The sequence below is a fragment of the Trichogramma pretiosum genome, unplaced genomic scaffold (assembly GCF_000599845.2).
Source record: "Trichogramma pretiosum strain Unisexual culture from Peru unplaced genomic scaffold, Tpre_2.0 scaffold51, whole genome shotgun sequence".
Classification (NCBI taxonomy): domain Eukaryota; kingdom Metazoa; phylum Arthropoda; class Insecta; order Hymenoptera; family Trichogrammatidae; genus Trichogramma; species Trichogramma pretiosum.
The window spans coordinates 544,198-684,126 of NW_019641226.1; the positions used below are offsets into that span (position 1 = coordinate 544,198).

At 44.3% G+C, this 139,929-nt stretch overlaps 14 protein-coding genes across 20 annotated transcripts; 5 read left to right on the forward strand and 9 right to left on the reverse strand.

Moving 5' to 3' along the window:
• Positions 1–7,719: 7,719 nt before the first annotated feature.
• On the reverse strand, positions 7,720–12,204 carry LOC106660476 (muscle segmentation homeobox-like). Its single transcript, XM_014383446.2, has 3 exons — positions 10,901–12,204; positions 8,574–8,755; positions 7,720–8,488 (listed from the first exon to the last, which is right to left on the reverse strand). The coding sequence occupies exons 1-3, from the start codon at positions 11,754–11,756 to the stop codon at positions 8,168–8,170; spliced, it is 1,359 nt and encodes a 452-aa protein (XP_014238932.1). The 5' UTR covers positions 11,757–12,204; the 3' UTR covers positions 7,720–8,167.
• A 12,944-nt stretch (positions 12,205–25,148) lies between these two features.
• LOC106660589 (histone H3.3-like) lies at positions 25,149–29,794 on the forward strand. The gene is made up of 2 exons (XM_014383646.2): positions 25,149–25,352; positions 29,279–29,794. Exon 2 carries the CDS (start codon positions 29,281–29,283, stop codon positions 29,734–29,736), a length of 456 nt encoding a protein of 151 aa, XP_014239132.1. The 5' UTR covers positions 25,149–25,352; positions 29,279–29,280; the 3' UTR covers positions 29,737–29,794.
• A 9,669-nt stretch (positions 29,795–39,463) lies between these two features.
• LOC106660274 (homeobox protein MSX-1-like) lies at positions 39,464–46,481 on the forward strand. The gene is made up of 3 exons (XM_014383205.2): positions 39,464–40,139; positions 44,530–44,726; positions 45,404–46,481. The coding sequence occupies exons 1-3, from the start codon at positions 39,464–39,466 to the stop codon at positions 45,680–45,682; spliced, it is 1,152 nt and encodes a 383-aa protein (XP_014238691.1). The 3' UTR covers positions 45,683–46,481.
• Positions 46,482–62,132: 15,651 nt separating this feature from the next.
• On the reverse strand, positions 62,133–64,762 carry LOC106660457 (nucleoplasmin-like protein). Of its 2 annotated transcripts, none has more exons than XM_014383426.2 (5): positions 64,629–64,762; positions 64,202–64,317; positions 63,855–64,068; positions 63,686–63,750; positions 62,133–62,945 (listed from the first exon to the last, which is right to left on the reverse strand). In XM_014383426.2, exons 1-5 carry the CDS (start codon positions 64,648–64,650, stop codon positions 62,847–62,849), a joined length of 516 nt encoding a protein of 171 aa, XP_014238912.1. In that variant the 5' UTR covers positions 64,651–64,762; the 3' UTR covers positions 62,133–62,846. The 2 variants fall into 2 exon arrangements, with proteins under 2 accessions (XP_014238912.1, XP_014238911.1); XM_014383425.2 differs by having other exon boundaries at positions 63,686–63,774; positions 64,629–64,760.
• Positions 64,763–65,005: 243 nt separating this feature from the next.
• LOC106660393 (probable cyclin-dependent serine/threonine-protein kinase DDB_G0292550) lies at positions 65,006–68,869 on the forward strand. 2 transcript variants are annotated; one of them, XM_014383339.1, is made up of 5 exons: positions 65,006–65,092; positions 66,373–66,689; positions 66,763–67,692; positions 67,756–68,065; positions 68,135–68,869. In XM_014383339.1, the coding sequence occupies exons 2-5, from the start codon at positions 66,412–66,414 to the stop codon at positions 68,186–68,188; spliced, it is 1,572 nt and encodes a 523-aa protein (XP_014238825.1). In that variant the 5' UTR covers positions 65,006–65,092; positions 66,373–66,411; the 3' UTR covers positions 68,189–68,869. The 2 variants fall into 2 exon arrangements, with proteins under 2 accessions (XP_014238825.1, XP_014238824.1); XM_014383338.2 differs by lacking the exon at positions 65,006–65,092 and adding an exon at positions 65,471–65,706.
• On the reverse strand, positions 68,638–70,832 carry LOC106660394 (polycomb group RING finger protein 3). Its single transcript, XM_014383342.2, has 4 exons — positions 69,964–70,832; positions 69,751–69,896; positions 69,530–69,673; positions 68,638–69,457 (listed from the first exon to the last, which is right to left on the reverse strand). Exons 1-4 carry the CDS (start codon positions 70,220–70,222, stop codon positions 69,332–69,334), a joined length of 675 nt encoding a protein of 224 aa, XP_014238828.1. The 5' UTR covers positions 70,223–70,832; the 3' UTR covers positions 68,638–69,331.
• A 201-nt stretch (positions 70,833–71,033) lies between these two features.
• On the reverse strand, positions 71,034–80,278 carry LOC106660396 (fibroblast growth factor receptor homolog 1-like). Its single transcript, XM_014383344.2, has 7 exons — positions 79,959–80,278; positions 77,275–77,492; positions 74,460–74,846; positions 74,033–74,377; positions 73,621–73,947; positions 72,535–73,537; positions 71,034–72,452 (listed from the first exon to the last, which is right to left on the reverse strand). Exons 2-7 carry the CDS (start codon positions 77,396–77,398, stop codon positions 72,047–72,049), a joined length of 2,592 nt encoding a protein of 863 aa, XP_014238830.1. The 5' UTR covers positions 77,399–77,492; positions 79,959–80,278; the 3' UTR covers positions 71,034–72,046.
• Positions 80,279–90,476: 10,198 nt separating this feature from the next.
• LOC106660273 (E3 ubiquitin-protein ligase MARCH3-like) lies at positions 90,477–93,773 on the reverse strand. The gene is made up of 7 exons (XM_014383204.1): positions 93,722–93,773; positions 91,670–91,807; positions 91,499–91,588; positions 91,225–91,426; positions 90,984–91,158; positions 90,698–90,888; positions 90,477–90,615 (listed from the first exon to the last, which is right to left on the reverse strand). Exons 1-7 carry the CDS (start codon positions 93,771–93,773, stop codon positions 90,477–90,479), a joined length of 987 nt encoding a protein of 328 aa, XP_014238690.1.
• On the reverse strand, positions 92,941–102,408 carry LOC106660580 (homeobox protein 5-like). Of its 5 annotated transcripts, none has more exons than XM_014383621.2 (17): positions 102,310–102,408; positions 101,660–102,213; positions 101,383–101,571; positions 101,138–101,277; positions 100,873–101,060; positions 100,663–100,793; positions 100,469–100,591; positions 100,309–100,385; positions 100,061–100,224; positions 99,670–99,787; positions 99,366–99,587; positions 99,065–99,229; positions 98,669–98,808; positions 97,849–98,331; positions 95,593–97,785; positions 95,080–95,509; positions 92,941–94,346 (listed from the first exon to the last, which is right to left on the reverse strand). In XM_014383621.2, exons 2-17 carry the CDS (start codon positions 102,037–102,039, stop codon positions 94,147–94,149), a joined length of 5,343 nt encoding a protein of 1,780 aa, XP_014239107.2. In that variant the 5' UTR covers positions 102,040–102,213; positions 102,310–102,408; the 3' UTR covers positions 92,941–94,146. The 5 variants fall into 5 exon arrangements, with proteins under 5 accessions (XP_014239107.2, XP_014239106.2, XP_023314067.1 ...); XM_014383620.2 differs by having other exon boundaries at positions 100,061–100,227; XM_023458299.1 differs by having other exon boundaries at positions 95,080–95,506; positions 100,061–100,385.
• Positions 102,409–104,784: 2,376 nt separating this feature from the next.
• Positions 104,785–105,758, forward strand: LOC106660579 (prefoldin subunit 4). The gene is made up of 4 exons (XM_014383618.2): positions 104,785–104,989; positions 105,068–105,172; positions 105,325–105,441; positions 105,518–105,758. The coding sequence occupies exons 1-4, from the start codon at positions 104,963–104,965 to the stop codon at positions 105,671–105,673; spliced, it is 405 nt and encodes a 134-aa protein (XP_014239104.1). The 5' UTR covers positions 104,785–104,962; the 3' UTR covers positions 105,674–105,758.
• A 955-nt stretch (positions 105,759–106,713) lies between these two features.
• LOC106660578 (gamma-tubulin complex component 3) lies at positions 106,714–110,360 on the reverse strand. The gene is made up of 10 exons (XM_014383617.2): positions 110,204–110,360; positions 109,853–110,105; positions 109,545–109,711; positions 109,339–109,471; positions 108,338–109,261; positions 108,076–108,268; positions 107,729–107,933; positions 107,437–107,658; positions 107,239–107,370; positions 106,714–107,171 (listed from the first exon to the last, which is right to left on the reverse strand). Exons 2-10 carry the CDS (start codon positions 109,929–109,931, stop codon positions 106,734–106,736), a joined length of 2,493 nt encoding a protein of 830 aa, XP_014239103.1. The 5' UTR covers positions 109,932–110,105; positions 110,204–110,360; the 3' UTR covers positions 106,714–106,733.
• A 633-nt stretch (positions 110,361–110,993) lies between these two features.
• LOC106660272 lies at positions 110,994–122,728 on the reverse strand. Its single transcript, XM_023458279.1, has 10 exons — positions 122,642–122,728; positions 116,554–116,783; positions 116,243–116,461; positions 114,902–116,140; positions 114,505–114,827; positions 112,886–113,531; positions 112,545–112,811; positions 112,320–112,442; positions 112,139–112,240; positions 110,994–112,063 (listed from the first exon to the last, which is right to left on the reverse strand). Exons 2-10 carry the CDS (start codon positions 116,755–116,757, stop codon positions 111,935–111,937), a joined length of 3,252 nt encoding a protein of 1,083 aa, XP_023314047.1. The 5' UTR covers positions 116,758–116,783; positions 122,642–122,728; the 3' UTR covers positions 110,994–111,934.
• LOC111693521 (ras-interacting protein RIP3-like) lies at positions 122,559–132,224 on the reverse strand. The gene is made up of 6 exons (XM_023458242.1): positions 132,108–132,224; positions 125,446–125,908; positions 124,311–124,351; positions 124,106–124,243; positions 123,438–124,015; positions 122,559–123,165 (listed from the first exon to the last, which is right to left on the reverse strand). The coding sequence occupies exons 1-6, from the start codon at positions 132,222–132,224 to the stop codon at positions 122,559–122,561; spliced, it is 1,944 nt and encodes a 647-aa protein (XP_023314010.1).
• Positions 132,225–134,234: 2,010 nt separating this feature from the next.
• Positions 134,235–135,459, forward strand: LOC111693522. Its single transcript, XM_023458243.1, has 3 exons — positions 134,235–134,292; positions 134,367–134,871; positions 135,267–135,459. The coding sequence occupies exons 1-3, from the start codon at positions 134,235–134,237 to the stop codon at positions 135,457–135,459; spliced, it is 756 nt and encodes a 251-aa protein (XP_023314011.1).
• The last annotated feature ends 4,470 nt before the right edge of the window (positions 135,460–139,929 follow it).

Here is a 139,929-nt window from a genome sequence, read left to right on the forward strand (position 1 = left end):
GGAGAAGGTGTTAAGTAGCGACGCCGAGTAGCCAGCTACTGTTGCAGCTAAATCCTTGTTATTATTATTGCACACACGCATTCACGTATATAGTATAGCTGGCCATATATAAAGGGACGCGCGCATATAGCTCGTTAGGATTTTTCCGCAAGTGCTAAACATCGGCTGCCGAGGGTGCAGCGCGCGGCGATTCAGTGTCGAGCTCGCTGCTGCCGCTGCAACTACCGCTGGAAGGGACAATGCTGTCCTCTGTGTGCGCGCATAAGCTTTTTCGCTAACGAGACGACCGAGTACGAGCAGCAGCACTCGGAGCCTCCGAGTCCGAGGCAAGCTGCGCGCGAGAGAGAGAGAGAGAGAGAGAGGACCCGTCAATTGTTTCTACAAACACGAAACAATGGACAGTAGCCCACTCGCACTACCACTCGGACGACGCTCCTTTACTAATGGCCGCTTTATACATATACGCACACGTACGGCTCGCACACTTGAATTTCGTCGTTGTCTTATTTTTCACTCGGATGCAGAATGAAGCTTCGTTCTTTCTACGCTGCTACTGCTCGAGCTCCGTGACTTTTTGTACCTCTTGCTTTTCGACCCGAGCAGCTCTTTGCACTGCTCTCGTACGAGTATAGACGACAGATTTTTTGCGTTTGTTTGATCTGCCTTTCGCGCAGAGCGAGTCGCGAGCACTCATAATGTTTTATCATCCAAAAGATTCTCTCTCGACAAAGAGGTACTAATGGCCTGCACCTCCGCACGCAGGCCAGCGCGCACGACTTTTTTTCCAGAATTTCGTGAAATTATCGACTAACCGTTAAGCACACACACACACATATGATCGCAGCTCGTTCGCAGCTCTCAAAGCTCATGTACATTATATGTGTCATTACTTAACACTTGGGCTTGCCGATCGCCAATTACGCTAAAAAATACCCGTGATTCAGCCGACGCGAAACGAGACAGCACAAATCTTCAACGATGATTTAGCGAAACGCCTGAAAATATAGCTTCGCCTCTCTTTCTCACCTAGGCCAGCTATTTGCACGTTAATTAGAGAATATATTTATCTATTATTATTGGACTTTGAGCGCTTGGTTGGTTGGGGCTATTTTGCAAGGGCCGGCTAAGAAGCCGAGCAAAGTAAAGCCGAGCAGGGAATTGGAAGGGATAAAAATATATATCGTCGCGCGTGACAAAAACGATGCTTATCGCTCGGAGCCGATCTTCCTCTCTCTCTCTTTCTCTCTCGGAGCTTCGCGCGAGTGCACGATATTATCGATATTTCTGTATGGTTTTCAGAAAGTTTTGCGTATCCCGAGCCAAGGCTTTGTCCTGCAGATAAAGGCGCAATGGCGCGCGGCCGCAAGGATCGTTGGACACAAAGGTGCTACGGCTATACGTAGGGTTGCACAGCTCTCTCTCTCTCTCTCTCTCTCTATATATACAGCACACACACACACGTATATGAGATATTTATGCGCTGTATTGTTTCTCTCTCTCGGTCGCTCGGGCGCTCTTGAACAGCACCGCCGCCGCCGACGACGCCAGACAACGACAACTTCATCCGCGAACTACTCTTCATATGAGAGTTATGAACAGCATGTGCGAGAGAGAGAGAGAGAGAGAGTAAAAGAGAGGCTGCAATGTTGTCGCCTTCTTATAATATCTTGCTCAGGCCGCGAGCACGAATATGTGTTCTTCGAACTTGTTTACTCGCCTACATGCAACGTATAAATATACTTTACTCTCCGCAGCTCGAGCTCCTAATTTTCCGATCCAAGGCGCCTCTGATTTTTTTTTATTCTCAGCCTTATCGCGCATTGTTTACACGACTAGTTTCTCATGAGAAAAATCTATCGGGAGATCGATCAGATTATCGTGCTGCTGAGACGCGTAAATATTTTCGTCTTAACCTACTTTTTTTCTAGTGTCGTATCGATTGCTAGACGATCGACGCCTAATCACTCGCTTCAAAAATCCAAATTGGAAAAGTGTCGACGAAATATCGGCTCGCGATTTCCATGGGCTCGAAAGGTTGAGCAATTTACCACGAGATAATATTCGGGCAAACACGATTTGACAGATTACGAGCAAGGTAGTTACGGGATCGATAAAAGCGTAAGCGTACGGTAATTCTCGCGCAAGGTAGGTCTTTGAGCGAGTATACGAGCGCGCATCGTCCGTATCTCCTTCCTGTATTTGTCCAAATGAAACATATTCTTCGCGGTCTTTCTCCGATAAGCTCGAGCCTCTAGATAATCATCTTCTTCTTCTTCGTCACGATCGCTTGTCATTATTACTGTTATTCTCTCGGTTATAATCTCGGCCGACTCGAGTGCGTTTCGCTAATACAATAACTAGACAGCTCTCGCGCTTAAGGCAAATAATATCGCGCGTTTCTGCGGATAGCGTGCAGCAGAAATTTTATTATCGCAATTCGCCAAATAGCCTATAATTAATTCTTAAACTAATTCTTTTATCTTGCCAATCGACAGCAAACATACACGGCCACGGCGATTCTCATGATTTATTATCGCGAGTCGCGCGAACGATCGCGTCACTCGAGTACGATATTATGTACAACGACGACAAAAAAAAATTGACAATAATAATTGTTCGTTATAACAGATCAATTAGCCTTATCAATTTGCTTTACGATCTGACGCATACGTAAGCGTATATAAATTTATCGATGAATCAAAGATCGATTCCCCGAGCTTTGCATTTTATTAATAATAATTGCGACGAATCAGTGCGGAAAAGTTCAAATTGTCTCATAAATGGAGCTCCGATAGTAGTTTTCTCGAAGACGCTAGCTGCGAACGGGCTATTGCAATTGAAATAAGAAAAAGCTAATATCGTGACAAAGGAGTCAGTGAGACTCGCAGCTTCTTAAATCGCCAGTCTCTTAATAAAAAGGAACGGTCGTGTACGTCGAGCGAGCGAGCTAGGCGCAGCCGAGGGAAACAGCTGACAATATCTTTTGATACTGCACTTCATAACACTCGAGTTGGCTTTTTATAAGCTCGGCTCTCGTGAACGCGCGTGAACGGGCGCTCAATGCAATATTAGCCGGCAACTGCGGTCTGGCCGCGCGCACACAACAGACTGACACACACGCACAATGGACTGCCCTTTAGCTTTATTTTCCTCTTTTTCGGCGGCTCACCCGCGCACACACACACCTTAATTTATAGCTCGTGGAAATGATTAGATGACTCGTTCTCACGATCGTCAGCTCGGTGTAATAAAAATAATAAAAAATAATAAAATCGATCGATTGGAAGAAAGCGGAATTTCGACTCGAGCTTTCGGCGAGGGTGTATAATTATTGAAGCAAGCCGAATGCAGTTGGCCGATGCATCGTGCCTTGGGCCGCGCTTGTTTATCCAAGCTCGATATATCAATTCTCAATATCGGCCCTAGCTGTTATCTCGCTCGTTGCGTTTTGACGAGCTAACGGCTTATTTCCGCCGAATCGTCCAAGTTTTCTTATCGCTCATTGAGAGAGCATTTACCCAAGCGCTTGTTTTTTTTTCACAGATTATGAGCGAGCACGACTACAATAGCCGCGTTGCGACGTCGCACGACTTATGGAGCAAAAAAATGATGCCGTACAAAGTCGTGGTGTCCTTGGTGTCTCATTATAGCCAATTCGTCGACGAGTGTGAAAAATTCGCGCCTCGCCGGTAGTAGTAGCAAGCTTAGAAAGCAGAGGGAAAAAACAAAGAAAGCCGAAATAGCAGCGGAGCGAGAGCAGAAGCGGCAGAAGCTTCGCCGGCGGCGAAAGCGAGTCGCGACTCGCGCTCTTACATGTGTAAGACCACCTAGCAGGATGGCAAGTTAACACGGTCTGGCACTTTGCGCACTTAGCGCTTTATTATTACTATAGGCGCGCATACAATTCGCCGTGGGACTCGCTTCATAAGCCGGGGCTGGCCTACGCTCGTTGCAATCGCCAAATACAGACGTCGCGGTGCGACTCGTGCGCGAGCCGAGCTAAAATCTGAATCGATAATTACATGGGCGCGCTCGACGATGTAATTAGCAATTAGCGCCTCGGTCGCGAGCAGCTGAAAAATCCGGCAGCTCCGGACAGCGGCAGTCGGACGCGATAATAATTGTTTACGCGAGATAAGAGCTAGTCGTCGTCGACAACGATCGAAAATCAGCTCGGCGCGCTTATATACTCTTAGCGACGATTTTCCTTCGGCTGATGGAGCTCGCTGCTCGCTGCGGGCAATTGCAGCCGTTGGCGATCTGTTTATGCGATACATATCGAAAGTACATAACAGCGCGGCATGCAACGCGAGTGACGCCACTGCCACATGCCTTTTCATTTACTCAATCGACGCGGCGCGACTTTCGAGCGTTTCGCACTTGTCTCGCGCTTGCCTATAATACACTGTACACATAGTACAGATCTGCGCACGCAATGTTCAATAAGCGCGGTTTGATATATCAACAGCGTGTGATCAATTAATTAAATTAAACGCCATGTAGCTGCGCGGCATTTTTGCGATCCGGCTGCAGCTTGGCTCGATCGCGCCTAGCTTGCGAGTCGCCGCGCGTATAAGCAGCTCTCCCGACTTTAATGAGTCAATTTTCAATGGAGGAGCGTTGAAAATGAATGAAAATTGCGTGATTTATGCCGCGCGAGCTAGCCGGGCTTGCGATAGGAGGTGCTACGTGCGCGACTGTAGTCTGACGTTAATAGCGTCTGTCCCATTTCGCGCTCTGGACGCTCCAGTATAACGAGGGAAAGCCTAACCTGCGCAGCAGCACGTCTGGATATTGCAATAGGTGCATGAATTCAATGCGACATTGTCGGCCGCTGCGATGATCGCCCGGAGCAGCTCGACGGTATACGCAACGGAGTCGTTGAACTTTGTCTGAAATTCAACCTCGATGATCTTTTGTGACGATCGTGCTGGCGGCTCGAACTGCGTATCAGGTCGCACGCGCGGATCGTCTCGCTCCTCGGCATAATTAATTCACTCCACGAGTTCGGTCCGATGCGTTGCGTAAGTTTATAATCGCGCCGGTCAGAAGTGACTCGGGCTCGCGCACGTGCACGCTCTAATATACTTCAAATGCCGTATCGATTAGCCGCTAATGAAACGGCAGCGAGCTGCGAATTAATTAGCCTACACGCGCGGCGCAGATAAGACCATTTATCAGCGTCGGGAAACAGGGGCAACAAAAACGGACGCGCGGCCGTAATATACCCTACGCGGACGCGATCATCTAAATACTAATAGAGCCAGCCGAACGAGCATTCGTAATTGACGGCCAAGCAGCTATAAGGACGTAAAAAAACGTCGCGAGCATATAGTTGTATAGATAGCAGTCGTATAAGGCATTAGCGCGGGAAGAAACGAGTTTGCGAGCCACCGTCGCACGCGCGAGACGCTCATATAGCCCGCCCCACCGACGATCCGCGACCAGCGAGAGCTCCGCATGGGACAAGCTGAGAAATGAGCCGTAATTGAGGCGCGAGCTAAATGGAAAATTTGCTTTCGAAATTCCAGAGCCCCCCGACAATCGTAGCTGCTGGTCGCGGGAAAAATAGCCGCAGCCAGCCAGATTCAAAAGGAAATTCGAGCCGAAGCCGCGCGCGAGGAGTCTTACAAGGTGCAGCTCGCGGACGTAGTATGCTATAGCTGCGCTCATGGCCGTGGTAGTATAAGTTGGCTCGAGCGAGATCGCGTGCGATGACTGATAAAATAAGCGTGACTAATGCGCTAATTACGGCAATTGGTATGGTTCCAACAAATAAATTCGCAATTGCAGCAGCAGCAGCGAGTGTAGTCGAGCAGAGCGAGCGAGCAAGAGCAATTCGAGCCAATCGGGCCCGTCGATCGGATGGAAATGCACTTTTTGCTGCGGTATATAGCTACGCACGGAAGAAGCGCCGAGTCGAGTCGACTTTTGCAATTTCAGGGAATCGCAGCTCGAAATATAGCGTCCCGCACGGCGAGAACGTAGCACGCGCGCAATGTTTGAATCAAGATAGGCTTGTCCAATGCCGCGCATTAAAACCAAAACGAGTATATCCTATGTATAAATGCCTCTCTTCTTCTGTGTAAATGTGTATAAGTGTGTGCTGTGCGCGCACACAGTCAGACATTTGTCAGAGATCGGCTACTGTTTGCGAGCATCGCAATTCTATAAGCGTATTTAGCTTGGCGCGTATACGTATATATGAGCCAGCAAAAGACGAGATGATAATCTAGGCGTAATTAGCCTTTACTGTTGATTTTGCCAAGTTTCGCTCGCTTATACCGACTCGCTCGTCGACTCGAAAGTGCTTGGCTAATCGCCACCAGCAGCTTCAGAGAATCGCTCCCGATTGCATAACGCCCAATTACATTTCTCGCATTGTACACGGCCGTCCTTACGATATATATCGTTTAGCGATCGATGAAACAAGCCGAGATTCCGCCGTGCAAGCAAATAATACATATATCGAAAATATGCAGAGGTTTTCTCCTATTTACATGCATGATTACTCGAATAATTATCCTTTAATTCTTATACGAATTTCGCAGCTACGCCTGGCTTGGATTTGCTTTACAAACAAATGTGCATGTTATTTTCAATCAGGGAAAAGCAACTCTCGCAACGACTCTATCCTGCGTAATTGTCAATGGGCGCAACGACGAAAGTATAACTGCCTCATCGTCGAATCGGAGGCTGGAAAAATCGAACCTTGGCTCTGCGTCAAAGTGCGCAAATGTGCGCGAATGTGGCACGAACTCGAGCTGAGCTATCTCGCACTGGGCATCGCTAATTAGCTTGTCGTGGGGGCCTTTCCTTTCGGCAACGCACTCGGCACACACGGCTCACGGCTACCGTCTTTTGCTGCTGCTGCTTCTTCTTCTTCTTCGTCTTCTTCTTTATTTCCTCTTTTTGAACGAGTTGCTGCTGCTTTGGCTGGCTTGGCTCGATGCTGCTGCACTAGCTGCAATCAAGATGGTGGCGCCAAGTGGCCGAAGCGGCCGATAGCGCAACTAATTGCCTCTTGGCTAATTTATCCAGCAAAAGTGCAGTAACCAAAGCAGCATCAGCTTCTCTTGCTTCGGACTCGCTCGTGGCCAATCGTCGCGTGGAATCTCGGCTAGCCCGAAAATTGCGCGATCTCTTTTTTTTTGCTGTACTTGGGTTGTGCAGCTCGAGCTGTACTTGGAAATTGCGCGCGCCTCTCCTTCTCGGAAGGGACCACGGACGCTGCGGCTCGATCGACTGCAGATTTCGATCCGTGAATCGTCGCGAGCAATCGTCGACGCTGCGATCCGATGGGCTTTTCTCATTTTTATGACCCGCTGCCGCGCACTCCCCAAATTCGCTGCCTCTCCCTGATTCCTGTACCGGGCTCCACAGGCCGAAACTTGATTTGGTCGAGCGAATTATCACTGGCACACGAGTTAATTAGTCGAAATTCGTCGCGATCCTTATCCGGCGAGTCCGAGCCGAGCTTGACTCGAAGGCGTCTTTGAGAGCTGCATCAGCCTCGCGGTAATTTTTGCTTATTTTGCTGGCTCGCATGTCGCGCGATAAGAATTGCGCTGGCAGTTTTTTTTTCGTCAATGCCCGTTTCCCTCGCTACGTGTGTATTATAGAATGATGATAAGACAACAACGCACAACTTGTAAATTTTGATACGACTTTTTTATTGTTATTATAACTATTATTATTATAATTAATAATATTCTGATGACTATGACTATTGTTATTATTAATATTATAATATACTATTATCAATCCTACTGGCTAATCGCTGTTTACATTTATACAAAAGAGACATGAATGAATGAGGTGACCTCGAGAGCCTCCAGCTCAGTCTTTATCTCACTCAGTGAGTGTGTGCTCGTGCGCTTGTGTGTCTGTGTATGCGTATGACTATGTAGACGACTATTTACAACAATGATAAATAAATAAATTTATTCGTAATATACACGTTACACGTAATATAATAGGATTTTCGGGAGGATTTTTCGAGAAGCTCCCTCGAGGCCAATGTACACGAGTATATAGGGTGAATAAAGCTTTAGCGACTGGACATGGTTCGTATTTACAAATCGTGAATTATTTACAAGTGATCACTCGGCGCCGATACGCGGGCCGCTCGGAGCTCGAAGCTTCGTCGAGTAGTCTCGCTGCTGCTTCAGGCCTCTCGCTGAGGCTGCTGCGACTGTTGCGAAGACTGCTGCTGCTGCTGCTGTGACTGTTGCGAGGGTTGCTGCTGCTGCTGTTGCTGCGGTGGTGGTGGCTGAGCGGCCGGCGGAGGTGGCGGTGGCGGGGCCAGCACCGGATGGGGCCCTAACATGCTCACCGGGTAGAGGGCCGCTGCCGAGGCCAGTAGGCCGGGATGCGATCCGTAAAGCGCTACGTGGTGCTGTCGGGCCACGTTCATCCGGACCTTCTCGATTTCGGCCTCCTGCAGCCGCTTGGACTTGGCTCGTCGATTTTGGAACCAGATTTTCACCTGCGAATCGAAATTCGTCGTCGTTTTTAATGCGAGTTCACTCGAGACGAAGACTATCGAGCGAGAAGAGGAAAAAGAAGCTCACCTGAGTCTCGGTGAGATGCAGCGACGAGGAGAACTCGGCTCGTTCGGCCACGCTCAGGTACTGCCTCTCGCGGAACTTTTTCTCCAGAGCCATGAGCTGTGACGTGGTGAAGGGCGTTCTGGGCTTCCTGTTTGGCTTGTGTTTGCGCAGATTGCATTTGATTTTTGCCGGCTCGCCGTTTTCTGTATAACAAAAAGAGAGAGACAAGGAGTTATAGAGCGAGTTAGGTGAGTGTGCAGGTGTGCGATAATGATCGCGCCGTTTAAAAAAGTATAATAACCGCAGAAGAGCGTCTCGGGGTCGCGTTCAATTTTTCTTAAAAAGCCGCAAAATTGGCTCGATTATCCGCGTGACCGCAAGTACGGCTTCTGCCGCTGTCAGCATCTCTCATTGATAAATACACTATCTGTCAGCTCTCTCTCGTGTTTTTTCTTCTGCACGCGCGCGCGCGTCTATATACATTATATATAATATGTTTACGCGGCTGGCTCAACGCTCGAGAGAACTTTAAATAGATAATTACAGCGATAAGTGTGTCAGTTTTGATTGCGCAGACTAAGCTCGATAGAGAGAAAGAGTCAAAGAGTGAAAATAATGTAAACGACTCGTGTGTATGCTTACGTGCGCCCGTGTATTATGTCAGATTATGTAAAGTATCGAGATGAGCAGGAGGACAACACGCGCTGCTGAGCGTGTAGCTGCTCGTGCACACCGTCGGACCGCTCGACCGATCAATTACGCAAGCCTAATCCCGTCGCGATGCAAATTGCGATCGAGTACATAAAGCGTCGATTGTGCCGCGCGATTCGACGCCAATAGTCTGCATTTCTCGCTGTGCAGCTCTCTCTCTCTCGGTACCTTTTGCGCATTTCGTCATCGGCTCGTCGGGGACCGGTGCGACTTTGCCTACAACGCGAGCTGTCCTTTGTTTACGATATTGCCTCGTCGCTTCGCCAAAAGGGCCCAATTAGTCGTCGCTTTTCGACGGAAAGCTCCCAGGTCAAACGGACCGGGTCCGCTCGCGCAGCTCACGCATGCACTTCTCTCTCTTTCTCTCTCCCTCTCTGCGCGGCGGCTAATCCAAGCTTCGATCGCCAATGCATTCGAAATAATTAGCTGATCCCGCCGAGATAATGCGAGCGATTCCGCAGCCTTTTTCTGCGAATAAAGCGCGCTCAAGAGAGAGAGAAAGAGAAAGAGCAAAAGACAGAGCGAAAGAGCGCTCTTTTGTCGTTGCGTAATGGTCAGTAGGCAGCACTGCTACTGCGCGCCTTTATCTCGTCAGAATCGAGGAAACACTTGCCTTTTTTTATTTATATATCGGCTCTTTTTTCTCTCCGTTTTCAAAATATTTGTGCACCTCCGATTGATTTAGCCTCGAGCTCCGACACAAAACGCGCGCAATTTACTATATTATCGGCTTATTTTATCGCAGCAATATTTACTCGGCTTTTAAGCTAAATAATGCCTCGCAGGCCAATTGATCGCGCACTCGCACGTATCGCGCATAAATACCAATAAAACGACTCGTTGGGAGCGCGGCAACTTTTGAGCTACCTATCCCTATGTGCTAGGGATCCCCTCTTGACTCGACTCGCGCATGTGGGCCGTTTATCTTTTTAAGGGCTCCTACTTGGCTGCCGAATAAAACTACCTAGCGAGTCTTCCCGGGCAATTCACGCCAAGCTAAAAAAGTTGATACATTATGCATTAAGTTGCGGCCGACGGCTGCGAAATTTATCAGTCGTCGCACTCGACCGGCTTACGTAAGCTCGCTGCAACTGAGCATCCGCTCGTCGTTACAATCTATTGTTGCCCAGCTCGCAGAAAAAAAGTAACATAAAAATAAAAGGGAATCGAACGACGACAATTGCGATGCCAGAGCACACGACGACTTGCGCAAGCTCAAAGAAGCCGAAAAGAAGAAACGATCGCGGCCGTAATTTCCCAACGAGATGATGCTCGAGCTAGCACGTAACGCTCTATTAAGATTCGCTGACCACTCGATAATTTTGCGCGTATAATATCATAGGCAGCTTATATTGGCACGATATCGCCGGCCGATACACTGACACGCCGTACATTGACAAATTAACCGGCTTGACATTATTCGTTTTTTATTCGTTTGTTCATCGTATTCTTTTTGATAAGCGCAGACGTGACTAAGAGAGGCGCACTCGACGAAACAAAGCCGATGCCACTCGATCGATCGTGTCATTCTGCCGGCCCGATATCTCCATCGATCTCACGAATGACGCGATCCCCGCGCAATATATATTATGACGCATTATTTGTCGCGAATTTCTAGAGACGATGTGTGCACGTACCGTTGAGCGGAGCATGATGGCCGAAGTGCGCCGGGAAGAAGTTGGCCTGGTGCGCCGCAGCCGCCGCCGCAGCCACCGCCGAGTTCTGATGACTAGTCCAGAGCGCCGGATGCAGCACACCCCCGAGGTTGCCGAGGCCCGAGAAGCCGCCGATGTAGGCCGGCGTGGGCCTCACCGGGCCGGGCGCGTGCTGTGTCGTCGTCGTCGTGGCCTGCGTCGTCGTCGACATGGTCTGCGAGCCGCTGCTACAGCCCAGCAGAGGCGCCGAGCTGCTGCCCTCGCTGCTGTCGTGCATGTCGACGACGTCGATGAGGCTGGCCCCGTCGTCCGTCTCGGAGTTGGCCTCCTCCTGGCTCGAGCTCATCGGGGACTTGGGGTAGGCCAGGTGCAGCTCCCGTGGCGGCGACTCGGAGTAGCGCAGCTGATGCAGCTGATTCAGCTGGTTCTGGCGGGCCGAGCGAGCCGCGGCCAGTCGGCTCTCTTTCGAGCTGAGATCCGTCGGACTGAGGCTGGTCGTGCGCAAATCCGTCGGACCGTCGCTCGCCGCGACGTGATTCCTTATGGCGTAGCTGGGCAGGTATAGGGAGGGCGGCGGCGAGGGCGACGCGATCTGTCCCCGGCGCTGCTGGTTGTGCTGTTGGTGCTGATGGTGCTGGTGGTGCTGGTGCTGTTGCTGGTCCCTCTTGTCGTCGGCCAGCAGGGCAGCCACCGAGAAGCTGAGCCTCTGGGCCGCGGGCCTGGCCGAGGAGACGGCCAGACTCGGACTCACCTGCTGCTGGCTGCCGATGGGTTCCGACGAGCGGGGACTGCTCGACGCTGCCGGTGTCAAGGGCGACGTCATTCTTAAAACGGTCATGACTGCTGCTATTTTTTCCTCCTCGCTGAATGCGTTGCGACGCCCAACTCGATCCAGTATGTCGCACAATTTTTCGCGTCTGTCGTGCAGCCTGTTGTATTATATCGACGATCGGACGACACCGTCTGTCCTTTGCTCTCCGGTGCTTTTCTACGAGTGTGAGTGTGTTTTGTATGCATGCATATAGATGTGTGTGGGTGTGCGTGTGTTATTATTGCTTCGTTGCATCAACTATTGTATCCATTGCACCACACACGAGTCTTGTAAAACTTTAACAGTCATAGTCCAATCACTGATCGATTCGCGCACTAATTCGCATCGACTCGAGTCACTATATATACGTCTTGTCACGAGCCTATATATATCTGTCTGTCAACACAGGCTCGACGAAAAGGAAGGGAACTAGAGAACGCGCGACGACACTTTTTGGCGTGGACGACTGCGTTGCTCGCTCGCTACGATCGGACTGAGAAAGCCAAGGCAAGCCAGCCAGCGAGACTCGGCGGCGGCTCCTCCGCTCGGCCGCGTGGAGGGAGCGGCGTCGAGGCGGTGCCTGAGCTCGGGGCGGGGCTTGAGACTTGAGACGACTGCACGCAAGCCTGGATCGGATGGCTTTTTTGCGCGCTGCTAGCAGCTAGGTCGCCGCCTCCCACCTCCGTTCGCCACCCAGCGGCGGCGGCGGCGGCTCGCTCGAGCCCTCGACATCCTCGACATGCAAATGAGCCAAGTACACCTATGCCACTGCTATTACCTATACACGTACACGCGGTGTATACACGTAGACGCGATAGATGTATAGATGGAGGAGGGGCAGTCACGATATGCAGCAAGGGGTTGTACCGAGCTCGAGCTGCAACTCGTATCGACACTCATCGGGGCCAATTTAATCGCACTAGCGCCCAAAGCTCCGACTCTATTTCCCTCCCCTCGTCACCTACGCTATACCATATCGCGCGTCTGTGTGTATATGCGTTGGTGTATATATCTGCTGCTATACCTGCCAGAAAGAGAGAGAGAGAGACGGTAATGAGTGTAATTGACCAATTAGGCGCATCAGCTCGCGAGACTCGCCGCTTTGCCAACTCTTTCTCTCTCTCTCTCTCTCTCTCTCTCTCTCTCTCTTTTACTTTGAATGGAAAAAGTACATAGCTATGAGAAATACACTTTGTCTGATATGTGGAGCTTTATAAACATCAAATTAGACGTCGCAAAGAGGAGAGTCGAGGATGGGAAGGAAGAGCGAGAGAGAAGGAGGGACGGAGGGAGGGAGGTTTTTTGTCGATGTTTTGCAAAGGCAAGGCGATATCGCTAATTAGCTGGGCATTAAAATAGTTTTGCTCGCGAGCTGCGCTATACAGTAGCTATACTACTCGGCGCACTGCAGCAGTCGAGACCGTTGCCTCGAGTCGTCGTTGCGGGAGAAACGGAGAAAGCCAAAAAGTCGAAAAGCTCGAAGCTGCGAGAGAGTACGTAAGGATAGGATAGGTATACTATACGTGCGAGTAAGCGCAATTAATCCCCGCGTGCGCTTCGCTTCGTTGGCCATTTTCCTAGGCGCTACAATCGAGCCGTTTAATTTAAACAAACCGTGCGCGAGCGAATAATTGCCATACACCACGACTTCTCGTGCAGTAGCGCAGTGCAATACGTGTGCCTCGAGTGTGGGGCCGCCTCTAATTTGGATGCTTACCAAGCCAAACGATACGTTAAATAGATAGCAACACGACTTGCAACACACTGCAACACAGACGAGCTATATGTGTATTTCTCTCTCTCTTTCTGTCTCTGCACTTATATTATAGCTACTCGGCTCGCACTGCGCACGTGTGGATCGCCAACATATTACGTGCCTAGAGACTATATATATACAAGTGCACTCGTATGAACGTATACGAGCGTAATGAGGACCACCCCGAGCCCGAGTCGCTTCTGATTTGCTGCTATATTTTTAATCTAGCTTGCCGCATGCATCTACAATTTACATACTGCGGTACTCGATGCATACACGACTCGACTGGAAAATACTCTCAAAAACTCAAAACGACGTCTGGGCTTATGATTTTTCAATTAGCCAAGAGCTGCGAAATTAAAAATACCGCTCGCGAGCTCTTTTCGTTTGGGGCATTAGCGAGACTCGTCGTCTCTCTTGCGTACTCTGCTGCTTATGACCGAGTAGTGCAAATGACGCCTCGTCTCCGGCGTGTATATTTATTTGCAGTGTGTGTTGGGCCGCACGCGACTCGAGCTCGAGCTGACTGGCAGTTGACACGAGCTGACTAAGCCTCTTGGATCTGTGTATAGAAGATCATTACTCAGCGTTCGTGTTGACTTTTGGCCAAAGAGCTGCATATCTCGAGTTAGTCGAGCTGGCTTTAGAGGGGATAGGTCGCGCAATTAGCTGCCATATTCCAGCCTTTGAGCGAAAATATATATACATGCAAATAGCTTGACGATTCGAGAGCTTTTTGTCCAAAATTCGAGCTTATTTTTCTCGCTCGCCTCTCTCTTCTCGTGGCTCTTGAACGTCGAATCAGTCGAATGCTCGATCTCGTTTCGTGCCTTTTTCCCGCACTTTGTGCCATGCACATTTTAATGTCTTTTGCTCTAGCGCGAGAGAGCCTGCGCCATAGCACCAAATTAGACATTCTATTCTCAGACTTTGTGCGCAAATCGTCGCGCACTTACATATGCGACACGAGCTCGAGCTCGCCGAGAGAGTAGCTGCGAGGCTGAAACTCGGCAGCATTAAGCGGGCGCGAGACGAGACTGTAAAAAATTCCTCTCGAGCCTTCCTATACCTCGTCCTTCCTTTGCTCCTATATACGGCTTCGCTTCTCGCTCCCTCCGAGCGATGCGCATGCCAAAGATCGCAATTGCCTTTTTTTCCTCCGTCGTTGTAGCTTTTACTTGGCCACTGCACTTAGCGGCCATTAGGTGCTGCTGCACGAGAGGCGTCTACTAATTGCGACGCTTCTCAATTTATTCATATCGAGCGCGAAAAAGTCGTCGTCGACGTTGTTGGCTCGTTTAGCGGCCGCCGAGCAATCGACGCTACGTTGCCGTGCGCCGTTGAATAGACTCGACTGCGTGGAATCGGAAAGTCGCGGCCGGCCTCTGCCAGAGCGAATTTAATTAAACACGCTGAAATTATTCGCCGCAAACTTGAGCTGCTGCTGCTGCTGCTGCCGCTACGTCGAGGCAGAGGGAGAGCTGCGCAGGGAGAGAGACACGAAGGGAGAGACCAAGTGTATAGCGCGACACAAAGGGATGCTGCGATCCTACTGTCTGCAGCCAACTATCCGGGCACACCCCAGCGCCCCGACACAGCCGCTATTTCGTTCAGATTACCATCTTCATATTCAGCCCTCCCTGCGCATGAGTCTGTATACGCGTTGGCTTTGTGTATTATTTCGCTCTATGTGTGTGTGTGTATTACGTCGACAGTCGCGATCGCAGTCGAGGCAGTCGACTGTTGCTCGTTCGCCCGCACCCCTGCACCAGCTCTCTTCCAATTATTTTCCACGATTAAATTGCCATGCGCGATTACAGCTCGAATGTCTGTTTTTTGCGCTCGCACAGAGAGAGAGAGAGAAAGAGCGTATTACGTTGATTTTGCATTAATTTTTAATAATCCGAATTACAAGAAGGCAGTCAATGACAAGTATGTAAGAGCGAATGATGTAAGTAAGTCGACGTTTTAGAAATACAAAATTGGAGCGGCACATAAATCTTTGTTAAAAATACGAGCTGAAATTACGCGTGCCTCGAGTGAATATCGTAGGTATAGGCAGCTCGAGTTTATATAGAAAATGGCCTCATCAGCATAATTGAATATCATACAGAAAGCTGCTGCAGCAGTGGCGGTGGCGCAGCTATATAGCGACTGCCAACACGTTAATAATAGGATTGTATAAAATTCCCTCTTGGAATGGCTCGACGAGCGATCCTACCTATCTATATAGTCCTATGTAGTAGTATATATAGTCGTCTATAGACGACGAGGCGCACGAGCGGTAGTTGGAGTAAGTTGGCGTAGTACAGCGCGACAAAGAACGGCCTTTCTCTCTCACGCATTGGAGAAACAAATAAAACGCCACTCGTTGTCATTCTCTATTTTCTCATTTCCTCTTTGGGGAATATCATATTTGTTCGTTCAGTGTCACTGGCTTGTTTCTATATAGAATAGCTTATACGTAGAGCTAACGCACGGTAGAAAGAGCGAGTCGATATTCAATTATTGAGCGGATGCAAAAAGTCGCGCTCGCTCCTGTGTGTACGACTCGTCGACGAGAGCTGTATATATACAGAAGAGAGACTGCTGCTACTGGCGCGAGTGGCCCCGAGAGCCATTGATGGCGAGGAACGCGCAGTCGCCTATACCCCAACATGCAAATAGCCTCTTTCTGCGCGCGCTCCCGTTGGAATCCGAAACAAACGAGCTCAATAACGCGTGCGTATGTATACCTGTATAGCTGTAGTGTAGCCCCAGTGTATAGCAGTGTGTGCGCTTACGTGCGTTGCACAGCGACTGTTGGGAGACATCTTATTTTGCAGTTCTCTCGGCAGTGCACCTTGGCGTATATATAAAGATCTTATCGTGCGCTCCATCGATACATACGCGTATGCCTCTCTTACCTCTGCTGCTGCTGCTGCTGCTGCTGCATCTACCTTGCCTATACCTTCATTAAATTTCATCTGCATATATACGCGCTTGCCAAAGGCTTGCTTGGCTCCTCTCGATTTGTTTTTAAAGCTGCTGCTGCTATCCACTTGTTTCCCTGTTCTTCAAAGTCAATGAGCATAAAAGACCGCCGCGATTTAACCGTATTATGCTAAACGCGCTTTATTTTACAAAGCTCCTCTGCCCTCCGCACCATTCCCAGCTTATGCATTATTTATTATGCATCAAAGTGTCCTGTACCTCCTACTCCGGCGAAAAATCAATGATCCATTAACCATTCTCGATCCTTTTCTCTCTCTCTTTTATACCTGCATTAACTTTTCTCCACTATATTTCACTTGTTACATTTTTATTCCTTCTTTTGCCGTTTGCCCGACCCCAACCCTTTTCTCCATCCCAACTACTACCTTGACATCTAATATATCTATAACAACTTACGTAGACGTTTCTATACTTGGCTCATCGATGAATTGCAAAAATTGTCTCATTCTTTCGTGATTTCGAGTTTCACTTATTAGCAGAAGTAACGGTCGCTTCGAGCCAGATCGCGAAATAAAACCAAGGCAATTTTCGAACAATTCAATTACCATAACTTTATTGGTGTTGATTTTACGTTTTATTTGTTTCGCGAGAAATAAAAACTATTAGCTGCAAAATATCATTAGCGTCACATGAATTAATTTAAACACACATCGACTGGCCTGAATTCGTGAAAGAATACAGATTTCACCCGCGAGCAATATCGCGTCACCGTTTAAAAACTCTATTCAGAAAAAGAATTAAAATACCTAGCAGACAAGTAATAAAAGTTAATAATTTACTCAATTTAAGAGAATTTAAGCGTAACGATCGTAATTACCTAATTCCATTCATACCAAGTAATAACATCTGTTGAAAGCCTATAAATGACGCATATTCAAAATGATCAAGAAATTGCTAAAAAAATCAAAAACAGTTATATACAACTTATAGCTAGTGTTTCTGAAGATACGTATCATAGTAAAGCATTGAAATTCAAGGGATAACAAGTTTTTTTACGCGCTACTGTACTAAAAATGTAATTTTGATGCTCAAAACAGCTACATTGTAAAAAACTCGTACAAAACAAACATGCTTTTCGACCCAACGCGTCACAACTCAAGCAAAAGGTGAGTCAAGCTGCATTCCCCTGATTCTAAGTGAAAGCATAGCCACACCTATTGCATAATGTACGACTAAGTATTATCATCTTTTATTATAAAATTACTTGAACAGTTTAAGAATTTTTTAAAAAAAAGTTTAATAAAAAAAACGTACATTTTGCTAAGTGTAATTTTACATGAGTTTTGCAGAGGAAAATAATTGAAATTTTATATCGAGTCTCTACATAAAAATTGCTTTTAAAAATATTTAGTTACTTTAACGTATGTAATTTACTCTTTAAAACATTTTTAAATTATGTTACATGAGTTACCAATAAAGATATAAATTTAGAATACGAGACATTTAATTCGTGGAAAAATATGATTCATCAGGAATTGTGACATCAAATAAATATTGAAAAATATTTTCAAATAAAATGGTGTGCATATTGTTATATGTAAAAGTGCATCAAAATATATTCGAAATATTTTGTTTATTGATTGCTTTCATATTTTTATTTCCGACGAAAAATGAAAAAAAATGTATTTAGTGAAACATTTTTTTTATTTACTAAATGCAATATATAAGAAAATTTTCAAAAATGAATGTTACTTTTTTATTTCAAATAAAAAGCCCAGATTTATTTTGATGATGATGACATAGAATTTTGTTTATCGATGTGGTATTTTTAAAGTATTTTAAACTAATTTTGCTTAACGACTGAAATAATTTTCTAATTGAAATGAAATTTTCTTTCAACATCAAAAGATATAAATAAATGTCAAATTAATTGTATGAAATTGTCTATCGTGTCTCTCTTTCTCTTTCTTATGTATAAGAAAACATTAGGAATAATCAAATTTAGAAAAGTTTTGATATAAATATTTTCTATTCCAACTTTTTATATGAAGTAGATAGAAACTCATATCATATTTGTGTTGATGCAATGATTTTTATTTAAATTTGACCTACAAGTTGACATAAATTATATTGTAAACACCAAATTGTATTTTTATTTCTATTTCTTATCATAAAAATTACGGACTTTCAAAAATTGTGAAACAAACTTTCAAATTGCATGACTAAATTCCGTTCATCTTATTGTTTGATAAATATTATTTTTCTATAGGGTAGTTAGCAACACGACAAAAGTGTATCTGAGACAATGTAGTTGTGACAGTTGGCAAGTTGCGTAGGTAAAATCAGGGTTGGATGAAAGGATCGAGGATCGGCGGCGATAGTCACTGCAGCCAAAGGCTCGCTGCAGTTGGAAAAGTACGATCGGCTCGAGACGACACCTCTCTCTCTAGTCGAGAGCAAGAGTCGGGAGTCGGCCGGCCGGGGGACACGTGCAAGCCATGCGTCGTTAGTTAGGCTTACAAGCGCCATCCTTTGGGCCGCGTGTGCAGTGGCGTCTGTGCACATAAGCGATTCTCTCGGTGCGTGACGCTCGTCCCGAGATTCTGCTCCTAAAGCCTTTTTTAATCGTATCCGGTGCAGCGAGTGTACCGAGGCATTTTATAGCTCTTGGAAGTATCGTTGTAAATTTGCGCGATATATTTTTGAATATGACTCGAATATGCGCGCGTACGAATACGTGGGAAAAATGCGAGCAAGAAAAAGAAAAACACTTGCATCGAGTGGGCGTTAATTACGGCCAGATACTCAATGATCGCTGCGCCGAGTCAAGTACTTCCGATGAGTTTTCTACCAAAATATGTGCTCGCTCGGGCTCGCTGCAAAGCAAGCGTAACGCTTGGCGCCTCGCTCCGTGTAAGCGAGAGCGAATCATCACACCCCCACAGCGAGAAAAAGAAAAAAACGTATGTATACAAGAGGCAAGCACAAGTGTCGCTTGTCGCCAGTCTCCTCAAATTTCGTCTTCTTTTTTTTCTCACTCGAGGACGAAAAGCGAGATTTATCGTCTATTAAAAGCGACGAATTACGCGATTGATACACGCAGACGTGCGCGTACATCGCCGGGCCACGACAATGAGCAAATTCTGGCCGATTCGCGCGTCCGATGATTGTTATTGTCGTGCGCGCATTGAAAATCGACTTTTTATTATTATGGACCTCACGCCAAGGAATAATGCCTCGAGCATTGTTGCAAGCCGACTTCTCGGTATTAAAATACACAATGTATTATGTGTATAATATCGAGCACTATGCCATGCTAATGCGTCTCTCTCTCTCTCACTCGGCTCGGGCTGTAAAGAGAGCAAAATAAAGAGAAGAAAGACGCGAGCGCTACATCCCTCGAAACACGTGTAGTTTTCTTCTTTTTTTTTTCTTCTTGACTTTTGCAACGCTACGAGTCTGTAATACTTCCGTCGTTAAAAAACACAGAGGGAATTTTTAGCGATCGCGAGCTGCTTTAGTCGGAATTAGTTTCCATTTATTTATCTCGATGGCGAGGCACAATGGCGTTGATAAATGAATCGCATTGTCACTGGGAATAAAATTTATTGTTGGCGCACTTTGTGACTTTGGCTCTTGGAATTTTTAATATCGGCAAAAAGCAGCAGCAGCAACAGTGCTTGGCCACTGCCTCGAGCCGCTCATTAATTAATAGCGCGCAATTAGTCAGTCGGGCACGGAGCTGTACGTCTTTTTCCCGGGCCTTTTGAATCCCTAATAGAAAGATGACGATCGTCTCACAATTCGTATACCTATAGGTTCGACACAAGCGACTTCGGGGAAGAAATTCGTCCCTCGATCGCGCCGAGATCCTTCCCCGAAAGTCGAAACATTAAGATTCTTTTGGAGCTTTTCTGCAGCGGCGTCAAGCGCCATGCAGGCATGCGCGCATGCAGCAGCAGCAGCAAATCGAGCAGCCTGTATACGAGCAAAAGGGAAAAAAAGCCAATTGCGACGCTTTAACAAACCAGACTCATTAGCTCAAGCGGGCTTATATGTGGCGCTTTTTACACGCTTGCACACGCGCACGAAACATTTGTAAGCAATCGCAGACTTCCAAAAACAAACTTTACGATTTGCGCGGAACACACGCGGCTTCTTGCATACATATATACGTATCCAGAAATTGTGCCCTACGAGCGGCTAACACGTGTTTCACGTGTAAAAAGTCACTCATGAATGCGGCATAGAAGAAGCTGTTCGCGCTGCGAGCAAAAAGAGAGCCGCAAACGAAATTTATACAATGAGGCCAATTGAGATTTCTGGAAAAATTTTGCATGAAATTTGGCCGATCAGCGACGGGCCCCGAGTACATCAATCTCTTTATTGCAGCGATCGTGACACACGCGTATACACCGGATACGAGGCCGTGTGTCGCTGCTACCGGGAGGAAAAAAAAGGCCAGTCACGAAAGTCGACGAGCTCGGCTCGGGGGAGGCAAGGGAAGAAGATGCAAGCGAGCTGGTGCGAGGGGCAGGGAAACATATTTCAGAGCTTTAAAATGCAGCAGCCGAAATTCTTAGGCCGACGCAGGAATAGGCGCTCGATGGCGCGGTAATAGGCGCGCTTTGGGTTTAATTAAGAAATCTTTGCGAGACATTGACAAAACGTCAAGCGGCGACGCGTGTCAAGGAGCTGCCAAGCTACTCGATCATTTTCGAGCGGCTTCGAGTCGCGCGCGCAATAAAAAAAGGAGAGCCGCGCGCTCGGCATCGAGTATATTATAGCGGGAGGAAGGAAGAAACGACTCGGCGATCGCGATTCGCTCTTTAGTCGGGACTCGCGTAACTGCCTGCAAGCTGACGCATATATAATAAGCTGTGCGCGCGCGTACGAGAATAAAACGAGAAAAGCTGCACGAGTGTGTACTGCCTACGCCACCTAGTCAATTAAGTAAGACAGTCAGGCCTATTAGGACTGCGCACGGGAGTTTGAAAAATCGCGCTAAACGCCCGCCACGTCTCTCGCTCGCGTCTCGAAATACGGCCCCCTGACTCCTCATGTATAACTGCCTCTCGCTCTCCGTCGCGAGTTCTATTTCGAGCGACCCTTCTCGCTCCCAACGACGACGACTACTTATACTTTATATCATGCTCCCAGCTATGGTAGCGCTGGCATATTTACGCGATTGCGCGTTCTGCGGCTCACCTCGAGCGAGCAATGAAAAGAGTAACATAATGTGGCTGGGCTTATTAATAAGCGATCGATCAAATCGAGCCTCCAATTAATGCTACTCCCTTGTCGGAAGTAGTCGCGAGCGATGATTCGGCCGCTTTGCCTCATTTAGCTCATTTAACTCTATATGTAAGTCTCTATGTGAGATGGTTATTCAGCTCTTCGTTACGTGTGCGTATTTTTCGCTCGGAGCAGTCACGGCTCTTGGGTTAAATAATTAATTTTGCCAGTTGCTCGAGGGCCACGAGTCGAGGTGCCACCCCGATGCCAAGCTCGCAGCCGCGTGTGAGGCCTTGCACTGTACTTATTATACGCGCACCTATATAATAGCCAAGGAGCGAAAAAATCCTGGCGTGGAAAGTGTTGCCCCGGCCGATGACTCATTACAATTCCGAGAGAAAAAGACGAAACTTTCTATTCGGAGCTCGAGTCGGCAAAATGTGTACGCCAGAATTGTACGCTAGAATATAGGAGGCGAATATGCCATTGAGCAAATCGGATGAAAGGGACGAGAACGACGATCGAGGATTCTCTATAATGCGTGCAAACATTAGATGAGCTCGGAATGCTGCGTGCATATACAGAGCCGCTTACACGGAGCACGTGGATTTTCGAGGATCCGACGATTGTCCTTGGAACAGGCCTCGCACAGCCTGACTTTATAAAGTGACTCGCGCACTTTACGATCATCCAGCTCTCTGCATATACTGCCGCAGCTCGACTATATAGTTTGCGTATTATGTCATTTTCACGCTGAGCACATGCCAGGAATATACGAGCGACGCGACTGAATAGCTCAGCCGGGCTCGGGAGGTCTCCTCGCGCCTACCTTATACATGTGCTATATGCTATGTACGCGCCTACGCACTCACGCCCTTTGTCCTCTTCTACCGATATTATATACCCACTCTAAGCTTGTATCCATTGCTGTATAATGGCCATCGACGGCTATTCAACTGCGCTCTATACAACACACGAGGCGCACCCGCATATAATTGCGCCTCTCTTCTGCTTCTTCTTTTTATTTGCTCCTTTTTTTCTTCATCTGAAGATGCAGCGGCAGCTGCTGCTGCTGCCGGCCTGTCTGTATACCACCAAACTCCAGGTAAACAAACGCATGCCAGCAGCAGCAGCAGCCACATAAGTGCGACGCGCCACAAAGTATGTATTGGTCAATCTTCACCGACCAGCCGCCAAAGAGACATATTCTCCGCGCGACGCTTATGTACTATACGAGTGTCATTAATAGCCGAGCAAGCTCCCGAGGAATTTCGTTCGAAGCCTAATTTTTCATTCCACTGCAGAAGTCTGCTGCAGCCTCAAAAGCTCCACTCGACTTTTCCTCCTACAAACCAGCTAACTTTACCTACTCTCGCTAGAGCGCTCAATTTTCGAGATATTTTGTCTGTTCCAACTCGAGCCACTGACACTGATCGATCATAAATTTGACGCTAAAATCTCAATTCGATATTTTGCCTCGAATTGATGCGTTCCCCGATTGAGACTTTGCGCGTGGACGTTTTGTCGTCTACTTTTTGCGTCTCTTAATTCATATTCCTCGTGCGATGCGAGTCGAGGCTTGGCTTACGACACGATTTCTGTAATCTGCTTAATTAATTGACGACGAGGACGAGCCGAGTCGGGTCAATAGAACCATTGGCATTATGTAGTGGAGATTCGACGGCTGAGTTACGGGCACATTGGGCTTGATTAGAAGCACGCGCGAGCAGCCCCGAACACGTGTAATTACGAAATTTATCGGCCGATACATATTTACAATTGGCCAAATATAATGGAAAAGGTGACGATACACCGCTGATAAATACCTATACGACTGGGGATATTTACGAGTACTACGAAAAAAAATTGATCATCCTTTATGATTGTAATGAGCCTCGTGCCTCTTTACTAGTGTACAATAATAGCTCATGTAAATAAATACGCGGTTTTCTCTTTACCATAATCCAAATGGTTTTCGAGAACGAAATTAAATGACAAACAAATTCTCTAATTGTTCGCCTGACAACTTGAGTGACGCAAGCTAGGCGCGCACGCGCGAGGCGGAAGCAGCCACGCTAAATGTCTCCATGTACCAGCTCCAAAAAGACCGTTTTTTCTTTCCTTCTTTTTATTTCTTTCCTTCTTCTTTTTTTTCATACATAATAGTACGTATAAGTATCGTAGTTTTATTGGCTTTGAATCGAATATTAATTTGTACGTTCAGAAAAAAAGAGAGTAATGGTCGCGCATGAATAAAGGCAGTGAAACTCGTAACGAGCAGGATTATGCGAAATCGATTGATCGGGCCGGACGAAAAATGGAAAAATTAAGGCGAAAAATCATAATGGTCCGAGTTATATAGAGGAGGCTCAGGGGCCAGAGTCACTATTTGTTTTTAACGAGTAGTCATTTTTCTCGACTGAATAGCAGCATAGGATAGGCAGGCAGTGGACTAGCGAGGCTCGCGCAGAGGCGTCAATGTATCCATAGCTATACACAAGTGACATTCTTGGCGCGCGCATTGAGCTCGAACAAAGAGGCATTTATATGGCTCGCGCCTCGCTACAAGAGTAAGCTACGGGGCTCTGCCATAGGTAGGTATATATTGCTGGAAAAGCGCCGAACAAGAACATTTCTGTGGCGCACGAGAGCAGCGCAGAGCAACTGCAGGCGTGAGTGGATCGCCACTCGCCGCGTGAGTCGCCTCGAGACTATTCTTCTCTCGGGCTTTTTTCCTCGTTCTCGGACCACCGTGATCATTGTTGTCTCGGGGCATTTAAATCCTTGTTCGAATGTCGTCCAGCACTCACTCGCTCGCCACACCGATGATACACTAGTGCTCGAGTGCTCGAGTGGACGAAAAGTCGAATTTATACAGGATCAAATGGCCAAATAGAAGAGAGCAATTTTCCTCTCGAATAATGCACTACAGGCACACATGTGGAGAGCTCGACGAGCTCGACGAGCCGTTGCGCAGCGTCAGGCTGGTCCTCGAGGCACGATCGCTACAATAGGCCCGCGTCCAAGCTAAGATGCGCGACACGAAACGACAATCGATCTTGAATCCTATAATAATATGCTATAATAGGAGAGTCGCTCGGCAGCCGTCGGTATACTTGCTTATTATAATTGCCAGGATCGGCTATACAATACACGCATACTCTTATATCGGCTATAAAGTCGCCGATAAAGTAGTAGATGATACAAAGGCGTAAAAAGGCTGTCCGCGACACGTGGCGGCTTCTAGTGGCTGCTCGTTACGCGCGACTAAATTTCAAGGCATAGCAGTTCAAGCGGTCCGCGCGCGAGAAAGAGCGGCGAATTATATCGACAACATTGGAAGCTGTGCACCTTGTATACACAGTCAACACTGACACGCGTTCGGACGTGTTTGAGACTGTTGGGCGACCAACTCGTCAAGTAGCGCGCGCGAGCGATTGATACGGCGGGCTCGCCAGGCGGCGCTCCGCGAGACCTGCCAGCAACAACAACACACACATTGCGAATTTCTCGCTCGCATCTGTGTCGTAACTCGACAATTAACGGCCGATTGATTTCACTTAGTCCTCGAGAGTTGAGCCATGAACGAGAGCCGGCTGGCTGGTCGATGATAGGGTTACACGCACAAGCAAAGCTGCCAACACGTGCCAAGGAGAACTTGCCATTCGACTACTGCACCGAGTCCTAAAAACAATAAAGTAAGTCAAGCCATTGCATTGCTATGAAATTATAACCACATTCTGTGAATATTGTCTTTTGACGCGCGCCACGACCCTACACTATCCGAGCGAGCCGTATAAATCTCGAATCGTTTCTCTCTTTCTTGAGCTCTTTCTCTCGAGCTCTTTGCTCGAAACATGTAAATCATTCGTTCGGTGAGGGCAGCCAAGGGTATTGTTAGGCTGCTGTGCTATCTGCCGTGTGTCGCGAAGCTAAGCGTAGCCTCCACCGCCGGAATATGGAAGGGCTCGAGCGCGCGTAACAACAACGAAAAAAGTTTGTTTCCGATTCTCTTTGTCGTATCGTGCTTGAAAAAAACCGTCGTCTCCTCTCGCGTATCATTGTATGTATCGCGCCTGCCTCGGTCCAAAAAGCAGAAAAGATGCAACGCCAGCAGCAGCAGCAGCATCAGCAACGCTCAGTAGAGAGAGAGAGGTTGGAATTTATACTCTTAATGAACGGGGCGGAGCGAATCAAATTATGATGACCACAGGGCACACACATTACACCTGGCCTGAAGTGGCATCGGCTCGCTTACACCTCATAGTAGCAACTCTCGAGAGCCGAGGGCAGTTTCGCCTTCATTCATGCACCCGTGCAGCGTGCCTAGTGCGAGAGCCTGACACTGCTTTGCACTTTCAAGTGCATATGTGGATGTACACACACACTCATATACGTAAACATAACGCGAATGATATAGTGTTTTGTAATGGTAGGATATAATGCCAAAACGCAAAAGCGACACCTGGATCGTGTATATTATATGGCCATTGTGCTCTCGACGCGTCGCTCTTATACAGGCGCGCGACTCATTGTCAGACCCTCTCGAACAAATCTCGGGTGTATTATAATAATATTCTTTCAATGAACTCGCTTTTTGCTCTTCTCTCTCTCTCTCTATCTCTCTCTCTCCTGTCCCAAAGGACAAATCAAAAAATCTTTGAGAGAAAAACACCACAATGATTCCTCAAGTGACTTTAAAATACTTCCAAAGTATATTGCAGCGTGCATCTATATACTCTGTAATGCCTTCTGCTTCTCTCTCTCTCTCTTTTCTCCTCGTTCTTGTATTGTATAAGTGTGATTCCCCCCTTCTCGAGCAAGCCACTGAATGATCTTCGCGCGCATTTACGATATGTCATATTACTCTTGTATCTCGCTCTTTCTCTTCTCCTGCTCATTCAATCTTCCTGATGGATTTCCTCCGATTTTTATATATTTTCGTGTTCGTTATAATAACGCATAATAGACTTTATGATACGATATGATTCGGCCTTAGATCCGTGTGACTTGGATTTATTGCACGTGCCAAAGCCTCCTTCGGAGACTCTAATGAAAGCATAATTCTGAAATTTCAGTATTATTATCTGCGGCTCGTAGAGACATTGTCCGGTCTTGGGTCGATCAGCGAGAAAAGTCGAGAAAATTATTCTTTTTAAGCGTCGTTTGCAGCTCAAGACTCGAGGCTGCTCCGCTCGAAATATCTTGAATTTTCGTACGTTTTGCTCGAAATTCTTGCGAATTGACTCGTGCTTATTTGGGGTGCGCGCGGATCGATGCGGTGACTCGATAAGTCAGCGTGAGCATAAGTAGCAGCCGTAGCATTCCAACGACAATAGCAGAGTTGCGAGTAGCAGCTCTTGGGCGCGAATCGTCGAGCGCGTAGGTGGCAAACGGCGGTTGCAGCCTCTCCCATTTTTGAATGGCTCGCTGATTGGGGCCAGCTGTAAATGCACGCGTGCATACACGCGAGAGTCGCGTCTGGTCGCACACGGCGATCCGGGCTCGGGCCGGCCCGCGTCATTATACAATATATTTTATACATTACGGAGATGCTGCGAGCTGCGTTTGATCGTCGGCGTGATGCAATTGAATTCCTTCGGCAAAAGGAGCATCATCATCGTCATCGCCGATATCCTTGGCTCGTCTCCTTTGCATCGGTGTCTTGGCTTCGTCTCTCGAGCTCTCGCAGTCACACAGCACACGACGCCGTGACTCGCTGATTTTCTCGCTCGGGCTGCGCGCGTGTGAATAATCTCCTTTCGCGCTACAAAGCCAACCTTTTCACGCGCATTGATTAATTACGTCGTTAAGTTGAAAACGATCCAATTGACAGGGAGGGGGAGATGGAGGCGTTGTAAAGAGCGTGAAAAAGCCAAGCAACAATCGGACTGATAAGCGCGGCACAGGCTCGGATCCAAGAGCGAGTCGCGAGCGATTCACGAGCTATGAGCATAATTTTCGCAGGCTCATTGTCAGAGACATGATAATCGCCGGCGATGAGGATCTCACGCGAGCGAATCAATAGCCGATCGCGGGCATTAATCAAGTCTCGGCATGTATCGCTCAACGCATTCTTGGCCCAGCTCTTGCGGATGTCAATGGGCCGTGCCAACCATGCAAAGTATCGTTTCGAGCTGAACGCATAAAAGCCGAGTGCCGAGCGCGATCCCGAGCTGTGCTGGCTATCGAAAAAAAAGGATGCCAAAGGCTCTCGAAGCCTTCGGGCAGCCGAGCTCTCTCGCTCGCTAGTTAGCATCGCCTTCTTCTCTCTCTTTTTCTCTCGGTCCGTGCGGGGAGCTCCCGGTCCTACAATGCCACTTTGTACTTAAATCAAATTCAATTTGGAGCCCATTGAAAATTACGCCTAATAAATTATTTCGCTAATTCATGAATCGAGCGAGGCGACCTTTTGCACGCCCACGCTGACTTTGGCATATTTTTCGACGTATTTCTCGGCTTTCATGGGCCGCTCGCTCGCAGCTACAAATTTGCTATCGCGGTCCAATTGTTGTGATTAATGACAGCTTCGCGTATAACTTGACTTTTTATGATCTCTAATTGTGCCTTGATATCGATTCGCGTCGTCGTTGTCGATGCTCTGCAGCATTCGTCATCTTTAGCGCGAGCATATTAAAATACCGCCAACGCATACGTATAATCGGGCACTCGGAACAAATCAGAGGTAATATTAGCAGAGACGCGCTCGATCGCTCACGTCGGATTTCTTAATTGAAAAGTGCCCGCATCGCAGCTTGGACAAACAGCAGTAGCAGCACTCGAGCATTGGCTTCTAATATTTCCGAAGCGATCGGCGTGTAATTTTAATAACAGATGTGCCCAAGGGTTGCTCGCCTTTACAGATGTATACGCTGTACTCGCAATCAGCATTGCCATTCGGCTAATCTTTTCTCTATCGATCATATTTTCCTGGAATTGAATTTAATGCAGCCCGTTGTGTTGTTGGCCGTTGTGCAACATTTACACAGATAATAGCAATAACGAAGACTCGCGTGTGCGCAGCGATGCGCATTAACGACGCTTCCCGATATACAACGATAATACGAGCGTTTATGATTCGATATTTAGTCGGATGCGCCTGGAATATAATGTTCGATCGTGTCTGCATTGCCAGACGAAATAACTTTTTAAATGGTCTTATTACTTTGGATGTAGGTGCTATGAGAGGGAGAGAGAGAGAGAGAGAACAGCTCGTCATGCAACACCGACCAAGCGGCCTTTTGTACATTATTCGATTATACTCCATTACCCTGAATAGCGGCAGCCGAGGTAGGAGGGAGCGTGGGGTGAGACGCGCCATCGTGCGGCTGTATCATTGATTTCCAATTGAATTCGTCCTGGCGCATAAATATACGCTTTCGCTTTGCTCTCCGTCCTCAAGTATTACCCTCTACAGATTTTCTCTTTCGCACATGTCCCTAATAATACACACTCTAACGCCCTGGAAATTCCGCAACGTGTATCATATCAGCGCAATAGCGCAAACTCGACACAATATTCTCGACGAGACTTTGAAATTTGACTTTAAATATTCATTCTACGAATCGCACTGATTTTTCTTTACGAGTCGCAATTTTTAATTATAAAATTTTTAATTTTACAGAGATGTCACGAGTAAAGCAGTTGACGAAACAAACGGCTCGAAAGTCGACCACCGGCCGCCCGGCACCAGTACTTCGTACTGAAAAAGAAGCAAAAAATGAACCGCCAGAGTTACACAGCTCAGACGACATCGTGACGTCCAAAAAGCCGAATAGAAAAATACGCTTCAAGCCAGGGCTGCTGGCCCTACAAGAAATAAGGTATTACCAAAAAAGCACGGAGCTCCTCATCAGAAAACTGCCTTTTCAAAGACTAGTACGAGAGATTTTTCAAGATTATAAGGACAACGTAAGGATCCAGAGCGGCGCTTTGCTGGCCCTTCAAGAGGCTGCTGAGGCGTATTTGGTCGGACTATTTGAAGACACAAATTTGTGTTCAATACACGGTAAACGTGTGACGATTATGCCACGCGATATGCAGCTGGCGAGGCGTATTCGCGGAGAAAGCAATTTCATCTAGATGATATTTTTTTAGTGAATGTAAACTATATACATTATATTTTTATAAAAGTAGTTGAAGAAAAAATTATTGTTTAGCAATATATTTTGTAAAAATTAATTTTAGCGTAATAATAACGTTTAAATGTATATTAAATTTTTTTTTTTCATGTCTTGCCCTTTGCGCAGCTAAAAATCGTGCATTGATACTACTAAAATATACAAAATAGTTCAGTTGAAATCCTTCTCATTTTCACATATATCACTAATATATAAATTAAGAAACCGTAGCACGATCAGCAGCTTAAAAATGTTCAACAATTTTCCTTTTACGCGTCTACTTTTAAGAATCAACATCAAATCATAAAATTCTATTTTCGCATTTGCATAACTTTATGAGTATGAAAATTCGCACCTAAATATGTGTAATTGCAACATTGTTCTATGTTGAATGTTTGATTTTTGAGACTTTAATATCAGTAAAAGCTGCGAATGCACTTGTACAATTCTTTCGCCATCGAAAGAATGCACTTTCAAAGTATGATGATATTTTAGCAATCTTTTACACGATCTTTTACACAAAATATTTTTTTCTGCCAACACGTTAAACTTGGTGAATTTTTGCGATTATTTTATAAATTCCTAGCTAGACAAAGAGTGACTTTAGAAAAAAAGGCCTACAGAGCTTTTTCCTGGAAATTTTTCAAATATTCAAGTAAAAATACTGCAAAATAATCAGTACTTTAGAAGCTTGCTTTTGAAAAAGAAAACAAAACTCAAAATCAATTTTTGTAATGAGCTTCAAGTTTAAAGTCCAGAAAAAATTATAGGGTTACAAAAATGCGCAAAAAATGTCGAAACAAGTCCAAAAAAGCGAATAATGGCCAAAAAAGTCGTTTGAATTTCAAGACTTTTGTTTTTTTAAATTTTCCACTAAACATAGTTTTCGAGTTAAAAAAGAGTTTCGTTTTTAGTAGTCATTTACGACATTGACTCATTTTATCAAAAAAGACAGGCTCGATATTCATATTTTGTCTTATTGCTGTCCCCCTTTAAAATTTGATGTAGTCCTCAATTATAGAATCCTAGTTAGGTGTCACGCGTGAAATGACGTATTATAAATAAGGAAATTTTCGAAGCAAAGTGCGATCCACAATTGTAGTAAAAAAACAAGCTTTACGTGACGATTACCCATATGAATGTGTTTGGCTTTTACTGTAGTTGCTTTTGATCATTGAATGGTGTTACGAGTTAGCGTGCTCAATCAGTCACGTTACGCAAATGCCCGAGTCAATTTTGCGTATATTGTAGGATGATGAATCGTTAATTTTTTCACCCTTTGATGTCTATCTATCGTATGTGTGTGTGTGTGTAAGCGTTCATTAAGCTTCTGGAGTCGATAATCTACTTTGCTAATTATATTGGTTCATTTTGCATTAATTAATGAGCTTTGCAATCGAAAAGAGAGCTAGAGCAACTCAACTGCAGAGGTTTCTCATATATGCATCTGACAATTCGATCGAGTTCATTTTTTCTCAGTTGCGACGATCTCTCCGATCGCAATTAGTCATAGAGACGCAATAGATGTCGTATTTGCGCGTGGAATTTCACTCTCTTTTTACGATAGCATTTGTATTTACTGACAAACAAGTCGCTGCAGAAGAGGTCTTTGCAAAAAAAAGTGCTCTCTTTTACAGAGCGACTGCAGACGCAGAAACGATTATAAAACAGTGTTCATGTGCGCTATTGAAGCTCGTTTTATTATCACTATCAGCGGTTAAAGATTTTCTACGCGAATTACGAGAAGCGAGAGTCTCGTCTCGTCTTTCAGCTACTATATATAGGGTCAAAATTGATAGCTCGCGAGCATATCCGAGCCACGTATCTACGATTAATAATAAAATACACAAGGGAGAAAAGGAGAGAGAGAGAGAGAAAGCGTGAAAAGTTTCGGTCAAGCATCATGGGTAATTAGTCACTGACAATTAACAGCTGCTCAAATGGAAAACAGAGCGCGAGCATATAGTGCAGTTGCGCGCACATTAATTACTCGCGAGAAATGTGCATGTCTTCTTTTCTTGCGGGCTATACATACACATATAATTCCCTTTCTCTCTCGCTCGGTGCAGCGCGCGTTATGTTATTTCGCCGGAAGCGAGCAACAAACGGAACCCTCTCGCATGGATCTGTTTTTTTTTTCCTCCCGAGTCGCTAGCGCGCTCTCTCGCGCATGCATAATTAAAACATCATATATCCTGCATATATGCGCATGTTTACCGTTGGCCAAAACGATTATTAAACGGCACTGCGTATCGAATTTGTTCTTATCAACGGGCGCGTTGCAATTGACACTCGGCTTCGTCAGCAATAATTATTGCCAACTTACATACACACAATGCCCATATAAAGAGAGAGGAAAAAAGATAGCCGTTTAAAATTGTATAATAATTAATTAGTCTTTAATTAATTCCTTGCGAGCCGGCATATATCGCTTACGTACACAATGCCAGTTTCGAGCGGAATCAAAAAACTCGCACTCGTGTGCGTGTGTGTGTGTGTGTATGTATAATATGATTGTTCGCGCGGCTGTTTGTTGTTTTTTTCGTCGTTCTTACAACCCAATTATAATCGTCTTCCAGGAATTCTCGCGTCCGGAAAAATGAATGAACAATCATAATGATATGCAATGCATTGTATTTGAAGCGAAGGCACAAACACCGAGAGAGAGAGAGAGGCCAAAGGGAGATAGACGCATCGCTCTAATTAGCCGAATATATATGATAATGGAGAGCCGAGCAGATTTCTAATTGCCAAAGACAGAGCAGCTATAGCAGCCAGCAGAGATGCGAGATTTGTCCATTACAAACGAGGGAAAATTAATTATATGCTCGCTCGTTATATTGCAGCCGGGAGAGTTGCGCGAGCTGTTTGCGCGCGGATATGACGATCGCGCGGCAAAGTATTATACAATTTCTTCGGAGCTCGCTCCGCATCCGTATGTATATAAGCAAGTACAAGCCCCTTATCTCGCTTTCAATTAATCTAATTCGAATTGGTATCGAATATCGCGAGGCTGAAAAATGCCCGGCCACATTTTATACCAGCACACATTGTATGCGAGCTCGTTTCTCGCCTTTTCACGTTATTATTAATACACACACGATAGCTGCACAATACGCGACTAAGAGAATGCACAATCTTATCTGGCAGCGGCAGCAGCTACTCGGACGCAACACTTTTTTTTCGGCCGATTATTTTTGCAGCATCGACGCGCGCGTCATCTCTCGTGTGTGTGTGCGCGCCGAGAGAGATACAATTCACATAACTATTTTCTCAAAATAGTCGATAAACACATTGGCGCGCACGAGGCGTCGTTTCAATATTTATAATACGTATGCGCGAGCATATTCTGCAGCGGTGCAGCGAGGCGCGCGAGGAAAAGTCGACCGGCAGCAGCGGCAGCTATATGCTCGCAACGCAACCGCTGCATTACGTCGAATGCAAAGTATGCAAATCGAAAATCGTGTACGGCCTATACGTACACGGACTCGCGCACGAGAGACTCGCTTGCGGAGCAGTGAGTTATATACTCGGGAGCAGCAGCCAACAAGCAACGCCACTGGCAGAACAAGCGAGCGCAATCAAGACTCTCTTATCAAACTGCTGCCTGCACAGCAGCTACTTTATATAGCTCTTTTTCTCGCTCGCGTTTTTTTAATGTCGAGCTTTCACGCGAACCTCTTCGTCTTCTTCGTATTACATGCGCGCTTACTTTCTGCTGCTGCTGCTGCTGGCCCCCGAGCGAACGCCGCATCTGCTCTAGATAATTGTTGCTTCACAAATATCCACAATAGCTAAATAGGCCATTAACTAGCTCGAGCGAGTTAGGTTTTGTCAAAAGCTACTATATGCGACTATATACGCGCGCGGCTTGTTTGTCCTTGTAATAGCTGAGCATACACAGCACGCGACAGGAGCAAATTTAAACTGTACGTAATATTTTCCATACTTTGAAGCTTTGTAATCCGCCAAAGCTATAGGTCATTTGAAAAAACAAAGTCTCCGCTAGCTAGCCGCTCGAACGCGATCAATTTCCGAGTATTATATAACATCTCGTTGGCCGCGTATATAACTAGTGCTGCTATTGCCCACTGCCAATCTGCGCTAAAAGCCATACAATAAATAGAAGGGGGCCAGCTTATTCGCTAATCGATCCTCCTCATCACTATATGGACGAGCCATTAGAGTAATGATTAGCTGTTGGAGCTCCTATAATACGCCGAAAAATACCTTCTCGCTCAATTAAAGCGGCTATTGAGGTGTATTTGGCGCGCATGTCATTATAATGGCCGGCTACCTTCGACGAATTCAATCAGAAACTCGAAATCTGGCCACGCTCGACTTTTCGGAATCGTCATGTCGCTCGGCTCGGCTCGCGAATAATATTACACACGTATACGAATCGAACGAGTAAAAAGAATCCGAGTATATAGTATCCGCGTTGCGGCGCGAGTTGACGACTCGGGAAACGTCGAGCTCTCTGCCTCGGCCTCGCGCGCGACTAGGTATATCTAAAGCGCCGTAAGCGCACCATAGAGCTTCCGTATGTGGGAAGATGCTGCTCCGAGATATAGCTCCGCGAGCGCCCAACACCCACGCGAACTCTCGAGCTGCTGCTCGACCGTCGACGATCCGTCTGCAGCCGAGCGAGCCAACGTGTCATATCGCTGCAACACTTGCTCCGCTCTAATTTCCTGCCCTGAATTTCCAACGAGTCGAAATTTATAAAGGCGCGCTTACGAGCGAGTCGCTTATCGCAAGTCCCATGTAGCAAGACTCGATTGGTTTTTTTCGACGAGCAAAGTCCAAGCGACGAGGAGCGAGAGCACAGCCATGTATTTCAATTCCTATTTGCTCTTGAACTGAACTCGGATATTTCTTCGAGTATTTGGCGATACATAATTTACGCCAAGTCTAATAAATTGCAGATTTTAAGCTTGACTCAATATCAACCAGCTATTTTTCATCAAACTCTTCATTAACGGATTGTAATTTCACAAATGAGCATATCAAGATATGCCAGTGTTGAAATGCTTAAACGAGTCGATTAGATCGTTCGAGTGTAAACAACGATGCAGATTGAAAAAGAAAAAATCACGTCCGCTATTTACTTTTGGATAATATGCTTACAGGAGATGTTGTTTGTACTGCCTGAAAATGTCCGATAGAGTCAATCGAAGATTATAGCTAAGTAGGTAAGAAAAGCTCGCAGCTTACGAGCTATTTGGAGGCAAAATATTTACTCGCGCCTTATTAGGGCACCTTAGCCGTGCAACGCACGTAATAGCAGTAGCCTCCTGACGAATCTTGCGTAAACAAATAGTCTCGATCGTCGCGTCTGACCCATTAACCAATTTTCGACTGTCGCAGCGGCAAAAAAGAAAACAGATAAAGAGCTCGAAGTTGATTTGTGTACAGAGGGACTCGATTGCGGCCAAAGATTGTCGCGTAATCGTTTACACACAAGCAGAGCCGAGGAATTATTAAATAGGCAGTTTGGATAGTTTGCCTAATAAATGAGTCGAGAAAAACTATGCCAGAGAGCGAGAGAGAGAGTAGGAAGGTAGCTGGCTGCGTCGTGCTCGGCGATCGGGACGATAATAAGTTCTCACGAGTTTTTTTTCTCTCTCTCGATGCAGTCTTGAAAAGTCATAAAAAGCAAGGAGAACGCGTGCAGTACAAAAGACGCTGAAAACGAAGCCGAAAAAAAAGTGGACGGGCTATTAGTAAATGGCGTCGCGTCGTTTGAGCTTGTAGCGCGTTGAATCGGCATTGGCCGTTGGGTCGCTGGTGCGCGCGCGTGCACTACACAGAGGGTGCATGCAAGACTCGCTTACAACTATGAACTGTTAAAGTAAAAGAGAGAGCCGGACACTTTGGGCGCATTAAAAGTCAATTGATTAGCGTGCAGCTTATTAGGCGCGAATAATGCGATAAACATAGCATGTATAATGTATATTTGGTACATAGGATGAGCGAAAAGATTTTCCCTCTCTCGCAGCTCGCTCGATCCAGTGCGTACGCTCGTTTCTCTCTGTTATTCAAGAGCTAATTCAACGTTATAAATACACTCTAAATCTCTGTCAGCGCTTTCATGCTTTTCAGCTACTCGACTCCGTGATATATAATACACACTTCATGACTTTTATATACACGAGTCGACGGCGGCGGCGGCGTACTCGGCGTGCGTCCTATCCTATCCTATCCTCGCTACATGTGCGTGTACGTGAGCGTACTTACGGACAGACGCTGCTCCTTTTTGGGGTGAACGGTACGAGTATGCGTGTGTGTGTACATAGCATTATATAGACGCGCAAGGGGAGTAGTTAGAGAGAAGCCAGTCGAGCGTAAAACGCCCAGCTAAACGGCGGCGCACTAGCAGCTAGCTCTAGCTCGTATAAGCGTATAAAAAGAGCATAATGGAGCGAGTACGCGTCGAGGATAGGTGTATATAATGAGGTTAATGCTGCCGACGATCTGCGCGCGCTGCTGCTGCTGCTGCTGCTGCATCTGCCCCGACGATTCAGACTCTCTCTCTCTCTCTCTACCTATATGCGCTCTGTGCGCTCAGTACGCCACACCAGATAGACCATTAATCCTCGGCTAAATGACAGCCATTTTGTACCTAAACTGGATTGCCTGCGAGTCGCGCTACACTACTATATCAGTAGCAGCTAGCCGGAGCTCTTTAATAGACTTGGCAGCAGCAGCAGCAGCAGCAGCTTCTCGCTATTCAAAACCACTTAGCTCGCGCGCCCGCCTGCAAACCTGCCTGCCTGCCTTTCGCACGCTAGCTCCGATCGACTCGAGCTGCAATAATGTACCCTACACCATATACACCAACCCTCCCCAGCTCTCTCTCTCTTTCTCTTTTTTTCCTTCCCTCTCGTTCTTTCTCTCTCTGCAAACATTAGCGCTCATAACGGACTGGTACAAATCAAATGTAATTGCCAAAAATCATTACCATTTGCATGACAAAGGCCCCGGTAGTGTAAACATTTTCCACCAATTCGAGCCACTGCTCGTCCGTTAAAAATTCATTAGCTGCCCTTTTACGATTGCTTGGCTCGTTCGAGCGTCTCTCGAAACATCTCTTGCGACCTCTGCATCGACGTTTCCCAGCCGAGATTTAGGCTTGCCTTACTCGACGACCAAAAAAAAATAGCTATACTTGTCACTTACGCTCCACCAGGCGAGATCAATTCCGTTTGCAGGCCACGGAAGAGGTGATAACGAGCCGCCATACGGGAAGTCGATACTCGGGCAATTAGAGGCGCCTATTTATATTATACTATTAGAGAATTTTCGATTGATCACTTGTACATCATAGACGTGTCTGCGTCTCAAGCATCCAACATCTCTTTCCGCTTTTGATTTTCGACTTTTCAAGTAGATTACATTTATATTAGTCGAAACCGCAAGTCACACACTTTAGCTCCTTGTCACCAATAGGCGCGTGGTTAACCGATCGACCAAAGAAAAACAAGCTTAAATCATTCTCAAATGTGTGAGCATCAATTTTTCTAAAATTAATTCGCAGCCAGCTCCCGTACTCGTAAATATGTGTCGTTTTTTTTTTATCGAGAGCGTCAATATCGCCATCGTGGCCATTTAGCTTTTTTTTATTAAAAGCCTGAAAATCGACGAGGAAAATAAAACGTTTTCGAAATAACTGTCGAGCCGACGCTACGACTAATTTATCGACTCTCGCAATAAACCTGCCCGTATCGTATAGTACGTGACGACGACTCAATGCTCGACGCGATGATCTAGAGATCCTTTCGATTTAATGCGAGCACTAAAAATACAATGAGCGCCGCGCGATTCGACGTCAAATTTTGGCAGCTATAACGCGTCGCCTTTATTATAAAGCGATTGGGCGTAATTACGTACATTCGGGCGGATTCGGTGGCTCACTTGTTTACTCGAGAGATGATATCTGCCTCGGCTTGGCACGAATCGATCATTATTAGAGCAAAGTCGATGAAAGCAGGAGAAAATTCACGCGTCATCGCGTCGGTCGAGCCACGAAGGATGGACGATGTAATAAGTGCGATAAGTCGATCCTTTGGCCTCGGCTCAGCTGGTCAGGCTGGGCGGAAAAAGAGGAGAGTCGAGCTGGAGAGAAGGAGCGGAGTATAGGTTTTTCGCTCGCGTGCCTCGGTCTAATTTCAAGCCTTGGACTTTCGAGGCAGCTCGCACGCGAGGAGCGACGAATATTCGGTTGGGCTGCAGCCTCTGCAGGGGCCGTACACACGTACCTACGTACGTATACACGAGCATGCCAGGAGCATTTGAGCGTTCTCGGCTGTCGGCTGCCAGGCTGACGTTAACGAAGACGTGTTTTTTCCTTCTCCGGCGAACGCATAAATTTAGCCGCTAGGTAAACGCAGCGTGTAAACGGCTGCTAATGCAACACATGTAAGACTCGCGCGAGAGAGAGAGAGAGAGAGAGAGAGTTGCGAGCAAAAAGACGACGGCCATATAGCATATAGACGCAAAACGAGGAGGAATTGCAAATTGCGTGGCATAAAATTATGCTAAACATTGATTTCTGCGCGCGTGTGAATTAGTTGGCTCGAGACACGTCCATCCGAAAGAGTATACGAGTCTATCCGCGCGAAAAGCGTAATTAGCTTGCTTTCATTTAGTTGTGAATGTATATAGGTGCGTCCTTGACTGGAAAGAGCAGCGCATCGTCTTGGCTGCCTGCAGTCAAAGTGTACGTTAATAATCGAATCGAAAATGCGATTTCATGTAGTTTGGACTATATGCACAACGCAGCAACTCTATATATAATAGGTGTGGACGGAGTCGCAGATGGAGCGCGTGCAGCATTGCCAATCAATCGCACTAGCCCGGGAATTAGACAATTAGGAGTCGTCGTACGCTCGAGCCGCTGCTATATAACGTATACACGAACGCTCCCGCAGACGCTACGTGCCGCAGTCAGCAGTCCGTCGACTGTGCCCCTACCTCGTTCGCAGCGGTGTCGTATACATATATAGCGGAGTGGCGGAGAGGCTGGAGCGCGGGGGGGACCGGGCGGCACAAGGGGGAGTCGTTCAGGCGGGTCGGCTGCCCCCCACCTGGCGCAGCTCCGGCGCCGGCCGACTCCCATTGGTCCGGCTCGGGAGTCGGAGGCGCTGTCGGCCTCGGTGAAAGGGTCGCGGGGCGGTCGCTGCCGAGCTCGCGAGCGTCTCGGCTATGGAGCCGGTAATCAGTGCCGTTTCTCCAGCCTGATCGAGTCCGCGTTTGCCGAGTTGCAGCCGCGAGCTGCTCTTTCTTTCTCTCTCTTTCTCTCTTTCTTTATATACATATACGTATATGCTCGATACTCGACGACGACGACTAGCTATATACGCGACGAGGCACTCACGGCACAGTGTGTACTCTTTCTTACTCTCTTTCGCGCTCTCTCTTTCTCGCTCTCTCCCTCGCTCTTTTTCTCTCTCGTGCGGTCTCGTGGTGCAAAGTGGCCGCATGTCTTGCAACTGGGAGCCGCAGCGCCAGCAGCAGCAGACGATAAGGCGCGCTAGCCGGCTCGAGTCCGACTCCAAAGTCATCATTACAACGATACTCGTCGAAGCGAGCGCGGCTTGAGACTGAGTGCGCTGAAGGCGAGACGATGGCTCGGCCATCGCCAACTGCTGCTGGCTACGTCTTGTGATACGGTGACGAGGAATAATATGCAGCAGTCGTCGCGCAGTCAGCTAGTCGAGTCGAGCAGCAGCGAGCAGCAGCAGCAGCAGCAGCAGGACAGCAGCGGCACCTCGTCCCAGTCGCCACCGCCCCCGCCGAGCTCGAGCCTCTCCTGCAAGCCGGCCCTGGTCCCGGCCGTCTCCTCCTCGCGACAGGCCAAGATCAGCTTCAGCGTCGACTCGCTGCTGAGCCGGAGCCGCTCCTCGCCCACGGTCACGGCCATCAGTCGCCAGTTGCTGCAGCAGCACATCGCCAACAGTCAGCGCAACAGCAACAGTGACAGTCGGGGCAACAACGGCGACTCGCCGACCAGACCCGACAGCCAAGCCTCACCGGACGGGGCTCGGGCCAGCGACGACGAGGCCATCACCCCCTGCAGCGATGACGAGAACCTCTGCGTCGACGACGACTCGGACGAGGAGCGGCCCTCGAGCCAGGAGCAGCCGCTCAAGGCCTGCCCGCTCGTGCCCCAGCCGATCCACCCGGCGGTGGCGAGGTCCTTTGCCGCCTCGGGCCCGGCTGCCGCAGCCTCGGCCTGGCCGCAAGCCGGGCCGCCTCCGCCGGGATTCCCGCACGGATTGCCGGGCTTCGCGTGGCTGCCCCACCTACCCAACCTCCACAGCCACATGTACGCGGGCCACGCAGGACACGCCAGTCCCAACGGTAAGCCAGCGACACGCATTTCTATAGTCCTTTTTGTCGAGCTAGTGGCATCTGTGCGCGTCCGTGAATGTGTGGCCAGACAATGGCAATGGCTCGGAGAGCTCGAGACACGCGCGCGCACTCGCAGCAACGGACGGACGCGCGAATAATCGATAAGTGCCCAAACAACACTCGTCGCTATTATACTGTGTCGACTGCAGCGATTAAACAGTAGCAAGACGTATAAATTTTACTCTCCGAAGCGTCAACGAATATTAAAAAGGAAACGATGAAAAATACGATATCGTGCTGGCAAAAATTTACTCGTGTCTGCAGCTAGAATAGGATTGGTCTTGCAGCAATTTCAAGCTATATTTCTCGTATCTATTGAATGAAAATAATCCGTTCTGACTGTTTTTGATAATAATTGAATTCGTGTGGATTAATTATGTCATTGTTATTATTGGAATTGCTAGCTGCGAGTGACTATGATTGCGGACAGACAAAAAACGAAAAGTATATTTTTGGCTATAGCAGGATGAAATTCGCTACGGGTGTGCGCGCGAGTGTAGGTGCGGGAAAGCCGTTGTTATTCGCGGCTTTCTCCGCGCGCGTCGAGTAGTCTATACGCACATGGTCTCTCGGCAAAGTAGTGCAGTCTGCTGCGCACTCGCGCGAGCCGCCAGCACAGCTCGTGAACGGAATGGCAATGTGTCGTCGCGGCTGTATTATAGAGTATACGGCAGCACGTATGCGACTCGGCATGTGCGTTCCAGGTATCCGCGGCAGGCGTCGACGCGCCATATAATGCATCCGCCATCGAGTATATAATGCAATTAGCGGCGATCGCCCTTGAGCTACGCCAAGCTCGTACGTATAACCGCTGCGAGCTTTCGGTGGCTCGCTCAGCTTCTCTTCGGCGTTTCGGCTTTCGATTTGACTGGCCAATTAAAAGCTCGAGGCTGACTGGAGCCGCGCGAATTCTGAAAAGTATACGCTTGTTCTTGAGGTGTACGTTGTGGCTGTTTTGCACGTCGCGCACGCTACAGTTTGGTGCGCGTATACGAACGGATACAGTCGAGCGAGTACCAGTTAGACTCGTTTCGTACGCGAGCTCTAGCTTCGGTAACGAATGCGCGCCTACGTGTCCGAGTCTCGTGTGCAGTTGGCGCGCGAGTATACACCTATACGTACGCAATAACAATTCTCGGTGTGCGCGAGTTGTTGCACCTGCAGCCGTGCTACACTACTCGCGCGGTATATAGCTGCGAGCAGAGAAACAACGAGCGCCGTCGTAATTAATTTTCACTCGAGGATAACGAGGACGATAAGGCAGCGAGCGCACCGCGATGAGGCCGGCCGCGCAATTAATTCGTCGCTACTCTACTATGTATATACTCGGCCGCTGAAAAGTCGACAGCGTCGAGCTCGTGCTCCCATATAGATTATGTATTCGTGGATCGCTGGCCAAAAGCTCGATACGGAGCCGACAGATTGGAAAATAATCGACGCCTTATAATTGCTCTCACACTCGATTCCCGAGGTGCAATTCCGAGCCGTTTGAACTGTAGTCGCGATAGCGTACGGCTACTGCACACACGCAGTTAATGTAGGCGTAGCTGATAATGTTGTAAATTGCGCCGATTGCGAGCGCGACACTATAGGCTCGACATAAATAAAGCAGGCCGAGCCAGAGGCGACTTGGCCAGTAGTCCGAAACATGCATGTAATTAAAGCCTCGCTGTAATGCTGTATGTGTTGGTATGTGCGCCTCACCACTCGTCAGCATGTGTATGGCCTACTCCTCCTCCTCCTGCACTTACAATGCGACGCGACGCGACGCGAGCTTTGTCCAATTAGTTGCATATGTATGCGGCTCGTCGTCGCACTCGAGCAACATCGAGCAGCATCCAAAGAGCCAAGAGCAGCAGCAGCAGCAGCGACCAAGCTGCGACGATTTTGCCGCAAAAAGCAGATAAAAGTCGCGTATCGGCCATCGAGCCAAGTGCGACCCGACTAATGCCGACGACGAGCTGCGATATCGCCTCGTTGCTACAAGCTATCGTAATTCGAGGCTTTAATTGCAGCCGCAGCCGCGACGTGTGAAAATCATCGGCGATTTTTCTCCATACCTACAAGGTGTATAATAAGTGGGCAGGCAGGCGATGAACGCGTTATACGATCCGGTTGCAATTAGCGAGCCGTCACAACACGAGCAGCCGAGAAGAGACGCGCTCGATTCAAATTCGGTACGATATATCGCGCTGGCAGCCCTGCACTCTTGCGACTTTTTCTCTCTCTCCCTCTCACCTAACGACTCGCACTCACACATGCACACACATACACAAACGCCGCTGTTCCGAGAAAGAAATCGTACTTCTCCGGCCTGTGTAGCCATTACGGGATTCTCGATCTTGTATAACCTGCCCCCCTTCCAGCTTCGTGTAGCGCAACGGTTATAGCTCGCGCTCTGTACTGTGCATACGTGCATATATCCCTGCAGAGCTACTGCACATATCCTACCGACGACGATAGAGCCATACATCCATAATGCATAGACGACGCTCGAGTGTAGTAAGGCCGGTATCGCTCGGGCCGACACTTGCCGCTTATGATCCTTCCGAGATATGATTCCCTGTATACTGGCGCATCTTCCTCGACGCGCCGGCAAAATCTTGTACACGAGTTGACGTCGCTTGCTCGAGTGCGCGCGCGCGTAGCCGATTAATTAATTCTTTGGAAATTTAATTTAAAAGCTGCAGGAAATCGATTTTATATATAGGAGCTCGGCCGAGAGCAAGAAACTGCTGCGAAATCATTTTATTAATCGAATCGGGAGAGCGAGCAATGCCGCAAAGCTACCTCGGCGATCGCACGCGCAAAAAGCCCCAAGATCCAACGGACAAACGTGTTTTCACAATTCGTCCTGCCACCTTTTCTTTTTCTCAGCGCGGATCCGAGAGCGAGTACGGCTAAACTTATAATTGATTTATTCGCGAGCGATCCGCGTCCATATCTACATCTATCACAATATTGTCTTTTTGTCGCGATCGCTTATTTTATATCGATTGCACAAAACTCGACTTTATTGAGTTGTACGTGTACGTTGCTGGAGGTGCGTTAAACGCTGCCTTCATTAAGCGCGACGCAATGCATTATGATTTTGCCAGCTCTCCACCGCGTCGCAGTCGAGGCTCTTATTTTCTTCCTCCTCTTCGTCGTCGTCGTCGTCGTCGTCGTCGTCGTCATCGTCGATAAGAGGTCATGAGAACGATTATTCACCGACTGTGTTAACTCTAACGGAAGACGCGACAAAAACTCGGCAAACATATATACGCTTATAAAGCGCGCGCACGAGCACATTGAGCGGAGGAAGCCTCTAGATGCTCATTAATTTGCACTTAATTACTTTGTTCCTTGGCAGCAGCACGCGGGCATTGATCACTTTTTTACCCATTTCTAAGCATACATCAATTAAAAATTATGATATCCTCCCGTAATAGCAATGCGACGACGACGACTACTACTTAACATTGCTCGTATACCGCAGCGACTCGATGTATATCGAGCGACGAAAGCTGCTCGGGCCGTTTTTTTACTACGTTATATTGCAGTACATAGCTCGACGCGATCGCGCTTAATTAGACCTAAAGGATAGCTTTGGATAATTATTTAAACACTCGATCGGAAAAGTTGGCGATTTGTCTCTGGCTCGGAATTGCAGCGACTTTCTGCCAGCTCGATAAATACATCCATAGCATCAATAATTACGAATCACCGCGTGCGCAGTTGCGAGAGTACATAAAATACTTGTTGGTTTTTTTCTTTTCGTTTCCCCTCCTCGCGACTAAAGGCCCAAGATGGATCGCATAATAGCGATTAACCGACAGCTATCCTGCAGGCGGCGGCGAGCCGATGTTTTCTTAGTCGAAAGATAATCGGCCAGCATCATTTATCCTTCAAACGAGCTGCCGCAATATCGACCCTTGGCCCGATCCAACCCTCGCACACGCGTATGCTATTGCTTATTCGCTCAGGCAGCTCGGATCGCCACCCCTAATGTACCAATCGCACGTATTATTTACCCACAGGGATTTTCTGCCTTCGTACATACATCATATACATTCATATACGCGCATACACTCGGCACATGTGACAATCATAACGCTCTATGAAATTTTATCGACTCGTGCGTTAATATTTAATTAAGTACAACGTGATCCCTTTTCGCCGATCTATTGTTTTTCGTGCTCAGCTGCGCAATTATCGGAAATTAAAGCTCGTGGCTCGATTACGCGTGTAATGCGATATAAATAAAGCTCGGTGCACGCGTAATAATCAAGAGTCATGCGAGTGTCAGCTGAAACTGCGAGGATGATTATAAAAGAGGATTATTTTTTGTGGGCCGCAGGTGAGCTGGGACTAGCCGGACCGGGGCCAGGACAAGTGCGCTGCACCCTGAGGAAGCACAAACCAAATAGGAAGCCCAGGACGCCGTTCACGAATCAGCAGCTGCTCTCGCTGGAGAAGAAGTTTCGCGAGAAGCAGTACTTGACGATCGCCGAGAGGGCCGAGTTCTCCTCGTCGCTGCATCTCACCGAGACTCAGGTAATCCTCGAGCGATCGACTTTACAAATAGCTGCTCGACGAGTATAAGGGGGTAGTATATAGCCGCTGGCGTCGAGAGTCGAGCTAGCTGGCGGGGCGCAAACCGCGAGAGCTGCGCACGCCTCTAGTTATTGATTTTCCTCTCTCTCTCGAGTGTCGGCTGCGTGTATAGGTGTAGGTGTGCGCGGCAGCTTATTGCCGTTCGGCCAGTCGTCGCCTCGCCCTCTTTCTCTCGCGTCGGCGTCGGCGTCGGGGGTCGCGCGCGCACACACCCGCAGCCCGATATTCCGCTCTTGCTCGTCCCAACGAGGACAGCTGCCGAAATGTCAAAGCTCGCGAGCTGGATCGAGCGCGCGACGGACAATAAACTTCGGCCATTTTCCTCTCTCTCTCTCGAGCTCGTCGCTCGTCGCTCGTCATCGGCCAAATAAACGTCTCTTATACCAACGCGCCTACTTCCAACGCTCGGGCATACTTTGAAAGCCTCCATCAGTCATCGGGCCGCAGTAAATAACCCGTGGCTTTCTCGCGACGCGGACCAAAATAACTCGCTCACCCTCGGACTCGGCTGCTCGCTAATAGCTTCCACGACTTCTCTCTCTCTCTCTCTATTTGTTACAATTGCCAGCTTACAAGTTGCACTTTTATAGCGCGAGGCCCGCTCGTTGTTGTTGCAGGTGAAGATATGGTTTCAGAATCGCCGGGCCAAGGCGAAGCGGCTCCACGAGGCCGAGATCGAGAAGCACAGGCTGTCGGCCCGACCGCTGCTCTACCCGAGCTTCGGCTCTGCGGCCGGCCTCGTGTTCCCTCCGCCGGGCGCGGCGGCCTCGATGCCCCCGTTCATCGCTGCCGCCATGGCCAGGAACTCGCAGGCGGCCGCTGCCATGGCGAGGAACAGCCAAGCGGCAGCCGCGGCCGCGGCCATGTTCATGCAGCCGCCGTCGCATCGGCCCTAGCACGAGCCAGCAGCAGCATCGGCGCAGCGCCAGCAGCATTGCCTGATCTCAGCGAAAGCTCTCGGACTGTAGCGAGCTCGAATCGCTCCACCGAGAGACTGAATTACGACGTACGAAAGCACGTAACTTTTAACGCGTCTCTCATTGTCGGCTTATACATAGTGTACATATACATACGACCTAGGGATATTTTCGACAAGTTTTCCGTGATACGAAAACAAAGTGATTTCGCGCGCGGCTATACATGTACGCGCAAAAGCTTGTTGTCAAGCAACCAAAGCATTTGCGGACGGAATTTCGTATACTACTCGAGTGGGCACTTTCTGTTTGTTTTTTTTTTTCGTTTTTTTGTCATTAGTATCGAGCATTGAACGAGCTGCCATGCCGATTAGACATGTCGTTTGGTTGAGTAGCTGCAGCTGCGCCACGAAATTTTTGCTTTTTTCCACCGATTTAAAATACAAATGTTGATTTCAACGCGGCACGAGCACGCGTTGTGCCTATATACGAAGCGCACATAATGTGGGCCGACTACGCGATCCTGTAAATATTGTATTTAAGCTAACGAGCCTATAGTGTCCGAGTGTGTGTGCATGACTGAGTACTCGTGTAAAATCCATGACAAATCGATCGCGAGTAAAATTTGTATAAATTGTAACATGACATGGCGACGCGTACGAGCACGATGAATAATTTATTTATACTACGTAAATAGAAATTCGACGTCGCGTGCTAAACAGTGATTGAACAAAAGTGATTATTTCAATTACACATTTATATATGTATATGGATAAAAAAAAGGAGCAAAAAACTAAAAAAAAAACAAAAACAAAGAAGCAACACAAGAGTTTTGCCTTTTTTCTTGCCTTTTTTCCCGACTATTTAGTCCGCAGTTGAATTGAATCTTATCTTGGTGATCGGTCTGCGCGCTCGTTGCTCCGCGGACAAGCTGTGCTCTGCTCTGCGCCTGTGCAGCCAACGATTGAAAAGTCAATTTTCATCGATTAGTCCGCGCTGCTATTGGCTATTATAAATGAAGACGTGCAAGTCCGAGTTGGCGCAATTTTACCGCGTTCGACACATAACTGGTCGAGTTGGAGACAAACAAAGAGCTGCGGACGAGGTAAGCCAAGAGGGATCTCAGCCAGAGGCAAGTCGAGAGAAGAGAAAGAGGAGGTCCAGTTGGACTTTGGGCATTCGCGGGACATATATGCCTTTGCCGCCTGCAAGAGGTCGTCGTCGCGCGCACAAAGAGCAAACACAGCTGATGCGCGCAATTATTATTCGCCGAGCGGTCATCGTTTGACGATGCCAGCGAATAGATATTGGCCTCCTCGCGGCTCGGCTACGTCCAATTTAAATTCAACACCTCGCTCATGACGATCGGGCCGCCGTCCTTTGCTGCTACGACGAGAGCGAGTGTCTTTTTGAGCTCTGCTGGATCATTGTGGTGGCGGCGATATTTGCGCTAGATATGTATAAGCAGCTCGTTTTGGTCGGATCAAAGCTCCGCCGCTCGCGATCTCGACTCTTTGATTGCAGCAGCACGTCGCGGCAACAGCAGTAGCAGCAAGGAAATTTCGCGGCTCTCCGACGGCCAAGATCGCTTCGATCGCTCAAAAACTTTCGCAATGATTGGCTGCGGCGGTACAAGTATTTCACGCGGTCCATCGTCATCTCTCGCTTCCTTCATATCTGACAATTAATTAAAAAATAATCTCGCTTGCCTACGCTTGCCTACGTGCTGCATTGTATATAATATTAATAAAGCCGATGCTATATATCGAGTATGGATGCAGTGCAGTCGAGAGGATGCGGAGGTGAGTTGGAAGGAGCACGGCGAAGGCAGTTGGCGGCCAATTATGCCGAGGTACGCGCTCGGAATACGTAATATGTATCGGCGTCGAACGAACGAGCGGACGAACGAACGAACGGATCCTCGTGCGCGCCTGCAATTCCCTTTATAATGTCATATATAGCTGTATAAGTGCTATTGAACGCGCATCCCTTGCAGTCCGCTCCCTTCCACAACACACCTTATTCCATTCTTTCTTTATGCCTTCTTCACTTCTTCGGCTATACGGCTACGGCTCGCTCGCTCGCGCGCTGCTGCACTTTATGTTTGTGTCGCGGCGCTGCAGCAACGCAGGACGACATCCCAGTATCGGACACGGCCATTATTATACCTACACACACACAAGCTTACATATAGTCAGTGGTATTGCGCGCAGACGCAAACTCCTCGTCGCGTCGACAGACTCGGCAATCGGCCGACCAAGCTCCAACCTACATCATAGCTATATATATAGGCATTTGATCGATTAGAGGAATCCTTTTTATTGTAGGAAATATGTATAATTCATGCTTGCCAAGCTGCATCTACGTATAGGTAGAGCAGAACGCGTTATATAGCGCCCGATAGGGAAAAACGTCATCCTCGCACCTCGTCTCTCGCGCTATGCTCGCGCTCTCCTCGCCGTCTTTTGTCGAGCTAGCTACAACAACGGAGCAGCAAACGTATATACTCGTCGACTGACTGTACCGACACACGACCGCGCACACCGATACACACAAATAGTCGCTGCACGTGTAGAACTTATAATACAGCTATAGAGACGAAAAGGTGTGTATAGATCGCGTGCTCGAGCGAGCGAGCTTTTATTTATGCAAATGCGAGGGTGGCCCCGAACGTCTTATCTCTTTCTCTCTCTATATGCATATATACGTTCGCACTCGCGCACACACACACACATACTGTAGGGTGTCATTTCGACGGTACACATAGAGAAAGAGGGAGAGAAAGAGAGGACTGCCTCATTTCTCGGAATCGAATATTCCAAGCAGCACACGAATGTGTAATGCACACATTGCTTATCTCGTATGGCATTTTTTTTCTTCTCTCTCTTTCTCTCTCTTACTCTTTCATTCTCGCGAAGAGAATCTCGTGGCCCTTTTTCTCACCTCGTGCTTCGTCGCTCATCAGCTGTCGGCTACATTACAATTGACGCCTACTCCACTCGCGCCTCTTTGCTCTCGTAACTATAGACTACATAAAGTTCATCGTGTTGTTGTCGGCTGCGTGCTTGCGAGTATTGGCAAATTTCGTCGCTCTTTTCCGCTAAAATAATCGAGTGGGAAATTAGTGTCTTGCCAGCAACGATCAGCCTTACAACCCAAATAACTTGTATACAGAGCCATGGCAGCAGTCAAAGGGCTGCTCGAGAAGTCGCGAGGTGTTTCCAACGCGCAAGATGATTAATGGCCCTGTTAAGCCAAGCCAGTTGTAAGCCACGAGGAAATCAATAAGCAAATTGCCAGGACCGGAGTTGCCACCGCTGCCACCTTAGTACATAAGTATATACGTATACGTATACGAGTCAAGGATCATTCGTCACTGCAACGAGCTATGCCGAGTCAGTGTATAATAAGGACGATTTGGCAGTGGTAATATTCGGTGAGCTGGCGTCGAAAATACGACTGCTGCGACGACTTGATGAAGGCATAAAGCCAAGCTCGAGTCGTTGCCTATATAGCTTATAGTCGGCAAGGACGTATGTACATATAGGTAGTTGCACGCAAGAAATCAGCCTAATTGAATTTGGCTTCTCTCTCGGGAGCGGCGCAAGGGACGATGCCGCTGAGAGAGAAAGAGAGAGAGAGAGAGAAAAGTTAATTCCACGACGTTGGCTTTTCATTTAAAAACAAATTATCGCTAAGGACATAATTTTAGCGGGCAGCAGAGGAGGCTTAAAAATCGCCACCGCGACACGTAAATACGGTAGCCTGTGTGTATATGTTGCTGGGCATAAAGAGGAAGATTGCGCACACACACAGACACGTACAAAGATATACTTATGCAGAGAGTTCAGGGAAGAAAAAGAAGAGAGAGAGAGACGCGCGCGTCCATTCAGTTTATCCAAATTAATTGGTCGTAAATTAAGCGCGTCTTTCTCTCTCTCTGTTGGCCGATCGGCTGCTACAGAGCGAGCGAGAGAAAGGTGAATATAAGCAGCTCGAGGAGGATATACAGTAGCGCGCATCGACACGCCATTATGTGGCCGACGCCGCTTGGGACTAATTTATACAAGCCAACACAGAGAGCAAGAGAGAGAGAGAGAGAAAGAGAGGAAAGATCGGCGAGCGAGCGAAATATATACACACATACGCGTACGCGCGGCTGAGGCACTGCGCGCTGAAGGATCCAACGCAGCTTTGCCGCCGCGTATTTCGCCTAATTGGAATAGCTCAGCCATCATCGCTTCTCTCTCTCTTCCTCTCTCTCTTTCGAGTATATATACTCATTATATGATTTACTTTATGTGTTTATTAAATGTATAAATGTTGAGCCAAGAAGAAAAATCAGCATGAGCTGCACTGTTGCTGCTGCTGCTGCTGCAGGAAATATTCAAAGAATCGATAAAAATTATGAAACGACTCGAGAGCGGAGCTTGAGCGAATAGGCCGAGTAAAAGGTTCGCGTGGTCAATTAAAGTTTTGCTTCAACCGCACACGGCTGCTTGTTCCTCTGTTGCGATTCGCCAACAACAAGGATGAGCGACCAAAGCAACGACAAAAAATCAAACAAAGCAACAAAAACCTACGTATAAGGTTTTAGGCCCGCTGCTGCTACTGCTGCTGTTGCTGCTGCTGCTGCCGGCGTTGCACGATGACAATCTGCCTTATATTATACTAGGTGTGGTCCTCGTTGATGCTGGATTTCCAGGAACGGGGCCCATTAGACTCTGCGACTCGAGACGTATACGGGCCTGCGCTGCCTTATAAATTGTACATCGTTTAATTAGGACTCGAGTTCGAGAGCTGGGCCACTTTTACCGATTTTCGCGAGCAATATCGCGCGCTCGTCAATTAGTCTTCGCGCCGCCACCGCCGACCACGATCGACCTTTTTTCCCTCGACTCGCGGCTATTATGCACACACACACACGAGTAAGCATATAATATCGGCAAGTACCATCGTGCGACTATCGCGTCGAATAGGCCTTTTATTAATTGCCATTCGCGAGCCAGCTATAGCGAGCCATTTTTCAGCCCTTTTTCCCGGTATTGTTTATCGATGCACGTAGTGCACTCGTTGGCCCTCGACCGTGTATAAGACGGCCGAGTAATTTTACCGAGAAGCGCGAAAATCGACCTGTGCGTTCGTACTCGAGTCTTGGGCTAGTTCAAGCATAAGTAAGTAAGTAGCAGAAGGTGTCTCGCGCCACACTTGCACTCGTACACGCGTTTTTTGCTGCTCGACCATCGTTATTGGCTCGAGGAGGCGCGAGCGAGCGAGCTCGACACTTTTTCGCGCATTTAAATATCGGCTGCTGCTGCTGCAGCGCGACCGACTAATTACCCGAGGCTGCGCGGCGGGAATATTTTGCTCGGCCTCTTTTTTCTCCCTTTCTGCGTATCCAATAATTAATGCTCTTTTTCACGCCGAGAGCCTACCTATATGGCTTTGTGTCACAGTGTTTCTGTCGACGTCTCGTACAATAGAATCGCGGCGAACATGCATAGATTTCGATGTAAAAACTGCCTCATGCCGCGAAAGGACAATTAACAAATTCCAAAACCTATATACGTAGTTGTACGTGTGTGTGTGTGTGAGAGAGAGAGTAAAAGAAAGAGCGGCAGAAGCAGTAGCTCGAGTCGACAGACACGGCACAAAGTCCGTATATGTAAAATACGATTTGTGTAAAAAAAGGGCTGCAATAATTCGAAAAGATCCGTGGCGAGGATAAGCGAGCGAAGACCTTTTGGCTGCGTGCGCAGTGCGACGACGATCGGTGCAGAGCATCTTGGCAGCAAATTCCTCGGCCACTTAGCGCACCTACATATATGTATACAGCAGAGTCGCAGTTGGCCGCAGGAATGACGAGTGCACTTTCTCGGATCCTACTCGAGAGCCTGCCGAAAATATACGACCTGCCTACTGAATTTTAATAGCGCTGCAGTGCTGGCCGGGCCGCCGCTTCAGCGACGTATTATACGCGATCGCGGCAAAGGCCCGACTCGTATTCATAGATGTAAATTTGTCATCGTCGCGATCTCTCTCTGCGTTTGGCTGCGTCGAGGGCTGCGTTGCGATCGTCCCGACTATACCCGAGCTGCAAGCGCAGGGAGGGGCCTATTGTTTTTTGCCTCGCGTCGGATCGATCGCCCCTCCGCGGCCAACGGCCAGCTTACTCGGAGAGCCTGCTATACTACACGCGGCCGATCGCCAGGTGCAACGAGGGCCTAATTAGCCGATTGCAGCCCGAGCGACGACGTCTTTAATTGAGAGCCGCGCCAGTGTTAATTCTACACTTACTTTTGTGCAGATAGAGCAAGTGCAAGAATTGCCTGAGCATAAGTTGTCGCGTCCCCGTAATGAACTATGCGCATCGCACCTATATAACTACTGCAGCTGCTCCTGTACATGCTACGACGATCTCGTATCGACAGGCCCTCGTAGTAATCGACGTTATATCGCAGCTCGTTTGAGCGTAATTTTCGCATTTAGTATTGTTGCATGCGCGATATATAGTAACGAGGACAGTCGCTGAAATTTCGCTGCGCCGCCACCGTAGAGTCGTATATACGTGCAGCCGCGACCGAATGCAAAAAGTAGGGGATAAAACCGGTTCAGAGGGGGGAAAGTGTCCGTGTGCGCAGCGCAATTTACTTAAACAACGCCGGAGAATTCAGCAGCAGCAGCACAGCTCTCGGACTGAGAAGCTGCTGCACACACGCGCGACCACGTATAATACGGTAGCCAAACTTATACTAATTTCGACTTCATCACGCGAGATAAGCCGAGGCCGTTGGCTCGTCGTCGTCGTCCGCATTATGCGTCCGCAGTGGTCGTCTTGCTCGAGTCGCTCCTCCTCGACGCTGCAGTGCTCTCGAGAGAGGCAAGAAACAAACTCGTCCTCGCCGCGTGTGCGTGTCTGCGATCGCGACTTTTTGCCGCGAGATAACGTGTGGCAACTGTGTTACAGCGAGAGACCGATTAAGCCTGGCCTCGGCCCAGCGTAATATAGCCTCTCTCTGATGAGCCTCCGTGAGACCATTATTTCATTGACGTATTGATGATAGTTCGGATGCGCATCGACTTTTTATCAGCTGCTCGATATAACGATATCGCTCAATTACTTGCGCGCACGATCCTCCTTACTTTTCTTAATAACCACTCATCTGACTATATGTACAAAAAAAAACGTCATAATCCATTGCAACGAAACGACAAAGCGACTAATTTATAATACCAAGATGCGTGCCATTTGAATGATCTGCTTGATGGCAATAAAGAAATTAACAATTTGCCCATTACCGTGAGCGCGTCACTGAACCTCGAGCTTTTGTATTTTGCTGTGGCAACTGCTACAACTGACTATTGATTGTTAGTCACAATAAATAAATTTGATGGTGAGAAGAGCTGAATGAAAAATAAAAACATCTTTTTAGTTCAAACATATTCAAGCCATGATATTTGATCAATCGTTCATATCCCTAAAAGATAGAATTGCTGTTTTTTCTCGAATTTGTATTTTGCGAAAACAGGTTTTTTTCTAATATATTTTACAATTTAAAGAAAAGAGTTAAATGCAGAAAAACTACACCCGAAATGTCTCCTGGGGGGCTCGACTGGCACCTGATAAAGTAAGGATATTGGTCGCGATAAAAAATTTTAAAAACTTGTACTTAAAAATTCATACGATTTTCGATATATATTTACAAATGTCAAGAAAAAAATCAACGTTTGTCATTATTTCATTGATAAAATGCAAGCTAATTTCTTAAGAACTATTCTAAACATATAACTGTGATAAGTTCGAGCTCGATCCTTATTGATAATAAACTATTCATAAAAACTTGAAACCTCTCTACCATCATTCATTGCAAGCCACGTGTCGTTTCTCTTGAAAATTGGGATATTCAGAACTTATTATTTTTTAGTTAAAAATGTTCAATAAATTTTATGAGCTGATTTTCAGAGTCAACTCTAATTCGATGGAGAACCAAATTTATTTTGACGAGTATTATCTATGTGACCGTAATGGACTGTTTTTTGGTGTTTGGTCAAACGGCCTCGTTCACCAAATTTCTTTTCACACTTGTCACATGCATGGTCTTTCCGACTTTCGTGAATTCTTTTTTGGTGCTGTTTCAAATATCTCAGATCACCAAATGTCTGTTCGCAATTATCGCATGCGTAATCTTTGCGACCTTCGTGTACTAACTTTTGGTGGAGGAGCATACTCGATTTTTGTCCAAATTTTTTCTCGCACTTGTCACACGCGTAATCTTTGCGACCTTCGTGTACTGTCTTTTGATGTCTTCTTAAATTGTGTTGACTCCCAAATTTCTGCTCGCATTTGTTGCAAACGAAATCTTTGCGACCTTCATGAACTGTCTTTTGATGAAAGTGCCTATGATGTTCATATACAAATTTTTTCTCGCACTTGTCACAAGCGTAATCTTTGTGACCTTCGTGTACTACCTTTTGGTGGATGACCATGTCCGATTTTTGTCCAAAATTTTTCTCGCACTTGTCACACGCGTAATCTTTGCGACCTTCGTGTACTGTCTTTTGATGTCTTCTTAAATTGTGTTGAAACCCAAATTTCTGCTCGCATTTGTCGCATGCAAAATCTTTGCGACCTTCGTGGACTGCCTCTTGGTGATTGATCAAATGCCCTTTTTGTTTAAAATTCTGCTCGCACCTGTCACAAGCGTAATCTTTGCGACCTTCGTGTACCATCTTTTGGTGGATGAGCAAATAACTTTTTTGTCTGAATTTTTTTTCACACTTGTCACACGGGTGGTATACCTTGCGACCTTCGTGGACTGACCTTTGATGGAGGAGCATATTTTGTTTATGACCAAATTTCTTCTCGCACTTGTCGCATGCGTAATCCTTGCGATTTTCATGTGCTAACTTTTGGTGAATAAACAAATTACTTTTTATTTTATATTTTTTATCACATTTGTTACATGCGTAATTTTTGCGACTTTCATGTACTGTATTTTGGTGGGTGAGTAAATTACTTTTGAGTCCAAATTTCTTCTTACATTTGTCACACGCGTAATTTTTGCGACCTTCGTGTACTGTCTTTTGATGTCTTCTCAAATTGCCCTGATCCCCAAATCTTTTCTCGCACCTATCACATGCGTAATCCTTGCGGCCCTCGTGGACTGTCTTATGGTGCTTCAACAGATCTGATTTTTGTCCAAATTTCTTCTCACATTGGATGCATAAGTAATTTTTTAAGTTTTTGATGGCAAAATCTTCGTGACCATAGTGTACTGTCTTTATGTGCAAGAGCAAACTCTGTTTATTTCCAAATCTCTTGGCGCACTTCTCACATAAGTAGTCTTTGAAAACTTTGTGAAATATTTTGTTGTGCTTGAGTAAAGTTAATTTATTTTCAAATTTTCTCTCGCACTTGTTGCATGTGAAATCTTCGTGATCTTTATGTACTAACTTTTGGTGCCTAAGCAAAGTCGATTTTTTCACAAATTTTTTCTCGCACCTATCGCATGCAAAATCTTTGCGGTCTTTGTGTACTAATATTTGGTGTCTACTCAGATGACTTCGGAACTCAAATTTTTGTTCGCACTTGTCACATGCGAAATCTTTTTGTTTATAGTGAATTATGATTTGGTGTTCTATCATAGTTGATTCTAATATAAATGCCTCCTGACAAATATTACAAATGTATTGTTTGTCGTTGAAAACAACAATATCCTGTTCAAATAAATTGTTTTCCAAAACAACGTCTTCGGGTTTCTTTTTACTTTCATCCATTCTGGTGTCTAAATTTAATGATGGATCCTTTTATTTAGTGCCACGGAAATCGAATAAGTAAAATTTATCTTTTGGTATTACGGCTTGTTTGGTCGGAAAAGACAACTTTCAAACTAATCTGTTATTGTATTACAATCAAGATCATATTATGATTATATAGTTTACAATTACGTACCGATTTATCTGTTTATACATTGTTATTAAAATTTTTGAACCAGCTCAAAAGTAGAAAATAGAAAATCTGTCTGAGGAGTCGAAGGATGACACTTGCCTTTGACCTAAAACTTACCATTTTGAAAATAGTAAAGTTCTAGAGAATTTTTTACATGGAATTGAATCAATTTCACAGAAATCGCTGACATGAACAACGTTGATCGTAGCATGAAGAGCTTGTAGGAACCAAGTAGCTAAAAATTGGTAGTCAGAAGCAGAACACCTATTTCCAACATAAATAATTCTTAAGATTATGCAAAAATGATAAATAGGTTGAAAATCAATTTTTTCTATTCAAATTTATGATGAAAACACATCAAAAAAGAAAATCTCAAGCAATGTAACAAAAGATACTTTAAGAAAAAAGTTTTTCATGGGATTTATTGAATACTCGTTCTATACATAATTCAATGGAATTACCATAAATTTTCATTTTTTTCAATTCAAATAAATTTAGTATAACAAAATCAGAGAGACTTTCATGCATGTTTTGGCTACTACTCTGAAAGAAAACGAGTAAAAAACCAATTTTATTTTATTAAAATAAAAGAAAAAATTGTAACTTGAACAAAAAAGACAGTAGATAAATAGTAGGAATAAATTTTTTCTACTTTTTGGGGTTTGGCTATTCAAGGGAAAATTCACATACGAATATTTTTTTCGCAAACTAAACGCCAAATTAACTTAAAATTCATGAACCGATTTTTCCTGTAATTGGAAAAATAATTCATACAAATTAGCCCGCATCAGCAAGACCTACAGTTCACAGGACGCATTTGAAATTCGCGTCCGATAGGAGCGCGTTAAGCCGAGCACGCTACATTGCATCGGTCCCCATTCGATCGAGCATCAACGCAGCTGCATCGTGGACTTGACTGATGCGCTCGCTAGCTTATATTATACTCCCTATACGTATTTTGTACAGTTTATAACTATATGCGCACTTCATAACGATTAGTCTTTAGCGAGAAATAAACGTCTGAAAAGTATACACGTAATGATGATAATGAAAACGATGTTGTAAAAGAGCTGCCTCGCTCCTGCTCCTGTTCGCGCGTAATAAAATAATCTAATGTCCCATAAGTCGCGATAAGAGCGTAGCTTTTGCCAAGCCGATATCAGCTCGTCTCTCTCTCTCTTTTTGCACTTACCCCCCTTCTTTTATAATTTCCTCTCACATTTTACGATCTTGTAAAATTATACCATCTTTCCTGCAGCAGCCGAGTTGGATACGTAGAGAGCTGTATTTATCTATAAATATCGTCCCTTTTAAAGCCAAGCAAACTGCACGCGCAGATTGCCAGTATTCGACGCTTTCGACTCGTAGCCGCAATCTCTCCGCTCGTCCTACAGCTCGAGCACATTGACGACGATGCCTCGAGCGACAAAATAAGCGCGACTAATTCCTCGGCTGACAAAAATACCGAATAGATAAGGATTTTATAGCGCAGCCACACCAGCTCGTTAAAGTCGAGCGCAGCCTGGCATAATTTGTACTTTTCTCGCTGGCGCACTTTTCAAGATCCCCCAGAAAGTCAAGGCTGCCATGATCCTCGAGTAGACTCGAGCTAGAGTCGAAATATTACGCGCTAGCTCGCGTATATGGCGCATTAACACGACTTTTCAATTAGATAATCATCGCGTATATACCATGGCCAGAGCCGTCCAGAGGTTGGCAGCTACGAAAGCGAAGCTTGCGAGCAATTTATAGGTGTGCTGCGTGTGGCTCATAGTACAGTTGGAGTCAGCGTGACATTATTGCAGCAACACAACCGGAGTAGGCGCTTTTGACGGTCTCGAGTCTCAGAGTTCGAAGGGTAGCTGCGAGTTTGCGCACGAGCCTGGACGAGCGCCCCGGTGGGGGCCGAAAATATCGCGCGATCTCGCCTGTATACAACAATGGCCCTCGCAGGGCTGCGGAGTCGAGGGCTGGCGCTGCAGGAAATTACATAACTGTGGAAAATACGCATCGGCCAGTAAGTGAGCAGGTTCTCGGGCACGATCGGGGCGTTTTACGAAAATTTCACGTCGCGAGAAACGATTTCAATTAACGCGAACGTCGAGCATTGGCATCGCGCGTCCCATTGTGTCCCGATCGCTGCAGCGGCCAACAACTTTGCGGCTTTAATTTGCACCAGAGCGCAATTCGCAAAAATTAATTACAACTAGCTGGCTCGATTGGACGAGCGATCCGCGCACAAACTGAAAAGTCAATGCGGCGTCGCGTGTATAGGACTTATTGTACGGCGCATCGCATCTCATTACAATGATCTCGAGCGAGAGAGAGAGAGGAAGTCACCGCGCGTACAGGGAGGATACACCCCGTACAAAAGCCAAGCTTGTGTACATAGCGATGCTCGAGCGCCGAGAGATCGAGAGGGAGAGGCGCTGCCACGAGTCCTTATTGAGAAAAGGGTAGATAAGCTGGGCCGCTCTCTCGCTCTGTCTGTGCGTGTGTCGCGCTGCGGCGGAAATTAAATATGCCAAGCCAACCTCTGCAAGTGTGAGCTCTATTATAGGTACGTGTGCGTGTATACATACGGGGGATAACTGCCAAGGCTGACTTATCTCCTGCCTCGAGCTTTTGCTGCTTCTTTTGTTCGCGGCCTATTCGGCGTTCGGATGATTTTGTAAAGTAGCTGCGCGTCATCGTCTCATGCTCGGAATGGCAATCGCGTTTATTCGGCGATAATTAATCGATGATCGCTACAAACGAGCTTGATCGCCCGAATTCAAAGTGTCAAAGTCGACGCGATCTCGACGCGAGAGGAGAACGTGCGTGGGAAAGTCTCGACTCGGGCTATTTAGCGAGTAAGTTTTTGCAAACAAAAGCCGGCACTCATTGGTCGCCGCTGTTTTTCTTCTTTTCAGCGGTGTAAAAGTGCCGAGTACGTGTGAGAATGGGCTAGCTCAGGAAAAGTCGACATTCGTCGCGGCAGAAATGAGCGTCAATTATATTATGAAGAGAAGAAGAGCAAACGTCATAGTGGCTTTGGTTCTCGATGTTTCCGGCGATTGTCGATCGGCCATCGATTAGATCGACACAGCTCGAGCTACGAAATACATTAACGATCGCTGCCTACATCGTCGTACAACAGCGTCGTCAACAACGACGACGACGACGACGACGACGACGACTATCACGTTAAGTAAATATATAAATGCGTAACTATATAAATGGCAATTATCATAATTGGAATACAATCAATTGAGCGCAGCGAAGGTCAATGCTTGGATCGCGCTTATGCGCAATTGCATTAACATATAATCGACTGGTCGACATCACACGTCGATCGTACAACACGATCCGCATGCGGCTATTATACATAGGAAAAGGGCTCGATGTTATACGCGATCGTCGTCGCTTTGGACTCTCGACGCAGCTCCGCAATATATAATACGAGCTCGGCTGCATCGCGATCGTTGGCCGATACGCACATTATCGTGTAAGTCGAGCTCTCGGGATGCGAAAAGTATTGTGTTACGAAGTATACAACAGCGCGGGGATGTATCGCGATCGATACTATTTTTCGGCGTGCAGATACCGGCGCGCTTATCGTCGCCGCGGCCCGAGGAGGCTAACGCGCGCAGTTAGCTTTTTCATGCGGGGTCAACAAAATAATTAAACCTCGTACACTCGGCTGCGTGTAGCCGGAGCCTAATCCAGCTCTAATAATAAAGTGGGGTGGGTGCACTGCATACGCAGGCAGCCGAGCTAAGTAAAAATGAGCCACGTGCGGGGCTCTCTGTACGTTATATCGCGCCTGTGTATAAAAGGTACGTATAGTAGGTATACACATGCGCCTACGCCGGGCATGATGGATCGTTTGATAAAATCTTTAGCTATTCCATCCCCCTCCGAGTCTCTCGGCTCTGGAGGCGAGATTTACTATTTGCTATATATGTATATAGACTGTGTATCGTGTATAGGCACACAAATCTGGACTCGTGAAATTTCGCTGATCTTTCAATCGGACGCGCGGAGAGATGAAAACGACGCGTTGACTCGATAACGAGGAAATATACAAGCGGGCAAAGCTGCCGAAATTAAGATTAATTTTCGGATAGCGAATACATATGTATGTAGAAGTTATTTTAATAGCTCGGGCTTCGCTGTTGTCGCACGCACGAGCGCGGCCAAATTAATTCGCCAGTCATTATATAGTAAAATTTGGACTTTGTCAGAGCGCGCGGTGCGCTTCAGGCGCATGCATAATTAAGCGAAAGAGACCTTCCGCTGGAATGGCCGAAAAATGATAATTTCGCGACGAGCGATCGACGGCATTATACACATAGGACACACACACACACACTCGTTATCCAATCGCTCGGCTCGATGTTACAATAAATGCACACGGACAACGACGCAGCGTCATTATATAGCACATACATATCGCGTAATCGTTTGCGATTAGTCGCCATCGACAATGGGGAATAATAATCGAGCGGAGGAATCGCGATTTTCGGCCGCTTCGGTAACAAACAAAACAATGAGCCGTGGGACTCGGCAGCGACTCTTTTTTTTTATACTCGCTTTTTTGTCGCTACTGCTGCTGCTCCGGCCCACATGCGTCAGGAAAAAACGACAGAAAAATAAGAAACGCACGCACGCGCTCAGCTCGTGTGTATTAAACATTGTTATTTGATTGTAATGACATGCAAACTGCGCATAATAGCAATAGCCGCGCAGCGACAATCGATACACTCGTTGACCTTTGCTGAACCGCCGCTGCATATTGGGCCAACCGATCAGGCGCGAACAATCAAACACTCGTATACTATAAAAAGCAGCTCGGATTCGAGAAATTATTATTTCTGCTTTAATTTTAAGGCTTCCTTCTCGCTGCGATAACTCCTGCTCGTGTGCAATTAGTCGTCGTGCCGACTAGCTTGCGACGCTCGCTGAAAAGTCGCCTCTTGGAGTGCTGCGGACTTGGGCAAACAATGCGCGCAGGTGGCCGAAAGCGTGAAAATACCTCTCAATGGTCGGCACGAGTCTCTGTGAAATTTAAGCAGCGAGCCTAATGCCATAATGAAAGGCCAATAAGTGCTTTTCTCGCTAAATCGATCGACGAAAAATTAATAAAGTCGAAAAGAAGCTGGAGCTCGCCTCGCTTTCGGACCAGCGCAAAAGAAAAAAGAACGAGGCAAAAGCCAAGAGAGCAAGTAAGCGAAGAAGTAGAGAATGATGGAAGAAAGTTGAGAATAAAGAAAGAGAGTCGAGTGCTGCTGCTGCTGCTGCAGTGAGAGAGAAGACTTGATTTATCGACCAATTAGTCGCGGCCCGCCGCAGTACCCAATGATGCTGCACACTGTATTTCAGATCCGCTGCTCGTCTTTGACTATTTTTCCCCAACTCGAGGCTCCGTATGACGAAATAAAATAAAAGTAAGAAGCTTCCGTGGAGGCAAAAACGCCGACGCCGCTCCACTGTGCACAGGCCAATGTATATGCGCGCTCGCTACCGCAAACGGAAGAGACATTTTCAAGTGCAGTCGATACACTTTGACATCGGATGAAAATGTCTGTACTCGCCTCCGCGCACAGATACACGAGTGCTGCGCTCTCATACATATATACTGCTCTCGGCTCGGCTATGCCGGAAAGTCGAAAAAAAAAAACGTCGGGGGAAAAACTCGAGAGCTGGATGCCTTTCTCTCGTATAGCTGCGCAGCAGCACTAGCAGAGGGAGAGACGTTAATTGGACTCGACTAGATTGCTTATTAGCGGCTAATCGAAATACTCTATACTCGGCGACGTCTTAATTTTCTCTCTCTCTCTCTTAAAGTTTCTCTTATCGCAAATTTTATGTCACGTCGTTAAACGCGTTCGCGTTTACGCCGAGTTTTTTTTTCGTTCGCGCTCTGTGCACTCGCTCCAAGACGGCTAGTTCGCGCTTCGTCGGTAATTATTTTATTGTTCGACCAATGTGTCACGATTTTCAAATGACCTCGATTCCGAGTGTAAAAATCATTTGGAAGCTTTTAACGAATTAACTCGATGAATTCTCTGGACAAAATGAAATCAAGCGACATCTACCAGTGGTGGCAACTCGTTTCATTGTATGTGCAGCATTATGAGCTTGGCTCGAGAATTTTTAGCTATGACATAGCATTCGTCGGTCAGACAATTTCGGTACAGTCGGTAATTCGAAAAACTTATAGCATCAGCCAACACAAAATTATGATCATAACTACTGCTGATCATGCACACGATTAATTAATAAAATACGTAAGCAGTATCTTGATTTTTAATTAAAAATATATCATTGCTAGACACTTACACAGTTCAAACATTTTCTCTTCATCCATTTCTGGTCAATTAATGTGTCTGATAAAAAATTTGTTCATGAAATGAAATTTCGTGCAACGGTCCCACATATGTTAGTAGAAAGTTTATTAGATTTTTACAAATAATGTAGAAAAAAAATGTACACAGTTGCTTCTCACTCATCATATACTATGCTATATTATAAATTGAATCATCATCAAATACAAAGTTGTATTATAGTCACATTCGAGTATATCTGCTCAATTTTTTAGTTATCGGATCAAAAATAAAATTGAAGTAACACCGTAAATATAAAATATTGAATTTCAATCATCATGAAAACACGACGCAAATCAATCATATAATATAATGCTTTTATCTTTATGCATGATTCATTGACTGACTATTACATCACAATAATCAATTCTTACTTTTAGATATTACACAAAAAATGTATCAAAAAATTACCTAACTAATTTGTCTAATAACAAGTAACAGTCCGTTTTCAATTCTAAAGGCAAAAATTTTTATTTGTGACTGATAGTATTTTTCTCAGATTAAAACTTAAAATTCATGGCAAAATCTGCTTTACCAATAGGTAAAAATTATAAAAAAATGTATGATTGATGCATATAGTTTTCTTCATTATTGATAATCAACAATAAATCAGCAAGCAATACAATAAGAAATAGTTACAATATTATTTATTTTTCAGACAGCTTTGTATACCCAAGAAAAATACTTGGAAGTTCATTTGTCACTCGTTCATTTAAAATAATGATCCAGCATCAATCCGTGACAAGACATGATTTTCACAATTAATTTTACTATAAATGCTAGACATGGAGTTCATAAATTTACTTATGTACTAATGGTCTAGAACTTTTTAATTCTTTTTTTGTTTTTTGTTTACTTGATTTTTAGCTGGTTGTTTGGTTTTCCTCTTCTTGGGTTCTTCGATCTCCTCCTCATCTTCATCCTCCTCCTTTCAAGGAAAACAAATTTGGTTTATTTAATGTTAAAAAATTAATAGTAAAATTTTCAGTCAACTATTTGAAAATATAATTATTAGTTTGAAAGTCTCAATGAGTTTGAAAATGATTTATGTGCCCAAATGTAAGAGAAAAGAAAACCATCATCAATCCATTTACACGACAGTTTATTAAATAAAACTACGTAACTTTTTTAAGTACGTATACACAAAATAGACAAGCAAAAACATGGATGTAATAAATAATGACATATGAATACTGATTTTTATAAAATTAGATAAATCGTTGATACGAAAGATAAAAATTCTAAATTATATCAATAAAACACTATCACTTTTCTACACCATCTTCTATCTTAGAGCGTTTGGTGCCATTTTTTTTAATTTCTGAATTGACTTTTCTTTTCTTATTATTCTGTTCCTGAAAGTTTTATGAACATTGATTTCTAAGAAAAACTATTTCTACCATAAACTAATTTAGGAACTTTTCTATTTTTGACAAACAATGAAAAAATGTAAAAAAAAAATTTATTATAAAGTTTATAGAGCCAGGGCAAAACGAAAAACTGTAACTCTAAATTATTTCACCCTAATAATAAAATTTTATTTTTATAGTAATATGTAAACATGAAATGAATTGGAATCTAAATACTAAGAATGCTTGTTTTGCCTCTTCTATAATTTTTTTACAACATTGACAAACAATACAAGTATAAATAGTATAAATATTATACCTTATCGTCCTTTTCATCATCTTCATCGTCGTAGTCGTTAACTTCAACTTCTTCTTCGTCAACATCTTCATATTCATCAAGGTTGTTAGCTGTTAGTTTAGATAATATCAAAAATTTATAAAAAAAATATTTTTTTATAACTAACTTAAAACTTAAAAACTCTACATACCTAATAAATTGTGGCCAACAATGTGCACTGGACCACTACCAGAGATAAGTTCAAAGGTAACTGGCGAGTCTGGAATACTCAAGTCTAAAAGTATTTGTGGGCATTTACCCATTTCCAAAATGGCAATGGGAGTCTTAAATTTGCCTTTTAGACCCATGGCTTCAATTTGAACAATGTTCTGTTCTCCAACTTTAGCATCTTTTCCCAAGATAACCTATTAGAAAAGTACATGTTTTATAGGTACATGAAATAACTTACATGAATATGATTTAAGTTTTACATTGATTGGATAATGAAAAAAATATATTGAGAAACTGCATTATATGATCCATAGAAAAGCTACTCACCATCTTTACGATAAGTTTTTGGTCAACTCCAAAGTTCTGGTCTTCACCATCTTCTTCATTTTGTTCGGGTTGAGGATCCCAATGTTCTTTGGTCTTGTCCTGGTTCAATTCAATAGCTGTAAGATAAAATTATTAATTGATGAATCAACTGATTTATAGGTGTCATTTTTATACGACATAATTTTCCACGTGGCGAGTGGAACGTAAATTTAGAAATCGAAAATTTAATCATGATTGAAAAGCATGTTCGAAATACCATGCTGAGAAATACTATTGATAAAGCACAATGGCTGTACAGCGTGCAAAGTGAAAAGAGCGGTATGCCTGCCGGCGTCTTCGGAATTGTTTAAAAACGTTGAAAGTAAGGTTAATGATTATAAAATGTTCACGCTATGCAATAGTCAAGTAGAATTGGTAATAAACTTACAGAAAAGGTATTCTTCAGCCATGGTGATTAATATGATTTTAATGGATGAAATAAAATGGTAATCGATTAGCTTCGCTCGAGATGCAGAATGGTTGTGAGGTAAAAGCGTGGCTTGAGTTCTTGGGGGATTATTCTTGGGCCTAGCGCACTCTATACGGCTGCGTAAGGTAACACGAGGGCTTTAGCGACATCTACTTTACAGTCGGCGCTTCGACCAATCGTAATTCGTAATTCGTATTTCGTACTATAACTACGGTCTCGATGTGCGCCTGTGTACAACAGAGAACGTCAAAAGTTGCGCGCGCACAAGAAATGCACGTGCTACGTCCGGCTATATGAATTTACGATTTTTATTGAGACGATGATTAAATTTCTTTAGTTATCTCTGGTCCACATGCAGTGGCACAGCATTCCACAACTGCACATCCTCTGGCTGAAATTCCTGCGTCTGCGTCTCATTATTGGTGAGTAAATGATTTTTTTTTCTATAATTTATCAAAAAAATAGCGCTGGTGTGACATGAACGAAGAAGAGAATTTTTAAATATCAGCAATCAATGCATATGAAATCATAGAAAATTACTCTCAATATAGCCTCTGTCAGGTTTTCTATTTTTTTTTGTCTTTTTAATTTGGGAACTGAGTTATTTTCCCTTTATTTAGAAATGTGATTGAAAAATGTATGAAGTTAAGCATGCATGAAACGCGTTAATTCGATATTTAATACTCATAATAAGGCTAATTCGAGTAATTTCTCGATATATCGATATAAACGTCATCTGCTATATACAAGTCAGCAACGAATGTCGTAGGCATGTCTAAATCAAGCTGCGAACATATCGCAAAAGTTAATGTGTACTAATGCATATGCGCACGAGACAGAGACACATGAGAAACGTCGAATCAGCGCATGCCGATAGAGTCCAAAAATATTTCGCGATCTCAATAGTGTACTGTTGTGTTGTCTTTCGACTGTCGTGGACAATTGTATTGTCAGAATCTTTGTTGATCAAACTAAGAAAAATCAGAACTCATTCATTCAATGTCTCTTTGATGCACCGTCGACCTCTTTTTTCGGAGTAAGTATAAGTTCTTTGTCTTTCGAATATGAGATACGACAAATTATATTTCAACCATTGCCTTGTCTTGTTCATCAAGCAGATGAAAAACAATGCATGAAATAGTCGTTCTACATCCGTTTTCTCGCGAAACTTTTCATAATTTTCTTCACGTCAAATGTACCATGCACGTGGCTATTAGCCAATGTGAAAGATGAAATTAAATGATTCATCTTTGACCATCTAAGAGTATGTATGAAAACTTGAGAGCAACAAGTTACATATCTATACCGTATATGGCCGACTTTTCGGCTCTTGAAGAAAATCCACTTGGTACGTTGGATTTGATTCTCATAACTAGTTCAAAAATTAAAACATACATGCGTGAAATCGTGAATGGTAATGCAACTTTCTTTACTACAAATTATCCATTTATTTATAACATGAAAGTGCATGTTCAACAATCAAATTTTGTATTGTTCAAAAAAAGGTATTTTGATTTTTAATCTCTTCAATAGAATTTCAAATTAATTTTGCATTTTATTTGGTACAATACTTTTTTGTATATTAAAAAATTAACTATTTCAGAAAAAGAATTTTTTATAACTCGGTTGTGAATTGTCATAACATTTAATTTAAATTTCTTGTAATATACTGATTCACTCAAGAAGCTTGTTATTTTTCCAGACAACTCTGCAATTAAATTGTTATTGACTAATTTACACAATGGACGAAGAAGAATGTTGGGATCCTGTTGAAAAAACAGATGAAGTACCACAATCAGCACCAACTCAAGTTGGTTCACTTTCATTAAAACGGTCTGAATGTTACAAATACAGTTATGAAGCTAAAAATAGCCCTGCGAATATTGAAGATTGGGCAGAACCACCTACCTTTGGAACCACCAGAAATAATCTTTTTAGTGGTTTTAATTCAAGAAATTCATTCAACCAAGAAGGTGGTAAACCAATCAGAACAAGGGATGAAGATCGGTCTGACAGAAGGTATAATCTTCATTTTAACTGAAATTAATTTTCCTTCCTTAAAATATGACTTAAATTGACAAATATTTTACAGGTTTAATCCAATGAAGTCAAATGGCTTTAAATCATCTAATTCAAATAAATTTTCTGACTGGCCACCTGTTCCTCAAGACTGGGATGCACCTAAAGATACTAATCCAATCACAGAATCTTGGGATGATCCTCCTGTAAATAACTCTAAATCCAATGCTTTAAATACTGAAGAAAGCTGGGACGATGATGCAAGTGCCCCTGCTACTTCAGCGCCAATAATACCAATGTTTGTACCTGGTAGCTCTCTTGACAATTCTGTAAATAGTCAAAAAGGATCAATGCAGTCACCTACTCCAAAGCAGCCTGCAACACCCTCGTTCAATTCTAATCAAACATCTAATAATGAAGAAAATTGGGATGACGAACCAAGTTCCTTCGAAAAACCGGCAGAAATACCTACATTTACCCCAACACCAATCAAAACGAATTTTCAAAATAATAGTAATGATGATAATTGGGATGATGAACCAAGCTCTTTTGATAAACCTGCAGAAATACCAACATTTACCCCTGCACCAATTAAGACAAATTTTCAAAATAATGGTCATGATAATTGGAATGAATCCAACAATAGTTTGAATAAATCAGTCCCTACATTGAATAATTCATCAAAAAATTCAATGGAAGAAAGTTGGGATGATGAAGAACCTTCTCTTAATCAATCGGCTACTTCTGCTGATCTTCCTTTCTTCCAACCTAATGCATCAAGTAATGATTCAGCTAATGCAAAAGACCAAGATGATCTTTTCCCATCTTCAGTAGGCTTTGGAAGTACTAATGGTGAAGATAGTTTTAGCAGTGGAAGATCATTCAATTCTAACAGACAAGGCAATCGAAGTTTTGATTCTGATAGAGGTGGTCGCAGTTACAATTCGGGAAGACATAATCGAGACTTCAAAGATCCTTTTGTTAGAGATTCTCGTGATAATAGGTACGCTAAGTAATAATATTTAATAAATTTTGAATTGTATAAAGCTGATAGTTGTTATTTTAGATTTAAGGCTTATGATAAACAAGATAGAGGTGATTGGCGTGGTGGTAGAGGTGGCAGAGGTGGAAGAGGTGGAAGAGGTGGTCGAGGTGGTAGAGGTGGTTATGGAAGAGACAGAGATAGTTATGGCTCATCTTATAATCCACGAGGCAATGATAGTTGGGGTGGTAAATCATTTGAACAAAGCTCAACTTTTCCTCCCCTTGCCTCTACTTCATTTAATTCTGAAGAAAATTGGGATAATGATTTGAATGAAACCACAAAAACATCTGATTCAAGTGGTGTTTCATCTGGTCCAACTGGATTATCTTTTGTAAGTTTCAAGATTATAGAAATATTTTAAAAAAATCATTAACCAACCTTATAATTATATGAATTTTAGACTCTACCACCAGTACATACTCCAGTACAAGAAAATACTGAATCGTGGGATTAAACTATGATTAGATACTCTGTAAGCGGACATTGAAATTTTGTATGCAAAAATTGATCTTATTACTAGTGACGTTAGTATTTTAAAGATACAAAAATCCTAAGGTTGTCAATTGATATTTCATTTGAAAACAGAGAAAGCGAATGATCTTGAATGCCTGTAACAAAGAAATTTGAGTATCACTTCTTCAAGAGCTTATTCATAATCTTTTCTTGCACCAGATGGTTGAGATTTCTATTTTTATGATATTTAAAAATTGTTACTAAATATCTGACATAAAAATTAGTATGTTAGATATAGAAAAAAATTTAAGAAAAAATGACAAATTATTTAGAATGATTAAGTGCAGATAATCTATGATCTTATCATTTTGAGAATGATATTGAAATAATGTTGAACCTCAAAATGCTAATTTTTTGAGTAGAATCAAGACAACAACAACAGTAAAAAAGTATTTTCTATAAATATTTAATAAAACCATAGTCATATTTACATTTTGTATCGTAACAATATTTTCTATCAACATATAATATTCAATGTACCATACAGAAATGATGTACTAGTTGTATATGTGTCAAATTATAAATATACATATTTTTTCATGATTATGAATTCATTGGTAAATCCATTTAACAAAGAATGTAAGAAAAGAATTAACAAAATAAAATTGTTAAACTACTTAAATTTGTGAATAATTACTATTTTAAATACATTTGTGGTAGAAATTGTCTCACTCTTGCAACACAGTTTATGTACATGTAGAGATTCACATCATCTATCTACAAAATTTCATTCTAATCATTATTTTACACAATTTATTTTGTGCAAAGTTCAATAATTCAATATTTGATACACACAAAATTTATCAATCCAAAATGATTTGCTTCTACTCTAAAATATTTTGTTACACACACTTAGCTTGGAAAAAGAACTCGAGTATTAATTTTAATTTTTTTAAAGTGCTCCAAAATGATTAAATAATCATAAGCATTAAATTACGATCAAAATTAATGTGCTGTAAACATTTTTTAAATAGAGTTTTGAACAAAGATTTAATTTAGAGAAATAGAATTTTAAATTCAAATAAAGCAATGCTGTCAGATATTTGATTCGTATTTGTAATTGAACATTTTTTGATTGCACGTTTTAAAGATCAATTCGTGGTCTATATTGTAATCTTAGTGGTGGGTCATGGAACCTCCATCTTGTAACATAGACAAACTTTAAAGTATGATCTTTTCCTAGTAATTCATTATTACAGAGAATATCAATCTGTAATTTAAAAAGTATAATTTAATTACCTTAGAACGAAATATGTATGAAGTAAATTTAAATAATACATACATCACGATACTTTTCAATGCCACTTAGAACTTTTTTGGCTATGAATTTTTTGAGGTGCGTTATTGTTGCTTGGGCAGAACATCTAATAAATCCTCTCTTCAAAGTTTGCAAACTAGCATTTATACATTCCAAACAAACATTCACCTGAAAAGTATGAGAAAGAAAAAATGAAAACATTCGTTTTTCAAAATGTAAAAAGATTAATCAATTAGAATATGAACCTGTTCATCTGTCCTGTGGTAATCAGATGCTGCATGTGCATCTTCATTAGCTTTCTGGTCTTCGCTTTCTCCAAGATTTGTAAGGGTATCTTTAGGGTAAGGCAAGCCCCTAGACCTATAAAACTCTCTTTCTCTCTTGGTTTCATCTAGGGAAATCATTTAGATATTATAGGTATTAGTTTGTAATACTTATTAGTATTTAATCATACTTACTTTCTTGCAGATCAGGAACTAACTTATAAACAATATCTTGCATCGTCCTATCAAAACTTATATATTGAAGTGGATGAGATTGATGAATGACTATTTGGCATTGCGGACAAGTATTTTTTTCATCTAGATGTTTGACTAGACAGCTTTTGCAGAAAGTGTGCAAACATTCTGTCACGGTCGTAGCATCAATGAGGTAACCTCGACATATTTTGCAAGTTATATGGCTGTTGAGCGTCTTTAGTTTGATTTTTCTCTCCATCGTGATTTGTAATGGTGTATAAGAACTCCGATACTATCACTGAATGATGCGATTCATGAGTGATTTACGACGAACTGCAAAGATCAGTGCGCTAAAAGCGCAACTGATCTTGATTTCTGAAGGTAAATCAACACATTTGACGTTCACAGATATACACTCGATTAATTGTTCCTTATATTATTAAGTCACAGTTGAAGAAGCAGATTTGTTTTCATGAAATGAGCGATCGTCAGCGAGAAAAAAGCTGCATCGTTACACAGACAGGTGCGAAAAGCCGAAGAAAATGTGAGTCTTGAGTTGACGATGATCCTAACCTCAAGGAAAACTGCAGAAAGCACTCGAGCGAACTTGAGAAAACGATAATTGTAAACGCAATAATGAAGTAAACAGGGACTGTTTAATGAAAAAAGCCAAGCTGGATCATTCGATCGGCCCACTTACTCGCGCATTTGACAGGGGTCAGTCAATGAAATGCCCGATAGCATAGTACGCGACTACGGCACATACGATGTGGCAGAACACGTATGACAACAACAGCGAATGCCAATCTCGGAGCACATTACTTTATGATGTGTAGCAGTGCGCCCTCTCTCAGGCTCTCCGCTGCATTTTCGCTTCTATTCCACGCGTATGTTTATATGATACGTTCCCATTGACCTTACTTGCATGTGCTTTCATAGACCAGCAGAAAACGGTTTACGGAAAATGTTGATTTGGCTAAAAGTCAAATTTGTATTATTGTTTTATAGTTTATACATTGCACGAGGACATATCATCTGCATCGTCATGGATAAAAATAAAAGCACGCATCTGCATGAATTACAAAATTATTCGATTTATTTTGTTGTTGTGATTATTGACAAGTCCAATAAGGTTTTTAAATGCTAATTAAAGATTGCTTACGAGCTAAGAAATTACCTCAGCTAATTAGGCTTAACTGTTAATTAATTGCACCGAGGCTCGGTGCGATAATTTATACAATCGTTTAAACGTATTATTTACAAATGTTTTCGATCTCGTAAGAGCATAGACACACGATGTCGTTACAAGATCATTATGTGCGGACGATTTATACAGTAGGACGATTTGAACTTTCTCCGTAGTAAACGTCATAAGACGTAATATTATAATTACAATTTAATAGTACATGTATAATAGCACTTGAAACATTATTTTGGTTTTTATTTCTCGATGACATATTTGAATGCCTCGATTCCGACCACAATTATCATTCATATAATGCTATGCAAACTATATTGTATCATTTCAAAGACTGTCCAAAGGACCATCTTTGATAATTATTCACTGTAATATGCTGCCCTGCCAACAGGACATACAAACTTTTAAAAGATTTTGAATTCAAATCATTGCCAAATTAATTAATCTCCTATCGTGTAATGTACATGTGTGATTCTTAAAAAATATCTTTTTCATTTGGCTGTTACAAGTTTTCGGCAATTTAAATTCAACATTTTACTTTACACTAACTAAATATATCGATAAAATTTTTACATTATTCATAAGATTATACATAATGATGATTGCTTTTTTACATAAATTATAAAGTATATGTATAAAGGCACTTGACGACATGCGCGCGCGTCTGTGATATGTATATAACATGTCGCGTAATCGTTGTTAGTGTTTCACGTGATTGACTAGTTGAAAACACATAGAGCTAAAAGTATTATTGAAAACGAACATAGATAATGATAAAAAAATATACACAAGTGACATTCGAGTCAATCGGCTATCCATTCACGAGCAATGTACAAAATGATTAGGGTGCATGGACGTCTTTCTCTCTTTGGGCATGGGCAAAATTTACACGAGATTCCTGGGGAAGGAGAACTTTTTGGCACCGGTGAGATTGTCGTTCTCGTCCTCGTCGTGCTCGTCGTCGTCGTAGTTGTCCTCGGCCTCGCTCGACTCTTGGCTACTCGGTGGGGTGTCGAGCTGCGGCAGGCCGAGGTCCAGGTACTCCTCGTTGGCCGTCACCGTGAGTATCTTGTCGAGCTCCTCGACGAGCTCGGCGAAGACCGGCCTCTCCTCGGCCTGGTACTTCCAGCAGTCGCGCATCACGCAGTACATCTCGATCGAGCAGCAGGACGGCTTCTCCATGCGGATGCCGGACTTGAGCAGCTGGAAGAGCGTCTCGACCGACGGCACCGACGGGTACGGGGTGCCGCCCAGCGTCATTATCTCCCACAGCAGGACGCCAAAGGACCACCTGTTGATGTTTATGTCAAAATTAATTACGTATTTTATAAGTGGATCGATCGAAACGATAAAATAAGAAAAAGTCAACTCACACGTCCGACTGACTGGTGTAGAGGCGCTTGAACAGAGCCTCCGGAGCCATCCACTTGACGGGCAGCCGGCCATCGGTGGTCTTCCTGTAGTAGTCGTGAGAGTTGATGTCTCGGGCGAGGCCAAAGTCGGCGATCTTGAGTACGTACTCCTCGCTGACGAGGACGTTCCTGGCGGCGAGGTCCCGGTGGATGCAGCGCCTGCTGGCCAGGTACTCCATGCCGCGGGCCACCTGGTAGGCGAAGGAGACGAGGTCCTTCTGGGTGAGGGCCTTCTTGCCGGTGAGCGGGTCGTAGGGGCTGGCGACCCGGTGCTCCCTGAGGAAGTCGCGCAGATTGCCGTGGGGCGCGAACTCGACCACGACGAAGAGCGGCCCGTCCTGGGTGCAGGCGCCGAGCAGGTTGATGATGTTCATGTGCTTGCCGATGACCTTCATCATCTCCATCTCGGAGACGAGGTCCATCATCTCGGCGTCGGTGTGGCCCTCCTTGAGCATCTTGACGGCCACGACGAGGCTCTTGCTGCCGAATTTGCCGGGCCGGGTGGTGGCCTTGACGACCTTGCCGAAGGCCCCCTCGCCGAGGGTCTTGCCGAGAACGAGCTCCTCCCGCGAGAGCTCCCAGTGGCTGTCGAGCGGCAGCTCGTACTCGCTTATGCCCGTGGAGGCCGAGGCCTCGCAGTCGCCGAGCAGCTGCATCTTCTGCTTCTCGATCTTGACGACGGGCAGCGAGAGGCTCTCGGAGCTCTGCTGCTGGTTGAGCTGCTGCGAGGCCAGCTCGTCGGCCCGCTCGATTATCACCTTCTTGGTCCACTGGGTGATGACGGTGGCCCGGGCCGTCTCCTTGGCCAGCATCTTCTTGATCTTTTGCCGCTTGAGCCTCTGGTACGAGTAGACGGCTATCACCATTCCGAAGGCGATCGAGCCCATGAGCACCGCCACGAGGATCGTCGTCGTCATCCCCTGGTTGTGCACCACTATCGGCATTCCCTGCACTTCGTCCATGGCTATAAGAAATAACGAATCGAAACGGTGAGCTCTGGTTCTTTTCGCTCTAGGTAATATTAAGTGGATTCGAGAGTATACTCACAGTCGACGACGCGAAGATAGGCGCTGCTGAAGGCGTAGCCCATGGCGTTGCCGGCGACGCACGTGTACCAGCCCTCGTCGTGATGGGTGAGATTCTGAATCTCGAGAACATTGAGGTCGTTGAGGTCGGCGGTGCCGGGCTTCGTCTCGACTCGGGCGCTGTCGTTGGTCTTGTTGAGCGTGTCGAGCGAGTCGTGGTAGCCGTGGTACCACTCGAGGTGCACGTGCGACTCCGACAGGACGATGCAGGTGAAGTTCATGCTGCCGCCCAGCAGGGCCGTCGTGTTGACCAGTGGGATCGTCAGGATCGGCTCGGCCTGTATGCTCGCTAAAGACCATTGACAAAGGAGACGATTATTAGCTTCGATCGCCTTCGATGTGACACTTTATCGTTATAATTTCTATATACGCACCGACGATGTCGACGTTGACGGTGTGCTCGACACAGCCGGCGGCGTTGCACAGTCTACAGGTGTAGTTGCCCTTGTCGCCGAGGACCGTCGTCTCCTTGCGCAGTCCCCACTTGTTGAACTTGCCGAAGCCCTGGGTGCGGTTCAGCTCCTCCGAGTTCTTGTACCAAGTTATGTTGGCTTGGGGGTGCGTCGAGCTCGGGCACTTGAGCTTCAGCACGCTGCCGGCGGGTATGACCTCGATCTGCGGCAGATCGCCGCTCAGCTGAGGCAACGACGCGTCTTGCTCGGCCGCCAAGGAGCCCTCCAGGCCCGAGTCCATGTGCAGAGCCCGCACCTCCGGCATCTCTGTAATTTCGATCGCGATCCGCGTGAATAAAACTGCTCAGCTCCGTGGAACAAAAAAAAATGGTCCTCCGCGATTACTCACCTCTGAGCTCGGCCTGGAGCGGCTCGTCGGTGTCGGGCGCGGCTCTCATGGCCCCCTGCGCCAAGCCAAGCGAGTCGTTGCTCTCCTCGTTGAATATGTCCCGGTACTCCTGATCGTTGAGCTCGGACTCGACTTGGAGCCCGAGACTGCGTCGCTCGACGACGTCGCCATTCGGCTGCTCGACTTGGCAGACGTACTCGGCCGAGTCGATGGGCTTGGCGGCCCGGAAGCGTATCCGCTGCTTCTGCACCCGGACCCGGCCCGAGCTCGACTGCAGCGCTTGGCCGTTCTTGTACCAGGTGACGGTGGAGTTGGGCCTCTTCAACGGGCAAATCAGGCTGAACTGATCGCCGTTGTACACCGTCGCGTTGCCGTTCGACTCGTTCTCTGCAGAAGCCAAATAGAATTAGGAAAAAAAATGGCAATATAGCAACGAAGCTAGAGTCGCAGCGCGCCCACGCACTTGTGTAGGTAGCAGCTACGTTTAACGTAAATATAATAATATTATGGGTATGGCCGATGTATGTAGAAAAAGCTAATAAGCGCGCCAAGTTGGACGGCTGCCAGTGGCGGTGTCGTCGTAGTCGCTCGCGCGCGTCGGACGTGTACTTCCGCTGCTCGACGAAGCTAGCCGCGAGAAATTAATATATTTATGAAAATACGTTCGTCGAATCGATTATCGCGCGTCGGACCAGCTACGCACGTAGCGATCGGTGTCGCTGCGGCGGCTATATATATACGCATGTGGAAAATTCGCTCCTCGACGATTGGCTTTTGTGATTTTAGTAATGCCAGCCCCCGCGCGCGATAGCCCTGGGAAAAAACGACGTCTCGTACATGTACTTGTTGCTGCTGCGTTGACTCGTTGGATAAATAAAGTCACGAAAATCCACTTGCAGCGGATAGGAGCTACTAATATGGGCCGCGGCGCTCGTTCGCGTATATACGCTCGCAGCTCGTCGCGTCATTCCATTGGAACGTGAAACTTTGCTGTGTACGTTGAGCTATTGGGGATATTGGGAGCGATCGAGCACGTTGCAGCAGCAGCCGCCCGCAAACAAACAAACAAAATAAACGGATGGATGAAAACTAACACGTGCAGCCGCGGACGCTTCGATTTCAACTTCGTCTTAAACTTTGAGCGCTTTTCTCAAAATTTCATCTATCGACCAGCAGCAGCAGCAGCAACAGCAGCAGCACTCATGGTATCGAATGGCATTTCTTGTAGTATAGCCAAGGCAGGTTGCGCAATTTGCTCTAGATTTCCTCTTAATCGTTGGATTAACGAAACTTCCGACATGGGGACGGATAGCGAGCTTATACAGCTATAACATCGACGCAGAGAACGGGCCCGACTTTGCTAATTTAGTCAAATGGATTTAATAATACACAAAAGATTTTATTACGCTCTTTCATTAGTTCCCATGATGAAAATCGGAGGATGTTTATTTAAAACTGCGCGTGATCGTGCCTTTATATTTACTCGCTCTCTCTCTCTCTTACTCGATTATAATGGCTCTCGTATATAGGCAGTACAGACGCAGCAAAGTCACAAGAGCATTCGATGACCCGTTCGACGCAATTGAACAATTGAGCTCAATCATAACAATGATAATAGGCTGCGCGCAACGCATGTACACATTGGAGTCTCTAAAAACCCGCGCTAATCTTTCATTTCTCCGTGTTGTCTTCCTCCTCGAGCCGTTCGCGTAGCCGCCCTTTCCGACTGCTGCGCTGTACTGCTACTGTTTGCTCTCGAGTCAGTTCTTTTTTTTTTATTTCTTTTTTGCACAGGCCGCGCGCGCGCGCGTCTAAAACCAACTATATATAGCTGCGGGGCACGAAGAGCTTCTGGCTCGGATCGCTGTACAGTGTCTCTCTGTCTGTAAACACGCCGGATCATTATACGGTAGCGGAGATGGCTCGAATACACTTATCTGGCGAGATTTACGAGGATCAGTTGGAGATTTGTTGGTCAATGAACCAATGCGAAGAAAACGACTCTTTTTCGATACGAAAACCAGGGACAAAAAGAGAGAAACGCGTGCGGAATTTCGCCGATTTTTCACTTTGTCGAAGCAACGTCGACTCGCGCGACGACGACGACGACGACGACGCAGCCCGAGCTTGCCAAAGCCGAAGCTGCGAAAAGTGTATATAATTCTAAAATTATCTCGGGGAACGCGCGCGCGTGCGTCTGTATATTTTTTTGCTATAAACGATGTAAAAAAAAAAAAAAAACGAGTAAGAGAGTAAAGAAGGAGATGCGGGGAGATGTCGTAAAATGCAGCACGTGTAACGTCGACAGTTTGAAATCTCTGCTCGCCAGATGTGGCCGCTCTTTCTTCCTTCCTCCGCTGGCTCATTTGGACGCGCGTACGCGTACTTTTCGTAGCGTACGTTGTAGGAGCAGGCGCAGGACATTATACAGCACACATGCGAATTCGAAACGACCCTGCACATGACGACGTAGAGAGTGTGTCGCGACCAAGATTACGCTCAACCGCCAGCTTATCTGGTCGTTGGACGAGCCGAGTACCTGCCGACTGCGACGACGATCGCGATTCGCCTTTTCCAACGCGTCTACTATAAGCTACCGAGCTGACTTGCTTATTATTGCTGCACAGCCAATATAACTGTCTAACCGCTTGTTTTTCTCTCGCTCGCTCCCTCGGCTAAGATAAATATATAATATTCGCGTCGGTGTAGGAGGATCGAGACTCCAAGATGAGGAGGAGGAGGGGGAGGGCAGGGAGCGTCTGGAGCGCGTCAGTCGTTTTGGCCGTTTTGTCGCTGCTCGTTACTCGTTACTTACCGAGCTTGACTTGTCGCGCCGCTTGGGCAGGCTCGCCGAGGAGCGTCAGCGCTACCAGCAAGACACCAAAGATCGTCGTCGCCGTCGTCCACGGACTGCAGCAGCTTCTCCTTATCGGCGACATTGCATTCGATCGGTGCTCTATGCGTGATCGTCAGCGAGGTTCGGTAGCTCGTGCGTGTCAGTGCATCTCCTGCGTGATGCGTTCGAAACGCGCTCTGAAACACAACAAGTTCGACAAAGAGATGAGCGAATTTATTCGGCGAAAATCGAGTGCGCGCGAGATGCACGGATTTTTGATATTTTGGCTCGCAGCCAGTATGCAACTGGTGCAAGTATGCAACGCCGAGAGAGAGCCTCGAGGCCGCGAGCGCACTACTTTTAGACATCGCCAGCGCGCACGACTGCAGTTTATAATGCGCTTTTCCTGCACGGAGAGCTCGTGCGCCGAATTTACCCGCCATCGGCTCGAACGCCGATGAATCTTATCGGTGCGTTAAAGCCTCTCTCTCTCTTTTTAGCGAGCGCAATTTCGCCTTTTACACAGCTCCGGCTTATAAAACGCGAGGAGAGGACGGCCGCGAGATGAAGATAAGCATGAATGAACTTTGTGTTACGGGCAGCGTTCTCTTCTGCCATGCTCGTCTCCTCTATGTATGTATATATCGCCTCGATGAAATTGCACAAAGAATAACGAGGCGTAACGAGGGCCGGAAAGAAGCAGCAGCGCGTCGAAAAAACTCAGCTCGGAATTCCTCAAATTTCGGACGCGCATCGGATTGTCCATCTCAAACTCGGACGAATCGACGACGAGCCCTCGACGATCGAGCATGGAAAGAGGCAAGATTTGCGCGCCTATTTTTTCCGAGCGAGAATGCAACCGAGCGCAGCTCGAGTCGAGCCGACTGCGCCACGTATCCGCTATGATCGGCTGTAATGAACAGTTTCCTGACACATCCGCTCTCTCTCTTTCGCTCGCTCGCTCTCACTTACTTGCTCTCTAGAGTTTAGTTTGTTATAATCCCAGAGTTCCTTCTTCATCTTAATATCATCTCTTTTTTTCTTTCTCTCTCTCTCTCATTCTCTTTTATATCAATTTATTGAGCATAAATATACAATTTAATAATGTGCATGGGAACAAGTGCTATATTTGAATATAAGCCCTGGCAAAAACCAAGTTGATTTACGATGAAAGACCGCAGTGAGCAAGAGAGAGAGAGTAAAAGCGAAAGATAAAAGAATAATATGTAAAAGGAATAATTGCTATTAGATTGGGGCAGAGAAGTATATGAGTAGAATAAAGGAGCGACGTGATTTTCAAAAAGGCCCCTATATATGCACTCCATTACAATAGGCATGATTAATGGGGGATGTATTATCATGTGTGTACACATAACTGCTGGACGATTGTTCAGCCAGGCACATTATACGAGAGATAGTTGGGATTTTCGTTGGATTTTTTTACTCGTATCGAGAGCCTACGCAGACCGCAGCTACATCAAGACATTAGCTAAATTGTCTTAACGATGTGCATGTGCTTATAATTTATCCAGGCATGTAACGTGCTATGGCGCTGTAATATAGACAGAAGCAGTGCTTATATAAACGAGCGCGATAACGATCAGAAGAGGTCTGCATTTCATTCGGCGCGAAAAATCAGCGCTTTTTCCGGAAGCAAACGCTCGTTGTACACGGACTTGACATTGTCCATACGCGCGATCGCGAGGCGAAAAAAAGCAGGGCCGCGTCCAATGGATTATCCATTGGGCAGATGCGATCGGTACGTTGCACGTCGAGAGAGATTTTCCCTCCGAATCGACGACGAGATACATGGCATTATTATAATTAAATTGTCTCTCTTTGGTCTGTAGCGCGCTCAAGCAGAGTAGCGAGTCGCTCGAGAGTGGCTCGAAATTTATGTTACGCGCATTTACAACGAGGTCACGTTATTGTATTATAGGATCGCTGCAGAGTCTCTCTCTCTCTCTCTCTCTCTTGCTCGGTGCGTATACTGTCTCTGGCTCCGGCGTAGCGCAAATTGACCCGATAAACGAGGACGAGTGATTGAAGCTGCTCTTCGCAGTCCCCATGAATTTCGCGCGCGTTTTTATTTCTCAGAGAGATCAATTCGACGTAATGATCATCGAGCGACGAGTGAAGGTAGCTACTGCACAACAGATTCGTACGAATGACTCGGTCGAATTAAAAACAAGCCGAGAGAGAGAGAGAGAAAAAGCGCGCAATTTATAACGATCGAGAGTCGTGTGTGTCGATGCACTGGCCGCGTATGCACTGCTAGGAGCTATATCGCTACACACGCACAGGTTCCTCCGACTCGTGATTTACTCCATACGTCACGACTTTCGAGCAGCAGCAGCGTATATTTAATATTTTATTCTCGTCATTCTGCTCACGAGTCGCGCGTACGCAATTATAAAAGCTTTCATTGTGCAGTCTTTTCGCGCTCGCGCCACTCCAAGGCCGATATGCAGCTCGCGCAGCTTTTCATGCGCCTTTATCTCGGCCCGAGGATCGTTGACACTCCACACTACTGTATTTCTATCCAAAGTCTATCTGAGAATCGCTCGCTATCGAGATGCAACTTTTCATGCGTCGATTCGCATACAACCTCTTAATAGGCTACTGACTTCTTAACGTCTACTTTAAATTTCATTGCGACTTACCAATGCGATTGCGGCCAGGCGTAAATTGGATGAATTTTTCTTTTCTCGCTAATTGCAATTGCCTTCGTAAGAGCACTGTTTGTCTTGATCACTACTTGAACGAGCTCGAATGGCAATGAGCGTCCATTCTACGTTAATCACCTCGCGTTAAACACTTTTGAACTTGGACACTGCATAGGGCTTTAATCACTGATAACGGCAAACCCACTTATTGCGTGAAAAGCAACCGCGATCAAAACACAAGTGGCGTGCGTGCGTGTGTGTCAGTTGCACCGCACCGGGTGTCGAGGCGTTGGGCAGCAGCGGGCCTCTGGCCTGTACGAGAGTCGAGCTTCTACTGACGCCACAAGCTGCCTCTTTTAGCGAAGCTCTTTGGACGCGGCTATAACGTAGTGCGCGCGTGTATGTAGCAGCGATCGGCGTGCGCGCCACTCGCTCGAGCCGAGCTTGAAATAGATATACGAGCCAACCCTCGCGCTTCCTGCCCCACTCCGCCAGCGGGCCACGCATCCAACTGCCGCCGTCTGCAGCTCCTACGTACGCTATGTAGCATACGAAATATATCTGCACCTACTCGTACACTTGGATCCTCTTCCCTTTGCGCCTCGCTTTTAACCCGCGAATCTTTGCACTGCCTCAGCAGCCTACTCTATTCGAGCTCGCCAGAGGATACGTAATCCATCGGCTTTTTCACCATGCTCTTTACTTTTATCGAGCATCTGCCTCTCGAGTGCTGCTAGCCTCCACCACAGAGCAGCCAAAACTTTGGGCTGCTTCTTCGATCGACTCTTTCCCGATTCTGCGGATGTTTACGGAAAATATCATTGGCCTTTCAGCAACTATGTGACATAGGCGAAATGCAAAATGTGCCCTCGTACTCGAAAATTGGCCTACAGGCGCGTTATCACGATCGCGGTGCGTGTACGACGAACGATATTTATAGGCGATCGGTGATAGCAACATCCGGCGTCGCAGCTCAATTTTTCGATGACTTAATTCTCTAGCTCCGTCGAGTTTCGTCTATTTGGGTTTGGCGTACGTGCCTAATTAGCCGAGCGACGCGTGCTTTTCTCTCCTTCGGAGCCTACGAGTCAGATAATTCGAGCGAAGCTGCATTAGACCACGCGCGTGGCGCATTTTCCGACGGCAGCCGCGCGTGCTTCTCGCGCTCGGCTATCAATCAGCTGCGCGCATCCACTTGAAAATAGATTAAAAAACTCGTAAAGACAACGCAGCTATTTCGGAGCATATCCGATTATCGTAATGAATGAGCCGTACCGTCTATTCAACTACTATCTTAATGATGCAATCAAAATATCATTAAATCCAAATCGAGCGTCAAATATTTCCGAGGAGAATGAAAATATTTCAAGCAAATTGACACCTGCTTGGCGATCGCTGCTGATCTGCTGCTGGAGCAGCGGCTTCGGGGCCTCCTTCTAGAATCTTTGCATAAATCGACTCTTCTGGTGACTGGCAAACTTTGCCGCCAATACGATCGTCGAGAATAGTTTGCTACTCGATACGCGTAGCCACGGCACGGCGTCCACGTGCATTCGTCCGTGCGTTCATTCAGCTAGGCATTTTGCCTCCAACCGACAAAAAAACAGCTCGACTGCAAAAAATCCTGAAAGATGAACGAACCGAGTCAACGAGTCAAAAAGGAACGAACGAACGAGCTCATTTTTCTTTCTTTACGCGCTACTGTGCATCTCCTACGAGCACTACTTGTTGTTTTTTTTTTTCAACGGGGGACGACTCGGAGAGAAATTTTGCTCGACACGCACACGCACATACACACATACATGGTATGCATGTGGATATGATATACATGGATACGTGCTTGTGTATTTTTTGTCTGCCTATGGAACATATACATTCGAAACACATGTGTACTTCGCTGCCTCGGCTTACGAACGCTTCAGTAACTTTTTTAATATCATTTATAACATATTACGTTTTTGATATATTTTTTCATCTCCGTTATGTTAAGGATATTTTGGTAAAATTCTGCCGCCTTCTGGCCCTGCTCGCGTCTCGTTGTATAACGTTCAAGTCCGCTTGTACGGCGCAGAGATATACGCGTCTCTAAGGACTCGTGCAGCTAATCCAGCTGCGCGGCGTTTCCTCGTCCGACTTTGCCGCCGCTCAAAGTGATTATGGCATTTTGTATTTATACATTGTTTGCTCAGGCATGTATACGTATTGATGCACTTGCAAACGTCCATCATGAGCAGTATCCGGCGTATCACGAGCACATCAAACGAACTTACAATTATTAATGATGCCGCACGTGTCTCTTTCTCCAGGAAATTACTTGGTCACTCGCTTTTCAACAAAAACATCCATGTATTTTGATTGCATGCCGTCGGCTACGCGGCTGAAATAGATCATCGAGTGTGCACGAAGAAACTACAGGCACAAACGGCCATTTTTTATATTTTATACATAAATTATATTATGTAAGATTATACGAGGGCCAGAGAGCGAAAAAACCTAGCTAATTTGGCCAAAGTCGGCTTTCGGCGCGTAACTTGAAACGAGCTGCTGCTGCTGCTGCTGCTGCTGCAGAGGCAAAAAATATATCGTTAATATACAAAGAGCAGTGCTGAAGATTTCTTCAAGGTTAACGCAGAGTTTACGGCTAGCGGAGAGTAAATGTGGTCATATATCCGAGAAAAGGGGGATAGTATAGATAGAGTGGCTCGCGGACGAGGCGGAAAAGCCCTCGAGTGCATTCGAGTGTACATCCTGAAAATGGAGCAAAACGTCGATAAGGGCGAATTTAGCGAGTCCGCGAAATATTCATTACTCGTCCGAATCGCGCGCGAGTTTATAAATGAGCCAAGTGGCAGCAAATAGAAAAGGGAAAAGAGGAAACAAGCGACAAGATCCGGCACGGCGTGGCGAATATCATCAAAGTCTAAAATTATACAGATTTAATACTGGCCAGAGGAGCAATTATAGGATCAAGAAAACTTTCAGAGATAAATTTTCAATAAGAATGGTAAATTAAAAAGGTCAAAGCTCCGCGACAAGAAGGGTGGGCGGTGAATAAGGAAAATTGGGGTAAAGTCAAAGGGTAAACGAGTCGAGAAGAGGGAAAAGAGTCAGGATGAAAAACGAGGGCTGCTGGCGGATAAAGTTGGCCGGCCGTCTCTCATCGCGGAATAAACACTCGGATAAAGTCGGGGGCGCGCGCAAAAGTGCATTAAACATCCGACACGAAAATAAGCCTGGCGCGATAGGAAGTGGCATTTCATTGGGATGCGTATACACAGGCGTCCTGCGATCTCTCGTCGGCTGGTCCATAAGTGTATGCTGTTATGGATGCTGTAGTGTACAGCGAGTCGCGTGGCGCGCGCCCAAGTGCGACACATGCACGTAATAACGCGCACACTTTGCCTATATAAATGTGGACAGTGGGCGCAAGCGTGATTTCCTGTTTCCTGTTCAACTGTATAGAGCGCTTGCCGAGCCGCCGAGAGAGGCAACTGCCGTCGCGCTGATTTTTCCACTATAAGTAGCTGCTCTCGACTTCTCGCTCGCACTTCTCGAGGCCCCAAAGAGATGAATGAAAAGCTAAATCCGGTGCGCGCCCACTGCACTAACATCGCCTCGCTGCTGCTGCTGCTTTCCTTTTTCCTCGGCATTTTTGCACGAGTTGCCTATTTGCTCTCTTTCTCTCTGTTTCTCGCGCTTTCCGGAATCTCTGCTAAATGTCCGCACGGAAGCCGGTAGCTATCGCTTTTAAGGGCCAGCCGTCGATGGATCGATTCGTGCACTGCGCGGCTATAAGGAGAGCTGCGGCGTTTCGGCATTCTCGGACGTTGTTAACGCGTCGCTGTACTAACATACAAGTGACTCGAGTCTCGGCTGGCGCAACTGCGGCTCAGCGAAGCGTGACGAGACGACGACGACGACGACGACGCGTACTTGCGTACACGATCGCGCTCTATTGCCGATTCAGTTCACGGGACAGCTGCTGCTAAACAACTCGCAAACTGCATATAGCGGCCCGAAACAAGTGCACGTCAGCAGCGTCTCGGCCTTTTTTTTCCGCCTTCCTATGTAGACGCGCTCAGTGTCGTTACAACGGGAAGTAGCAACATTACGCTGCTGCTGCTGCTGCTACTACTCGCGCTCATGTACTTTATTAGTTGTAATATAATGTATAATCCAAGTACGCAGCTCTTTGAAGAGAGCCTTTGAAGCCCCTCGCGTACGAGCATGGCTTACGCGTTTTTCCGTCCACGTGAGCCCTTTTAACTTTCACCTCCAATAAAGCATACCGAGAAAAGACTGCGCCGCGAGCCACGGCTTTTAAGCCAATGCAACATCCGATTCCGCGAGCCGCTCATCTTGTAAGCTTCGATGTAAATAATTACGCCGAGCTGCGAATGCAAATGCCCAGCTCTCGGTAGGCTTGTTTGCGCTGGATCGCCCGCTTAATCCACATAATGGCAAAAAGCTTGATCGAGCGCAGCTCGACGAGCCTCGTTGCAGCCGTAATATGCCTTGGCCGCTGCAGTGCTGTCTGCAGTTCGCTGCCCTGCACTGCTGCAAAAGGCTTGAAAAGATGAAACAAGGTTGCGTCGCCGTGTGTAGGCTATTATACGCTCTTTCTCTCTCTCTCTCTCTCTCTCTCTCTTTTCTCTCCCATCTCATAAAAATGCTTACGCGCATCCTACGACATTCGCCTTGGCTATATATTCTTGCTCGCTTGCTCGCTTGCATCTGTATACACTCTATGTACGCGATGTGTATACGCACTTCCGCCGATTGTTGCCGCTCCGCAGTTCGCCGTCGACGCTGTCGTTTTCTTCTTCTTCTTCGCAGTTCGCTTTGTGCGCGTCCTTTTCATTTTACTTTTTACCAATATGTGTTTTCTTGGCGCACGGCTATATAGCTGCAGCTCTTTTTACCCAGACCACTTATAATTGTTGCGCATAAATATTTGCTTTTCAACCTATATATACACTTCTACCGAGTACTTCTCATGATAGTTCCCAACTCCCTTCCTTCCTTCCTTCCTAATTCTTGACAGTCCTGGAAAATCGATCAAGTTGCACTCGCTTACTCCCCGACCACAATAATGTCATTTGTATGAGAAAATTTTACATCGTGTTCTTGCGGCTAAGTAAAAAAAACAAATACTGTCCCGCATTTGGAAAAAACTTTTCGGAAGTCTTTTATGTATGCATCCATTCATGAGTGCGGCTCATAATGAATCGTTAGTACTCTCCATTCAACATTTTTTAAGACATTTAATACGAGTACAGTATGTGGGAAATGCTCACTTGTTTTTATGCTTCTGGGATTTCCTCAAAGCCAAAGAAAACAAACCTGAGTAAGCGATTCCGTGATATTGGGATATGCGTGCGACAATATAAATATTCCATTCAATAGTTTTAAAATAGATTTATATTTAATTTTTAACTGAATTTTCAATTCAATTTTAATGCCAAAATTTTACATTTCTTGATATTGAGGGGACCTCTCACTTCCAAATTAAAAAGAAAAAAATTTTTTTCAAAGATTTATTTGTAATAGAATAAACCAACATATCTTAATGAAACTTTTTATACATACTTTATTGACCTTATACTACATAAAAAAATTTTTATATAATTTTTTACCACCCAGCGTCTTCTGCTAAAATTATTTCAAAAAAACAAGAAAAAATCGCAGCAAAAATGATTAAGAAAAAACCATTAATTTTATCACTATGAAATTTCAACACAATAATCTGCCCATGTTACTGCTCAGAATGAACTAGAATGGAAAAATTCGGAATAATATTTTTTGGAGATATAAACAATTTTCGAAAAAAAGTTCGATTTTCAAAAAAACATCGCCATTTCTTTATTTTTTAACGAATGATTTTCATTCTAGTTCATTCTGAGCAGTAACGTGGGTAGATTATTGTTTTAAAATTTCAGGGTGATAAAATTAATGGTTTTTTCTCAATCGTTCCCGCCGCGGTTTTTTCGTGTTATTTGAAATAATTTTAGTAGACGACACAGAGCAGGTGGCAAAAAATTATAAAAATATTTTTTAATGTAGTATAAGGTCAATAAAGGATGTATAAAAAGTTTCATTAAGATGCGTCATTTTATTATATTAAAAAAAATCATTGAAAAAACATTTTTTTCAATTTGGAGGAGGGAGGACCCCTCAATGTATAAAACAATTATTACAATTGAAAACGAATATTACAAAGAGATACCAGTAGTAAGCGATAGAACCCGTAGTTTGTCTTCGAAAAGCCCTTTGCACGATTGATTATTTATTGTATGTATAAACGGACGCGATTGCTTATCTATAGCACTAAATAAACCTGATCATTACTCTAGAGATGAATATTATGCATATGAATGTCCGAAAAAATCAGCAAAATTTGTGAATGGGTGGTGTAACTCAATTAGTTCTCTTTTTTATAAATATACAATAAGCGCAAAAACATAAAGAAAACTTTTTAAAATACAAAGGAAAGTGAGCAAAAATTTTACCCAAAAACTAAAAACCAAGTTAACCCGTCTGATACCAAGAGACCCTATTTTTGACTTATTTTTCCACGCGTTATTTTTTCATGAAAACGTAGTTAACATGAGTGATGAGTACATATAAAATGATAATGTTAAATAATAAAATTACTCACAATGTTACTAATTAAATTTCCTAACATGATTTTGAAGTTATAGTATGTCCAAATAATTTAAAACAGAAATTAATTTCAACTATTCTGATGTAATGAAGAGAATCTTTCAAAAATCACATGATAAAATATATACGTTTCTCAACGAAAAAATATATCTGATAATTTTACTGAGGAATACACTTGTATTCAATGATGAGCGATCAGTGGTTTCTTACAATAAAATGTTTTTCTTAATAATTTGTGTAATGATCGAATCTAAGTATAAATGGAATAAAATTAAATGCATCTTTATCACGTAGTAGTTGATCTAGTCTAAGTTTTGACTAAAGAATCATATTACTGTGACTGAGTTCGGAGAATTTTGTGGCCCATAGGAACTGTGAAGATCAATTCGTAACACGATTCGTTAGCATTTCATCTACATTTCCGCTCCTCACTTTAAAAAAATTGGTCCGCATTATCTTCTTGAAGGAATTTTTCATTTTTTTAATAAAAAACCTTACGATTCTGTAAGGCAGTAATGAAGCTTGTTTAAAATGCGATCGTTGCCTTGCTATCGAATTTTTGCGAGTCTTGTGAGTCGCCTGGATGAGCCGTGGGTGAGAATGATAATAAAATATGGATCAGTCCACGTATTTTTTAAAATTCGCAAAATTATGCTTTGAAATAAATCGCTAGTCTAGATAAGTGCAATTGCGCGTTCTGAAAGTGTGAGAGAGAAAGGGATAATAAGAAGGAAAGCCGACAGTTTAAGTCGCGTATTTACGATCAAGGCTCGAGTTTTTCATAATTCAAACGTATTAAAGTACGGATACTGATCTGGCATCAATATGACAATGTTATTTGTTGGAAAAAGACTGTCAGTTTTGACTTGAAATGATAATCCAGCGGAAGCGAGTAGTCAAAATTAATCGAGTTTTCTCAGGGAGTAGGAGATCCGAAGATCCGCGACTCGGTAGGTGATTGCAGCGGTCAAAGGCTCAAAGGCTCAAAGGCTCAGGGCAAAAAGACAAAGAGTCAAAAAGGCTCGGCGTCGTATTATTAGCCAGCGTGCAGAGGCGTTCGTCGAGTAGCAGGAGTGCGCGGCAAATGCGTATGGCCGATGTACGTGCGCGCGCGACTTAATTGATAATAACGCAGGCAAGCGAGACCGAGAGAGAAGATGCATTAATCTTGGCCGATTTGGTCTCGAGCACGTTTTCCTGTTCCGAAATCGGCCCAACTGCTTCCTCGGAAGATGCTCATCTACTTCCGCTCGTATAATCGCGGCGCGTGCCGGACCTCAAGCTCATCGGCACATATACACGTCGGCTGCGGCTCGTACAGGCAGTTCGGCTTGCTCAAAGCTCGTGCCACCGATAGCTCACCTAATTGGTAAAGATAAACGAGACAAGAGACATGGTAAACACAGAGGAGCGCGATTTCATGCCATGATCCTTGGTCTTTGTACTTGCAGTGCCCATTGTAATTTCTTCTCTAATCCATCGGAGATTCTTTGCGTGAATCAATTATTCTTCGCTACTGCAGACAATACTTCTCGGAACTGTATGCAAATTATTAAAATGAGCAATGTACAATAGATTTGTGCATTTTTATGTGTACATTTGCAGTTCATTCGTGTGTGTATATAGCTATCGGGAGAAATTTCGATGTACAAGGAAATGATATAATTTGAGTTAACGAAGTAATTGGATATTCTCTGGACTAGAGGGATAAAGTGAAAAATCGAATTTGGATTAATATGTCTTTGGACTTGTAACAAGTTCGCGGCTTGTAATGAAATTCACGATGGTTATAAATGAGCAAAGGACAGCGATGCGCGGCGAGTCCTGTAGCGAACCCATCAAGTACATATCGCGTACAAGTGTCACGAGTCTTTTTTCCGTCTGGCCACGCGCGCAAAGCAAAGGAGAAACTTGTCTCTCTCTCTCTCTTACTCGCTGCGTAGACGCATATAACCGCGCTGCATTCTGAATGCGTAAGCGTCGGTGCAGTGAACGTCTGCGTCAGTGCAAGCGAGGAAGGGGGCCTCGCCGTCCAAAATAATCCCCTCGGTGAGTAGCAGCGAGCTTTTGACGCGAGACCGCAAGGCGACGGCTGCATTTCGCCGAGCGCAAGAGACGCAGCCAACGTTTTCTCTCTCTCCCTCTGACTCTCTTTACTTTTATAGCGTGAAGCGGCAGATGTGCAGCTGCGATTGCACGATCGAAAAGGTAAAGAGCACGCGAGTTCCGCTTTCGATCGATCGATCGGAAGCAAATCTAAAAAAGCGCGAGTAATGAAAATAAATCACGCGTGTATTTAAAATGACTTGCAGAGAGCGCCAAAAGCGGGAGACGCGTATTTATCGAAGGAGAGTCTCGAGAGCAGTAGCAGCAGGCCCCGATGCTCGAGATGAGATAAAACGCATGGTGTGGGTACACGGCCGAGCCGGCCAGACTCGTCCCTTTGTCTAGACGAGTGCGAGAGCTCCGGCTGTGCTCCGTCGAGCCGTCCGTCAAGTCCGTTGGAGGGAGACACGGCTTCGAGGCTTTAATTGAGCAAACAATTAAGGACACATCCCTTAATGAAATGCAATTAAATCGCTCGTTTGTGTCCGCTCGCTCGCGTGCTGCGCTCCGAGCACTCGGCAGACTCGTCGGCACGTCGACAGCATCCGCTGCTTTATTACTCCCGACCGCTTCAACTTCGTATATACTTTATGTGCACGATACAACGTCCAACTTATCCGCAGATTCGAGTAATTTGTTTCCACGTAAAGGCGGAACGATAAGCGCGCGAGCAAAGTCGCCGATCGCGAGATCTCGTTTTGCGCGTTTATACTTGTATTCGTTGCATGGCTTTTTCCGAGCGGCAGCGAGCTTAAAACAACAGCCCGAGGTTTCGGCCTCTTTTTGCGTCCTTTTGCGCCGGTCGGTGGACGCGACCGAGCGATAAAGTACGTGCGCACGACGGGGCCGTGTTTGCTCAGCAAATATCGTGGGCGCGAGCGAAGATTTTTCCCTCGTCCAGAGTAGCCTGCTCGATTACACTTGATGCGTGCCGTTGAAAATTAAACGTTCCCGCCGTCAAAAATAATATACGCGTCTGGCCGCGATGATTTACGTCTCTTTTTCTCTCTCGCTCGACTCGCTATATACGCTACTTACTACGCTGGACTGGTGCGATCGGGCCGATGAGCCGTTCGGCTAATGCGCCTCGAAAAACGATCGATTTCACGCTTTGAAAATTACACGAGACGCGAGCTTTCCGACGTGCAAAAGAGAGCAAAAAGACTCGAAACTTGGAACTGCCGGCAGTAGTAGCAGCAGTAATGTAATGTAATGCGCAGGAATACGTCGACACGAGCTCGCGCGCACACATCATAATGAACAACGCACACATATATTTAGAAGGTCTATTTTGGCCGGTCGTCGTTCCCTCTCTCGAGCGTCGTGCACGCGACACGAGCTCCGAGCTTATGAATCGACGCTCACAATTTCGTCCGTGGCCGCTTATATACCATGCCTATATGTGTGTGTGCGTATTTGTATATAGAGGGTCATTATACCGGCTTATTAAAAATGCCGACGCCATCGCTGGATTGCCGAGAAATTGTTGTACGCTAGTCAAGACGCTATTCATTGGTTCATGGTATTTCCCAAAATCAAGATGACTCCTTTATGATGAGGCCTTTACCCATAGCCGAATTTGTTGCGCTATAAAAAAAGCGAGAAAAAAAGCTAGTAAAAAACTAGAATGCTCGATTGAGTCAAGCTGAATCAGTCGGTTGTAATTTATTTAGCCTGAAACGTATGATTGCCGAAGGAAGATTGGCCCTTCATATAAGAGAGTAATCGTGAGCAAACGCGAGTGGTTTAGAGCACTTCGAAGAGCAGTTGGTCGTTGGCCAGGTCGAACTCGTTGTCCTCGCTGTCGAGCCTCACGGGTATGTCGGTGAGCAATTGCACGACGAAATTACTCTCCCAGTACTGTCGCCAGCGTCTGCCGTGCATCCTGTTGTTCGATCGAAACGTAAAAGGAAGCGAGAAAAGAAGAGGGAGAAAAATTGGGCCAAGCAAGTGCATAAGGGGGATACCTGTGCAGGGTGGTGAGCCAGCCCCAGTAGGCAAAGAGCGTGAGCGAACAAGTCGGCAGCATGGCGATGACGGTCCAAGGCACGTCGCCGATTCGATTCTCCATTATCATTTTGAGGGTGACGATGCAGACGTAGGCGGAGAAGCCGGCCAGCGGAGTCGACACCAGCAGGTAAAGCGAGTCCAGCAGCATCTTGGCATTAGCAACGCGTCAATGGCAATCAGCCGCGAGAGCTTATATATTATCGGTAAAGATAAATCATCGCTAAAAGGAATCGTAGGCAGTACTTGGCGCGTGGCGACGAACGTCTTGAGCCAGCCGATCATGCTCCTGAGCAGGCCGTGCTTGGGCACCCGGACGGTGGCGTAGCGGTAGCCGCAGAGCTCGCAGTGCTGATGCCCGGACTCGGTCAGCCAACGCTCGAGGCATTTCGTGTGTACCAGGCCGACTGTGCCGCGGCATCTAACGCACGAGCTCATTTACTTTAGGACTGGATCGATCGGTCGATTCAGCGACGAGTTTGTCTACCTGCAAGCCGACACCAAGTGGCCCAAGTCGAGGTTCGCGGAGGACGAGGATCTGGCCTCGACGCAGCTCGACAGCATCGACGACGACGACGACGTACTCGTCCCGGGCTGGTGACCCATGTGACAGATTCGACAGATGTCCGCGTTGTTGCTCCCGCTCTTCGACAGTCTCGCTTCCGCCGATTCGCCCGCGCAGCCTTTTCCTATTTGCCATCATTCTCTCCTTTACGACTCCCGCGACATTCCGATATTTTTATACTGACAAGTGTACTGACCATCTTTGCTCCTGATCGTTATTTGGGGGCTCGAGACGCTTTTCTTCGCTTCGCAGTCGGTGATTTTACTCGCCACATCGTTAGCCCGTTCTGTGGAAAATTTCATTTTTTCCATCATCGTCTCGGAGTTGAGTCGAATCGCGAGCCCGGTCGCAGTAGCAGCCTACTAACCTACGAGGGCCCGATCTGCCGTCGTCGAGTTATCGTCGCCGCTACGAACGTTCGCATCCGCCAAGTTTTCCATCAAAGCTTTTAATTCTGATTGTGTTCGTAAGATTGCATTTTCGCCCTCGCATACAAAAGCTTTGGCTACAAAAGAAAATGATTCACGGTCCGTAGGGCTCTATCGATACTTGCGCGAATTTACGTTTTGTATATAACTGGGAATTTTTCGCGTGCGGCTCTCAACGCCGCGCGTCCGAATGCCGATGCGATTCGAGGTTATCGCGCGATATTAGACTCTGTGGATATGTGGAGTCTGAATTGAGCGACGCGGCGTACACACCTCAACAGCTATCGGATAAGACTTGACCGAATCTTTTTTTCTGCTCGCTGCAGCGCTGCATATATAGACATGTGTGCGGCTACGCGCGGCAGCTCGTCCGAAAATAACTCGGCTGCAGCCCTCCTGCGAACCTCTGCACGTTAAACGTGTACCTTCGCTTTTTTGCTGGGGTCGTGCGTGCAGGGGAGCTACTTTTAGGGCAGAATGACATTTATATATATACATATACTCATTTGAAAGCGCACTGCACTCGTTTCAAGGTTGAAAATTCGTCAAACCAACGACGAATGAGTCTGAAAAAGTCTAGGCATTTTTGGGATGAACGAGCGATGTGTTTTCAAAGCGTCGTTTTATAGTCTTGTGCCTCGAACCGAGCTATTAATATACTTGCGCCCGTATACTTACTCGGTATATTTATACCGATATAATGTAGGTGAGAAGAGAGCATTTTATAGCTTTGAAATTAATATTACCACGCAAAAAATAGACGTGTTTGTCGAAGATAGAAGCGACTTTTCTCGACTGACTCTAAACACTGATTAAAATTGCATTTTTATCCTTGCAACGAGAGCGAGAAATGCTCAGAGTTCGTTATCGGTATATGCCTCGGGACAATATGCACGCATTGTTATGACAGGCGACTTATACATCGGCTGCCTACATAACGATGACTAAACCGCGTCTCTCTCTCTACACATGCTGCGGAAGTTTACATCGATCGTTATTTCATTCGTCGCTCTGCGACAAGTCTCGTTTCCTCCTTTTCTTGCAAGCTCGTCTCGCAAGTGCGCGCTCGTGCCTATTTCTATTCGAGCGCAGTCGCTCTTATCCTCGATTAGCATTATTTTTTACATCTTCTAACTTATCATCAATAAGTGAGCAACAAAACTTGTAATAATGAAACTTATGTTTATTTCGTATAGAATGCAAGTATATAGTAACTCATATACCTGCAAGTATATATACATATTCGCCGTGAAAATAAGTCATATTACGAGTAAGCGCCTCGCGCAGTCTATCGAATACATCCGCACTTTTTTTATTTATTATTTATATATAATGAATGTGCTGAGACACACGAAGAAATATACATTCGTTTGGCGAGGGCCACGAAATTTCACTCACTGAGAATGTATTACATTCGAGTCTTTTATATTCTCCAGTCGAGACAAATGTAGATATCAGTAATGAAGTATACATCATTGAATCTCGCAGATGCACCATACATAATTTTACATATTTTATATGAATATACGTATACACCGAGCGATAGTACAAACGCATACCTCGGCTCATGCATCTATTCAATTTCATCGCGCAGCGAAAACTCGACGATTCTTTCGACTATATTCTAAATATAATCAATTAAAAGTAATAATAATATACGGTAGTAAGTGAAAAAAGAAATAGTAAATAGTTTACACTATAAAGTGCGTAAGAATATTCCCAGTGAGACCTTTTTCGTACTCTATCGGTTAATGCATAATCTACATATGTATTTATGAATACATAATAAGGCAAAAGGAATATCTACGGTGAATGTTTTTATACGATTCAAGTGCGTATATGCGTCTGTATGTATGTAAGTTTTGTGAAAAATTTCTCGGCATACTGGAAAGAAACTTACAATTTTTCGTTGAGCATTTTGCATTTTCCATACGCATATACCTCACTCTAACTGTATAATATTCTTGTGTAACTTAATTAATTATAATCACACGTTGTCACGATAGCTTCGTCGTCATCACCAATTGCAAAAATTATCGTCATGTTTGACACGCTTAAAAACATCGTTAGATAAGTGATTTTTTGTAATGTACAAAGTATTGTGTAAGCAAAATACACATTGATGTTTCCATTTCGAGGGGATGAACATCGCAGGTATGCACATTTTTTAATAACAAGTCAATCGAATGAAAACCAAATATGAGAACTGTTTCGACCACGAAAGTGTGTAAATAAACAAAAAAACATGACCATCAAACAAACATACTTTTATACATGTAAACAAAGTAGATAGAATAGCATCTATCTTTACCAATCAAAGTACTCTCTTGTAAAAAAAATTATATGAAAAAAAATGTAGGTGATAGATATGCACGAAAATTTGCAACTTTGTTGCAGTTTTGTGAATTAAAAGAAGTTAAATGGCAGCTACTACAGCTGCCGCTGCGGATGATGATTTTTTTTTCAAAACAATGTCCTTGATATTGAGATTGACTTTTTCCTTGCGGGGTGGTGGCACTGATTGCAAACAAAAACGTTTGAATGCTTCGAGTTCACGCTCAGCATCGTCCATTTCTCCATCTTCCAAGTCTATGTCCTTCGGCGTGAAAACACTCTCTGAAATGCACAAACATTAGCGCTAAATATATATGTATATACAATACGTATATAAAGGCGTCAGGACAAAAAATATTGAAGGACTGGAGAAGAGAAACAGAGGGCATCTGTCGCGCATTTGTCGCACGCCCTTTTAGCTATTTTTGGGACTTTGCTTTCGTTCTCTCGTTCTCTCTCTCTCTCTCTCTCTCTCGCTCTCTCACTCTCAATTTCGCTCACTACTTCGAAGCAGTTTTGCATAGCTGCTTATTCAACCATTTCAAAAATTCAAATTTTTATTTGTGTTGATTTTTGTTGTAACATGCATTTTTTAATTATATAATTAAAACCAGTCAAGCAGATTATTTATAATGTCACAAACGTAAATATACGTAAAATAATTAAAATAAAATTTTCGTTGAAACAGTCGATTTATTTATTAGCATACAATGGTCGTACAAAAAAATTCAAACAGGAAAAAAAAATCCACATGCTTCAATCAGTTCACCTACTTAAAAAAAAAAAATTATAAGAGTAAGAAATCCTTTTTTGTACTTATAAAATCATAAATCTACAAAACTTGAAAGTACAAAACAATAAATTAATCCACAAAAAAGAACTTGATATGCCTACTCGTAATAAAAGGTGCTAAAGCGACAGCCGATTTTGGGATCAAGCGACAAGCATTTGGTGTAAGGAGTTATATTTTATGTGCGAGAGGGTGCGGAGGAGGCTTATCATTGCTGTTTCTCACCAACGAGGTTCCAGTCATCACCGCCGGGTCTCGCACCACTACCACGCTTCTTCTTCTTACTGCTAATTTTGCTACTCGCGCTATTTTGCTGCTGCTGTTGCTGCTGTTGCTGCACCTGGCCACTCGGCCTCTGCAACATCGCTGCAGCTTCTTCTACTTGGGGACTTTTTATTTTTGTCAGCGTCACGCTCGTACCTTTCAGGTGAATTCCGTTTTCAGGTATGTTTGGTGTCTGACCATTTGTAACTTTACTTATTTGAATACTAGGTAAACCACTACTGTAACGGTCGAAATCGCTTGCTGGTTGTTGAGGGCCTAATCGTCTCCGCAATTCAGACATTTCCGCTGGTAAGGGTAAGGTATTAGAACCTCGCATGACACTTAATAAATCACCGCTGTCCATAAAGCTATTATTACTGCTCGTTGGCTGCTACAAGGACAAAATAACGTTATACTTTGATCGTCAAGTGCACATTAACGATTTCAATGAATATAAATAAGAAAAATACTTACTCTGGTGGGTTCTGATTTAGGGGGTGATCCTTTGAATATATAATCAGGCTTAGAAGGTTGAGCTATTCCAGCATTGATTGCTTGTTGTAACGCCGGACTACGAATTGTTACTGTGCCGTTATCTTGTAATTTAATTATAGCAGCCTGTGATTGAGGAGGTGATTCAGTTTTCACTGGCGGTGGCATTGCAAAGGCTGGATTTCTTATAGTCACCATATTCGTGGCAGGATTGTGCTCAATTCGAGCCGATTCAGGATTTCCACTTAAGAAAGACATCGGTCCATTGCTATTACCTACTGAAGCTGAAGCTGAAGCTGAAGCTGCAGCTGCGGCCGCAGCTTTATTCTTCTTTTTCTTTTTTTTCTTCGATTCAGTAGGTTGCGGCTGGTTTGAAGACATTTCTTGCTTCAATTTTCCGGTGTCGACTACAATAACATTGTTGTTTGCTTGAGGGGATCCAAAGTTTGAATGCATACTCATAGGTGAAGCTATGATTGTCTGCTGTTTAGGCAGTTGAGTCACAGGCGCTGGTTTTGGTGTAATGGGAGTTGATTTGGTCGGTGGAAGTTTTGGTATGACATGAATTTTCGTTAAAGTAATGCCCGGTGGAAGTTTGATATTACCGATATTAATAGGTAGGTTATTCGCTGATTCCCTACGCGATGCGGACGAACCTTCCATCGCATCTTTTTTTGCCATTTGAGCAGGGGGACTGAGTTGGTGCTGTTGGGTTTGTTTTTGCTGGTTTGTCGTATTTTGATTAAGCTTTGACGCTTTTTGATTGTTGGCCTGCATAGAAGTTTGTTGATTGTTATTACCCTTTGTGGTTGTAGGTGTTTGATTGTTAACTTGATTCTTTTTTTGGCTTTTGTTTGTTTTAGCATTTTTACCGCTAGCATTTACTTGTTGTTGTTGTTGTTGTTGTTGTTGTTGTTGCTGTTGTTGTTGTTGCTGTTGCTGTTGCTGTTGATGTTGTTGTTGTTGTTGCTGCTGTTGCCCTCCAGTCTTTTTTGATTTCTTATTGGTGTTCATGTCTTGTTTTAGTAATGTTTCATTAACTTGTTTAGTGGCATTTTCTTTATTTTCACTGTTCTTTTTGTCTTTTTTAGATTTTGTACTTTTAACTTCTGTTGTAACTTGTTGTTGCTGTTGATTAGATTTCTGTTCCTCTGAAATTTTATTTTTATTCTTATCTTTAGAAGACTGTTGCGATTGTTGCTGTTGTTGAACTTTTTGTTGTTGCTTTGTGATTTTAGAATCTTGTTTTTGATCTACCTTAGATTTATTCGTATTATTATTAGGATTGTTTTGTGACTTTTGAGATTTATTACTATTAGTTGGCTGATTTTGTTGCTGCTGTGATGTTTGTAGTTGTTCAGTACTATTACCAGTTTTATTTTTCTTTTTTTTGCCACTTGTCTGATTTTTTTCATCTGTAAGTGCTTTAGTCTGTCCATTGACTAAAGTAAAAAGTACCCTATCTTCTGCTGGCGTTTGACCTTTAAGCGTTATCGTGACAGTTGGCTCAGTACTTGTTGATTCTAAGATCCGTTTTATAGTAACAATTTGCATATTGTCACCACCTTGTTGTCCCGAAGCAGAAACTTGATTATTTTCTAGTTGTTCTTTCTTGAGAGCCTCTTGTTTTTCCATTTGTCGCCGGAGTTTTTTTCTTTCTTTTTTTGTCATACTAGCAAGATCAATCTCGTCTGCAGTTGGTATTTCAACAGCTTTCATCTGGCTTACATTACTGCTACTTTTTCCTTTTGATTTATTGTTAGATTGCATTTGGTTATTCTTATCTGCATTAGCCGTCTTCTTTTGTTTTGAATTGTCTACCTTGAATGTGTGTGTTGTGGATGTATCTGTAAAAGTAGTAGTTTGCGTGGTAGTTGTCGACACCAACCCAGACTTATTTTTACTGTTCTTATTGTTAATGTTTACTGCAATTGTTGTTGGTGCATTAGTGGCGATACTATTTTTTTTCTTTGAGTTTAAGTTTTGCTGTTGTTTATTCGCCATTGCAGTAGGTAATGAAACATTAGGTACTTCAGGTAGTTTACGTTGACTTTTCTGTGAGGCTTTAGTCTGAGAATTAACGACGCTTATAGAGATCTCGGATGCTTTTTTCTGGAGTTCGATTAATCTTAGCTTGTCGTCTTCTTCTTTATCCTTTTGCAATTTTTCTTCGAGCTGAAATAATTTTTTGTTAATCAATAAGGCATTCATGGACGTATTATTTACAATTATTTGTACCTTTCGCTGCTTTTGTCGAGCTTTCTTCTCGGCTTTTTTCATATCTTTTTTTCCCGACTGAGTGCCTTCTACAAACTCAATAGCGGCATCGATATTCCAATCGTCTTTTATCTTGACTGGAGCAGTCCCTCGAGTTACATTCGTCGGTTTTACATTACTTGAGTTCAAGGTTTGTGAAACAGACTTTAAATTGGCAGTCAAGGCTATATTGGTTCTCGTAGCTGGATGTGGCAGTGATGACGCATTGCTTTGGACAGCATTTACAGCGCTTCCGTTGACACCGGCACCTCCGCTGCCATTTGTAGCCGTAGAAGAAGTCGACGAAGATGAAGATAAAGAGGACGATGACAGTGAAACTTCGACAGATGTCACAGGAAGAGGAGAATATGTAGCCTTACAGACCTTAGCTTTTTTCTTTGAAAGAAGCTGTCTGAGCCTCTCCCGCATTTCATTGTAGTTACGGCTCACTGGTGCAACCGATGGCTGTAATTTTTAGTTACTGTTATTATAATTGTTTGGCTAAGACAATAAAAAATTATAATGTGTATAAATAAACGTGCTTGTGTAATATAATCATGATAACAACAATCACATGTTTCCTCTTCCCCGTCAGAAATTTCACAGTCCCCATCGCGACAAAAAGCACACCCACAATCGCTCATTTTAACAAATAACTAAACATGCGTGTATACAGTAGCCTTGAACAAATCTATTATGAGTAAGGTATAATATTTTCTGTACTACTTTCTGTTACAGTGAGAAGAGGCTAAAGTTTTGTTTACAGTGAACGTTTACAAATATGTCAACAAAAGTTACTTACAACACCATGACCGAATACTTCACAATAACAGCAATCACAATGTCTATTGGAATCTCTAGGTGTTGGACTGTTTGTTGCCGAGCAAGAATCACCGTGGCTGCTAGCCGAATCGGAACATTCACCATTTTCTCCAGGACTCACTAAAAAATCGCCAAAATATTTATTTTTTTATTTTTGAATTCGAAAACAAAAGTTAAGCAAAAAAAATGGAATTAACTAAAGATTCTGACAATAATTCAAAAAACGTGAAATGGTCTCAGAAATAGTTGTCTTCACATTTCGAATCTTTGATAACCTTAAATCGGTAATTGATAACAATCTTAATTTTGTTTAGAACATCAAAAGATTATATAAATTATATTAAGAAAACTAAAAGATTTATGGAAAAATAATTACAGTCACTGGTTGGCAATCGTTTTATATGTTCAACAATATGCTGCTGTTTATGACAGGATGGTGTTGATGGATGATTGTTATGTCCTACATGGGTTCGATGAGAGCCAGAACCTAATTTAAATACATTGTTGGATGTGTTTCCATGCATATGCGTATGAGAAGGACCTGTGCAAAAAAAAATGAAGGAAATGTTTCCCTATAATACCAAGATGACTAAAAATCATTTGCGAATGCCATTGAAATATAAATGTATGTAATGAAAAAAGCCATGATAAAGAACATAACTAGCTTGAATACTCACATCTGCCTTGATGACGATGTACATGGGTAGTATTATGGCTATTTGTACTTGGAGTTTGTGTAGTTGAGTGTCTAGTTTGAGTTTGCACTGTTTGGGCCATTGAGGTTTTTGATACTTTTTTTACAGGCTCCTTTATTGGTTCAACAGTTTGCGTCAACACCGCTGGTTGTGGTGCACAGGATGGGATAGCAGCAGCTGTCTCCTTGTTATCTCCATGTTTTGCTTATTAAGATAAATACATAATTAAATATTATCAAGTTATTGGACATAAAAATTAATGATATTGTAAGGTTACAATAAATACCTATTAAATTTTTAAATTCAAAATCTAAATTAATTTCAATATTTGGCCGTTCTTTGTCTTTGAGGGTCTCAATATATTTACTGGCTGGCAAAAATTCAACAATATCTCCTTTTTTCCACTAAAAATATAAAATGTAACATATGACGACAATTGAAAGATGATAGTATATTTTGCACCTAGGAAGTGAAAAATTGGAAAGTCTTAGAGCAAGTGTAATTTATCAGCTAAACGTGCTTTGAGATATACTTTTTTTGATTCATAGGTGCAAATACAGTTTTTTGTGAATCTCACGTCCTAAAGTAATATTTTGATTTTGCTCGGCGGAAGCAAAATGTTACTGTAGGTTGGAAATGACAAATATAATGAACATAAATTATGATTTTATTCTCACCTCTTTGGCACCCGGTGGAGAAAATCCCCAGCTAATAAGGCCACCAGATGGATGAACAGAAGTTTCACCACATACATAAGTTTGACGAATATTCTCTTTTACTGTTTTTTCTAAACATGAAGGGTAGCATTTTTTTTCTTTTGATGCTGCTCTCGACTTATCATCTGCTAATGTAGATGAAAAAGTTAGTGCTTCTACTAAATCAGCAAGCCTCTGTTGAGGAGATTTTTTCCAATCATTAAACATACTTTGTATTTCGAATGCATTTGGAAGATTGCACGACTGTAAATCCAGGTTTTTTATTTCATTTTGTACTGCATTAACACTGTAAGGTATTAATATTAAAATAAATATATGCTTTATTTTGAAATTTTTACTACTGGCAAGAAAAAAGTTATAAAAACTAACTCTTCTTCCAATTCTTTATCAGATTCTTTAGTTGCATCGCTACTTGAATGTTTCAGTCTGGTTTTGAATCTTTCAAAGTCTTCCCTTACTTTCTTCATAACAGAACCAGTAACTTGCTCTGCACTGTAATACAATGAATAATTGTAATAACTTTCAATAAAATTTTTGTTTAAATGGCATGGCATAATACTCACTTATATTTATCGATTAACCGTTCAATTTCTGGACATAAAGGTCCAACTTTGGTTATTTCATCATCGAATGCAAGATATCGATGCACAAGATAATAAAATTCTGAACCTTTAAGTGGCACATGTTTCCTTAACTAAGTAATGAAATATATTAAATAAGATTGATAATTTATATGATTTTGAAAAATTTGGTATGTTAAAATGAAATAATACCTGTCCAATGAATGGAGGTAAATTATTTTGTATCAAAGGATCACTATAAACGTAGTGCTGATACAAACTCTTATTTATGTACCCCCATGTCAAATTAACTTTACTTAAAAGAACTGTATGCAATGGTTCCAATAGGTCAGATATATACACTGCAGTTGCTAATACAGCTTCATATCCATCAAGCAATTCTAATTGATAAGCAATGATTAATTTTGAAATGTATAAATTTACTATTAATGATTTTTCTAGCATACAATATACTAACTTGTTAAAAAAACTTCTGGTAAATTATTGATAGAATGATCGTATAAAAGAGTAACCAATTGAACTTTAACACCAATCACAAATTCTTGAGCCTGTCCCACAAGCCATCTGAATAAATGGTAAGGTACTCTTTCACATAGTCTATAAAAAATAAAAAATCAATTATATTAGTTACTTCCATTAGTTCTGAAAATAGCATTCAGCAATTTATCTTGAAAATTTTAATTTAAATCATTGAAAACTAACATCACCACAGATTCACGAAGTTCTACAAAATTTTCAAATGAATCTAAATCTAGGCACGGAGGTTGAATAGAAGGGGAGAATCCAGAAGTGGTCATAAACCAATTGAAAGTGTATCTTATATACTGTCTTAACTCCATACCAAGACACCTCAACTTCATCATTTCTTGTAAATCTTCTGCTGTCAGATCTCTATAAATATAAAAATAAAAAAAAACAAAAATATTACATCGACATGTAAAAGGTAGAAAATAAATCAGAGTAAAATAATTTTTCCTACTGTTTTTTCCATTTACAGTCTTCACAATTGCACGAATCATCATCAGCTGCTTCTTTAGAATGGCACAGCTGTTTGAATTCAAGTACAGCTGCATTTTCTTGAGCTTCATTTGATTTTTCCTCTGCTCCGTCAACAGTATCACTAGTGATATCTGTCATGTGAGGGATATTTTCAATGTTAATACTTGCAGCATTGAGGTCCATTTTCAACTTGCCAATACCGCTTTCAATGGTATTGACAGTATTTTCAAATGTTCCAGCAGCACCATTGAGAAAAGGTTTGACAAAGTTAGTATTAGTAGTAGCATTAGTAGAAGTTGCACTGCATCTGGCACTGTCAGTGGTGGTATCAGTCTTTTTTTTAGCTCCTCTATTATTCATAATACTTGTATCAACTTTATGCTGAGCTGCTTGTTGACGTTCGCTAACCGAAAGCTCGCTAGTAAGCGCGACAAGTTTATCGAACGAATCGTCGTCGTTGTCAGTGCTTTCTCTGTGCGAGACGTTATTGGCAGTGGCTTTATCGCTGTCCAGCAAGTTGCAAGCAGCGAGATCCTAGACAAGACGAGAAAAAAATTAAAAAGTTGTCATTAAATTGGCTAAAGAGCGACTTGTGTCAGAATGGGCAGGTAAGAATAGTAAATTAGTTACCTTAGGTATGAGTATTTTGGCAAGCTCGTCCTCGTCATCCTCATCGTCGACATCGACTCGATCGTCGTCATCGTCGTCATCGTCGTCTTCTTCATCATCGTCATCGTCTTCATCGTCGTCTTCATCATCTTCGTCTTCATCTTCCTCGTCGTTGGCTCGATCGTCATTGTCGTCGTCTTCGTCATTGTCATCTTCGTCGAGCAGATCAGCCGGCGACGTTCTAGGTGTGCAAGGCTCGTCGGTCTCGTCTTTGCTGGAAGACGCCGAAGAGGATGCCGTGGTCGAGTACGTCGCCTGCTGCTCTTTGGTGAGTACGTCGCCCATGTTGCTGCTACTGCTCTCGCTGTCAGTGCGACTGGCCGCGGGCTCGCTCATTCCTGCTGCAGTTCGCCCTCGAGGTAAATAAGCCTTAGGCGGCACTTTGCTGTAAATACGTTGCGTGTATCCGTCGACTCGGTCACTCGTGTCTATGCGCGTACAATTGCGATGGACAGGAGGTAGCGAGGAACGATCAGCAATCGGCGCAACGCTGCAAATGCGTTTTCTCCGCGGAGCAGGTAGGAATCAGCGGGCAGAACTGCGTGCTCCAACTCGTTGTATCGAAGTCGAGGCAAGTTGCGTGAGCCGCGATCGGAGCTTAGGCCAGTGAGTCGTATGCGGCGGCTATATAGTAGCTCTGATCGGCCAATGGCTTATAATTTATTACGCTAAGGCCAGTGAATCGCGAGGAGAGTCCAGCTGCGTCGTTGCGCTGCCGCCTCCTTGTCTCTCGTTGTTTTCTTGCTGCCCGAAGTGGCTTCAGGGCTGCACTATAGGAGCGAGAGTCGCGACCGACGTAGGACGGGTCCGACAAATGCAACTGCACGGGACTTAGGCAATTCACAGGATTCACAGAGTGCACTGGCACACCGATAGCTGCGCCGTCGAGGCTAGTTGCACATGCAGCTCGTAGGCAGCGGGCACAACATTGGCGATGCTTGGCGCATGGTTAAATATTTCGCGAACGAAAAGTGTGCGGCAGCGGCGGCGGCGACGACGACGCCGACTTGGTGCTGCAACGATTGTCTCAGGCGCGGAACGCCGATACAAATTACAAATGCTTATAGCCGCACTCCGCAATAGTATCACACGGTGCAGTTGTATCTGCACTCTGCAGTCCAATGTCCGCACAGTAGTGCATGTATATCGCGCTCTGTGCTTGCTCTCGTGTGCGTAGTACTGCGTGTTTGTGTTTGTATATACGTGTGTGTGTGTGCGTGTACTTCTGTTGCACCGTATGCAGTATATGCACGGCGAGAGACTGGCAGACTGGTATGCTGGTATGCTGGTATGCCGTTGTCGTGCACTTCTCTCCGCACTAGTCTCTGCCTTTACCTTATCATGTACATGTACTATGTATGCGAGCTGTACGCGCCGCAAATTACCTACGGCCAGCTCGCCTATACATGTGTTTGTTGGTCTGCAGCTAGTAGTGGTGCAGTTCTCTATATATACTTAATACACATACAACGATGTATATATAGCTATATCGGCGTGCAATAACACACGCTATATACAGTTCACTCACTGCAGCAGTTGACTCGAGCCGAGTCTCTCTCGGGGCTGTTGCAGCCGTTCACTGCGCGCCGCGGCACGACCCAACAATGCTCCATCTATTCCTATCCTATATATAGCTATATCTTTTGCAATTATTCGAGCTACAACCTATACAACTTATATACGCGCAAGTATGGCTGCTGCTGTCTCCTCTCGCAAAAGTTTTTGCGTTCCACCGCTCGTGCGGTCGAAGCGCTGCTGCATCCGCGCCTCGGTGAATCAGCCAAACTTTTCGCAAAATACAACTACTACGATATAGGCAATGCCAAGCCAATACATATACGAAAGGCTGCGCTGAAAGTTCATGTACTCGCTCGGCTCTCTTGACTGCCTGCATGGACTGTCGAATGCTCAATGTCGATCTGCAGAGTCGCAGCACCAATAGCGATTAGCCAAACCTCATGCTTGCACATCAATGGCAAATCGAGAATCTGTATGCCCTATGCAACCCAGTAGCATATCCAAGGCTACGATTAATGCAAGACAATATTAACGACAATTTATTATCATCGACGATGATTATTATCATTGGGTCATTTGACAGCCAACATTCGTTATACACTTTTACAACAGTTCACAAAAGTGTTTACTGATTCAAATTCTCATTTGATCTCCTCTGTACTTGATAAATATAAAAATATTAAATTTAATCTATTCAATGTCATTATGGGGAGGTTTACAAAGTTTTAGCCCTTCAATAAACATAAATAAAGATTTTTGCTATTGACGGAATTACAACACTAGTTTTATCTTTTTTCGATATCACGTTCATAAGTATCTCATGCATATTAGCAGTCAAAAGCTGTTTTGAACTTCCAAAACGAATCGCGGGACAACTTATTTTTAAGACTTGTGAGTTTGCGACCAACTTCATCAGACATCAACAGAAGTTGTGAACGAGCGTGGGAGTTTGAAATATCAGTGAGCATAGCATAAACTAGTGTACACTGTACACATTACTCCAGAATTGCTGGTTCCGAAAATAATTTCATATCGGTGCTTTTTTATTGTATAAAAATTATCTATATCTTTCAAAGTTCCAATATTTATTTGTAACATGGCAAGCAGAACCGAAATTAAGTCGGTGAGTCTAAGTTTGGAACCATTCTCAGTTTTATTTTTTGTGGAATGAGGTTAGAAAGCATGTCTTATTTATTTTTAGGACTCCGACGTTCACATCTCCTTCGAGGATCAACAAAAAATAAACAGATTTGCCAGACTCAATGCCAAACTTGAAGATTACAAAGATGAATTAAGACTTGCACAGGTGAGAACTATTTTTTTCATTGACTAAGTTTTCATAGTTGTGTGAGCGATTTTCGGTCATGTATTGCCTTATAAAGATATGCTAATATTAGATTATTTATTCAAAATGTGCTAAATTTCAAGACTCTCATAACTTGATTGGAATTTTTTTAGAATGATCTGCAAAATATTAATGATGCAGTTAGTGAGATAGAACTGTTTGATGATGATGTTCAAATTCCTTATCATCTTGGAGAAGTTTTTGTACATGAAAATCTTGATCAAACTCAAGTAAGTAAATGATGGGAACCTTCAACTATTAGCTATATTTTAATAATGTTAATTTTTATATTATATCTATTTGCAGGTGTACTTGGAAGATGCAAAGAAAGAAAAAGAATCTGATATCAAAGACTTGGAAAGCAAATGTAAAGCATTAGAATCTTTGATGTCTGACTTAAAAACACAATTATATGCTAAGTTTGGTAAAGCTAATATCAATTTAGAAAATGAAGAAGAATAAGTACAAATTTCAACATGTACTTGATGTGAATGTATAATAATGTGTATTATTGAATTTAAAATAATAAAATATTTTGCAAGAAGTATATTTTAATAGGACGAGATTAATGCTTGAAAAGCTATTAAATAGTTACATTCAAGATTTTTGTTTTGGTCAATATATTTTAATATTGATATTTGATATCACAATTATCAATGTTAGAAAGCATGATTCAATGAAGGAGGATAATAAAAGTAATAAATTCATGAAAATGTACATACAAAAATAATATAATTATTTTTAGATTAATTACTAACAAAAATTTAGGTGTTTCAAATTGCTAGTGGGAATAACAAATATTCAGTAAATTAACAATTACAACTTACAATTACAGTTATGGCAACAAAAAACAAGATATGTAATTGTTGAAATTCATTTCAAATTATTCAACACAGCAAAATATTATTTTTTTCCTTTTAATTCTTCTAGATGATAAAAAATTTCCTGCTTTTGAAGTGCATGGTTTTTTAAGAACAGTATCAATGCTAGATAGCGAATTAGTAGGAGATGTGATATTATTTGACTGGTTTGCATCACTGTGAGAAGAGGATATGGGAGATGATAATGTAGAATTAGAATTTCCTCCCAAAAGATGTTGTTTTTTAACATGTGGCAATTCTGCTTTTTCTATGGTACAATTTCCAGTAACAAGCAATTGAGCTGTATTACTTGAGTTTTCATCTTGATGCTCGTTTTTGTCTATTTGAAATTCTTGCATTAATGCAGAATCCATTTCTTCTGAAGATAGACCAAATAATTTTTCCCTGAAGCTTGAATTACTAAGATCAATATCCGGAGTTCTTAATGTTTCATCTTCTGAATGGAAAAACTGAACATTTCTCTTAGATTCATGTAAGCTATTAAAATTGGAAAAACTTTCAGGAAGTCCCTTTGCACATGTAACATCTTCTAAATTCAATTTGCTTTCTTCAAGACATTCATTTACATTCGGTGGCACTATGTCAGACAAACGAGAAGTCATGTACTCATCTTTCATTTTTTGGTTTTCAGGTGACGTTTGTCACTTATCTGCGATGAAAGATTGGTCGCTTTGTCGTCTATGCTGATAGGTAAGAGGAGCTACCAAACGGCTATCTTTACTAATATAATACTCATTAAAATCTAAACGAACGCTCAACAACTGTAATGACACATCTTCAGCAGAAGCTAACATGAGTAAAAATTTCTTAACTCTATCCTGATAAGTTCTTGATAATAGTTTGAGTTTCATGGAAGTAGTACTGAGATACTTTAAAAACGCACTTCGACGATCTGCGGCTTCGCTATCTTTATTTTTTGAACGACCCCATTGCTTTTGATTTTCGCTACCTTCTTCAATAAACTTTTCGGATACAGTTCGTGCTTCGTATTCTGCACTAGCGCGGGCGAGAAATGTTTCTTCTAATAATTGTAGCTCTAAAATTGGATTATACACGGTGCGCAAATGATGCATGAGTTCCTAAAATAATAAATTATTATAAATAATGTAATTTTGTTTCCTGGTTCCATTAAAAAAATTATTATACTTGTGATTGTTCGTCAAGTAGTGTGCCTCTTTTAACCGAATTTATAAAGTTGGTATGTGCTGATATAATATCATCCAAAGATGCAGCTTGGCCTAGATGTTTGGTAAAAATATCCCAGGAACATTCAATCACCTAAAGCAAATAATTTTATGAATAATTACAATTCAACAAAATTAAAAGATAATAATATTTGCATACTTCAAATAAAAAATAATACTGCATTTGATGAACTAAATGAACCATACTACTAGTGATCAAGTGAATATATTTTTGAATTGGCAACAGTTCTGGCATTTTTCGAAACATTTTCGCGGATGTAATTTGTTGCTTCCATATGGCTGATAAAATTGACTCCATACGTTTAGCTCGCCAAAGCGAAAAAAACACTGCTTGATAAGTTTGTCGACTTGGTTCTAAAATCTAAAAAATAATAAACATTGTAAAAGATAATGATTTTATTTTAATTCAATTAGTATCTTAAGATTAATACCGTTCCAATGGGACCATCGACATTGTAATCAAGAGCAAAAATATCCCAACCCGTTTCATTTTCTGAGGGCGCTAATAATCTAACATCAAGCCTCTTCTGAACGTCTAAATCGTCCAATTTGGTGCAAGTTGCTCTAACGGCAGACTCCAATATCGACGAGATATTGTGAGGGTACAACGAATTAGCAGGTTTGGCAAGTTCTGGCCTAGAATTTGTGAAAAAATTATTTAACAAAAAATGTGGGTAACATATCAATATAAATTTAAATGTATAAGGCGATTTCCTTTTAAAAACAATTTTATAAATGTTATAAACGTTCTTAGATTATCTACTTTTAGTATACTTACTCCAAAAGGTGCATAAGATGTTGAACAAAGTGCCCTTGACCCAAAAGTAAGTATCCTTTAATACCCTGCAAATGATCCATCAACTGATACTGCTTCAATAATATTTCAACAACTCTTGTTGAAGTTTCTTTATATGCAGCATCCATCATCATTTGTAGTGGTCCATCAGGATCACTATCAAAAAACGCCTCAACTAAAAATTAATTTAAAATAAGTTAAAAAGATCCAATGATTTACAAGTTACATGTTAAATTTTTTTTACCTCCAATTTTTTTAGATGAATCTCGAAATACTTCTGTGTCATGTCCTTGTAAAGGTGCGAAATCTTTACAAACCTCTCTTAAAAAGTTTATGCTTTTTCCAGTACATAATATCTTTTTGGCTTGAGATCTGCTTATGAAAGATGGCACCATAGAATCTCTTACTTGATATTTTTCATGCCACATTCGCTCTCCAGCAACTTCAGCACATGATTCAATAAAAAATTCTTTATATGGATCATCTAACTCTCCGTCTGTTATCCACCTCAATAGCATGTTGTACAGAGGTTCAGATACACTTTCTAGTATTCTTTTTATAAGTTTTTTTACCCTTGGATCACCATGATGACTAAAAGCATAAATTGCTGAAGCAAGAGCACCGCCATTCAAACCTATACAAGCTCTCACTATACTGGCAAGCCATTTAAGGGTTTCAAGAGGATCATATGCCCAAACATGAAGATGTGAAAGAGTTATTCTATCAATCCCTGATGGATCTCTAACTCTATTAACTTCTTCCTGTGCATTGGCTATAAATCTATAATATTCTGATAATTCTTGATGCATTGCAGCAACAAAACTATCAGACACTCGCCCATTACTGCCAGTGGACATTCTACTTAAACCTCGTTGTATCGTATTGTATAAATATCCAAGCTCGCTAAGCCTCAAAACAGCTTGTTTTTGTGGATGAGTGATTTTGATCTTTGGATCTAATTGGAAGCCATAATTGGTATCAAGCTTTAACACTTTTCCTTCGATTCCTTGAAATGAATAAATTAGATCTTGCACAAGAATATTTTCAGAGGTGGTATCTTCATCAAATATTCTACTCGGATTTGAAGAAGGTCCAAGCATAGTTGCTTCTGAAGGAGTGAAAGTAACTACTTGCGCTTGATGAGAGCTGTGTGTTTGTGAACTGTACCCTGAAAAAAATTGAACAACAAAAATTAAAAATCATATTACAAATAAGATTAATATGCTATTGTAACTAAAAGTTTACCACTTGTTGATGCTGCAGCAAGATTTAGACCTAATCTCATTTCAGGAAAGGTAAAATTATCTTCAAGCACTTTGTCCTTATTTTGACTCATTCTAAGCAAAAAACTTAGAGCTCCGAGTCTATTTCTCAAATCCTATAAAAATTTTTTGATGAATTTATTGCTACTTTTCATTGCCAAAATATTTGAGAACTTTAAATTGACGTACCCCATCTTTGAGATTGTTGTGCAATTCATCGAAAAGAGCTCCATCCTGTTCAGATAATTTACTCTTAATTTGATTAGCAACCATAGTTTCATCCTCTCTCAATGGGTCAACTCCTTGTGTCGAGGACAACAAACTCAAGGAAAATCGCATGCACTTCTGTAAGACTTCTGTTCTTGGACAAATAAAGAGAAATAAAAGGAACAAAATTAAAAGTAAATTGTGTACAGACTAAAAAAACATAAAAAGGCTGCTAATATGAGAGAGCCTGTCTAAAAAGTTCCAATAATAATTCATAAATATAACCTCACCTGGCTTTTGATCACCGCAAACTGATGCTACCAGTTTTAGCAGTAGATCACTGACGTTTTCTGGTTCTGTTGCACTCATTTTTTTATATAAAATACGACTATTTGTGAAAATAGTACGATTATCACCCCAGTAACAATCGAAAAGATAACCAGAGCGCAAGAGTCGCCCACAATGTGCGATTGGCAATAGCAAAAACTGCAGTCTGACTTTGCACGCAGTAGCCGACAACAGTACCTATATAGGCATAGCAAACTGCAATCAAGAAAAAGAGAGACAACATGGGTAGGTCAGTTATATTGAGCTAATTCAAATTTGTTTACGTTCTCATGGAGGGGAGACGATTGACACACCTTTATTTTGTTTTTTTTCTAGAGGCTGTAAATGAAGCGTAAAGTAATTATTGAAAAGTTTTTCAAAGTTTAAATCACTTCTATAAGACTACTTGTAACATTAAACCCGCACAACAATATCAAAATACTCTGCTTTTATGAAATTACGTTGCGTAAGTTTTTCCCGCGCAAGGCTTGATTTAATTCTTATTCTATAAGGCGCTGCTTGTTCGACAAGTTTACTATTGTTATTATTATTTTTCACTATATCTGAATTATAAAATGAAGTCGATAAGCCGAAGAATTAGATGTTTCTAAATACCGTATTTTTTTAAAGCTGCTTCTCAGGATATTAAAAATTTAGCCAATTGTTTTAAAACGCAAAGTAAGCTTAAATCTACCAAACTCAAATTGAATCCTTTTATATAGCGCATATGTTTTCAATGTAAATGTTTCTTGAAATATTTTTATCAATAAATTACCTCCTAAAGTTATATACCAACTCATTTACTTTTGATGCGAGTGTCTGTTTTATATTAATTCAGAATTTCGAAAAAGTTGACTATCTTAATGAGTTTTGAAATGTATTAAATTATTTTTTAAATAATTAACTAATTATTTCAAGTTTAAGGGTAGTTTCAATTTGCAAATAAATCAATTGTCCGTGAGACATTATATATTTAATTAAAAGGAATGATTAAATGACAGAAAAAATGAAAACCCAATGCAGTTGAATTTAGATTTTTATTTTACATATACTTTTAAGTTAATCAATTGATTCATTTATTCGATTTGATACGCACAGATCGTCGTGGTGTATGTCGTCGTCAGTAAGATCGATTTACACGAATACAACATGTACACACATTATTAGTTTTATTATATAGTATATTTTATAAATTGTTCATTATTGTATCATACAGTAAAATTGCAAAGTATTTACAAACAAATGGCTGATTACACTATTATGGTACAATGCTCAGCATACAGTCGTTAGTGTGTAAATTAAATAATGATAAAATTAATATATAATTGTAAGGACTAAGCGATGAATAAAAATTTCTTTAATAGTTTCAAATATTACAAAGAGTGAGTCGATGACGTTTATTATCTTGATTTACCCAATACACCTGGGAGAGGTATCACAGCTACTGATAATAATATAAGTACATTTATTAAATGGTACTTGGTGCGATCTTATTAATAAAAACGGGGGACGTCGAAAGAAAAAGAAGTTTCACTTCGAAATGAGGTAAAATACGTTAGTCTCACGTATATGTTAGACACGATGGTACTCATAGATATAAAAAAAATTGCCTTCTTCAATCGATTTTTTTTGTAAATTAATGCTGTCAAGTGGACTTTGATCGTGACAAAAGGTATACACGTGTATGTAATAGGAAATATCAACTCTCGCTCACTAGTGCGGCCGAGAGGTTAATATGCATAATAAGCAAAATACTTAATTTCTAAAATGGTGTAGCGTACGTAAATATGGAGTATAGTGATTAAAAAAGTCATTACAGTTACGTTAGGAAACGTGCCGTTTCTGCCGACGCACTATAAAAAAACACAGACGTATAACGCGCGCAAACTCACGATGCACTGCACTGACAGCTGCAACACACATACTCTTTCTCACACATACACACACACACACACATTGAGACGGAGACAGAGACACAAAAAGCAATAAATTAGTTAAGGTATCGTAATAAACGACTTTGTTGCACAGCTTTCGAGTCGAGCGCGTCAATTGCGCGCCACACCGCAAATCATGATGTTGGGCAAGGCACCGCGACGTTTGCGCCAAGCTCCGAGCGACTGAGCGTGGGCCTGAAGCGTACGGCACCAGCGTTTTGTTCTCGCTCCGTCTTCGGCCTGAAAAACCAATGGCAGAATTCAGCAATGATCCAAAACGAGTACCAGTTCGTTCGATCCTTCACAATTGCCTACCTTGAAAATGAATGTCTCCTTCGAAGATAGCTCTTGAATTTCGAAGTAGTCCTCGAGGTCGGTCTCGCAGCACACGATGCACTTGTCTAGGTACAATGGCTCCTGTGGAAGTATAGTCAATTATAATTAACTCGTCTTGTCGACAGAAACTATAGAATTATTTGAGGGGGAAAAAGCTCACTCTTAGAAGCGAGTAGCGGCCAAGTTTTTCCTTGATAAGCAAAAGGGTTGCCTCTTTGACGTTGATCTGACGCGGGAAGAGCGAGTCGTCGGCCGATGCGTCGAGCATGAAATCATCGTTCGGCTAATGTCGGACAAAAAAGAGACGCAAGAAAATTATTAGATAACAAAATGCAAAGCAGGACGCTAGTACAAGTTGTTACAAGTGATTTGGAAAAAAGTCAACCTGTCCGTTAGCGACGAGCATGGCTATGACGGGGGCGAGCTTGACCGTCCGGCCTCGACGCCAATTGTTGTCGGTAGGTTGGGCCACGAGCAAGCGACCCTCGAGTACGAATCTCGAGTCCTCGTGGGCCCACTCGAGCACTTCCACGGCCATCTTTCGCAATTTGATGTTGACCATGTCCTGCTCGCCGCTCGGCCGTCGGCATCCGTTGCTCTGGATGATGGAGATGCGACGCCAGAGTTTCGTCGAAGTGATGTCCTTGGCCTCCTAGAGAACAAAAAGCCAGCGTCAAAGTTCGATCGGTATTAAGAAAGCTCGAATGTATAGGAATGGATACCGACGGCATTCATGTGTTCGAGATGGAGCTCGATGTTGGTCTGGGCCTGCTTGAGTCGTTTCTTGAGCTCCTGCATGTCGAGGCGGGCCGAAGGCGTGGCCTTGAGCAGACGAGCCAGCAGCAAGGGGTACTTGGTGACCCTCTGGACCGGCACCATGAGGAAGGAGTTGAGGTTCATGCGCCTGAGCACGGTGTTCTCCATCTGCGAGACCTTGAGGAAGATCCTGAGCAGCTCCTTCTCCTTCTCGAGATTCTGGAGGAGGAGGCTGGCGCCGCCCTGCCTCGTGCAGTAGCTCTCGAAGGCGTGCAGCATGCGCTCGCTCTCGAGGAAGATCTTGCCGAGGTCGAGGCTCAGGAGGTCCGCGTCGCCGGACTCGAGGGCCAGCTCGACGGCCCGCTTGAGCTTGTGCGCCAGCACGTGGTTGTGCTCCAGCAGCTCCTCGACGTTCAGGAAGATGGCCGAGAGCTGCTCGGGCGTGAGGAGGCCGGCGCGCAGCATCGGCCGGTGGAACTCCTCGAGGATGATGTGCAGGTCGCGGCCGTACTTTTGCTCCGTCTCCACGATCTCCGTGACGATCTCCTTGCGCTCGACGCGCTTCTTGGCGCACTTGCGGCAGACCGAGCACGAGCTGCCGCTGCCGTTGCCGTTGCTGCTGCGACAAAATAATAAGAAAAGTAAGAAGAAAAATCAGGTTGGGCCGCGAAGGAGCCTCGACAAAAAGGAGCAACATTTCAGCCACTTTCACCGTCCTCTTACATACGCGCGCGCGTATCGATACGCAAAATCAAAATATCCGCGCGAGTAAAAGTATTACGTGATATGGGAGCTGGGCTGCTGCACTGGCGTCGCGGAAACTAATCGAGCAGGATGTATGTGTGCATATTTTATATGTATTATTTCCATACGCGCTCACGCACACATTGTGCGCAAAGCGTGGCCGAGCTCGCGGGCCGTAGGTGAACTTTGAAAAATCGCTCGAACCTATTGCACTGGTATAATATCACTCGGCGAGCATAATTGCGCGACAAGCGGATATGTGTATAGCTATAAGCGCGGATCGTAAATCATCCATCGTCTCGATGCATTAGCATATTTTCTGCGATACCGTGTGTGCAGTTTTTTGCCTTCTATCATCTTGGCGTAAATCATATACACGCGTGAATAGCTCATATCTGCAATATTTGTATGTGCCCGAGCAAATATGGCTAGTTTTATAAGTTTGCGACAAAATTTCACGATCGACTGCCGTAGGGTGTTGCGGTTGCCATTTAGCTGCCTCTTGTTGTCGCCAAAAAAAAACAGCTGAAAAACAATTGTAAAAAGGCCGCTTGACACGAGCTAACAGATCGATACATGATTTGGAAAGTGCATGGAATAAGTTGAGATTCATTAGAGAGGCCCAAGCACCTTTCGATGCAGTAATCTGCAACTGGCTGTACACGCGCGATAGAGCTGCCTGCGACACTCGACGCGTGCATTGGAAAGCGCAAAAAATGTCATAACAGCTTTGACAGATTTTCTAATTTATACGGTAATCTATCGGGGGGGAGCAAGCCTCGGCGCGATCGAGCCCATTAACGTCGATTAATCGCGCGTCAATTTCACTTTTATGAACGACTTACCCGTCGATAAGATGAGGCTCGATACGTTGCTCGCAATCCTCGCAATGCTTCACGTCGAGTTTGTTGTTGTTATTGTTGTTGTTGGTACTGCTGCAGCTGCTGCTGTTGTTGTTATTGGAGGCGTTGGAAGCGTTGACGGGGCTCTTGTTGTTACCGTTATGGGACTGGCTAGCCGGAGCATTGGCCAGGTTACTCTTGTCACCGTTGGCGTGATTCAAATGTCTCCAGCGTCGTCCAACGCAGCCACCGCCTCGACCACTGCTCGCTTGGCTGCTCTCCGATCCGACTCCGCTGTCGGTCCTCTCGATGTCGACGTTGCGGGCCTGTCGAACCAAGGATTCGTTTTATAGTTCGATCGGTGCTTACTCGCTCGACTCTTTGTCACGAAGGAACTTACCTTGCGACTCTCGCTCGAGTTCACCAGGATGATGTTGCACTCCTCGCTGCTGTCGGAAACGTTGGATATTTGCGAGCTCTTGCTGCTGAGGTCGCCCAAGCTCATCTCCTTTTGCTCGTAGAGCGCCTCGAGGTCTCGTTCGGGGTCCTCGTCGTCCTCGTCCTCGTCGTCGTCGATGATGGCATCGTCGTCGTCGTCGTCTTCCTCGTCCTCGTCCTCGTCGAGGGCAACGTCCCCGGCTCGGGTACGCTCCTCCGAGTCGACGATGAAGTTCAGCAGCTCGAATTTACTCGACAGTTTGTCTTGCTGCTTGCTGGAGGAGGACTTGGGATCGGAGGCAACGCCGTTGCCGCCACCGATGGTCTTACCGAGCGAGGCCTTGGCAGCCTTGGCCTTCTCTTCCTTGCTCAGATAGGAGCACTCGAGGTACTGATTGGAACCACCAGCCAGAGGCTTGTAGAAGCGTCCGGTGCTGAGGTCCCTGAAGCCCTCGTGCTCGTACTCGAGATCGCCGAAGAAGATGCGGCTCTTGAGCAGCTCGGCCTCGCTGGGAGGGGGACTGAGCGGCAGCGGGGGCGGCAACGGGCCCGGCTCCTCGGGGATCTCCTCGTAGATGGGCTCCTTGATGATCTCGTAGGCGTCCTCCTCGTCCTCCTCGTCGATGAGGTCCGAGCAGGAGCCCTTGAGCAGGCTCTGCTTGAGGATCTTGAGTATGGCCTCGCCGCTGCTCTCGTCGACGATCTCGCCGTTCTGGCGGGCCTTGCGCAGCGAGTCCTCGAGCAGCTGCGATATCATCTGCTCCTTGCTCGGGGCCTCGGCTATCCTCGACCAGCAGCAGGCCTCGTCAGCGGCGGCTTGAGTCGGTGGACTCGCCGGCGGCTTGATCGGTGGCTCGATCGTCACGCTCGATCGGTGGTAGTTGTCCAGGATGACGAGGGTGCGCTTCTGGTCGGCCGACGTCTGTATCTTGGCTGGCACGAAGTCGTTGTAGGAGGAGTAGTCGTCGGTGCCTATGCTGCTGCCTATGCCGATGCCGTTGCCGTTCTTGGCGTTGCCGCTGTTGACCGAGATGACCGTTGGCGGGTTGCACGGCTCCGCGCAGTTGCCACCGATGCTTATGGTAACTTTGTTGCCGCCACCGGTGCCCTGCATCTTCTTCGTTTCGCTGCTCAAAGCGTCGTGGGACTCACCGTTTATCGTGATCGACGTTGAATTGCTCGTAGTTGGACTGCTACTGACCTGTTGTTCCGACAAATCAACCAACGACAATATTTAACAATTTTTGTAAATAAATGAATTTTTTTTGCACAACTGATCATTCAAAATAGTGGTTTTGCCTACCTGTAGCCTGTGTACGAGCTGAGTAGTCGCGAGCGTCGACGTTGCAGGTTTTAGTGTTATTTTGCAGATATTCGATACTGTGCTCATCGGGTCCTCGCCGGATGTCCTTACTTGCTGCTGCTTTTGATGCTGCTGCTGTTGAGCTAGCGAGTCCACCCGTGATCGACTTTGATCATCTATTCTGACTCTGGCTTGGATGGGCTGCGTCGCGTCAACCCACTGCAAAACCAATTAGAGGTTCGCGTCATGATTAAGAGGATGGGCTTACGTGATAAAAGTCGTAATATTTTGCACGATCCAAATAGACCTACATCTCTCTCGGCAATGCTGATCCGTTTGTCGGCGATCGACTGTTGCTCCTTACTACTACTACTGGTCGAGCCTGTTTTCCTGCACAGGCTCAGTCTCATGGTGTCGACGAAGGTCACCTCCTGACTCGCCACTAGGCCAGGTCGCTCGACGCTTCGGTCGCTCTGGCTGCGGTTCAAGCTCGCCACGCTCGTGCCACCGCTCATGCCGTTGGCTGCATTTTTCCAGCTCGCTGTGCAAAACAAAAAGGCAAAAAGTCGACGTACTGAAAATTGCAATTACCAGCGGCATTCCCCGTACTTTCTATTAGGCGCGCGCGCGCGTTGCCTAGCTAGCCATAGCAGCACTTTTTTCAGCTCGTAATCTCGCGCAACTTTTGAGGTGCGAAAAAATTTCATACGCGCCGTTTATATGCCTTTCTTACGTATTAGCCGTGCAGCTACTGACAGCCGCCTCTATATTCCGGTAGGTATAATAAATTTCTCTGCAGTTACATACGTATGCATATACGCGTATACATATATTGCTTACGGAAACGAGGAAAGTGATATAGACTGTAGTCCGCAACTCCGCAACAGGACACTATTCTTTTCCTTTTCGACCCTCAAACCTCATTTCGAGGCTTATCGGGTGCAGGCCGCTGCCGCGGCGCAGCGAGTGGCGGATTTATTTTTTCGTCGGACGAGCGAGAAAAGCGATAGTCGCTTGGCTGCGCGCGGAGGACTTTTTCGATTTCACCGTTGCAGCATCCGCAGCCTGCACACGGATATAATAATAATAATTACGCTTATGTATATAGTAAGAAGAAGAGACATTGTGAAGCGAGTTAAAAATGACTCTCGTTCCAGGCAAGCGCAAGCGGTGATTAAACATTACACCCACGCGGCGGCGCAGAAACACATGCGCCTCTCGGAATGTCTACGTAGTGTGTGTGTATGTACGTACAGCATAAATATATTTATATACCCATGCACGTTGCAAACATGTACGTGGAAGTTGGCTCTCTCGCGATTTTCACCTGCGCACATATTTAATTGCCAGTGGCTGTATACATATACACACGCGCTTTTGAGCGCGAATAAAGCAACAACAAAAAAAAAAGCGAAAATAAACATAACTGGTTGATTTATTATTAGCAGCGAATGTAAACAGCTGCGCGAGCGTCTCGGGCCCAACTGCAGCACGAGGAAAAAGAGAGAATTAATATAGCGATTTCTATAATAAGGCCCTTGCAGTACGTATTGGAAGCGCGTCTGAGTTGTAGCAGCAGAGAAAGAGAGAGAGAGAGAGAGAGAGAGAGGAAAGTATAATTTTGCCGTTGAAGATGACGAAGAAGAGACACTTTTTCTCGAGATCGTTTCCCATGAAGTCGCAAGAGCGGCAGCCGTGAAATTAGTCTAGGATGAACGACTCGAGCTGCTATACGAACTGCCATAGCAGCGCGAGCAGAGGAAATAACGTGGAATTTAGTTCCTTATTCCCATCGCGCAGCACAAATTCTCCATTACTCTGTACTCTACTAGAATAAACTACACGTGTGAGTGCTGTGCATGCTATGCGTGTAGTGTGCAGTGTATAGCGCTCGAGTAAATATAAAAGGGCTTGAATATAGTCTCGGCTCGTATTCGGCGTGTCTATGTGTAATTTCACTACATGCGTAATTGCAACGATTATTATTATATACAGCAGTGCGCGAGCAGCTCGTGCAGTCTGTGCATGTGATATAGCTCTGACGCGGAAAAGCGCAAAAAAGGACAATACACCGAGCGAATGCGCCGAGAGATAAAGAGCGAGAGAGAGAGAAAGACTTAGACCTGTCCCGTTTAATTGGTTTCTCAAGACTAAGATAAAGTTCGAGAAATCGGTCGTTGCACTTAATCTGTATTTGCAGCAGCAGCAGCTCATTAGATATGTTATATGTAGCTGCAGTTCAAGCTGTTTATGACTGACTAATACATATCCGCGGCTTGTTTTTGTTTCCTCGGCAAAATGTATAGAAACATTTGGAGAAATCACTTTCAAAGCTGCCTCGTACACATCAACCTTTATGATTGATTCCACCAAAATAATTAGGACGTTTGTGAGGCATAAATCTTTGACAAAACACTATTTACTTCATTATACCAACGTTTTGCGAACCATTTCATATTTTTACAATATAAAGCTTGCAAATCCAGTATATGTCCCAAAGTAATATCAAGAGCCTGTAAATCTTATTAATCATTGACTTGATCGAAGCGACTTTCTGGGTCGTGATCTCCAAAGCAGCCGGAGGAGAGTTTCTCGATCGGTTTCATCTATTATTACTATGATTATTCTTATAGAATATTCTTATCGTTATTTTGCTTGTATGTTCTACTGAATTTTTCATTATTACAAATTACCCATAAATTGTCTTCGTAAATGTGATTGATAATTTTATCAATTAGTGATTAGCGATTCTCTGATCTATTTTTATCAAAATAATGTTTGAATTGATTTGGATTATAATTTTTAATTTATTTTATCTTCAAAACGTGTGCTCTCTCTCTGAGCAGCAAGTAGCAGTTACATGCCTAGTATTTTTTTTATTTCGCCGTTTTAGCAATTCTGGGCTCGCACTGAAGATCGATTTCGAGACAACATATTCGAGGGAAATAAGAGCGGGCTCGTGTCGCGAAATATTTTCCCGTAAACACGTGTTTAAGTGGAGACGAGAGAGAAAGTGCTATATAGGCGCAGTGACAAAAGTTGAAGAAAAAAAAAATGTTCTTCGGAATTTTGCAGCTAGACGTTTTCAATGTTCTTCGGTGGAGTTTCGTAGCATAATACGTGCTCATAAGCGTCTCGGCTATAAATCTATCAAGGCATTGCATCTTGGCTCGCGCGCGCGCGCATAGATGGACTAAAAAGTTTCTACTTTCTACAGCTCTGCGCCGTGTGCGTTCCTCGGCGCGCGGTATTTTTTAATCTGATATCGCAGCAGCTCGGATTATTTTCAGCTCGCGATCGCGCCGGAAACTGCGCGCCATGCAAAATTTCATTGCGGCGAAACGAAATAAGCCGTCGATTCGACGAGACAATCACGGCTCGAGTCGCACGATCAAGTTCAAGAGCGACGATCGTGTATGTACGTATATAACATATACCCACGTGTGCCCCCGCAGATTATCGGGCAATTTTCACGCGCAGCTACTCGATAAGCATCTTGTAAACAACAATAATAATCCAATAACGGCAGTTGGTGCAAATAAACCCCACTCCGACTGACGCAGCCATACACATATATAATAAACGTATTGTGTTGGCGGGCTGCTCTCGCTTTTAGCTATTTTTCTCATCGTAGATCTAGCAGAGTCTCGTTTTATAACAATCACTCCTTTTTCCATTAGGCTCATGCATTTTTATATGAGAAACTTATACCGCGGCATTATGATTATTATTATGATCGTTCATATATAAGTACATCGTCGGCTCGGCTGCATATGGCAGTTGTTAAGAGGCGCGGGGCAAAGGAAGAAGCGAACGAAGGAGGAAAAGGAGCTAATAAAAAAGCCGCGCGCGATTTACGCAAGTGGGTGTATCGCGCGCATTATATGGCTTAGCCCGAGCGCGACTTCGCCATAAGTCATTTGCCTGCATTCCGCAGATTCTCGAGCACTATTTGCACTCTCGGTCGCGCCGCGCTCTGTTATGGGATACAAAAAATTAGAGTCGGCTCTTACGCGAGGCGAGCGAGACTTTCGAACGGGCGACTCGACGCTCTGCGCCTTTGCTCTTGTACCTTCTCACTTTTTTCTCTTCTCTCTCTTCATCTTTTCCCCCCTTTGCTTTTCAACTATTACACGAACCGATGATGATTTTGTCGGGGCCCATTGGAAACAATAGATGCCATTGTTGGCGCGCGTCGATTTAGGATGAAAAATTGATAGGAGACGAGTGGGCCGCAGTGGCACGGGCTGAAAAACGCCCATTCAAGACCATGAAAGAGGTGAAAAAATTTTCATTAACTCTCGTCGTCGCTCCTTCGAGAGAGAGAGAGAGAGAAAGAGAGAGATCGGCAACAATGATGATTCTCCGTGTTTGAGAAACGCACTCGTGGTGCTGCGTGTCAATTGATCGCGTGACGCTTGCATTTGAATTGAATTGAAGCTCGAGTTGCGATTAGCGCGCTCATCGTTATTATATATGAGAAAAAATCATATTCATTTCCCAGGCGCTGAAAGTTTTTATTTTTACGCGGCGCTCTATAGTTTGAGCCGAGTGAAATTCTTTTACTCGGAAAAGCGCTATAGCTCGGCTGCAGCCGCACGTCGAGCTACGTTAATAACACGCGTGGACTCAACGAAGCATCCACCCGAGCGATCTTATGTATATAGCAATCCTATAGCGGTGCAGATTTATCGATCCGATGCGATTCCCCGTAACGATTAGCCGATTCGACGATATAATAGCTTCATTTTCACGATTCTTATTCACGAATCTCGAGCAGTTTTTTACTCGGGCATTCTTGCAGCTGCGTGCCTCGCACAATTTACGGCCGCGAGAGCTCGCATCGTCCTTGTTTTCGCGTTCAATGCTAATTTCAGCCGACTGAAAAAGCGCCTGGAAAAGCGTAAAAAAAAAACAAGCGAGGGTTGAAAATAGATTGGAATTTTGAGGTATCGCAGGCGCGAGTTGTCCGTGGACGTCGAGAGACCGGTCGAGGGGAAGAGGCGAAGAGAAATTCGAACGACGTGTTTAAAGGCTCGACGCTATCAATCTCGCTTGCACACATACGCTCTTTGGAGCTTTCTCCCGAGTCCAGTTGGTTTTATTTGCGAGCAGTGCGTGCGCGCAGCATTACAGCTCGAGCCGCGGATCGCTACACGCACGATACACAGACGTTGGTGTGATAAGAATTGCGACTCAACGGAGAAAACTTTGACTAAAACGCAGCATTTCACCTCGAGGATGGATTGATGTACTCCCGAGTCGCTGTATGCATCGAGCAGCTACGCGGCTAGGTCGGCATCTCGTATATATAGCAGCGGTTATAGCGCGACAGTAGCTATAAAATAAATTCCGCCACGTCGATCGGATGGACGATCGAGTTTGGAGGAAACTTTCTATAGCTCGGGTCTTTGGCGTGGATCTCGTGGCGATGCTCGTCGTCGTCGTGCACGTGGCCGCGCGTCAACGACGGCCCAAGACGCGTACTAGCTCTCGGCTTTTGCCGATTTTCCCGATAAGAGGATGGAATTTTCGGTCGCGACCGCGGACGCGTAACGCCGATAGAAAGCGATCGCCTCGGCCGATTCTAACTAGCTCGAGGTACAAGCGCCGCTGCAACAATACCACGCTACGAGCTAGCTCTCGCGCGACTCTTTGGCGTAATTACGCGCGCGACTTACGCAGTGGCCGTCGTGGTACTACTATACGGTGGTGGTGCGGCGGTGTCGCTGGCGCGATAAATTCCACGAGGCCGTGCGTGCGAGCTTACGGACTTTTACCGTCTATATAAGATTCTTTCCCACGCGCGAATCGCGATATACGCGTACCGCCTCGTACACTAGCCTCGTACATAGGCTTGTAAGCGCAACGCATGCACGACCTAAGCGCGATGCCTGCCGCGAGATACGATATTTTCGTTGCTCGACTGGACTCGCAGCCGCCTCGTAATGAACGCTGTGTAAGGTCGGCCAAGTACAAGAGGGAAAGCGCATCAAGAGCTCGAGTCGACGACACGCCTACAGCTTAATTCGCATACAGGGACTTAATAAATATTATATAAAGTTGCGAGTCGCGCGCCAACCGGACGAAAGGGCTAATAATGAGCTCATTGACCCTGACCTTTGCGCACCTTCGACTCTCGAGCATATCTATTCGCGCGTCTCTCTATCTCGGCGTATAAGCTCGCTCGAGAGCGCGTATTATAAGAGACAAGTGTTGCATTTGTTCGACTCTTCCTGGCTCTCAGCGGACCGCCTAATAATAGCTCTCCGAACCGAGAATAAAAAAGTAAAAGTCCTTACATCTGCACGCGCGGCTATCGAGATGACCGCCGATCAGAAGAGATTACACCAACTGCGTAGCTCGATCGTACTTTTTTCATATTATAAATGCACTCACCCGCTCGCTGCGACTCGTCCTTTTCGCAGTTATTCTCGACCTTGCTCGCCACCGTTTTCGTCGTCGTTGTTGGATCGCTCGTCGGCTTGGGCTTTGGCTGCCATGTCGACTCTTCTGCCTTCTCGACGTCCGATGATTTCGCTTCGCTCTCGCACTTTGGCTTTTTATCCAGCTGCTCTTTTGACGCGGCATCTTGGCTCATCTTTGGCTGCTGCTGCTGCTGCTGATCCTGGACTTGTTGCTGTTGTGGCTTCTTCGATGATACGTACTTGTCGATTTTGATCTCAGGAGGACTTTTTACCTTTGCTACGATCTTTGCTTCGTGCTGAAGAGGCTGCTGTCGGGTAGGAAGTTGCTGCTGCTGCTGCTTGAGGCTCTTGATATTTGGAATAGTGATGAAACGTTGAGGACGTTCGATGGTACTTTCTTGGGCTACGATCGGTAGCTCGCTCGTCGTAGCCTCGGATCTGTCGGAACTCGTCTGTAGCGACGACGATTTGCTCGTCTTCCGCTGAGGACAAGTGCTGCAAAAATACAAGAGAAAAAGGCCTCGTACAATGTCAACGCTCATACACGTAACTCGTGCCGGGCTCGGAAGTGTCACGCGACGCGTCAAGTACAGCCGTTTGTTTTTCTTACGATTGTAACAAAGGCCAGCCGCGACGCTCGGCTGCGGCTCGTCACCTTGTGCGCAGCTTACCTTGCACCCTATCAATTTCGCGCGGCCATATCGCATTGCGACAAAAGTCACGCGCGTTTGGAAAAGCTAGGCGACTATTCGATTAAAGTGACTCACCCCTGTTCTCTGGCGTCGCTGGAGTTGACCGGCGAGAAGCTCGAGAAGCTCGAGAACGGCGGTGCAGGCGGCGGAGGAGGTGGTCCGGATGGCTTCTCCGGAGCGAGTATTACATTGTCGACGTTGAACAACACGCTCTTCCTTTTGACGTCGCTCAGCTGATGCTGCTGCTGTTGGTGCTTCTGCTGCGACTGCTGATTGTGACTCTGACGCTGCTTATCGCCGCCGGCCTGCTTCAAGATGCTCTTGAGGACGTTCCTGGCCTCCTTGAGTCTCCGCGGCGGCCGCTTCGGCGAGATCTTGGGGATGGGAATGCGAGTCAGCTGGTGGGACGTGTTGCAGAGCGGCTGATCGTCCTCCTCGCTGTGGCTCGACTCGTCCCGATGCGACGGCTCGTTGAACAGCCTGACCCGCTGGCCGCCGATCGCCGCGACCGAGCAGCTCCTGTTCAGGGCTATTCGCTCGATCGACTTGACCTTGCTCGGGTCGAAGAGGCTGCTGACTCGCGGCTGCTCGAGGGCGTTGTCCGACAACTCGTCGCTCAGCCGGTCCTCCTCCTCCTCCTGCTCGCGTCTCCGCTGCAACTGTTCTCGCTGCTGCTGCTGTTGTTGCTTTTGTTGCTTCTGTTGCTGCTGCAGCTGCTGATGTTGCTTGAGGTCCTGCAAGGCCAACTGACTCGGGCCTTTGAGCAGTAGGTACGGGTTGACGTCGCACTCTAGGATGCTCTTGCGCGAGTCGTTGCCGAGGCTGCTCGGGGGTGGCGGCCCCACATCCTCTTGCCAATCCCTCGCGCGAATCAGATTGGTCTGCGTCCGGAAACGAAGCTCAATGTTATACGATTCGCCAATCTTGTATACAAATATGTTTACGTACCGATTGATTGATGACGCTGTCGAGCCTGTCACCGGGCCCAGCTCCGGAGCTCGAACAATCGAACCACTCGGTCCGAGAGTGAGGCTCGACTTTCAAGCCCGAGGACTTTGGAGGACCGCAACGGACTTGTACGCTTTGGCTTCTTTGCTGCTGCTGCTGCTGCTGCTGTTGTTGATGCTGCTGCTGCTGCTGCTTTTGATGCTGCTGTTGCTGACTCGACGGCGATATGCTGCGGGCTCGCGATCTAGGCTCCAATAGACGACTGCGGCGCATCAAGTCGTAGGGGTCGTCGACCGAGGATTTCAGCATACCTGCAGCAGCGCACAGAGTGAGTGCTGAGTTGTGCATTTCGCGTCTAACCATTTCATAATTCTTATTATACATTGGGATCGACAAATTGTTTTTCGTGACTCTTTGCGCGCTAAACATTGAAATTACACGGCGCGCGACTGTGAAAAGCGTGCCATCGGACTGAACATTCGAAATTCTTCAATTAAAAACTCCTGAAATGTGCATAATCAAAATAATATGTATGTAGGAATAACTAATTCAGAGTCGTGCGTGCATTACTCGCAAAATAGAAAAAGAGCTCGTAAGACGCGCGTATCATGTATTATGCAGCGTCCGAGCGATTATTCAATGCGTGGGTGGCTCGTATTACGTAAAAGGCTCATTTTTATCGTGGCACATTTATACATTATATAGCTCTTCTCATTCTTACCACGACTCGTATCAATCTTGGAATTACGAGACGAGCATGAGCCAATTAATGCTTTTTCCATTTGAAAGATTGAGTCGTGCGCGGTGAAAGTCCTCCAACGCGTATCTCAGTGACTGTCCGTAAATGGAAAAGCTCTCGTATTATTATTGTATTGTCACAATTCAAAGACTTGGGAGAATATTTCATACGCGTCTTTGGATACACAAGCGAATAAAAATAACTTTTGCATATTTATAACCGAACATGTACGTTCATAGAGCAGTTGCAGAATATTATCGAGCACGAACGATCTGCCAATCGATTAAAGACAACCAAGTCAAGAATTTTTCAGATCGTTCAGATAATTTGGCATCGATTGAAATTCATCGACAATGGCATAGTGACGAGCAAATTATAAAGGAAAGCCCGACTTACCTGCCAAGCTCGGTCTAGCTCTGATAGTAGTGGTAGGCATCCTGCAAGTACCCCCGATCGTGAGGCCTGCCAATCGATGCCCACCGCATTTTCTGCAGTTGCTGCCCACGTCTCTGGTGGAGGCACCCCCAAGGAACTCGGGACAGGAGCAGACCAGTAGTAGCTGCTGCTGCTGTTGTTGATGATGATGCAGATGGCTTGGAGGGCCCCGGACGGTGCCGTAGAGCCAGGGCTCGCCGTACATCATCTGCTGGGCCAGGATACTGCCGCCGCTGAGGGTGGCCCAGGTCTGGGGTTGCTGCTGATGTTGCTGCTGCTGCTGCTGCGAGTGATGCTGCCTCTGGGGCGAGTATCCTCGCATCGAGCCCACATCCTGCCGTGAATTGGACGACGATGAGTTGCCTCGAGACAGCCCGAGTCTCACGCTCCAGGACTTTTTGCCTTTGCTCAAGGTCTCGTAGCCCTGCAAGTTAAAAGGATGATATATTTAATAATAATTGTTTTTACAGGTTAGATCGCTCGAAATTGTATAATGCATTAATTATAACAATTAAGAGATACGCAAGACGCATGCCTTCAAAAAAGACATTATTTCTGAATTTTTACCATACTTAAATCAGAACAGGTTTTCAGCTTTAAAATTGCAGTTAGATGCAAGTATATAATCACATAAGTTCATCATATTAATTTTTTTCGTCAAAATAGTCTCATTGATACAATTTAAAAACAGACGCTTAAATTTTCTCTCTATTATTAGAAGAAGAAAATAAGAGATTGTTTGCTAGGCAAACGTATGTTCTTCATTAGGTCAAGAAAGCCTCTAACCAAGCCAACAATAAGTTAATATTTTGTAAAGTAAACTAAATTTTGTAAAAAAAGTGATACAAAAGTTATAAAAAATTGATTATTCATAATTTTTTTTTAACTATAATTTTTTAATGAACATTTTTTTTATTTAATAATTTTTTTATCATTTTTTTTAGTATATACTGTATGGATCTATAACAGATGTATAACTATATAATGGACTTTCACCGGTTGACCGGCCCGAGAGATCGACTCAACGCCGCCAACTATTATCATGGAGGTACTGTGAAGTCAGCGCGCATCGAGCAGCAGATATGGCCAAGTGGAGCTCGCGCTACTTCCTCGATCTCGAGCGAGCGCACAGACGATTTTCGATCTGGTTCGATTTCACGCATAATTAATCATTATTGCCGGCGATCGATATGCCCGTGGCAATTGTTGCCCAGCTACAATGATACATTACGCCAGTTCATACTGCAGTCTCATCGCGCTGCCCACCAGTCGATCGCGCGATAATGTTAATCTGGAGGATTTATCGGCTGTTTACGCGTCGCAACTTGCGATTATAAACAAGCGCAAAGCAGCGTGCAGAACATAAGGAGGAGCGATCGACAAACGGCTGAAGCAATAGCTCGAGGCTCAAAGCGTCGAGTATAATAGGCACGCGTATCGTAAAACAAGAATTTAGAATACGAACTAGTGAAATTTCACGGGCTCGCACGAGGTGGCGAGCGAAAAAAAAGTGGCGTCGAATTGCAGCTTGCCCATATACAACCGCCTTAGCAAATAGCCTTGGTGCACACGGGGTAATTCGGTCGCGTTATTGAGCTGGAGCGCGACTTGACCGCGCGGCGATCCAAGAGCTGGCGAAAAATTTCGAAAGTCGCTCTATCCCGCAGCTACGCGAGTAAATAAATAACGATCGTCCGCAGCGTGTATTCCGTTGCTGTTGGGGGCCCAACCCAAAAGTGCACGAGAATTTTTCATTTTCGAGCGAATAGCTGTGTAGCAAAGTAGTAGAAGCTGCACACATGCGGCTGAGTACGGGCCGAAGCGTGGGTGCTGCTCCAGGGAAATCTGCGAACACGATGCGGTGAAAGTCTCTGATACCAATATATAAACAACACGCGTTACAGCAGCAGCAGCAGCAGCAGCGCAGCGGCTCACAGACAGACACACGGCTATACGCACAATCGGAGCAGTGCAGACGCGGTATATTTTACGCGTGATTTTTTTATTGCTCATTTGTTTCAAAAAAATAAATTTTATTTCTTTTTAGTAATGGGAATAATCAATCGGATACCGTTTTTACATTGAAAAAGTGTAGTTGTCAATCATGAGACAATAATTAATCAAGGATATTGTACAGCTTATGTAAAAAAATACTTAGTACCATATATTAACGACGATATTTAATTAATAGTTGATGATGCTTATTCGTTATTGTATTAAATTATCCTACAAACAGTAATCAAAAATTTTGATCCTGTTTTCCGGGAAAACTATCCGATGAAATCGACTGAAATTTGGTGCAGTAGTTCACAGCAACAATACGGAGGGCTCCACGTAGCGGTTTTTCGAAAATCAGCCTGGAAAGAAAGTTACGAAAATATACATTTTCTATGCTCGGTCGGTAAAAATTGTGGCCGGGGCATCACCTTAAGGTGATGCCGAAGCCCTGATTTTGACCGACCGAGCATTAAAAATGAAAATTAAAATAACTTTTTTATTGGACCGATTTTCGAAAAACCGCTACGTGGAGCCCTCCGTACTGTTGATGTGAACAACTGCACCAAATTTCCGCCAATTTCATTGGGTGGTTTTTTCGGAAAACAAGATCGAAATTTTTGACTACTGCTTGCAGGATAAAAAATTTTGATCCTGTTTTCCGGGAACATTCATTTGAACATACATTCTTTGAAGTCTACGATTTCGAAAATATTGTCGTTAATATGGTACCAAGTATCTTTTTACATAAGCTGTATAAAGTCCTTGATTAATTGTTGTCTCATGATTGACAATTACACTTTTTCAATGTAAAAACGGTATCCGATTGATTATTCCCATTTCTAAAAAGAAATAAAATTTATTTTTTTGAAACAAATGAGCAATAAAAAAATCACGCGTAAAATGTAAATGCAGTGCGCTATGGGCGTCTATTATAAATAATTGCAGTAGGCTGGCGAAAAATCCATGTCCAGCGGCAGCTGCACTACATAAGATCATAATTTCGAGTGGCGATCGTCAACGCGTCCCTATTATAGTGCTAGAATCGAAAGTACGAAATACAAAATGAAATATAGGTATGGGTCCACGGATCGGATGAGCTGCGGGCGAGAAATTACGATTACTCTTTAGTAGTACTGGCAAGCAGCACTGTATACAATGCGTTTGTGCGCGCAATTAACGCGAGAGGCGGATGCAGCAGCGTCGGCCAAGCAGCGCGCGCGGCTATCGCAGGTGCGTATTTGCACGGAAGCGAATGTTGACCTATAGCTGCACATGCGCCGCGCGTCCATGTGTGCGTGAGTTTGTTTGCACGTCGAGTGCGGTGCTGCGTGCGCTAAAAATGGGTCGCGCTTTCACGCGCCCAGACCCCGTACACAACGTATATATCTACCTGCCTATACGCACAGACATAGTTGCAGTCGCGAAACGCGCACTGCACGAGTTTTAAGTATATCGCGATCGAGCAGCGGCTCTTCGTACCGATTATCGGGCATAATTGCCAACAGATTATCGCGTACTTTTTCGCGATCCAAATGAAGCCGCGAACGCGATGAGTTTATACTTTTGCACCAGCTCCGCACTCGACTGCCACTCGGCCTACCTGCATACCTATATATAATACCAAAGAGCCGTTATGCAGTGAGTCCGCGCGCGCTCGGTAGCGCAGACACTTCTTTCCTCGGCTGCAAAAGCAACAAAGCGTTTGGGCTCGAGATCCAACAGTCCTTTTTCTGGCCTTTTTCAGTCCTCGCTCGACGACGACATGATTTTCGGATCTGGGCTTCGAGCCAAGTTTCATCCACTCAGCGTCGGCCACGATGTTCTCTGCGCTAAACACCCGTTATCGTAAAAGCCGCTCGCGAACGAGTCAATCGGATGCATGCAGCCAATAAATGACAATATTATATCGTCGCCTCGCCTGCTGTACTAAGCACACGTATCTTATACTACACACGCAGGCAAGATATAGTAAGATGTATAGCTTATGTATAATACGCATGTAACATGAGGCGGGATCGCGTCGCGTGTGAACTCTATGAACTCTCAAGTACCTGTACTTATATGTATTTGCAGTCGTATCGAGCCAGTACATAAAACGGGATATTCGACACGTGTAACAAACTTGGATGTCGTTGCTTCAACCTCGTGCATGGCTAATAAGGAATTTTTCCGCGCAGCAAAGGCGAAAAAAGTCATTTCTTTTCACCGCTAATTAATCGAAAAATTTTAATTAAAAAAGTAATAAAAGCAAATGCGATAAAAACTAAAGGAATTTAAAAAAACAAATAAAACCAAAATCACCTAAGAGAAAAAAGTCACCTGAAATTTCAATTCTGCTGATTTTGTTATCTAATATCCATAGACATCAAAAGTGAAACTTGTGGTGCCTTATTTTGTTTTGAATTTTTGTCAGGATATTTATTTGTTTTTTTTCTTTTCTTGAATTTCATTTATTTTTTTCTTTAACAATTTTTTCCTAATTTCAAACTGAGTTTATTGCTTAAATTTTAAATATTTTTTAATTATTTTATTGTTCAGTAGATACTTGTTAAGTAAAAAGTTGTTAAAATACAAGTAAATTCACATGAGCGTAATATAAATTTTTATCTTTTTTCAATCTTAGAAATATTTTCCGGTATTAGTATTTTACAGAAGTATTGTGAAATGTGGAAAGTAGTGATCGCTCATGGTTGTAGGGTCCCTTTTTGGTCATGTATGAATTGAAAATTTGAATTTTTAAAAAAAAATTACACGGAAAAAAATTAAATATACTTTTGAAATAATTTTCAGTAAAAGTTGACATAAATGGCTAACATATATCAATTTCAATTAGGTGCCTCGACGTGAAAGTTGCATAGAAAAAACATCATAATTTAAAAAAAAGTTAAAATTGCCGTAACGCATGTAAGACTGCATCACACTTTGTTTGTATGACGTGCGTTATGCACACCAACAAAACTGAGAGCATTTGTTTATTAGCTTGAAAACTACAACCGGAAGAAATTTCATAATCTTAATTCCTTATTATTTCAAAGTTAAAATTTAATTCGTTAAATATGTATCAAACGGAAAGATTACAAGAGTAATTTTCGGTTAAGAATAAACTAACGAATTTGGAAATAATTTTTGTTTTGCAAAAAAATTATTTCTTTGTGTTTAAAGTATTGATTGTTGATGAAAATTTTTTGACCATTTGATGCAAATCTACCCAAAATATTCGGATTTAGGAAGTTAAAGTATGTAAGCATGGAGCGTGACTGTACACCTCCACCAACTACAAAAATGCCCTGGACCACCAGATTATCTCTCTCTCGCGCATATGTTCGCTCGTTTTTCACGGATTCACTGGCCCAGCAAAAGTCCCATGATACATAAGAAGTCTCGTATGAAAATCTTCATTCTTCACTCGCAATGTTCGGAATGTGTCGCAACGATGGTAGTATAAAGGCCCTCACAGTAGTGTAGTACTTTCGGCGCAGCTTCGTCGCCGCGTCGCTGTGTCGGTTACTCTCGTCTCACGATCCTCGCTTGCATTACAATACTCTCATAGGCTAAATAACGTATATGCACGTGCCACGAGGTATATACACCTAAAAGCGACTTGTTTACCTACGGCTGGCTGTACTTGGGCTTTTTACAATATATATAAAGCAACAATCTAGAGAATAGACGCGTAATTTCGCGGAAAATAACGATGCTTTGTCCTGTGCATAAGAAATACTCGTAGTCGTATGCGCGCAGCCTGGCGCAGGTGTTGTAACTCGCTTGTGCAGCTCCTCCCGATATAGCTGCCGCCGCAAGGAACTTTTTTTCTTCTCCTCGCTCGCGTCGTGTCTCGCGCCCCCGCCTCGCGCTACACACGTATACTTTAGTCGCTCGAGAGCGTGCGAATGAGCCGATAGATTTAACGATCGATCGCTGCAGCCCAGTCCCTCGCTCAAAGTCCCACAGCTCGAATCGAGTCGAATTGCAATATGCAATGGCCGCGTCGAGCCCTTGCTCAGCCGAGCTTTGCTCGCCCGAAGTCACCTTTAGCCCGTGTTATTTTCATTTTTCAAACATTTCATGCCAATGTGATCGGTGTGTGCGCGGGGCTGGGGGCTAAGCGGCGAAAACGAGACGCGCCGCGCAGCTACTCGCAACTTTTGCTCGAGCGTATAAAGCATACGTACTTTATACCGCGCGTAGAACTTATTGTCGGATTTCTCCGCTCAAGCTCCCGACGGCCAGCCAGTTGTATCAATAAAAATTACGACCCCGTCTATATAAACAAGGCGCATACAAGTGGCTTATATGCTCTCGAGCCGCGAGCGTTTCGTAAGGTAGCTACGCTGCGTTTAATGCCTCGCTGCATGGCCACTGCGCCAACACATTCCTTATCGTATACGCCCCGACTTTTTTTTTCATTTCTATTTGATATATAAATAAAATATCTCGTGGCTGCGCTCCGTTGAACTTGCAGCAGTCTGACATTGCGCTTTTATTTCCTAATAATCGCGTAATTAGCTTTATATCATACGAGCTCGCGAAAGATTTGACGCGAGGATAAGCGCGCCAACGGCTTCCTGATTAAAAAATCAGAGGAAAGGCAGTTTTCCTGCTTATACGGTATATATTATAGTTACCTTGGACGGGGAGTTGGGCGCGGCGTTGCTCGGCTGGAGGTGATGATAGCTGCGCTTGGGCCCTATCATGTTTGGTGCTGCGAGTGCAGGGCTAACCGGCTGGACGACGCTCGTCATTATTGTCATGTCCGGTGCTTGGCTCTCGGTGACAGCAGCTGACTCGTCTTCGTTTGCTTCGTCTTCGGCCGAGCGGCGGCATCGTCATCGGCTGCGCTCGATCCTCGCCCCGATCTGCAATCAAACTCAGCGAATCGAATCAACTTTCTTCTTCGACGAGACAACGACAACAACAACAAAAAAAGCTCGAAGCGAGAGAGAAAAAAAAGACAAAACGCGTCTCAGTTACGTATCAAGGATTTATATACAGTGCAGCTTAGCGCGGAGTCGAGAGACAACATAGACGGCTATTATTAGTCGGGCGAGAGGTGTCTTAGGTAAGCCTTTCTAATGAAACGACCAAGCAAGCGCGGCATCGTATACCTTTGCACTAGGCTATGTACTCACACACACACACACACATTGAAGTTATATGTAGCGCGCAAGGGAATGTTATACATTTTTCGCGCGCTCGCGAGCGTTAGATGAGCTATCTACTTTCACCTGCCGTTAAGTTGCGCCGCGTCGAGCTCGGCTCTGGCATGCACTTGCGGCACATGTACGAGGAAGTCTCTCCTCTCTCTCTCTCTCTGCTGAGTGAATATTTGCTTATATATGCATAAGCGCGCGATGTGTAGCGATGTATTAGCAGTGCAGGAGGAATAATTAGCCTCTGGTTTCGAAATGTTATTAATAGACCGTGCAGCAGGCACCCGCGCACTCTGTTCGCTGTAGCGAGCTCGGTGCAGCTCCTGTACATGCAGCTAATAGCTCGACATCTGCGCATATGCACATAGCGCATAGTGCGAATTGTGCTATAAAATTCGTTTCAATTATATATCATTATGAGCGCCGTGGCCAATTTATTATACGCGCCGCAGAAATTTATGAAACGTGAGCAATCGCCTTTTTATTTTTCCCATAATCGTTAAATCAATTATTATATATATGTGTGCGCGCACATGTACTTGGGTATCGCATACGCGGCCGTCGTATTATAGCAGATAGTTACGTGTCTCGGCTCTAGTCCGTCACCGACGCCGCCGCAAAAAGAGACGGCCGGCTTGACAGAAAAAAATCTCCTTCCCGGCTCGTTACGAGCTCGCGAAAATTGTCTTCCGATTACGTTCCGCAACCGACTCTCCTCCGTGAGAGCCTCTAAAACCGATAGCGCCTCTATTTACGCTCAGGTGGATTGTATATAGCAGTTACTAGCTGCCGCCATTTCCTCGTTCGGAGCCGAGCGGGAGGAGGAAAAAATCACCGTGAAATTGGATAAACGCGGCTGCAGGCCTATAACAGATCGTTATCGATCCGATAAGGCATCGTCGATGCTCGTCTATATACGACGCGCGCAAGGAGCGCCGAAAATCGCGATGCGATCGCAGCTAACGGCAGCTCGCTCCAACTCGTAAAATATAATACGCAGTAATGTACGTCGACAAAGTGCGCTCGGAGTTACTTTGTGGCTCGCTCGAGAAAGGAAAAAATGCAGCGCAGCTCGAGCCGAGAGAGAGAAGAGAAAAAAAAAGCCGATTCGCCGTGTGCGGTTTTGGCGAGCTACATCGACTTTTCCGTTTTCCACCGGCTCGACGATACGCGCGTATATACACTGAAACGGCGAACGAGTGAGCCGCACACAGCGTCGTGAATACGACACTCAAACTGCCGTGGCGCTGCTAACTAAACGTCATCGTGTGCTAGATACTCGATGGTCGAGTAACCGTCCCGCGCCACACGTGTGATTCTCCCGCTTTAAAGACAAAGCACGACACACACTTTTGCAAGAGTTTTAAAGACTCTGAAGTATCGTGCAAAAACATACGATTGTATCGTGAGTTGCATTTCTGCAAATCTTTATCGCACTGCTGTTATTATTGTTGCTATATACGTGTATATATACGTGTATACATAATCATCGTGTATAATTATTAAGTTTATTCAGTGCCGCGTGCGTTATTTATAAATCTAACCAACAACTTCGATCTGAATTGGTGATTGTTTCAAAATACTCCTGTATTAGTCTCCAGCATGGATTCTTTTGAAAAAGAATATCCAGATTTGGCAGATGTTTGCAAACACTTTTGGGGTAAGTAAGCATAAATATAGGACTAAACTTCTTACATCTATAGCCTTTATTTTTTTCATTTTAATCTTTCTTAGATTGCGGAATAGAGTCAGAGCAATTTTACACAGTTGAAATTTCAAATATTGAGTCACTTTTAAAGCCTTTCTCAATAAGTAAAAAAAATTCATTTATCTCATCTTATTTTTTTGAGAAAAATTTACATTTGGATAGAAATAGTGAATCCTCTTCAAATACTAACAATAATATTATAAATAATAAGAGACCACATTCACCAGAAGATACTATTGTAGCAGAAATTGATAATCCCTGTAAGCGATCAAATTTAGAAACACCAGTGGAAGGTTTTAATTTTTTTTTCCATCTCTATAGATTATTTTTAATTTTTGTTGTTGATCTGATTAAAGTATGTATTACAGAACCATTTACTTTTAAAAAAAATGAAATTTATTATTTAATTGAGGGCAGTGACCAAGGGAATTTTATTTTGAGAAAATATGAAAAATTTGGAAAAGTCGACTTTTCTAAAGTTATTCCCATTGTTATATACAGATACATTAATAAAGACCCTCTGTTTTATATGTAAGTCACTCCAGGCATTATATATTTAAATGTTGTCACTAACGTAAAGAAAATAAACTTATTTTAAAGTTTATATTAAATGTTTAATATTTATTAGCAGTATTTTTCTTAATACTTGACAGGATTTCAAGTCAAGTATGTAAAACCAAGGGATGCTTTGCCAAATCAACAACTTTGAAATTTACTCTTCAACTACTTTATGTTAAAAATAGACCTTTTCTTACTAATTGTAGATTAAGAGTTTCATTTCTATGTGTACTCTCTATTATTTAACTGTGATTTTTATGCTTTAATTCTATGTAAATTATAATGTATGTGTAGAAAACTTTTGTAGTGATTTGAACTTACAAATTTGTTCATGTTTAATAAAATAGTTTTAATGTAATCAATTGCAGAATAACTACTCCTGTTTTCGTGTGGTTGCGTGATCAACTGGCTGAAGTTTTCCCAACCACTGAAAAAGATTTGTGGTACATAGAACACGCCAAAAGCACCAGCACCACCTTGGAAGTATCTGAGGGAGGAAAATTGTATTGGTCCTATAAAGAAGTTAGAAGAAAGTATCGAAAAGTAGGAANCAATCATTGATCGAAGAACATCATGAGCTTTACATTAAATTATTCGGTCCTTTAAAGCCCAAACATCATTTTTTAATACACTATCCTCGATTATTGACACTATTAGGACCATGTGTCAATTACTCGACCATGCGTTTCGAGTCACGTCATCGACCGATCAAATCCGTAGTAACTTCTACAAGCTGCAAAAAAAATCTGTTGTACACAATTGGAGTAAAAGAGCAATTGCGTCTGTGCCAAATCATAAATAATCAGATTTTTATAGAAAATGAATCAGATAGAGAAGATTGCTTCAATATGCTAAAAATTGAGTTAGAAGGCATTAACTATGAAGTAGGAATGTTTTTACCAATTAATATACAACAGCATAATAAATTATTTGGTAAAATCATAAATATCGTAAGAATCAATAAAAAATGTTATTTTACTATGGAAACTTACGAGGAAAAAGATTTTGATTCGCACTACTATGCGTACGTGGTGCGGAGAGTGAACGAAGATCTGTCAATTTTTTCCAAGAAAATATGTTCCGAAACTACCGGAATATTATTTAAAAAATACTGCGGTGAAAAGTATGAAAAATTACTATGTTTCCCATCTGCTATTTAAATTAATTTTTCTATGTATGACTAAATGTAAGATTTCGAAATAAAGATCTAAAATTCTACAGTAAGATTGAAAAAAGGGGTTTGTTTATTTACAACTAAAATTTATGCATAAATACATATTTATGTAATATTAATATTCATAATGTATTAGCCGATGAACTACATATAAATACTTAAACAATATGCGTCTAACATAATAAATTTTAAGTATTTAAAAGAGCAAACTCAAGGCTCTCCGGTAATATCGCATCCTCCTTGTATACACCGTTTGGTACTCGATTCATCGTGTGTACAGCACACGACGCAACGAGGGAACAGTCCCGCCACCAGTCCGAGTGACCTATACTCGAATTATGACGAGACAACACTCGATATCGATGTTCCGAAACTCGAGAGTGCTCGAGTATCTGCGCGCTGATCGTCGCGTGACTAGTGCTCGTTCGCCGTTTCAGTGTAGCCGCTGCGAAATTTGCCTCAGCAGCTGCTGCAGAAGATGGCCTAGCTGCAGATTGATGAAACGTCGTGCGGTCGCAGAACTGCTGCTGCTGCGGTTCCGAGGCTTACTCGCAGCTTATCTGCTACCTATGTGAGTCGTGCGCGTCATTTTTTGCCCTCGAAAAAACAACGTCTAGGAGCTGGTAGGCGCGTAATTCAAAACTCTTCTGGCAGCTCTCGTTCTCTAGCCCGCACTGCAGCCTCGACAAAGAAACGAGTGGCGCGCGTTGGCCAAATCCGTATGCATCTGTGCGCGCTCCCATAAAACGACCCACACGTAATTTAATAAAGAAACGTAAAAGTGGCTGGTCAAAGGGTAAGCTCGGGACGAGCCTAAGTGCAGTCGCTCGGCGCATCCTGCGATCGCTCGGCGAAACGAGGTTATCGCGCCACGCTCGCGAGTATATATAATATAGCCGCATGCACTCGTCAGGCTCTCGCGCTACAGTGTATGCACACTACATTATACAAGGTACTTTCGCTCGCGATATTATTCGCGCGACTTTTTTATTCCTTGGCCTTTTTTCACAATCAGTCCTCTGGCGCGGCAGGCGAATAATCGTACCATAAAAGTAAAAAATCGAAAGTGTGAGCGGCGCGTCTGCATTAAGCATAGGTTTCGAGTATTTGCGTCCGTGCGAGCTCGAAGGTTCGCAAACAATCGTGAAAGTGCCACCGCGCGTACACGTACTCGCACACGCGCGCGCGGGCTCATTCGATTGTCATCTCCATTAAGAGTGAAAGATAGAGAGACAGAGAGAGAGAGAGAGAGAGAGATAGATGTGCGCAAATAAAAGGCACAGAAAGTCACGAAATAACAAGTCGCTTTACGCGCGCATTGTGCAGAGCGCTAATGTCTAGATCTTCATCAGCAAATTGCCTCTATCTCTCGAGTCTCGCGATAGATTTGGATGCGCGAACGAGGCGCGCGCGAGACTCGACGCGACGTTATAAAACAAGAACGAAAGTGTATTAATAATGTATACTGGCGCTTGCGATGTACGTGCTATATACACAGCGACTCGAGCGAAAGAGGTCCTGTACCAACTACTTAATTGATGTTGTATAAAAGTTTATTATACAGCGCGCTGCAATATCCCACACACAATAGAATTGCTCGAATTATCTGCCTTTAATTTAGCCATACGTATGCGCGCGCGAGCGAGTTTATGGCATAGCGCGCGGAGATGCAAGAGAACCGAGAGCCAATGTCGATTGCAAACATCCCATACGTGATGCAATGTCTTTCTCTCTCTCTCTCGCACGAGTGCAGCGGAGGCGCCGAGAGATCGGCCGAGGTCAAAGGGAAAAGTATTTCGAGCGAAAAAATTTCTTTGGCGTTATAATATATATAAAGGACCCGCGTCGAGAATTATACTATTCTTTATAAAAGGCACTGCGGCGTGCTTGCGAGTACGAGCGTTAAAAGGAGGCTACACAGTCGGAGCGTCTGCAGTCTGCACTCGACTCGCAACAATATGTGTGCTACGAGTTGACACACTAATATGCCGTTACAAAGCCTCTGCGCGTTGGCCGAGCTTTGAGGCTATTCCGCGGCTGGATCGCGCGGAGTCGACGTCGTGCGCGGAATATTTGTGCAAAGCGGGCCACTATTCCCCTTCTCTCTCTCGTATACCTACGATATGGGCACAAGTAAGCGACTCGTGCTGCACAGAGAGCTTGACGCGCTGCATCGAACGTGTGCGATACGTGTGACTCGAGCGCACGTTTCGCAGCCGAGCTCTTAAGCTCTTTTTATTTGCTTCGCGTCGCGTATGCATAATATACGTATACGCCGAGCATAATATACGGAGCTCGACTCGAGGCACTTTGGAAAGGGAGATCTGTAAGCCTGCACCTATGCTTGGCCTGTGTATATTTGCTGCTGCGGCCGGCGTCGCCATAATAACGCATACCCTTGACGATCCGAGAAACGAATGCAAACCAAGGCAATATAAATGTAAAGCAAAAAGAGAGTACGAATGCGCGTACATTTACACGCGCGAGAGCTGCAGTTTGCGAGCTGCCAGCTGGGACAAGTATATTTTTAGATGCATTATATCTCGGCGAGTCCGTAAGCAAATGTGCACGCGCGTTTCGCAGCTACGAACTCGAGGACGCGCGGCCCGTCGCTTTTTTTGTCGCTCATTTTTATCCACCGCAGGAATCGCGCGTGGCTATGATTCAACTCGAGCTCGCCCGAAATTTCCTACTGACCGGATTAGCGTTTACTCGAGGCTCGTATACGATCGATCGAAATGCTCGATCAATAATTCTTTGCCAAGCTTTTGCGCGGTACACTCGACGTGTGGGAATACAGCCGCCGATCGTCCCGATGCGTTACGGCGCGGCTATGAGCCAGCGCGCGAGGAAAAGACAACTAAACCAGTCATCGCGAGCTGGTCGCGCAAAAAATGCCAGTCGAACGACTCGCTCGCCACGACGACGTAAACATTCGCTACCATGCACTTCCCATAGCTATACAGTCCTGCGGACGGTTGGATCTATCGTTGCTTGTATCGACTCGCGCTCCGATAGCAGCTTTAGGCAGGGCTAGCCGGATCGAATTCGAAAAGAGACAATTATTCGTGTCTGACTCAGTTGTGCAGCGAGAAGCTATCTAGAAATCTCGCTACGACCTAATCTCGCGCTTCCACGTGAAAAATATCCATGTCGATCGTTGGAGATTTTTCGATCCATAAAGATCCATACGCGCATGGGAAAGTCAAGGCTTAGGAACGAGTAGTAGTAGCGGAGCCGTTGCGCAGCCGTATAAATGACATGTCCGAGTGACGAGTGCGTTTATCGAGCACATACACATGCATTACGTTACGTACTCTATACAGAGTAAAGCAAAGTCTAGGCGCGCAGTGAGTGGCTATTATTTTCTCGTGCGCGGCTCTAATGGTCGAGCAAACGTATATACGGCTGCTGCTCCCACGTGTGCGAGATATCCCGTGTATACGCGAGCGAGCGCCTTCATTAGCCGAGTCCTCGGCCGCCGTCCCAAGTATATACGTCCCGAGTCGCACTTTTACACGCTCTGTACGGCGAGTGGACGATTCGAGCCGTGCGACACTGAGTACCGGAGCTCGGCTAATGCAGCCGATCTCGCTGCACGCAAAATATTATAATCCTGCCAACGACGGCCGGACACGAGAATATAACTAAATCAATCCCCAATCGATTCGAAAAACCATCGGTTCGTCGCGTATCGGCTCTTACTCTTCTAATCTCTTACTCTTACTATGCGAAATTCTAATGCGAGTCATTTATTGTGCATCGTCGAGTTCCGGCAGCTTTTCCCAGCTGACCCTCCGAATACCTCCGGATTCCGTTAATAGAGTCTCGAACGGTCAGTTCCGCCAACTCCAGCG

Bases quoted from the DNA above. Each gene is read 5' to 3' on its own strand.
- LOC106660476 (XM_014383446.2), bottom strand. From the start codon at position 11,756: ATGACCGTTTTAAGAATGACGTCGCCCTTGACACCGGCAGCGTCGAGC. The intron at 8,756-10,900 runs GTACGTGCACAC...TTTGTTATACAG, and splicing joins CCATCATGCTCCGCTCAACG to AAAACGGCGAGCCGGCAAAA. The intron at 8,489-8,573 runs GTGAGCTTCTTT...TTCGATTCGCAG, and splicing joins TGCATCTCACCGAGACTCAG to GTGAAAATCTGGTTCCAAAA.
- LOC106660393 (XM_014383339.1), top strand. From the start codon at position 66,412: ATGGACGAAGAAGAATGTTGGGATCCTGTTGAAAAAACAGATGAAGTA. The intron at 66,690-66,762 runs GTATAATCTTCA...AATATTTTACAG, and splicing joins GAAGATCGGTCTGACAGAAG to GTTTAATCCAATGAAGTCAA. The intron at 68,066-68,134 runs GTAAGTTTCAAG...TATGAATTTTAG, and splicing joins GTCCAACTGGATTATCTTTT to ACTCTACCACCAGTACATAC.
- LOC106660589 (XM_014383646.2), top strand. From the start codon at position 29,281: ATGTCACGAGTAAAGCAGTTGACGAAACAAACGGCTCGAAAGTCGACC.
- LOC111693521 (XM_023458242.1), bottom strand. From the start codon at position 132,224: ATGACGAGCGTCGTCCAGCCGGTTAGCCCTGCACTCGCAGCACCAAAC. The intron at 124,016-124,105 runs GCCTTGCAGGAC...GAACAGTTGCAG, and splicing joins TCAAAGGCCCGAGTCAGTTG to CGGAGACGCGAGCAGGAGGA. The intron at 123,166-123,437 runs GTGAGTCACTTT...GTATTTTTGCAG, and splicing joins AGCGACGCCAGAGAACAGGG to CACTTGTCCTCAGCGGAAGA.
- LOC106660579 (XM_014383618.2), top strand. From the start codon at position 104,963: ATGGCAAGCAGAACCGAAATTAAGTCG. The intron at 104,990-105,067 runs GTGAGTCTAAGT...ATTTATTTTTAG, and splicing joins GCAGAACCGAAATTAAGTCG to GACTCCGACGTTCACATCTC. The intron at 105,173-105,324 runs GTGAGAACTATT...GAATTTTTTTAG, and splicing joins ATGAATTAAGACTTGCACAG to AATGATCTGCAAAATATTAA.
- LOC106660394 (XM_014383342.2), bottom strand. From the start codon at position 70,222: ATGGAGAGAAAAATCAAACTAAAGACGCTCAACAGCCATATAACTTGC. The intron at 69,897-69,963 runs GTAAGTATGATT...TGATTTCCCTAG, and splicing joins AGTTCCTGATCTGCAAGAAA to ATGAAACCAAGAGAGAAAGA. The intron at 69,458-69,529 runs GTATGTATTATT...TTTAAATTACAG, and splicing joins GCATTGAAAAGTATCGTGAT to ATTGATATTCTCTGTAATAA.
- LOC106660274 (XM_014383205.2), top strand. From the start codon at position 39,464: ATGCAGCAGTCGTCGCGCAGTCAGCTAGTCGAGTCGAGCAGCAGCGAG. The intron at 40,140-44,529 runs GTAAGCCAGCGA...TGTGGGCCGCAG, and splicing joins AGGACACGCCAGTCCCAACG to GTGAGCTGGGACTAGCCGGA. The intron at 44,727-45,403 runs GTAATCCTCGAG...TTGTTGTTGCAG, and splicing joins TGCATCTCACCGAGACTCAG to GTGAAGATATGGTTTCAGAA.
- LOC106660272 (XM_023458279.1), bottom strand. From the start codon at position 116,757: ATGAGCGGTGGCACGAGCGTGGCGAGCTTGAACCGCAGCCAGAGCGAC. The intron at 116,141-116,242 runs GTAGGCAAAACC...TCGGAACAACAG, and splicing joins AGCTCGTACACAGGCTACAG to GTCAGTAGCAGTCCAACTAC. The intron at 112,812-112,885 runs GTCGGTATCCAT...TTTGTTCTCTAG, and splicing joins ATCTCGAACACATGAATGCC to GAGGCCAAGGACATCACTTC.
- LOC106660580 (XM_014383619.2), bottom strand. From the start codon at position 102,039: ATGAATAATAGAGGAGCTAAAAAAAAGACTGATACCACCACTGACAGT. The intron at 101,061-101,137 runs GTTAGTATATTG...CTTATCAATTAG, and splicing joins ACCAGAAGTTTTTTTAACAA to AATTGCTTGATGGATATGAA. The intron at 98,809-99,064 runs GTAATTATTTTT...GCGATTTTTTAG, and splicing joins ACGATTGCCAACCAGTGACT to TGAGTCCTGGAGAAAATGGT.
- LOC106660578 (XM_014383617.2), bottom strand. From the start codon at position 109,931: ATGAGTGCAACAGAACCAGAAAACGTCAGTGATCTACTGCTAAAACTG. The intron at 109,712-109,852 runs GTGAGGTTATAT...GTCCAAGAACAG, and splicing joins TTGCGGTGATCAAAAGCCAG to AAGTCTTACAGAAGTGCATG. The intron at 107,172-107,238 runs GTATAATAATTT...TTATTATTTTAG, and splicing joins TACTTGACGAACAATCACAA to GAACTCATGCATCATTTGCG.
- LOC106660457 (XM_014383425.2), bottom strand. From the start codon at position 64,650: ATGGCTGAAGAATACCTTTTCT. The intron at 64,069-64,201 runs GTGAGTAGCTTT...CTTTTCTAATAG, and splicing joins AAAAACTTATCGTAAAGATG to GTTATCTTGGGAAAAGATGC. The intron at 62,946-63,685 runs GTATAATATTTA...TTTCCTTGAAAG, and splicing joins ATGATGAAAAGGACGATAAG to GAGGAGGATGAAGATGAGGA.
- LOC106660396 (XM_014383344.2), bottom strand. From the start codon at position 77,398: ATGTCGCCGATAAGGAGAAGCTGCTGCAGTCCGTGGACGACGGCGACG. The intron at 74,378-74,459 runs GTGAGTAATCGC...TCGAAATTACAG, and splicing joins GCTCCAGGCCGAGCTCAGAG to AGATGCCGGAGGTGCGGGCT. The intron at 73,948-74,032 runs GTGCGTATATAG...AATGGTCTTTAG, and splicing joins CGTCAACGTCGACATCGTCG to CGAGCATACAGGCCGAGCCG.
- LOC106660273 (XM_014383204.1), bottom strand. From the start codon at position 93,773: ATGACGATAATTTTTGCAATTGGTGATGACGACGAAGCTATCGTGACA. The intron at 91,808-93,721 runs GTGATTATAATT...TTTCTTTTGTAG, and splicing joins CGAAGCTATCGTGACAACGT to CCAAAGCTTTTGTATGCGAG. The intron at 91,159-91,224 runs GTAGACAAACTC...CTCGTGCGTTAG, and splicing joins CACTTGGTGTCGGCTTGCAG to ATGCCGCGGCACAGTCGGCC.